This window comes from Setaria viridis, chromosome 9 (assembly GCF_005286985.2).
Source record: "Setaria viridis chromosome 9, Setaria_viridis_v4.0, whole genome shotgun sequence".
Taxonomy (NCBI): domain Eukaryota; kingdom Viridiplantae; phylum Streptophyta; class Magnoliopsida; order Poales; family Poaceae; genus Setaria; species Setaria viridis.
This window is the reverse complement of record NC_048271.2, coordinates 1,487,178-1,618,877: the sequence shown is the minus strand read 5'-3', so window position 1 is coordinate 1,618,877 and position 131,700 is coordinate 1,487,178. Positions and strand designations below refer to the sequence as shown.

At 47.8% G+C, this 131,700-nt stretch overlaps 20 protein-coding genes and 2 pseudogenes across 22 annotated transcripts; 12 read left to right on the top strand and 10 right to left on the bottom strand.

Annotated features, from left to right (window-relative positions):
- Positions 1 to 482: 482 nt before the first annotated feature.
- On the bottom strand, positions 483 to 3,904 carry LOC117840337 (calmodulin-binding protein 60 A). Of its 2 annotated transcripts, none has more exons than XM_034720841.2 (7): positions 3,648 to 3,904; positions 3,458 to 3,533; positions 2,834 to 2,886; positions 2,253 to 2,743; positions 1,779 to 1,939; positions 1,465 to 1,665; positions 483 to 1,356 (listed from the first exon to the last, which is right to left on the bottom strand). In XM_034720841.2, the coding sequence occupies exons 1-7, from the start codon at positions 3,785 to 3,787 to the stop codon at positions 775 to 777; spliced, it is 1,704 nt and encodes a 567-aa protein (XP_034576732.1). In that variant the 5' UTR covers positions 3,788 to 3,904; the 3' UTR covers positions 483 to 774. The 2 variants fall into 2 exon arrangements, with proteins under 2 accessions (XP_034576732.1, XP_034576733.1); XM_034720842.2 differs by having other exon boundaries at positions 2,253 to 2,740.
- A 615-nt stretch (positions 3,905 to 4,519) lies between these two features.
- Positions 4,520 to 6,532, bottom strand: LOC117840341 (uncharacterized). Its single transcript, XM_034720846.2, has 2 exons — positions 6,085 to 6,532; positions 4,520 to 4,827 (listed from the first exon to the last, which is right to left on the bottom strand). The coding sequence occupies exon 1, from the start codon at positions 6,530 to 6,532 to the stop codon at positions 6,086 to 6,088; it is 447 nt and encodes a 148-aa protein (XP_034576737.1). The 3' UTR covers positions 4,520 to 4,827; position 6,085.
- A 73-nt stretch (positions 6,533 to 6,605) lies between these two features.
- LOC117840335 (uncharacterized) lies at positions 6,606 to 11,517 on the bottom strand. Its single transcript, XM_034720838.2, has 5 exons — positions 9,885 to 11,517; positions 9,380 to 9,795; positions 8,094 to 8,408; positions 7,896 to 8,003; positions 6,606 to 7,474 (listed from the first exon to the last, which is right to left on the bottom strand). Exons 1-5 carry the CDS (start codon positions 11,385 to 11,387, stop codon positions 7,138 to 7,140), a joined length of 2,679 nt encoding a protein of 892 aa, XP_034576729.1. The 5' UTR covers positions 11,388 to 11,517; the 3' UTR covers positions 6,606 to 7,137.
- A 40-nt stretch (positions 11,518 to 11,557) lies between these two features.
- LOC117840339 (uncharacterized) lies at positions 11,558 to 13,470 on the top strand. Its single transcript, XM_034720844.2, has 2 exons — positions 11,558 to 11,754; positions 12,398 to 13,470. Exons 1-2 carry the CDS (start codon positions 11,665 to 11,667, stop codon positions 13,145 to 13,147), a joined length of 840 nt encoding a protein of 279 aa, XP_034576735.1. The 5' UTR covers positions 11,558 to 11,664; the 3' UTR covers positions 13,148 to 13,470.
- Positions 13,471 to 17,044: 3,574 nt separating this feature from the next.
- Positions 17,045 to 19,832, top strand: LOC117835919 (dolichol-phosphate mannosyltransferase subunit 1). The gene is made up of 8 exons (XM_034715251.2): positions 17,045 to 17,341; positions 18,312 to 18,411; positions 18,535 to 18,568; positions 18,647 to 18,723; positions 18,821 to 18,846; positions 19,110 to 19,274; positions 19,350 to 19,464; positions 19,563 to 19,832. The coding sequence occupies exons 1-8, from the start codon at positions 17,235 to 17,237 to the stop codon at positions 19,665 to 19,667; spliced, it is 729 nt and encodes a 242-aa protein (XP_034571142.1). The 5' UTR covers positions 17,045 to 17,234; the 3' UTR covers positions 19,668 to 19,832.
- Positions 19,833 to 25,981: 6,149 nt separating this feature from the next.
- LOC117836233 (DIMBOA UDP-glucosyltransferase BX8) lies at positions 25,982 to 27,762 on the top strand. Its single transcript, XM_034715621.2, has 2 exons — positions 25,982 to 26,647; positions 26,736 to 27,762. Exons 1-2 carry the CDS (start codon positions 26,113 to 26,115, stop codon positions 27,608 to 27,610), a joined length of 1,410 nt encoding a protein of 469 aa, XP_034571512.1. The 5' UTR covers positions 25,982 to 26,112; the 3' UTR covers positions 27,611 to 27,762.
- Positions 27,763 to 33,484: 5,722 nt separating this feature from the next.
- Positions 33,485 to 35,269, top strand: LOC117836878 (DIMBOA UDP-glucosyltransferase BX8). Its single transcript, XM_034716396.2, has 2 exons — positions 33,485 to 34,178; positions 34,271 to 35,269. Exons 1-2 carry the CDS (start codon positions 33,659 to 33,661, stop codon positions 35,143 to 35,145), a joined length of 1,395 nt encoding a protein of 464 aa, XP_034572287.1. The 5' UTR covers positions 33,485 to 33,658; the 3' UTR covers positions 35,146 to 35,269.
- A 1,433-nt stretch (positions 35,270 to 36,702) lies between these two features.
- Positions 36,703 to 43,671, top strand: LOC140221459 (protein FAR1-RELATED SEQUENCE 5-like; annotated as a pseudogene).
- A 14,380-nt stretch (positions 43,672 to 58,051) lies between these two features.
- Positions 58,052 to 59,774, top strand: LOC117836590 (DIMBOA UDP-glucosyltransferase BX8). The gene is made up of 2 exons (XM_034716052.2): positions 58,052 to 58,694; positions 58,787 to 59,774. Exons 1-2 carry the CDS (start codon positions 58,175 to 58,177, stop codon positions 59,659 to 59,661), a joined length of 1,395 nt encoding a protein of 464 aa, XP_034571943.1. The 5' UTR covers positions 58,052 to 58,174; the 3' UTR covers positions 59,662 to 59,774.
- Positions 59,775 to 61,385: 1,611 nt separating this feature from the next.
- Positions 61,386 to 63,353, top strand: LOC117836591 (DIMBOA UDP-glucosyltransferase BX9). The gene is made up of 2 exons (XM_034716053.2): positions 61,386 to 62,250; positions 62,343 to 63,353. Exons 1-2 carry the CDS (start codon positions 61,731 to 61,733, stop codon positions 63,215 to 63,217), a joined length of 1,395 nt encoding a protein of 464 aa, XP_034571944.1. The 5' UTR covers positions 61,386 to 61,730; the 3' UTR covers positions 63,218 to 63,353.
- Positions 63,354 to 74,292: 10,939 nt separating this feature from the next.
- On the top strand, positions 74,293 to 79,730 carry LOC117837786 (serine/threonine-protein kinase BSK5). The gene is made up of 10 exons (XM_034717548.2): positions 74,293 to 74,663; positions 75,205 to 75,431; positions 75,534 to 75,669; positions 76,476 to 76,609; positions 76,688 to 76,793; positions 76,881 to 76,966; positions 77,240 to 77,428; positions 77,684 to 77,845; positions 78,456 to 78,569; positions 79,192 to 79,730. The coding sequence occupies exons 1-10, from the start codon at positions 74,597 to 74,599 to the stop codon at positions 79,444 to 79,446; spliced, it is 1,476 nt and encodes a 491-aa protein (XP_034573439.1). The 5' UTR covers positions 74,293 to 74,596; the 3' UTR covers positions 79,447 to 79,730.
- A 1,014-nt stretch (positions 79,731 to 80,744) lies between these two features.
- Positions 80,745 to 83,229, bottom strand: LOC117837789 (mitochondrial import inner membrane translocase subunit TIM10). The gene is made up of 6 exons (XM_034717552.2): positions 83,084 to 83,229; positions 82,925 to 82,979; positions 82,778 to 82,830; positions 81,990 to 82,028; positions 81,611 to 81,680; positions 80,745 to 81,109 (listed from the first exon to the last, which is right to left on the bottom strand). Exons 2-6 carry the CDS (start codon positions 82,964 to 82,966, stop codon positions 81,062 to 81,064), a joined length of 252 nt encoding a protein of 83 aa, XP_034573443.1. The 5' UTR covers positions 82,967 to 82,979; positions 83,084 to 83,229; the 3' UTR covers positions 80,745 to 81,061.
- A 128-nt stretch (positions 83,230 to 83,357) lies between these two features.
- Positions 83,358 to 86,542, top strand: LOC117837788 (uncharacterized). Of its 2 annotated transcripts, none has more exons than XM_034717551.2 (6): positions 83,358 to 83,807; positions 84,360 to 84,538; positions 85,052 to 85,373; positions 85,474 to 85,576; positions 86,013 to 86,163; positions 86,282 to 86,542. In XM_034717551.2, the coding sequence occupies exons 1-4, from the start codon at positions 83,388 to 83,390 to the stop codon at positions 85,573 to 85,575; spliced, it is 1,023 nt and encodes a 340-aa protein (XP_034573442.1). In that variant the 5' UTR covers positions 83,358 to 83,387; the 3' UTR covers position 85,576; positions 86,013 to 86,163; positions 86,282 to 86,542. The 2 variants fall into 2 exon arrangements, with proteins under 2 accessions (XP_034573442.1, XP_034573441.1); XM_034717550.2 differs by having other exon boundaries at positions 83,359 to 83,807; positions 85,989 to 86,163.
- A 1,348-nt stretch (positions 86,543 to 87,890) lies between these two features.
- LOC117837787 (protein GRAVITROPIC IN THE LIGHT 1) lies at positions 87,891 to 89,785 on the bottom strand. Its single transcript, XM_034717549.2, has one exon. It carries the CDS (start codon positions 89,572 to 89,574, stop codon positions 88,144 to 88,146), a length of 1,431 nt encoding a protein of 476 aa, XP_034573440.1. The 5' UTR covers positions 89,575 to 89,785; the 3' UTR covers positions 87,891 to 88,143.
- Positions 89,786 to 91,532: 1,747 nt separating this feature from the next.
- On the top strand, positions 91,533 to 98,937 carry LOC117837784 (protein DEFECTIVE IN EXINE FORMATION 1). The gene is made up of 13 exons (XM_034717545.2): positions 91,533 to 91,816; positions 92,838 to 92,948; positions 93,633 to 93,715; positions 93,912 to 94,029; positions 94,105 to 94,283; positions 94,600 to 95,063; positions 95,150 to 95,220; positions 95,784 to 96,040; positions 96,686 to 96,867; positions 97,276 to 97,559; positions 97,663 to 97,780; positions 98,043 to 98,225; positions 98,307 to 98,937. Exons 1-13 carry the CDS (start codon positions 91,665 to 91,667, stop codon positions 98,619 to 98,621), a joined length of 2,517 nt encoding a protein of 838 aa, XP_034573436.1. The 5' UTR covers positions 91,533 to 91,664; the 3' UTR covers positions 98,622 to 98,937.
- Positions 98,938 to 99,203: 266 nt separating this feature from the next.
- Positions 99,204 to 102,248, bottom strand: LOC117837785 (calmodulin-binding receptor-like cytoplasmic kinase 2). The gene is made up of 6 exons (XM_034717546.2): positions 101,650 to 102,248; positions 101,313 to 101,473; positions 101,042 to 101,207; positions 100,769 to 100,858; positions 99,740 to 100,050; positions 99,204 to 99,644 (listed from the first exon to the last, which is right to left on the bottom strand). Exons 1-6 carry the CDS (start codon positions 101,981 to 101,983, stop codon positions 99,387 to 99,389), a joined length of 1,320 nt encoding a protein of 439 aa, XP_034573437.1. The 5' UTR covers positions 101,984 to 102,248; the 3' UTR covers positions 99,204 to 99,386.
- A 1,286-nt stretch (positions 102,249 to 103,534) lies between these two features.
- On the bottom strand, positions 103,535 to 105,425 carry LOC117838995 (uncharacterized; annotated as a pseudogene).
- Positions 105,426 to 106,777: 1,352 nt separating this feature from the next.
- LOC140220089 (uncharacterized) lies at positions 106,778 to 107,509 on the bottom strand. Its single transcript, XM_072291100.1, has 2 exons — positions 107,494 to 107,509; positions 106,778 to 107,393 (listed from the first exon to the last, which is right to left on the bottom strand). Exons 1-2 carry the CDS (start codon positions 107,507 to 107,509, stop codon positions 106,894 to 106,896), a joined length of 516 nt encoding a protein of 171 aa, XP_072147201.1. The 3' UTR covers positions 106,778 to 106,893.
- A 3,858-nt stretch (positions 107,510 to 111,367) lies between these two features.
- On the top strand, positions 111,368 to 112,310 carry LOC117836019 (uncharacterized). The gene has a single exon (XM_034715376.2). It carries the CDS (start codon positions 111,678 to 111,680, stop codon positions 112,041 to 112,043), a length of 366 nt encoding a protein of 121 aa, XP_034571267.1. The 5' UTR covers positions 111,368 to 111,677; the 3' UTR covers positions 112,044 to 112,310.
- A 282-nt stretch (positions 112,311 to 112,592) lies between these two features.
- Positions 112,593 to 115,982, bottom strand: LOC117836018 (GDP-mannose transporter GONST1). Its single transcript, XM_034715375.2, has 10 exons — positions 115,672 to 115,982; positions 115,387 to 115,591; positions 115,092 to 115,281; positions 114,781 to 114,920; positions 114,449 to 114,578; positions 114,206 to 114,304; positions 113,784 to 113,938; positions 113,256 to 113,372; positions 113,050 to 113,147; positions 112,593 to 112,960 (listed from the first exon to the last, which is right to left on the bottom strand). Exons 2-10 carry the CDS (start codon positions 115,578 to 115,580, stop codon positions 112,917 to 112,919), a joined length of 1,167 nt encoding a protein of 388 aa, XP_034571266.1. The 5' UTR covers positions 115,581 to 115,591; positions 115,672 to 115,982; the 3' UTR covers positions 112,593 to 112,916.
- An 828-nt stretch (positions 115,983 to 116,810) lies between these two features.
- Positions 116,811 to 119,535, top strand: LOC117838807 (zinc finger CCCH domain-containing protein 25). The gene is made up of 5 exons (XM_034718976.2): positions 116,811 to 117,103; positions 117,236 to 117,345; positions 117,466 to 117,653; positions 118,274 to 118,432; positions 119,136 to 119,535. Exons 1-5 carry the CDS (start codon positions 116,931 to 116,933, stop codon positions 119,418 to 119,420), a joined length of 915 nt encoding a protein of 304 aa, XP_034574867.1. The 5' UTR covers positions 116,811 to 116,930; the 3' UTR covers positions 119,421 to 119,535.
- A 1,024-nt stretch (positions 119,536 to 120,559) lies between these two features.
- On the bottom strand, positions 120,560 to 125,668 carry LOC117838806 (anthranilate synthase alpha subunit 1, chloroplastic). Its single transcript, XM_034718975.2, has 11 exons — positions 125,286 to 125,668; positions 125,003 to 125,196; positions 124,715 to 124,904; positions 124,152 to 124,303; positions 123,359 to 123,474; positions 123,016 to 123,262; positions 122,858 to 122,914; positions 122,275 to 122,427; positions 121,556 to 121,636; positions 121,176 to 121,262; positions 120,560 to 121,070 (listed from the first exon to the last, which is right to left on the bottom strand). The coding sequence occupies exons 1-11, from the start codon at positions 125,425 to 125,427 to the stop codon at positions 120,747 to 120,749; spliced, it is 1,743 nt and encodes a 580-aa protein (XP_034574866.1). The 5' UTR covers positions 125,428 to 125,668; the 3' UTR covers positions 120,560 to 120,746.
- Positions 125,669 to 131,700: the final 6,032 nt, after the last annotated feature.

The following is a 131,700-nucleotide window of genomic DNA, read 5'->3' as shown; positions in this document are numbered from 1 at the left end:
CTGTCTTTCTCGAGTTTTCTTGCATCTTTCGGTGATGATGGGAGAGCATCATCAGGGTTATATACAATACTATGCTGTAGTACTTTACTAATGCTTTCGTTTCCCAACGTCTCTCTGGGCCTCTAATCGACGCCTTCTCCTTCATTAAGGGCAGGAGTGCTTTGTACGGCTTATAGTTAGGGGCCTTGATGTTCACTTGACTTTTACTTTTTCCTTTTTACTCAATTTTTGGAAGTTCATATCTACTCAAACAAAACAAAGGCCCCAATAAAACTAGAACAATGGGAATAAGAATATGCCTCTTGATGGGAAAGCTCTGCCCTAGGAGTGAAAAATGAACTTTTTACCACCTCTGCCCTAGGATGGGATATGACCCTAGAGTAGCATCTCAACTCAAGATACCTTTATGCCACGCACAGCACAACACTGGATTCCTACAATAAAAAGCAGCACGCAACACAGTGCAGATTTATCCAGCATGCTTTACAGAATACACGGGTCGCATCAAAAACGAAACCCCGGCTTTTCATCACCAATACTTGTGCATTACATGTATGCGCATCCCTTACCCTGTACAAAACTTCATCTGATTATTTACAGCCTCATATCGGAACCCTAGCTGATAAAATGCTCATATACAGCACAAGAAACCAGCAGAGCTTACCAACTGCACCCAAAACAAGAGAAGACAACCAACGAATCTAATGTACATCATCTCCTCTCCACTTGTATTTCACCATTTAACTACGCAAAGACACAGCCTCGATCAAACATTTATTTCCCATATTTCTTTCTCCTTGCTACAATTCTCTTGGTATAGAAAATCCATCCTAGCACATAAGACAGTGTCCTCCACCCTCTGTAAGCCTTAGGCTTCGATATGGTTGCAATGAAGCCTTTCAGTGCAGCTCCAAGATCCTGTGTGTCAAAGGATATGCTGGGATCTACAGGGCCATAATACATATCGCTGAACGGGGGATGATTGCTGTCCTCGTAAACCAAAGAGTTGGAGAACTTATCCAGTGTTTGAGACTCTTGTGGCACTTCGTGGCCACCAACTGGGAGCACCCCTGACTGAAATCGATTTTCATTGCCCACCTCAGTCTCCAGTACACAAGGGTCTAAGGAACTCGATGGTTCCATCGAGAAAATGTCAGGTGATGGTAGAGGCGAATGGCTCAAACCAAAGTCATCAGTAGAAACTTGCGTGGGAAACGGGTTATATTGATTTTCATGCAAAGACAGAGATCTCATATTGAACAGCTGCGAAGGATTACCCACAAGCGTTCCGTTGTCACATGTAAAGACATTCTTCCAGTGTTCATATGCTTGCTTCACAGCCACACGTGCTTCAGCCTGAAAATAGAAAACATGTAAAAACAGATGGTCAAGGTCAGAATGGGTGGGGGTGTAGGAAGCCAGGTGAACTTGTTCAAAAGAACTTAGAAAGTGATGGAACATTACCTTCTCCTTTTCAGTAAGATCATCAACAGAAACAAATTTATCAGATATTAACCCTCTTACTTCTCCAACTACATTGAATACAACACCAGCTTTGTTTAGACTGTCTGGATAGTAGTAATGCACTTTGTCAGTTAAAACACAGGTTTCTGCATGCTCCACGGTGGCCTCCCACATCTTTGTTGACATGCCGCCACCTAATATCTGCATGATTTGAACATAGAGCGGGGTTAATAGTACACATCTTTGATGAACTGCAACTACCCATAGGCAACAAACATGCAGAGCAGCAGAACAAATGAAGACCAGAACAATACCTTCCGAAGCCTAGGACCATCAAGATGTAGTAAAGTGAGAAAATCCTTAACAGTACAGATGCTCTCCCTATTCAAACGCTTGTGAAAAGCACCATCCTTGCCAATTTTCTCCAGGCGCCATACTTCATCATCAAGAAATGGTGGGTGGTGCTTCTTGTACACTGGTCAAGAGGAGACATTGAATTAAATTATATCATTTTAAAAGTATTCAAGGCAATGGAGAAATAGTAGGTCACATCATTCAGTTAGAGAAGGTAGATCAGCGGGATATCAGAATCCTTCACTTAAGGAAACATACTGTTCAACCAAGTCTAGACTCTAGAGGACAACAAGAAATTCATTTTATATTTTTCATGCAATTGTTAAATTAAATGCCACTAGACCAAATCATTCAGAAGCCTAGCATGAGTCCAGCAGAGCAAGAAAGTAAAAGGAGAGCTTGCGCATTGAAACTTGAGAAAATCAGAAACTCACATTCTCCTCGATGATCCTTAACCACAAATGATTCAGTTTTTGCTTCCCGTACTCTAATGCCGTTGAAACAACCATCCTCAGTTCTTGCACCTAGCCTGAACTTTCTGCTCCGTGTCCAACTGGAGTTATCTGTGAATGAAAGTTCCCCTACTGTTCCAATGCCATCAATAAGGCCAACATACACATCTCCAGAAATCAAGGGCCTTTTACCTTCCCTTTCTTTAACAATGTTATTGTTGAATTCTTGAGCTGTCCAATCATCATCTTCTCCACTTTCAAAATCCCCCTCTAGAACTACAATCTCAACCTTCATCAAGGACTCCTTGCCTGATGCTACAACTTGTCTCGTCAAAGTGTCGACTAGAGCAATGGTTATACTTAAGGAGCCCTCTCCTTCAATCTTAGAGCCAGTAAATATTGGAAGAGAAAGTTTAGTCATGAACTGCAGCTTCAAATTCTTTGATGGACATGGGAGAGTGTCCGTGACACTTCTAATAAAAAAATAAAAAAAAACTCATTAGCGATACAGAGACCAACACAAATCATGGTGGTTGTCAAAGTAGTGTTAAAAAACGCCATACCTTGCCATCATAGAGGTATGATTCGCAAATGCTGACTCGATTTCTTCTTTTACCTAGAAATGAACAGACTATCAAAACCATCGGTAGATTGCTAAAGTAACACATGGTTGAAGGCGAACCTAGGCTGTGGTCCCCTGTAAAATTATCTCTGAATTGGAATGGCTGGGCACAAAATAGAAACAGGGAACAAAGCTTTATTTTGTAGGGTTGCCTATACAGCTATTAATATGATACAGATAAAAGCATAGCTTCTCCAAGAAGTAGTTTGGATGTTAAACAAGAATTTGCTGCAGTAACATAAAAACCAAAAACATGGTAATTATTAACCAATTTGCAGGATCGTAGGGGCTCCAATACATAGAATTGGGAACGGTTGAAGTAATTTAAGCATGTTTGCAACTTCTCAATTAGCCAATTGATTGAATGACCCATAACTAATACGCGGGTATAATCAGCAGCAGATACAGATAGTACTATGGATCGTCAAAATAACCAACCAAATGATAGAAATGAAATACAGTCTGAAGGGCGCACATCATACCAAATATCCAAACCCTATGAAATTTCAAGCCACGGAATCGAGAAATGGGAGCACATAATAACGGAAATAAAAGGCGGTCTCACCACTCTCCGGATGAGGGGCTCGATCGCCATGAAGAACTTCTCAATGCTGGTGTTCCGCATCACCTCCGTGATCACACTGCAGGAAGAGGAAGCCACCACAGCCCCGAATCAGAGAGCGACGCCCACTAATCGGCACAATCCAAACCGGGGGATTCCAATCGAGACCGTGAGGGGGGAAGGGCGAACTTACTCGCGGAGGGCGACCCTCGGGCGCTTCGGCTCGCCGGGGCGGTAAGGCAGGGAGGAGGAGGACGAGCTCCCGCCAGCCTCTCCGCCGCCGCCGCCGCGGCGCGGGCCGTCGCTCTCCTCCGGCTGCCTCTTCTGCGACATCTCCGGCCGCCACGCTCGCCACCCCTTCGCCTCAATCGCCGCTTGGTTCGGCTCGCCCACCGCGTCGCAACCGCGGCTTGACCTAACCCCGCGCCGTGCGTGCAGCTCCACACCGCATTCGCTTCCTTGCTAATCTTTTTTTCTTCTTTCTCTAGAAAAAAAAATGACCTGAAAATGCGCGAGTGGGCCATTGGGGGGCAGATCGGCAGTCCAGAACGACCGGTCCACCTGAAACCAGGCCCGGTCGGGCCAGGCCGGCTTTCTTTAAGAGCTTAGTGGGTTGCCGGATTGAACGAAAGATTCGATCGAATACGTTTTTTGCTCTGTTATAAGATTCAGCCACAATTCCTGACCTGATCAAACTAAAATAAACTTGCAACATCTCTAAAAAGGCTTTGCAATCATTGACCAATACGAAATTGATCCATGGAACCTGGACAGCTTTGCAAGAGTTGATCAAATAAACCTGCTCAATTATGCTTCCCCAACTTGCACGGATGGTATCAAACTTTCACCATTGTAATGACGACTAATAGTGAAAATCGAGAATAGGACAAGTGGAGCACCATTAAGAAAGATGATGGCATCACGATGCACTTCTAACGGGACACGGGCGCAGCGACGGCTTGTCATCCTCCTCTCTTTTGACTGCGATCTGAAAGTGAGTGTTCGATCGTAGCCATGACACGCTCCCCCTCGAAGGATAAGCACATGACAATGCGGGGTGCGGTATTGTCAAACTGAGGATAATTAAGGGAAGACCAAGCGTGAAACTGATACATACAACTGATGGACGTAATTCTAATGAGAAATGAAAAGAAAATGACTCCTTATGATCACAACTGTTAACCCGCACATGTCCCGCGAAGCATACGTCAATTTCAGTAGCTCTGTGAATCAGTACCACAGATTTCTTGTCCAAACAACAGCCACAACAGTGCGAATGCAATTCTAAGGCACTCCTTTTCATCCAGCAATTCCAACAGTAAATTTGCTTTCTTCAAATGATGAAATCTGTTCCATTCAGTCTTTAACAGAACCTGCTTAAGCACAAATACAAGAAATACCATCATCAACATCAAGAGAAGAAGGTTTGTGATAAAATTCGGTTAAGTTTCAAATCCAAAACAACGCGAGCAGTAGGAATGTATGATAATGTTGAAGGAGCAGATAGGAAAAGTAGCCATTCTTAGTGACTGCGCAAGGCACATCATCTGAAATTAGAAAAATTGCACCAAACGATTTAAATCTAAAATCAGCCAGTACTCAGTATGAGGGCTATTGCCTAGTGGCGTGAGAGCATCATGATATGAGGTTTAATTTCGTCCTGAGCAGTATCGGTATCAAAGAGCTACATGGTTAACATTCACCAGAATTACAAGAATCAACCTACTTGAAACCCAATGTTACCATTTGGTGATATAACAGATTATTAGACCTATCCAGCACAAGGAAACAAAAGAAAATGGTACATGCAGAAAGACAAACCATATGCATCACATTGCTCAATTATCCATGTTCCAAACAAACTCGGCATATGGAATATACAATTGCAATCAACAACAATTTTGACTATTGTCTTATTATTGGTTCCTCCGGTTAAAGGCAAGAAAAACAAAACTCTCTTGCTTCCTACTTAATCGATGGACAGAGCGCCAGCCATGTGCTTAAAAAACACAGGAAAAATAATGATATCAAAATTAATCAACCAAACGGCTCTTCACCTTTACATATGATCAATTATCCAAGGGCGATCCAGTAAGTTGTGGCACTCTATAGATTCTGATCGAGTAACTTGTGGGTGAGCACTCTACTACAACATGAATTCGTTTGGTAATAGGACACTGGGTGGGCTGTCATTCTACATAGATGATTAATCTACTAGTTGCTGCAAAACACCTAGTGGCAATCCACTACTCAAGGTATAGCTAAACGGACGGCATAAAGAACAGGAGATGGAAACTAACACAATTGTTCTCGTTCCACAGAAACAAGCAACGGCCTCCACAGCTCACCATACCTGTTCTTTGTTTGTAGAAATGCCATATGAAAATTATTATGCGTCCCAAATACATTGTGATTTGAATCTTAATTCCAAATGCAGGACGCAGCACATCTTTGTAGTCTGAACTAGTAACTCACTGTAGGAAGTACACATGGATCACAAGCTAGGACGCAAAATTACTCAAACGAAGGATATGCCATATTCAGTCATTCACAACGGCTCGATGCATATGGTGGGATCTAGTTGATTACTGGTGAGTAATCTCATCGGGGAAGAAGGGGATATCACAAACCCTAGGGACGGCGAAGGCCGGAGGGGAACAGCGACGCTGTTGCCGGGGCCGGCGACGCGGTGCCGTTGCTCATGGGAGAGGGGGCCGCCGCCGCCGCGGCCGGGGGAGCGGCGGAGGAGAGCTCGCGGACGAGGGCGGCGAGGGCCTCGGGGTTGGCGCCGCGGTCGCAGAGCGCCATGAGCAGCGACAGGGTGTGGCGGTCGAGGCCGGTGTCGAGGATCTGGGACAGCTGGAACGCCAGCTCCAGAGACTCCTTCGCCTGCCTCGCCGCAGCCGCCTCCGTCTCCATCTCCGGCGGCGCCGTCGCTTCCGCCTCTGGTAGGTGGTGGCTCCCTGGGTTGAGTACCCTGCGCGGTTGCAACGACGGCTGGTGAAGGCGTAGTTTGGAGTAACAAATCGAAAGGTCTGGCCCCACACGCCAGTGGCTTCTGTAGGGGCTACTCCACATGACAGTGGAAAGATTTCCCAGTTCTTCCTCGTCTGAACAAAGCAACGGCAGCGTAAAAACGGCAACAAAAAAATTCAGGTGGCAATTGCCCTTTTAAGAGTAAAATCACACTACATGCACTATTTCCATCAGGATCCAGAACTTATCGACAATTGACATGTCTCACTAACAGTCCCTTACCAGGCTAACGAGGCTATCATGTTTTACAGAGTTGCGCTAGGAGTACATGGATGTTATACAGAGCAAGTGAGCAACTAACAGAAACATCCATAATCTCATTCTCCTCCCTACAACGAGCTAAATCCTGAAATGCAACTGGAAGTTCAGCATTGTCTGTCAAGCTTGCAGTAACTAGGGGCTCACCATTTACGGGCAAAATTCAGGCAACCATGTGGATCTGAAATGGTATCCACATCCACTGCATATACTAAACTTCCTGAAGCAAACTGCACAATGCAAATAGGCATATGGTCGTGCCATAGTACTGAGATGAAGATCTGAATGCCCAAACTCCAAAAATATGGCTGTTATTCTGCATCTCAACTCCCCTGTTCAGACTGATGGCATCACGATTGCTAATGCGAAGGGTAGCAGCTCCTGGAAACTCACAATGCAAGAAGCTCTGACTCCTTTTCCTCTACCAATGGTTCGTCAGGTAAATGGCCGGTGCCATTATCAGCCTGGGCCTCCCTAGTATATATCTTGGAACCAGGTGATGGCAAATGGGAGTTCGTCATGGGGATGAAACCAGCTGTGGCAGATCCATTTGAGGAATCTATGGCTGATTGCAACTTTTTCAGTTGGGACTTCAGGCATATGATTCGCCCCTTATTCCATTTTGGAAAATGGAAGGATGCTGATAGTGTGTCATTTAGAAAGGAGTAGACAACTTTTGCAGTTGGCAGTCCTCTTGTAATCGTGCTTTTCTCCATTTCTCCCCTCCTGGATAAGTGGATATAGAAGAACCGTCAGACAGACCAAAACAGTCTATAAGGAAAAATATTTTCTTTTCTTGAATCAAGAAGGGAAATATTCACTTAAATTGATAACAGTGCAAACAGTTACATATTATTTTATGAGAATAAAAAAATGAAATAATGCCTATGAAGTATTGTTATCCTATGAAAAAGTTTGGCCTTCAGTTTCACTTGCAGCAAAAATATTCAGTTATGCCCTCAAATGCCCTCTCTTCATGTAAAGTTCAACACTATCGAAATTAGCTTAAAATCAATTTGCACTTCTGTGAATATATGAACCAAAACGACTGAATAGCATTATTGAGGCAATTCAAGAATATACCATAACATAGCAACACAAGGCAATAATACGAAAGGAACATTTGAATCTTAGGCTAAAAGCTTACAATACAACAACAGATGCCAACTGTGGAAGATCTTCATCTCCTTTTAGTCTGTCATAAAGCTTATTGAGCCATACTGACACAGCCACCAGTGCTCCACCTACCGACATCCTGAAATGCAAGCTAATAATGAGTACATCCTGGCAAATAGAAAATCTGGTTGCTTAAGGTAAATACTATGAACGAGAGATATAGCATTACCTATGTACATCTAGTGACCAGACCAGCTTGGTGTCACGATATAATTCAGGAAAGAGCCCAAATTTTACTGCTTGATCCAGAACCCTCGCAGCTCGGGCCTTCTGACCAAACCACCAAAGCACATCAAGGAGAGCATTAAAGAATCGTATACTATAGTCACAGCCTTCCAAAGTACTGTTTTCCAAGGCATATTCAACCATTTGCCAGTTGGAGCTATCATCGTACTCCCCTTTGATTAGGGAAGCAATTACTTGATGCGTACTACTAGCACGATTTGTTTTCATTTCTTCCAGCAGATCATATGCATCAGTCCACCTGAAAAATGCACATTGATTAATTCGTTCAAAAATGAAAATGAAAATTGATTATGGTGTAGTCCTATCACATTGGGTAGAAACAGGGAACATGCGGTTCACAACAATGTTATTGTAATTGACACCAAACAAGAAAATATTTTCAGCGACTCCTAAGTTATGTAAACACAAAAATGCTTGTATCCAAAGCATTGATCGCCTCCTCAACAATTTTTTGATTCAAACTGATAAACACAACTATAGCTACTGTATGATTGTCTATTATCAATGTTCTGAAACCCTGAATAATGTAGGCCATGCCCTGGCCAACCTAAGAATCCTGTACCAGAAAGGGCACACAAAAGAAGGGAAGAAATCTTTTCTATTCCAAAGCATAGAATAAATGTGAATTCATACCCAATAGCACCATATTGGAAACAAGTGGTATCTAGAAGTGTGATTCAACACACCAACAAAACTACAGCTTCTGAAACTGAGTGCTTATTGTATTAGTTGAGGTGAAGAAGGATCAGGATCCCTGATCTGATAAATTATCATCTAAATCTCATTTGACTTCTATCAGCGTATTGGCCAGAGCTCCCAGCCCCACTAAATTTTTTGGAGGCTTAGGGTCATTGTTTACATTGGAAGTTTATGTTCCAATTGCTAGTTTGAACTTTGATTAGCAACCTAAAATCTAGATGGCATTGGAAGTTTCTGTTCCTATTGCTAGTTTGAACTTTGATTAGCAACCTAAAATCTAGATGGCAAGCACATCAAACCGAAGCTCATAAATCTCCTTTCTTATTTCCCCCAAAAAACAGTTAGTTTGATAAGGAAACTAATAACATATTGTTAATATAATGTAACTCTCAGTTAAAAAATGCAATGAGCTGTTTGTTAGCATCAATGTTCCAGTTATAAACCCAGAGCAATCTTCCAGAGAGAATATGACAGTTTGGCAGATTAAAACAAGTAGTCCTTCATCACTACCTGTCGTTCCTAGCATATAGTGACAACATCATGCAATAGGCAATAATGCTGGGCACAGCCACACTAGATTGAAGTTCTTCAAACTGCTCTTTGCTCTCATCTATGACCCCCGCTATGCAGTACGCATTGAGTACCCCCTCAAGGGAGCGCTCATCTGGATTAAACCTGGACTTGCGCATCTCCATGTACGCCTTCACTGCATCATCCAATTGTGCACCCTGGCAATATGCTTCAATGAGGGCATCAAATGAATCTTTGTTTTTCTGAATGCCAGCATTGTTAGTCATCCGAGAAAAGATGGCCTCAGCCTCCTGGAACAGCCCACCCTTAGCATATGCATTTGCAAGAGCATTGTAGGTCTCAATAGTTGGCAAGCTACCGATTTCAGTCATCATGTTGAAAGCGACGTAGGCTTCCTGCATACCAAAAAGAACAGCAATGAACATTTCATTAGAAATTGGATATCTTAGGGCCATGCTAATAAGATCTGGGTTAGTATCCTGACCTCATACATAGCCGCATGGCCAAGAGCTTCAACCAGGCCGGTATAGGCGTCCGCAGTAGGCACCATTCCTTCTCTGGTCATATATTCAAGAACTTCTCTTGCATCCTCATGGAGGCCACCGCGACCACACGCAGCCATGACATTTTCACAGGTCACCATATCAGGCTCTACCCCAGTTTGAAGCATATCATGGAAGAGCTCCACCACCTCCTTGAAGAAGCCACCATCCCCAAATACACGGAAGAGCACATTATATGTGGCCGTATCTGGCGGTACAGCAGTTCTCATCTCACGGAAGAGTTCGCGCACTCCATCAAACCGTCCCTGCCTTCCATAGAGATCGAGCAGGACACGGTAAGTGGCAGCTGTTGGCGCACATCCATCAGCTTGCATCTGCCGCAGCACAGCAACTGCCTCAGCCGTGGCACCAACATGCGTGTGTGCCTCCATGAGTCCCAGATATGCAGAGGCATCTGGCGTGTGCCCCGTGGCCATCATTTCAGAGAACAGCTCAGCGACACGGGAGAGGTTGCCGGCACTTGCAAAAGCATCCACAATGTGGCGATAAGACACAGTGTCCGGGGAGACGCCGGCCTCAAGCATGGTGCGCAGCAGCATTTCAGATTGATCAGCCAGAGAGCGTACGGCGGCAGCGGCGAGGAGGGTGTTGTAGGTGGTGAGGTCGGGGCGCACGGAGGGGGACACGTCGTGCCGCATCTCAGCGAAGAGGCCGAGGAGCATGTCGAAAGGGACGAGTGGGTCAGTGGCGCGTGCGCAGGCCGCGAGCACGGTGTTGTAGGTGGCAGCGGTGGGCGCGACCCCCGCGGCCTTCATCTGGTCGAGCAATGCGCGAGCCTCCTCGTGCAGCGCGTTGCGCGCGTAGGCGGCGATGAGGGAGGTGTAGGAGAGCGCGGTGCGGGACTCGGCGGGAAGGTCGTGGAATACCTCGAGGCACTTGTCGAGCAGGGCGGGGCCCTGGCGCCCGAGAACACCGATGACGATGGCGTGGATGTGCTCGTCGGGGCGGCACCACGACTGGCGCTGCATATACTTGAAGAGCCGCAGCGAGCGCTGCCAGTCGCCGCGGCGGGAGAACTCGCGGTAAACGGCCGCGAAGTCCTGCAGCGTCAGCCGGTGCCGCGCCGTCTCGAGGCAGCGCGCGATGGAGCCCCGCGGCGGCAGGTTGCTCAGCCGGTCGATCAGCGACTCCACCTCGTACGAGTTCCTGCCATTCCCCGCGGGCACCACCTCCTCCCTCCTCGCGGCAGCCGTGGCGGCCCCTGCCCGCTCCAAAGCCGCGAGCCCCGCGCCAGAGCCAGCGCCCGCACGCTCCAGCACCGCGAGCCCGCTGCCCGTGCCTGCACGCTCCAGCACCGCGAGCCTCGCGCCCGCGCCGCCGCGGCTCCTCCTCGGCCCGTGCCAGCTCCTCCTGGCCGTCGGGAAGAGGAGGAGGTCGCAGTGGTAGGACGATGACGCGACGGTGGCGGTGGAGACGAGCGCCATGCGAGCATGCGGCGGCCGCCGGCGGCGGGGGAGGAGGGGTTTAGGATTCCACCACGCCTTGGATTTTGGGGGAGATTTTTGCCTCCGGGAAGTGGATAGAGTCGCGGCCTGAACCTGACCTGTCCGAGCCGTCGGTTCGGTTAAGAAGACTGGTGACTCGGACGCGCCGCGACCCTTCCGTTTCTTTTCTTTCTTTTCCCCAACTCGCCGCCCCGCCGCCACCAGCAACGGGGTCCACATCGCGGCAGCATCTCACCCCCCAGGCTCCTGCTGTTCCATGGCGGACGGAGACGGCGCGGCGGCGTCGGGAAAGCTCACGGAGCACTCCGCCAGCGGCGCCGAGAAGGGGCTCCCCAGGAGGGGCAAGGTGAGCACTTCCCACTCCCAATGTTTTTGGTTCCAGATAGGGAGATGTCGAGGGTTTGGGAGCGGAGTACGAGTCCTCTTATCTCATGATTTGGAATCTAGCGGAGGTGGCGGGATGCAGGATCGAGCTCGTTTTCATTATCCCGTGGCCATGGCTGCGCCGCCGCCGGTGAGGTAGTTCCCCGGTAGGGCAGCGTTGTTCCCCCATCCTAGGATTTAGTTCGGAAATTTCACCCTGAATCAATCATGTGCACACTCTCTCTCGACAAGTGCTGAAGTCATATTGTACAGCAGTCTAGGATAATACAACAATCTAGGTTAGGCAGCAAGAGATAGCAATAGCATGAGGATGAGGTCAACATGAGAGATATGTTCCAATGCACCCCCTTTAGTTAGGGCAGTGAGAGGATTTGCTCAAAAATAGCTCTGATATATGTGGCATTCAGCTTAAGTGCTTTTTTTTACTGCTTGTTGTTAGAGCTCAGAGTGCTAACAAGCAATATATCGATTCTGTCATGTGTTGGTTTGTTACATCTAACTGATTGTGCTTGCTTTAAACAGATAGATACAGAAATTTGTGATGATAAATATGTATTTTAGGGAATGTATGGTCCAGTTTTCATGATAAGAACTTGGTTTTGCAGTCTCTTTCCGGAAGGACATTAAACACTGCACAGATTCCGCTTGTCGCAAGCCATCCAGAGGTGTATGAGCCATGTGATGATTCCTTTGCCCTTGTTGATGCACTGCTCTCAGACAAAGCACAACTTTTGACGCTGCAGCCAAGGTTATGTATGGAGGTAGGGTGCGGGAGTGGTTATGTCATTACCTCTCTTGCAATCATGCTCAGGCAATTAGCCTCTGGAACCCAGTACCTAGCGACTGATATCAACAAACATGCTGCCGAGACAACTCAAGCAACCCTTGAAGCCCATGGCGTGCATGCGGATGTGATTGTTACTGATATCGTGTCTGGTCTTGAGAAACATCTAGCTGGTATGGTTGATGTGGTAGTTATTAACCCTCCTTATGTGCCAACTCCAGAGGAAGAAATTAGATGCAAGGGCATTGCTTCGTCTTGGGCTGGAGGGTTGAATGGGCGCCAGGTGATAGACAGGATCCTTCCTGCTGTGCGAGAGATCCTATCAGAAAGAGGGTGGCTGTACATGGTGGCCCTCGAAGATAATGATCCTTTGGACATATGTCATCTGATGAGCGAGATGGGGTATGCATCACGTGTTGTCTTGAAAAGATGTACTGAGGAGGAGAGCCTTTTTGTTCTCAAGTTTTGGCGAGATCCGCATACTGGTACAAGTGCGTCCCCTAAATCTCCTAAATCTGAGTCTTGGTTCTCTCAGTTGCCTTTCAAATCCCTTTGGCACAAGGGTTCATAGCAGTTCATGGCCTCGTCAGTTTGGAGTCTTCAGTTCTGAAAAAAGATCAAAAAATCCTTTGCAAATTGTGTTTGGATGAAATGTAACAGTTGATTTCTGACTTGCCATGGACACTCAGAGTACAAGAATCAGCCCAACCTGATTGGTTGAAGGTGTGAACCAAACAGGTTTAGACCAGAAAGTATTGAACCTTTTTATTTTGGTAGCTTAAATTGTTATCTTGTGTTCTCGTTGTGTGTGTATATATTGTACTATTGAATCCTATCGCGCTGCATTTGGATTCCGTGTTTTGATATGGATCTGTTGCTTTGAGAGTTCGATTATTTGAATATGAGAGGAAATAATACTTTTCTTGTGCCCTGTACGAGATCAGCTACAGGAATGCCAGCATCAGGTATATTGTTTAGAAAATTTGTTTTATTTGCACTCTAGAGTCTGGACTCTGGAGCACAGTTACGTTGCAAAGAATTCCACATACAGCAGCTCGCTTTAGTAACGGCATATCAGCGTTAGAAGTTAGAACTGATACAGTCGCCCTTTCTGTCAGATAACACAGGACAAGGCGAATTCCCAGTTCCAACTCACAATCTGACGAGAAAAGCAACATATTTGTCACAAGATCAATGAATTTTTTATGATGTTCGGCTTGAAACCTCAGATCCAGAGCTTGAGAAGTACTCTTCCGTTCCAAATTGTAGATTGTTTTGGCTTTTCTAAATTTATAGGTATTATTATGCATATGTCTAGATGCATAATAATATCTATGAAGCGCATAATAATATCTATGAAGCTAAAAAAGTTAAAATGACCTACAATTTGGAACGGAGGGAGTATTTTTTTTTACGGTTATTATCTCAATTAATCTTCAGACCAGTGGTCCAAAAAAGAAAAGAGATCTTCATACAGTGAGACTGAAGTATGTTTCACTTCGCAAAACAGCACTTCCATCTCCGGAACTAACGACTGATACTTACTAATCTGCAGCAGTATTGTGCTAATTGGAATGACAAGCTTTGGTAGGCCCAAGTCAACGTGTTATTAGAACTGAAACTTGACGGTCGCCTCTTATTTCAAGAGTTTGATAACACAGTACAAAGGCGAATTCCTAGTTCCAACTCACAACCATGCATTGAGTTGGAACTAGGAATCGTTCTGCGTGTTCATGGCCGGTCCATGTTGCTTGTACGACGTGCGCGCTAGCCACAACGGCGCCGGCGCTCCGGCGAGCCACTGCGTGCCGTGGACGCGGAGCTCACGCGGCACGACTGCTCACGCTTGTTGGCCATGGTTGGCACGGTGCAAGCAGGGGATGCCACGGATGCTGACCTGTTCCAAGAGGAAGTAGCCGGAGGCAACCAACGCCCGGGGTGCGGCGGCTCTCCGCCTCTCCGGCAACCCACGGCACGCAGATACTGACCGGCCGGGGGACGACGGTATTTCAAATACCGTCCACCCCTGGGCCCTGTCGGCCGTTGGATTCGACTCGTGCGGTCCAGATTGGGCGGATTTGCCCTCGGAGGAGTCGGCCGTCCTCGTCAGGCATGCGCGGCCGTGCGGGTGCTGGATGGCGCCAGCGCCATGGCGGAGGACGGACGGCCATGCCGGGTGCACGCGCGGCGGTGAAATCCCCCGCGAGCTCGCCGCTGCGAACTCCGGTTCGCCGCCACTTCGTTCAGAGTCCTCGCGCGCTCTGGCCTGGCGTCCGTGGGGCCGCCGGCTCCTACCTCGTCGCCGCCGCCAGCGTTGCCGACTGCTCCAACTTCCATTGCTGCGCAGGGTCGAAGAGGACGGTGGGCCAGAGGGCGCGGCCGCAGCAACGGCGGGATGCTTTGCGTTGCAGGTTCGAGACTTTCAGAGTGGTCAGGGAGACTGAGGCGGGCGCTACCATTTGAACAGAGGCTGGTATCTGACGAACAACAGCATACTTGTCGCAAAGAGAAGTTATCTGCACCCAGTGACGAACAACAACAACAACATACTCGTCACAAAGCTTGCTCCATTGAGTCGTCCTCATCTTTGCACAGTCATTATCTCAATTAATCTTCAGACAGCTGGTTTCAAAAAGAAAAAGATCTTCAGACGACGACACTGAATTACTCCGGAGTAATCTGCAGCAGAATTGTGCTAATTCGTTGGAGGCACAAGCTTGTCCATCAAATAAGAAACTTGGAGGCAACAAGATTCAACCCGCCACTGTGATTTTGGCGTTTCTGTGTTCCGATTAAGCATGCGATCGAGGAAAGCTGGATGCCAAGCACGTCAAGCGCGAACAATCTGAAACTCCCAAGACAAAATGCCACATCCTTGCTCGATTTGCACCCCCAAATGGAAGACGGATCGATGCACGAACTGTTCTGCGTGTTGTTGGAGCCGAAAATGCCAAACCGTTGGTGTTCAATTCTCGTGGCCGGTGCAGGATCGAGGCTTCAGTCTGGTCAGGGAGACTGAGGCAGGCAGCAGGCGCTACGCTACCATTTGAACAGAGATCAAGCCACGTGTACATACATCACACTACATTGGATCAAACAAACAACCCAACCAGCTCAAACAACCCAACCAGCCGAAGCAGTTTCACCCAGTCCTGTCCATGTAACACCTTCTCAACCAGCCCAACTTTCCATCAGTTGTCCTTAACTTGCAAAATATTATTTGGTTGTTACTTCTGTATGTCAGCATTTTTTCTTCAGTAGTTCTCGTCTAACTAAAGCTGCAGAGTGCAGACCTGCAGTGATACAGCTATGTTATGATTGTCCACGAGAAGTGTATAACTTTCCTTATTATGTTGCGAGCAAAAGATAAACAAGGCTTTTTCAGATATTCTACAATCTCAGAACCACCAGAGTTGTGAAGTTCATCCATTAGAGCCATGGGATGAATAATGAATCTAATCTTACACGTTAGAGGATGGCATGAGACAGCATGAAATGGCTTACCTCTGCAATGCGATTTCCTTTCCAGTTAACAGTAACTGTGGAGCCTATCTATTCAAGTAAGAGAAGGGACACCTAAATGATCAAGTCAAGTCTGACGCTCCAGGCTGCAGTAACGTCTGTGCAAGAACATTTGCTGCCATGCAAGTCAGAAGTCACCTTGTGCATGAGAGGGAACCATGGATACCACCATTCTTAGCATGATTAGACATATGAATTCTTTTAAGCTATCTCATTTCAATTTGGTGAAGGGCTAAATGATCGAGCATTGCTTAAGTGTAATTTCAGCCAAGATGGCAGCAAACTGATGAAGAAATTTTCAGACGAACCAGACTGAATATATTCAGTACAAAATTAGGTTGAAGATTTGTACTAGCATCTGTGTTACAAGAATACAACAACATCTCTAATAACTACTCCTCATGGCACAGACGATTCAGTACAAAATTAGGTTGAAGATTTGAAGCAGATATTTCAAGTCCTCATGGCCACAGACGATGGCTTCCTCGGAACCTCTCCGATGTGGTCCTCTCTGCCGCGTTCTCTGAATTTGTGCGCCGCCCGCCGGCCTCGCCGTCGTTCTGTTCAGTGCCGGCCGATTCAGACGATGCAGCAGAGCTTTGGCCATCAGGTCTGACGATCATATCTGCTCCAGTCCTGCAGATGAGGCCTTAAGAGCAGAGACTACAAACATGCACTTCCCTCGAGCCCAAACTTGTGTGCTCCAATCATAAACTGGAAACCACGTGCACTTTCACACAACTCGAGCTTCGAGCGATGATGCATCAGTAAAATTCTCTATAATAGACTTTTATCAAAATTTTAAAATAGACTTTCCTTCTTCCTGGCCCAAACCATGGGCCGATGCTTGCATGTTACGCATTCGTGGGCTTGGCCTGGGCCACAAAGCTGGCTTGGGACTTTTGGGCCCAGCCGTCCTAGCGCAACCCAAATCGTTCGTTCGCTCCGGCGAAGGCTGCACGGCCTCGTTCATCTCGCCGCCTCGTCGGTCCTCTGCAACGGCGGCTGCGGCGACAAGGAGGGTCAGGGTCACTTCCGCGGCTACTCGCTCCACCGCTCCCGGCCGTTGATTAGTCCCCCTGCGGAGCGCTCGCCTGAGCGGGAGAGATCCGCCGCTGGGTCCGTCCGAGCCGTCAATGGAGGCGGCGGCGGGCAGCAAGCGCGCGTACAGCATCATCGTGCCCACCTACAACGAGCGCCTCAACGTCGCCCTCATCGTCTACCTCATCTTCAAGCACCTCCCGTAAGCACAATCCGCCTGCCGTCTGCCGCTGATCTGTCCCTCCTCAGTTGTCACGGTTGTGTCGAGATCGCCTTGGTAGACAACATCGTCGGATTCGAATTCGTTAGGTGCGATTCGGTTCCGTATGATTAAATCGGAACAAAATTAGCGCCTAACCGCACTAGATCTGATCTGGCTGTGTGAATGGAATTACCCCTATCTGTTTAACAACCTTTTGCTCTGAGATCCGACTGCAGGCACATGTGAATTATGTAAAGTAGAATCGCTTATCAGTCCATGATGCATTCAAATTGATGATAGAGCACCTTTATGTCCTGTCGTTCATGCAATTAAAACTCCACCATGTGGCCATTAACCAGCCCTCCCTTGAGCTCTGCTTGCGCATCTTTCTGTTTAGAGTTACAGAGTTCTAACCATGCCACTAATGTTGAAGCTATCACTGTCCACTTGCTTTTCTGAGAACAACAAATGAAAAGATTTCTAGTGCTATTTTGACAATATTAAAGGTAGAGTTTGCTTGCTTATCGAAGTCTTGAACTGTCATAATGATGCTATGGTCCTGCTATAAAAAGAGATTATTCATTCAGCAGTTTTCATTTCTACTTGCATATTTTGGACCGTACAGGTCATAGACACCCTTCATCCTAGTACTGACCTGCTGGGTGTGCCTAATTCGCGCTATTAGACTAACAAAAACTTGAAAATCATGTTATGAGTTTATCAGCTATGCCAAATAGGTCATGAGAAGCTCTCCTGATGCACTATTAGGTATTGCAAGTCTTGGCTTGTTCCATATCTCTTTTTTTAGAATAGCCATCTTAGAATGACATCATGCATTACACCGGCATTATTTAAGTTTCATTGTTTGCTGGAAGCTTGCTACTTTCGTGAAACAGAAAAACTCATTCATATAGGTATGTTGCCAAATTCTTACATATCATAAAACCTGAGTTCAAATTTTCGACCTCAGGGATGTGAACTTTGAGATCATTATTGTGGATGATGGTAGTCCAGATGGAACTCAAGACATTGTAAAACAATTGCAGCAAGTGTATGGTGAAGATCGTGTTGTAAGTATCTTCTAAAATATGCTCCCAGTCAGCTTGAAGTTTTTGTATATGTGGTCTCATTTTTTCCCTTTTTAATTTGGTACCATGGCTTAATGCATTGTCTTTGGCCTGACACGATGCCAGTTACTGCGAGCTAGGCCTAGGAAGCTAGGACTTGGTGAGTTTAGAACTCTGATTTATGTTTTAATGAATTTATGCCATCCATTTGTATTAAGTAGCAACTGCAAATATCCAGGTACCGCATATTTGCATGGATTAAAGCATGCCTCAGGGGAATTTGTTGTTATCATGGATGCGGACCTATCTCACCATGTATAAATCTCTCACCGTTTGCTTTGTTTTTACACCTTTTGCTATTCTGAATATTTTTCTTCCTAGCTTGCTGACTATTTTTCCCCACTCTGAACAGCCAAAGTACTTGCCAAGCTTTATTAGGTAAGACTCTTATCTCGGAAGACATAAGAGTTATTGGATTCTACTGCATATTATTTTACAGATATTAATCCACATCCTCAATCTAATTTTGTGTGCTGATAATTCTCAGTCTGACTGATCCGAAAATATCTATAGTCACAAAAAGATAATATTGTCATAGGTTTTTTAATCCAATAGTCACTTTGGGCCCTTCACTGAGGCTACTGATATGAATTAGCCTTGAAGAATGTGTCTTTTTGTAATCATGTTCTTTCCTTAACCAGGAAACAAAAGGAAACTGGTGCTGACGTTGTAACCGGCACACGTTATGTTAAGAATGGTGGTGTTCATGGTTGGAATCTCATGCGCAAGCTAACTAGCAGAGGGGCAAATGTTCTTGCACAGACGTTACTACAGCCTGGAGCTTCAGACTTAACTGGATCGTTTAGGTGTGCCTTCTTTTATCTTGAACAGAACAGACACCTTTCAATCACTGTCTTTTGATGAATATTATTTCATAATAGGCTATATAAACGAGATGTCCTGGAAGATTTAATCTCCTCATGTGTCAGCAAGGGCTATGTGTTCCAGATGGAGATGATTGTTAGGGCTACCAGGAAAGGTTACCACATTGAAGAGGTACTACTGTGTTGTCTGATTTTTCATTCGTGCAATAGGAGCATTGGATCATCTCTTGGCAGTGGTAAATGAAATTTTGATTGCCCTCTCCTCTCCAGGTTCCAATAACGTTTGTCGACAGAGTGTTTGGAATTTCGAAACTTGGTGGATCTGAGATAGTTGAATATTTGAAAGGCCTCGTGTATCTGTTGCTCACAACATAATTGAAGATGTACTGCAGGCGTCTAACTTCTTGGGTAAAACCATGTTACAGAGAATTTTGCTGATGTGTAACTGCAGCTTGAGCTGCATATCACTACTTATGTCTCCAACTTGCAAATGGATTATTGTACACAAGTCTTGGTTTATCAGTGCATTATTTCACACAACATGGTGGCCCCTCCTCTCTGTCGAGTTTCAGTACTTCTTTGTTAAATGGTTTATCATTATGATGTGGAATGCTTTGCCTCCGTTATTTTACAGTGCAGGCACATGTATGTGTCTGCGGAACTTTTGCTGAATGTGTTGTTCCTATGCTATTCATCTTGTATCTGATTTTCATTAACGAAGTAAACAAATTTATGAACTACTACGTCCTGCCATCTTGACATGTCTATGTGCGGTCAGACTGTTAATGTATGGCTGCAGAGGCAAGGTATTCAATTTTCTTGATCAGATCCTGCTTCTCTTGATTCACTTCAGTGCTCCGCTTGGAAGTAGTCACGTGCAGGGATACTGAACTAGAGGGATCACTTCATGCTTTCGGAGCAGAAAATTTGCCTTCTATACCTTTTTATGAATTATCAGAGATCAGACATGAATGATGTATGTTGGTCTCTGCAAAACGAGGATTGCTGTTTGTATGTCTCGGTCTGATCAAAGATGTTCAGGTCACCATGCCTTGACAAGCCACACATCTCACTCTGAGTAATCGATGTTACGAAGACTCTTTTCTTATATCTCCTCTGATGAGGATTCTTAAGACAATCCAGAAATAGAGAAAATCCAACTCAGATCTTCCAGTTAATATCTTAGCGTTGCTTGGATGCTAGACCTGATCGATTGTTTTTGCATTTTTCACTGCTGAAACAACACGTGATATCGGTAATCTCACCACGGATCACAACTAGATGATAATGGTACCCCCAAAAAATGATAGAAGGCCGGGCCTCCCGTGACGCCACCGCTTGCACTGGCCACCTTCAGCTCCAACAAACACCCCAAACACAAAATAAAGGTTGGGGGTTGAAACTCAGCTGAATATTATTTGAACATGGCGTTTCTCAACTTACCTCTCATCATGAACTATATAATTTCTAGCCCTGTGTCTTTAAGCACATCAGAAATCCATCTTAGAATGCCACGGATAATACAGACACATTGGTAGCCTCAGAACATGACAGCAACACAAATAAACGCGTAGCTCAAAGAACCACGTAGGAGAATGACATCAAGACACGATATTTGTTAACGAGGTTCGGCCAATGCGGCCTACATCCCCAGGGCAATGACTACGGGCGCTCCTCCCCGAAAACAACAGCTTGACATTGAGTCATCTTACATCGCACCGATGGTGCCCTTGTGTTTACGTACTAAGCTACGCCAAACTTGCGCGAAGCTAATTAGCACACATGCATCAGCTAGTTCTAGCCAGTGCTGCACATCAGAAGGCGAGGCCCTCAAACAAGCCGGCATCTGGTGGTGCCGTTGCTGTCGGCGTGCCGCAGCATCTGCTCATCATGAACTCGTCCACGTTCTCGTCGTAGCCCAACAACTCGCCGATGGTGAACCGGGTGCTGTCCTCAAACTGAAACTGCTGCTCTTCGGCCGGCAACAGGGACTGGGTGTTGTGCTGAAGAAACTGCTGCTCTTCGGCCGGCAACAGGGGCTGGGTGTTGTGCTGAAACTGTTCCTCTTCGGCTGGAAACAGGGACTCAAGCATCGCCATCTTGTCGTCAGTAAACAAGGGCTGCTGCACATGATCCAAGAAGTCCAGATCGACGAAGGAGCAGGCCTGCGCGTGACTCATCTTCGATGGCAGGGACTGAGCGTGGTCGCTCGTCGCCTTCCTCTTGCAGCCGGACAAGCGCTGGTTCGTCGGCTTCGACTTGGCTCTAGCGAGGGATGAAGAGGAGCGGTAAATCTTGCAGAGGACGTGGTCGTCGCCGCCGCCGCCGTGCTGGTCATCGTATTCAAGCATACACCATCCCATGCGGTTAAACGATCTGCTGGATCCTTCTTTGCGACCGTAGGACAGATTGCGGACGGTGGCGCCGTCCAGACCCTTGACGGGCTTCGGGCTGGACTCCGAGTGCCAGCAGGTATCGCCGCCGGCAATCGATCGCTGCCTGTGCCCGCTGTGGTCCCCTTTGGCATTCTTGAATCGCTTGGGGCAGTACAAGTACCAGATGGCGTTGTAGCCGCCTTTGTCGAGATCGGTGCCCGGCACCGGCTCCAGGTTGGCGACGAGGTCCGCGGGGGCGGCGGAGCAGACATCGGCGCGGTGGACGAAGCTGAAGTCGGCGACTCCGGAGCGGATGCTACTCAGGAGGGCGATCGACGACGCGTCGTCGCGAGTGCGGAAGCCGCGGTCCTCCGCAGCCATGCTGTCGATGAATTTCGTTCCCGGCGAGAGAAGGGGAGGGACGATGGAAATCGAAGGTCTCGGCGGGTTTGGTTTTCCCGGCGAGACCGCGAGAGGAGGGGAGGGAAGATGGAAATCGCAGGTGCGTGGCGTGGCGCAGTGCAGTTCCGGCGGCCGCTAATAAAGACTAGGATGGCGGCGTGGTGATCAAAGCCGGATCGGTGTAGGCACAGGAATGGCGTCGATCCTAAGCATGGATTCTGCTGGTTTTTCCTGATGTTCGGCTGTCGATGGATCAGCGTTCGGAACGGATGAAGAAGGGAACACGACGAGGAATGGATGGTTTCCTCAATTCCTCCAGAAAACACAAGAGGAAGAAGCATTAACGGGCTCAAGATCAAACGACGAAGCCTATCTGTACAGGAAAGACGGGGTGGGTGGATCTCAGCCGTCGTGCTCGCCACCTATCGCCGATGTTGGCCGCTGCCGCCGAGCTCGGTCGCGGTGACCCTCGTGGGCCGCCATGTTCGCCGTCGAGGACGGCGCAGAGACCTTCGTAGGCTCTCAGCAATGCCAGCCCATAAGCTAGGAAAGTCAATTTAAAAAATTATTCTCTGAATTTGTTTCTGAGAGCAGAGGCTTTGGATATCACAAGTCAGTGCCCTAAACTGGTTAGTTCTATTGATATCTCCAAGGCCAGTTGTGAAAAGGCTGAAATTGGACGAGCTGAATAACAAATGCATTCGCTCAGCATGTTATGAACACAATCTTCAACCGAATCAGAAGAATGTGCTCTCTCGATGTGGATGAGAAGCAAACGGGATATTTGAACACACTATTGCAATACTGCTAGAGTAGACTGAGTAATCGTCAGGAAAGTCGGTTACAATAGTATAGGGAATGAAACAGGACATAAACATAAAATACAAACACGCATTATCTGTCCTTAACTGATCCTTGGCAGTTTCAGAGTAAAAATGCTTTTGGAAAAGCCATCCGCAATGCTCCCATGTTGATACAAATATGTTAAAACAATGTGTGCCGAAAGATGAATTATCATCCCAAACAGCCTCTTGGATTGTATATCACATAGAAGATGCGGTATGGAAACCTTGAAAGGTCTACACGACAACCAAATACAATAAACACAAACTATTGTCCATCAACAAAAAGGCCCCCTCCCGCCTTCTTGCTCCTTTTGGTTGCTTGTGTCTGCCATCTAAAATTGACTGCTGATCCTTTTCAATCCTCGGTTTTCGCCTTTTCTAGCTTCTGTAATGGACAACAGTAGAAGTTAGCATGCAGCCCAGAAGAATGTGCATAGCAAAAATACAGTAAACAACAGAGTACAACCCATCTTTGAAACAAGAATAAAGGCAAGGTGCTACCACAGGAGTTCAGAGTATAGATTTAGAGAATACAAGCCTTAACTAAGGTAACCCAAAATGATTACTCAGATTCCACACTCTTATATAAATGCATAATGTTAATCTAGCACCCATGGGTTTAGCAAACAGCAAGGCAAGTATTTGCCATTACCCAATAACTTGTTTGAATGCTATACTGGACTTAAATAGTTAAATAGAGAGCTCGATATCCCCATGTAACCAATATCAGAACAGGAAATGTTACCAGGTGTTTACATTTATCAAGAGCAACAATTTCTTTGTTACCAAGCTGAAACCACACCCAGCATATAACATGACTTCTGCATTCCATAACTGATCAATCACACTGAGGTTTACCTATACTAATACCACTAAACAGGGACTGCAAATCTTATATGGAGAATTCCTTTTCTAAGCTCCAGAGAAATGAAAGCATATGATCCCCAAAATTTTACGATCACTTCAATTAAAAAGTGCATCAAGTTCGCAATGAACCAAAAATATATATTCCAAATAAGTTGTAGCCTAAAATCAGGCATGCTATCCACATTCCAGGTGCGATGAGGATTGAGGATGGTCCGAACGTTGGTTTTCACATGATGAAGAATAACATCATTGTACTTTGCAGCAAACACTTGATGACACCTAATCTTGGTACCTAGATAGGTTCTAACAACGACTCCTCCTACACGAAACAGGTAGCAAATATATACATACGCCCAACAGGATCACCGAATTATCATGTTAACGCTTGCAAAGCACAGGAATACAGTTACTTACCACCCATTGATTGATAACAAGAATCACGTGACCGCACTCACATAGCCACCCATCATTGCTAATTTGAAAGAGCATGGCCAAATTCTTCATAATAGGCAGAAACTTGGTCACTAATCAACGCAGACATGATTTTGACATTACCATGAGAATCCAGAAGTAATGACCTTGTTATTTACACTAGAGCATACAAAACATCCTATTCTAAACCACAAAGATATTTAACACAAGTAGCTTCACCACCGTAGTTCGCTTTGCACCAAAAATTCAACGGCACGTAAAGTTCATACCCAAAAACAGAATATACTAAGTAAACTAATTTGAGAAATGGAATAAGTTTCTAACAAACTAGCAAACATGCATGCGTAATGGGATCACCGAAATATCATGTAAACGCTTGCAAAACTGACCCGACGCCCGGGAAGACGGTCTCTTCGCATCCGCTCAGAAGACGAAATCGCAACAGCAGCGTCGATCTAGCCAGCCACGGAACAAACCAAGCGAGGCAACAAACAATAACCGGGACAGCACTCACGCCGCCACGCATCGTCGCTAATTGCAAGAGCCTGGTCGAATTCGGCACAAGCAGGCATCGAATCGGCCGGAGAGGAGTGGAGAGATCCGAAATCGAGGCCCGCCAAAGCCCAGCGAAGGGGCGGGGTTGGGGAGAGGGCGGCGGGATGGGGTTTCGCTTACGGATTGCTCGGAGTGCCATGAGAGGCCGCGGTAGACGTTGACGGAGAAGGTGGCGGCGAGGTAGAGCGTGGCGACGCCGAGCCCCGCCGTCAGCGCCTTGAACGCCAGGTCGCCCACCGCCATCGCGCCGCTACTCTTCCTCGACTCGGAGCAGCAAAACCCTCGCCTGCGGAATGGGGGATTCTCGGCTCTCAACAACTCTGACGAGGCCAAGGGAAAAGGAAAGCAGAAGTTGGGCCTGGGCCAACAAACGGCCCATGTAAATCTTACTCTCCCCGCCCTTTGACGGACCATGGCTTGACACGTGCCGATCCGTGGGCCGATCGAACATGCCCCGTTCCAGGACAAAACAAGAATAAAAAATCGTGCGCCTGACGACGATCATGTGGCCGATGGGAGAGCAAGTCAAATCTAAGCGGGAAGAGGCACAGAGATGCGAACGAAGTCAGGCGGGGACCAAGATATCCTCAAATTTCAAATCAAGGTCCACTGATTTCACACCACCAAGGTTCCAGGCCAGGCACGACACCACACCACGTAAAAACCAACAAGTGGTTTCCATTCATATCATTATCATATTGACATTACTCCAGAAATGCATCATAAATATCCATAACTCAAACAACTAATTATTCACTTATTTATCTCTCTTATCCATCATCATCTTTCTTTCCATCTACTCTTTTCCAACGAAAAATTTGGTAGTGTCATGCGTTCCTTTTCTGATCATCGAATACCTGGATTTTTCACGTATACATGTGATCACGGGAGCTATCCAAAATATTCATTTTTGAATCAATGGTGAGATGAATCATGGATTTTAAGAAGTACATAGCTAGATAGTAAGGCAATTGTTAGACCGAAAGATTTAACGGTTGAGATAAGTCATGTTGTCACATGTACATTTTGATTTGTATTTTACTAAGAAAAGGAATATCTCGAAAGTATTGTTCTGAAAAGGAGTACTGTATTTCAATTGACGTACTATATACGTCACCAAGCACTTTCAAAATGTCTTTTGGGAGTAGTGCGTGTTAATTAAATATATCCCCATGAAAGAATGTGTAAAATAATAAATGCCCGGATCCCTGGATCACATGGCCGCCAGAAGAATCCCCGGAATCACATGGCCTGCTCACCACATGGCCGCCAGAAGAATCCCCGGACAGAAAATGTACTCTAACCGAGAACCGAGCACGCACAACTCCACAGAGGACAGGAACCATGACGCCACCGCCGGCGCCAGCCATGGCCGCGGAGAGCAACGGTGAAGCCGCCGTCCACGGCGGACGCCATCTTCGCCGGCACGTGCTCCTGTTCCCGCTCCCGTACCAGGGCCACATCAACCCCATGTTCCGGCTCGCCGGCATCCTCCACGCGCGCGGCTTCGACATCACCGTCTTCCACACCCACTTCAACGCCCCGGACCCGGCGCGCCACCCGCACTACCGCTTCGTCCCCGTACCCGACGGCATGTCCGGCCCCGCGCCCGTCGCCATCGAGGACGTCGTGGCGCATATCGTCTCGATCGGCGGCGCGTGCGAGGCCGCCTTCCGGGACCGCCTCGCCGCCGTCCTGGAGGAGTACTCCAGGGACGCCGTCACGTGCCTCGTCGCCGACGCGCACCTGCTGCCGATTTTCCAGGCGGCCAATTGCCTCGGCGTACCCACGCTGGCGCTGCGCACCGGCAGCGCGGTCTCATTCGCGTGCTTCGCCGCCTACCCGATGCTATGCGAGAAAGGCTACCTCCCCGTGCAAGGCACGCCCTCCTCTTCAAGTACTTGTTCGTATAGTAGCCTACCAAGTTCATGCCCATGGATCAACGTGCTCGTGTTTCGTCCCTGCAGATTCACAGCTCGACACGCCGGTGGTGGAGCTGCCACCGTACCGAGTGCGCGACCTGATGCACATCGGCAAGGACGGCCACGAGGTGCTGTGCGAGATGATGGCGCGCGCCGTGGCGGCGGTGAAGGCCTCGTCGGGCCTCATACTCAACACGTTCGACGCGCTCGAGCGCCGCGAGCTGGAGGGCCTCCAGCAGGACCTCGCCGTGCCGGTGTTCGACATCGGACCGCTCCACAAGTTCTCCCCCGCCGGCGACAGCAGCCTGCTGTGCCAGGACCGGAGCTGCCTGGAGTGGCTAGACGCGTGGCCGCCGGAGTCGGTGCTGTACGTGAGCTTTGGCAGCCTGGCCTCTATGAGTTTGCGGGACCTGGAGGAGACAGCATGGGGCATCGCCGGCAGCGGCGTGCCGTTCCTCTGGGTGGTCCGGCCGGGCCTTGTCGGCGGCTGCGCGGAGAACCATTTGCCGGAGAGGTTTGAGGCCGCGACGCGCGGGCGCGGCATGGTGGTGGGGTGGGCGCCGCAGGAGGAGGTGCTGCGCCACCGCGCCGTGGGCGGGTTCTGGACGCACAACGGCTGGAACTCGACGACGGAGAGCATCTGCGAGGGGGTGCCGATGCTGTGCCGCCCCTACTTCGGCGACCAGATGGGGAACGCGAGGTACGTGGAGCACGTGTGGGAGGTGGGCTTCGAGGTGTCCGGCGAGCTCGAGAGGGGAAGCGTGGAGGCAGCAATCCGGCGGCTCATGACTGAGAGCGACGGTGCCGGGATGAGGACGAGGGCCGGCGAGCTGAAGAAGGCGTCAGCGGAGTGCACCGGCAAGGGCGGGTCGTCGTGCCTTGCCATTGATAAGCTTGTCACGCATATGATGTCTCTGTAGTCTGAACTCTGCTCGAAGCTTAAAAGTTTCACTTGACATAAATAGTATACACTGTCTCAGAGTTCAGTGTGAAATTTGCTTGAAATTTAGTGGGTGTTTGGATACGACCCGCTAAAGTTTAACACCTGTCATATTGGACGTTTGGATACTAATTAGAAGTATTAGACATAGATTAATTACAAAACTAATTGCACAGATGGAGTCTAATTCGCGAGACGAATCTATTAAGTCTAATTAGTCCATGATTTGACAATATGGTGCTACAGTAACCATTTGCTAATGATGAATTAATTAGGTTTAATAGATTCGTCTCGCGAATTAGCCTAGGGATTCTGCAATTAGTTTTATAATTAGCTCATATTTAGTCCTCCTAATCAGCAACCGAACATCCGATGTGACACTGCTAAAGTTTAGCACCTAAGTATCCAAACACCCAAACTTGGTACGTTGTCAGTGTGTCAGTCAGATTTTATTTGTTCCGAATCATGGATTTCGGCATTCAAATGTCACGAAACGCAAGAAATTTAAGACCATCAGTCACAAAATTTAAAAACAATCATCCCATTCGAAAACTGAAATTTTAGTATAGAAGTCACCTCTATTCGAATTTTTGAAAAAAAAAATATGATTTAATTTCTTCAAATTATGTTGCGCAACGAGTATAACTCGACCGTCGGATGAATGACAAGTTCATCAGCACACAGTCATCTAAAACTAAAATACTCCCACCATTCCAAATTGCAAGTCGTTTTGACTTTTATAGGTACATAGTTTGCTATGTATTTAAATATAGTGTATGTCTAGATGCATAATAATATCTACAAATCTAAAAAGATCAAAACGACTTACAATTTAGAACGGATGGAGTATGTGGCTCGACTAAGTGGGCTCTACTTTTCAAGTTTGCATATTATTTTGGAGGGATGATTGCGTAACTGTAACATCTCGTGTTATTGATAGCCTAAAGATACCAATGAGAAGTTGGTAATGATGTTTGGAGTAAAAGGAAAGAAATTGACTCAAAGTCAAATTTGAGCCGAATTTAGCCAAAATTGCAACTTGGAGTTTTAAATTCGGAAAAATTTAGCAAAAATATGAAGTTGAGGCTTGAGGAAGTTTAGAACTCAAGGGAATGAAATTGGACACTAAATCAAGTCCTAAACTCCTCAAGAAATGCAATTGAAAACTAAAATCAAAAGAGTACTATTCCCTGTCCGAAAACAGGAAATTCAGAAAAACATTACAAGTATCCAACTTGGAAATTGATTTCTGCCTAATTTTCCAAGTCAGTGGACAAAAGTATCTAAACAGCAGTGGAGTATGATCCTTGGACAAGATTAGTAGGGTGTTGTTGATCAGGAACAGTGAAGGGATCAAATTTAAATCGAGACTCAAAGTCAGGACTTTGGCAGTTCAGCCTAGCTACTGAATTGGATTTTTCTAAGTCAGAAAACAGCAGCAATTGACCATGTTTGGAGCAAAATTCAGAGAAATGTAGTGCAAGAGGTATATGTGTTTATGGGCAAAATGGAACCCCTGTTAGTTGTAGAGCATGAATGGCTAATGGTTGAACGAAATGGATCAAGAATTAGCTACTCAAATCAAGACCAAAGAAGGGTAAATGACCAGGAACAGTAACTGTTGAACTGAATCGAGGGATTCAGAACATTTCAGTCTGCCCGAGAGAAAAACTCAAAATTCCGACCTTTGGGATGTTTATCTCGAGTAAGAGCCAATATATAAATTAAAGTGCTCGAGTTTATCTCCAACTTTACTTAAGGGGCTCTTGAACCGTAGGATTCAAAATCGACCGGTTGGAAGGTCTGAATTTTCGGACTGAAAGAAAGGGGAAAGAAGCGAGCAGAACAGCAGGGCAGAGACGTGTCGCCGTTGGCAACATCGCCCGTCATCCAGCTCGGCGCCTAGGGCCACCTCCTCACCACGCAAGTCTACAGCTAGGCCACGGTGTCGCCCATGCGTGCGGTGAAATTTTTGTATAATTACTCCTCCCGCCGCCGCTCTCATCTATTTTATTGCGCCACCGTTTTTACCGTCGTAAGCAAAGCCCCTGCCGTCGGCCGATTCCCGTCGTTTCACTACCTCCCACCTCGATTCCTTTCACCCACATCCCCACCAACATCTTCCTGACCACCATGCCTACTCGTTGTCCAACTTTCCCGCCGGCGAGCTCTTAGCCGCCGCCGTTTTCGTCTGCCGCCGCCTGACTCCATGCTCACGGTGAGCTTCTCCTTGCCGCCTATCTCTCTTCGTGTGTTCAGTTCTACGTAGGTTCGTAGGTCGCTAGGGAGCTTTAGAGGTAGTTAAAAGGACCGAGCGGTGCCGTTGCCGTGCTTGGCCACGGTCGGCCGTCAGTCAAGCTGCCCGCCGCCGTGGAGAGGCTAGCTCCGACCGTCTCCCGGGGAGCCGCCGCCGCCTACGGGTGCGCTGTGGCTTGGGGATACCTCCCCAGCCCGGCCCCATCGCCGGTGGGGCGCCGGCCGTCGGGCCGCGCCGCCCCCTGCCGCGCTCTGTTTTGGCGCGAGGAAGGAGAAGGAGCTGGCGCCGGGGGCCCGCGCGTTAGAAGGAGAAGAGGGAAAGGTTAGGAGGGTCGGCGGGTGAAGGAGAGGAACGTGGGCCCGTCCAGCAGGCCAGGGCGCTAGGGCGGAGGAAAAGGAGTAAGGTGGGCCGGTGGGCCGGCAAGAAGAACAGGAAGGAGGGAGAGGAAGTAGAATCGGCCCAGCATCCCGGCAGTGAGAGGAGTGGTCCGGTGGGTAAGAGAGAGAGGGGGAGAAGGTGGACCAGTACCACGGGCCCAACGCGAGTGAGAGAGGGTAGAGAGGAGGCGGGTGAGAAAATTTTGGGCCGGGGGTTTAGGGATAAATCTAGGTTTTTCTTTTATTAGATAAATAGATAAAATTCAGTTGCACCATTTAAATCATAGAAATTTTTAGGAGTGTCCAAAATTAGTGAAACCAATTTTGTTAGGATTGTTTTATTTTTATTTATGCATTAAAATTATTATACCTTAGGAAAAATAATAAAATTTAGGTATTTATTTAATGCCTTTTCATTAAGGTATTTAAATAAATACTTAACCTTTATTAAATGCATAAAATAGTGAATAATGGTTTCATATTCACAAATTATCATTAACCCATAGGAGTTAGGTTTTGAGGTTAGAAAATATTTATAATGTTTTCTAAAAATAAAAGAAAAGGCTTAAGGTGGGATTAGTAAAGGAAATAAAAATGGTGGGTTAATCTTTTCGGGTTTTTGTGTGTTGGCTTGCAACTTTATCATGAGAAGTTGTGTAGTCACTTGTTGGCTTGTAACTTTATCATGAAGGAAAGTTGTATAGTCTTGTATTCAAAAAATTGCATCATTAACCCCTGCATGTACTATATCGTAGACACCGAAGCACCAGAAGGGGAATTCTTGGAATTATCTGAAGGACCTTCAGAATTTGAGGAGATCGTTGAATTGATCCCCTGTGAAGCCAGTCCGTCGGACAACGCTAACATTTTTACAGATCAAGGTAAGCCCCGATGCGTCTATACCTATCTATTTGAAAGTTATTATTTCATGTGTCCAATTACTGGTTATTCTTCAGATGAATGCATTAAGTCTAGGAGTTGATTGAAACCTATTCTTGTGCATGATCCTACCTTGTTATAAGGACATCTTTGCCACTTGTTCAATAATTAGTAATTAACCCATGCTTAGGAATGCTTAGATGCTTTAAGTAACTTGGTTACTTAGCCTTAAGGTAAATTGTTGGGTCATACATACTAGTTGAAGGAAGTTAGCTTGGAAATTTGAAAAGTCGGCAGAAGCTAGATATGTTAGTTCTGTCTGCTAGATTAATTTGGTTAAGGCCCGATCATTGTCTTAATCTTTGATCAAGTGAATGTCACCTGGTTGCTTACTTGGTATGGGACCAGTAAAGCCCGGGAGGTTAGTAGACTTTCTGATCGGGAATATTTCGTACCCGTGCTTGACATGCTGGAGAATGGCAGGGGCGTAGCCTGAAACTCACATGGAGATCGGGCCAGACGTGGGGTCCCATGTGGGGGTGCGTCCCTGAGTTCGGGTAGTCTTATTCCCAATCTTTAGGTACGCTAATCGACGGGTCGTTACGTACAACCTGGACAGTTGTACGTAACTGGTGGTCAGGGTGCTCTCCTGCAGAATGTAATTGATCCGGATCACCGCAATTCTTAGTTATGAATGCGCTTGATTACTGTTAAGCATCGTAGTGTAATCTCATGTATGCAATGTCTTTCTGAAATTAATATGTTGTATGACTTAATTTCCTACTGGTTGCAAAAATATTTCTTTTTCGCCATCTAGACTGGTTAAGTAACAACTCAAATTGAATTAAAAGACAAAGTTAAGGTTTCACTTTTAGTAAGCTCTTTTGGCAAAAATGTGAGTCAGCCAGTACACTAAACAGCTAGCATGCAGTTCCACAAAAGCTATTATATTAGTTAGTCGGGTTAGTCTTGTTGAATACTCCGTACTCAGGGTTATCCCTCGTTGCTATTTGAGAGCCTCAGCAGGAGTCCACCGAGGAGGAAGCCCCGAAGAACTAGGGTATTTTTACAAGTCTCGTAATACCCTAGAAATAAAACTTAGATGTTTATCTTTCACCTGGACTGGTTTATGTTTTAAACTCTTAGAACCGCTCTAACCTGCACTATTAAGTTTGTTTCAAACTATGGTCTGTAATAATTCGTACCCCGGTATGTATGTAAAAATGTAATGTTTGTTGATGCTTTCCCATCGTGGAAGCGATCCTGGTGTATGGCTATGAGACACGTCGTGGATCCTTCGAGAAGTCCCAGGGACACTCGACGGACTACCGGACTTATGCTGTTTTAAGTGCGTTTGGATAATTGCTGTTCCGACAGCAATTAGACGTATTTAAACCAGTTTAAGTTGGACGGCTCCGCTATAGTAACCTACAATTTAGAATTTGTGGTTGGTGTGTCATGGGGACACCTCAGTCACTGGCGGTGCAAATTCCGGACTTAAGGCATTTTAAAATGGAAGAAATTATCTTTTTTAAACATCTTATTAAATTGTTAAGATATTTCCTTAAACAATGGCAAAGATGCGCTATCAGTAGGGGGCGACAAAACAAAGTCAGCACGAGACACAGGCGCATCCGCGCATGCACATGATCCGTGTAGAGACAGCCCGACAGGTGATCGGGAATCGAGATCATGTTCTTATCCTTCATGGAATCATCTGCCGTTCCGCGAAACAGAATAGTGATACGCCTGCCGATCGCGTCATGGTCGGCATGCCCCGATGGGTGACGGCACCGGCAGGCAGCTCGTTTGGTAACCCAACACGCGCAAAAAGTTCTTCAAAACGCGCACACGCGCGCTCGCTCGCATAAAAAGAAAGAAAGAAAAACACAAGAGGCAACTCGATCAGCCCACGACCGAACGATATCCGTCAGAATCAGCCTGCGTGTTTCACGTCCCAACAAAAATACTCTCTCTCGTTTTGGAATTATTAGAAGGGACGTGTTTAACTAGAGAAAATTCTCTGCGTGACATTAGAAGATAGACCAATTTTTTATATAACATCTAATTTCAATATTCTTATTTGACACCGTCTCCAAATTTTATACCTTCTATGACACAATTTGATAGGAAAAGATAAAAATATCCATATGTGCATTACCACAAGTTTTAATCCCCTCCTATGGTATTTTGTATGCAAAAGGATTTTTCCACCCACTTTCCTGGTTGACTGAGCAATAAGGAAACTAATGTTGAGTTACGATGTAAATCCGATATTGTAGTATATAATACAGCCAAGCATGTTTACGATGGATTAAAACCAACATTATACGTGGTTGCAAACAAAAATGTGGTTGCAAACACATAACAGCCACCGAACAACCCCGTAGGTTGTACGAGCAGAACAGCGTTCACTGGCCGTCAAGGACAAACAGCCACTCACAAGTCACAACCCCGAAGGTTGTTGCTGGGTCCCGCTGATCTCGCCCATCCTTGCCTCACACTCAGCAAAGCGATGACACCACCATCGGCGCCAACCATGGCCGCAGAGAGCAACGCCAACCACGGCGGGCGCCACCGGCACGTGCTCCTGTTCCCGCTCCCGTACCAGGGCCACATCAACCCCATGTTCCGGCTCGCCGGCGTCCTCCACGCGCGCGGCTTCGCCGTAACCGTCTTCCACACCCACTTCAACGCCCCGGACCCGGCGCGCCACCCGCACTACCGCTTCGTCCCCGTCCCCGACGGCATGTCCGGCCCCGCGCCCGTCGCCACCGAGGACGTCGTAGTGCATATCGTCTCGATCGGCGGCGCGTGCGAGGCCGCCTTCCGGGACCGCCTCGCCGCCGTCCTGGAGGAGTACTCCAGGGACGCCGTCGCGTGCCTCGTCGCCGACGCGCACCTGCTGCCGATTTTCCAGGCGGCCAATTGCCTCGGCGTACCCACGCTGGCGCTGCGCACCGGCAGCGCGGTCTCCTTCGCGTGCTTCACCGCCTACCCGATGCTATGCGAGAAAGGCTACCTCCCCGTGCAAGGCACGCCCTCCTCTTCAAGTACTTGTTTGTAGCCTACCAAGTTCATGCCCACGTGATCCATGGATCAACGTGCTCGTGTTTCGTCCCTGCAGATTCACAGCTCGACACGCCGGTGGTGGAGCTGCCGCCGTACCGAGTGCGCGACCTGATCCACATCGGCAAGGACGGCCACGAGGTGGAGTGCGAGATGATGGCGCGCGCCGTGGCGGCGGTGAAGGCCTCGTCGGCCCTCATAATCAATACGTTCGACGCGCTCGAGCGCCGCGAGCTGGAGGGCCTCCGGCAGGACCTCGCCGTGCCGGTGTTCGACATCGGCCCGCTGCACAAGTTCTCCCCCGCCGGCGAAAGCAGCCTGCTGCGCCAGGACCGGAGCTGCCTGGAGTGGCTAGACGCGTGGCCGCCGGCGTCGGTGCTCTACGTGAGCTTCGGCAGCCTGGCCTGCATGAGCCCGCGGGACCTGGAGGAGACAGCATGGGGCATCGCCGGCAGCGGCGTGCCGTTCCTCTGGGTGGTCCGGCCGGGCCTTGTCGGCGGCTGCGCGGAGAACCATTTGCCGGAGAGGTTTGAGGCCGCCACGCGCGGGCGCGGCATGGTGGTGGGGTGGGCGCCGCAGGAGGAGGTGCTGCGCCACCGCGCCGTGGGCGGGTTCTGGACGCACAACGGTTGGAACTCGACGACGGAGAGCATCTGCGAGGGGGTGCCGATGCTGTGCCGCCCCTACTTCGGCGACCAGATGGGGAACGCGAGGTACGTGGAGCACGTGTGGGAGGTGGGCTTCGAGGTGTCCGGCGAGCTCGAGAGGGGAAGCGTGGAGGAAGCAATCCGGCGGCTCATGACTGAGAGCGACGGTGCCGGGATGAGGAAGAGGGCCGGCGAGCTGAAGAAGGCGTCAGCGGAGTGCACCGGCAAGGGCGGGTCGTCGTGCCTTGCCATTGATAAGCTTGTCACGCATATGATGTCTCTGTAGTCTGTAGAAGTAGTACTTGTGGCGAAGTGCATAATTTGTGTTTTTAATGTCTGAACTCTGCTCGAAGCTTAAAAGTTTTCACTTGACATAAATAGTATAAACTGTCTCAGAGTTCAGGGTGAAATTTGCCTCAAACTTAGTGGGTGTTTGCATACCACCCGCTAAAGTTTAGCACCTGTCACATCGGATGTTTGGATACTAATTAGAAGTATTAAATATAGTCTAATTACAAAACTAATTGTACAGATGGAGTCTAATTCGCGAGACGAATCTATTAAGTCTAATTAGTCCATGATTTGACAATGTGGTGCTACAGTAACCATTTTGCTAATGATGAATTAATTAGGTTTAATAGATTCGTCTCGCGAATTAGCCTAGGAATTCTGCAATTAGTTTTATAATTAGCTCATATTTAGTCCTCCTAATCAGCAACCGAACATCCGATGTGACACTGCTAAAGTTTAGCACCTAAGTATCCAAACACCCTACCCTAGCTTGGTGCGTTGTCAGTCTGTCAGTCAGATTTTATTTGTTCCGAATCATGGATTTCAGCATTCAAATGTCACCAAACGCAAGAAATTTAAAACCATCAGTCACAAAATTTAAAAACAATCATCCCATTCGAAAACTGAAATTTTAGTATAGAAGTCATCTCTATTCGAATTTTTGAAAAAAAAATGATTTAATTTCTTCAAAATATGTTGCGCAACGAGTATAACTCGACCCCGTCGGATGAATGACAAGTTCATCAGCACGCAGTAATCTAAAACTAAAATACTCCCACCATTCCAAATTGCAAGTCGTTTTGACAGTTATAGGTGCATAGTTTGCTATGCATTTAAATATAGTGTCTGTCTAGATGCATAATAATATCTACGAATCTAAAAAGATCAAAATGACTTACAATTTAGAACGGATGGAGTATGTGGCTCGACTAAGTGGGCTCTACTTTTCAAGTTTTCATATTATTTTGAAGGGATGATTGCGGAACCTACAATTTAGAATTTGTGGTTGGTGTGTTATGGGGACACCTCAGTCACTGGCGGTGCAAATTCCGGACTTAAGGCATTTTAAAATGGAAGAATTTATCTTTTTTAAACATCTTATTAAATTGTTAAGATATTTCCTTAAACAACGGCAAAGATGCGCTATCAGTAGGGGGCGACAAAACAAAGTCAGCACGAGACACATGCGCATCCGCGCATGCACATGATCCGTGGAGTGACAGCCCGACAGGTGATCGGGAATCGAGATCATGTTCTTATCCTTCATGGAATCATTTTCTACTCACGGAGTCACCACATGCAGGAGCTCTTGTCTTTCGTATTATCGCCGCCTAGTGTTTGAGCTGTCGCGCGTACAGAATCAAGTGGCGGCGACCCTGCGATCCATATGGCACCATCAGGTCTGGAGGTGAGTCGTTGGAGCATGCCCTGCTGGGCAGCGGCGACGGAGCAAGCGATAGTAACGGTGATCAGGGGTCGGATGAGGTAATTGAAGGCACGTGAATAACAAATTGAAGTGATAGTATAATAGTATGTATTGTTGTAAGGCACCTTTAATTCTTGACTTATTGTATAACAGGTGGTTGATGAAGTTGCGGAAAATTATTTCATCGTTCCTGAAGTTGGAATGTCTTTTCAATCCGAGGAGGAAGCTTATGGTATGTACGACACCTATGCAGGCAAGGTTGCGGAAAATTATTTCATCGTTCCTGAAGTTGGAATGTCTTTTCAATCCGAGGAGGAAGCTTATGATATGTACAACACCTATGCAGGCAAGGTTGGGTTCAGTATTAGAAAGAGCGACACAAAGTGTCGAAGAGATGGCAGTATCTATCTCAAATATATGGTTTGCAGTAGTCAAGGTCATAGACAAATTGAGTCATCAAAGGACACTACAAGGATAGGTTGTGATGCTCGTATTCAGTTTAGTGTCAGCAAGGAGGGGGTTTGATCAGTGCAGAAGGTTGTGCTTGATCACAACCATTACCTTGCAAGTCCAAATAAAAGACAGAAGCTTAGTTCCCAACGACGTATTCAGGAAGCGGACAAGAAGCTAATTGGCCACATGAGGGAGGGCGGGATGAAGCCAGCCCAAGTGTTTGAGTTTATGGTGCAATTTTATGGAGGAGCTGACAAAGTGCTATTCTCACGGATTGATTGTAACAATGAGATTGGTCGGCAGCGCAGAAAATACTTAGAATCCAATGACGCATAAACATTGTTGGAATACTTAAAAAATAAGCAGATAGAGGATCCAACATTTTTTTATGCCATTCAAATAGATGAAGAAGATGGCAGGATGGCTAACTTCTTTTGGGCGGACGGTCAATCTATCATGGATTACACATGTTTTGGTGATGCCGTGTCTTTTGACACCATGTTTCAGACTAATAAGTTTGAAATACCTTTTGCTCCGCTCCTGGGAACCAACCATCACAAGCAGACTATAATTTTTGGGGCTGCATTATTGTTTAATGAGACTATTGAATCATTTGTTTGGCTATTTGAAACCTTTTTAACAGCAATGTCAGGTAAGCATCCCAGCACAATTTTCAGTGATCAAGATGCGGCCATGGCAGGTGCAATTGCTTATGTATTTCCAAACACAAGCCACCGTCTTTGTTTGTGGCATATTTATCTAAATGCTGCTAAACATCTCGGTCACGTAATCGAGCAGCATCCAGAGAATTTTCTTCCTGATTTTAAGGGATGTGTCTATGAAGATAGATCTGAGTTTTACTTTAACAAGAAGTGGGATGAATTGTTGTGTGAGTACAACCTTAAGGATAATGAATGGATGTTAAACCTATATGATTAGAGGATAAAGTGGGCTGCTGTATACCATGACTCATTTACAGCTGATATGAACTCCACTCAAAGAAGCGAAGGTATGAATAACGTATTCAAGAAAAGGTTTCGTAGGAAATTGGGTATTTCGGAACTATTTGAAGAATGTGACAAGGTTTCTGCTAGTCTTCGTAATAACGAGTTGGATGAAGATTTTCAATCACGTCGAAAGAGTCCAGTTGCACACATACCTCTTTTGAAGACTGCGGTCGAGTCATATACAAGCCGGATGTATAAAGAGTTTCAAGAAGAATTTAATGAACAATTTTCATTCTCTCATAAGGTGTTACACACTGAGGGGTCGATTTTGACATATACGGTTACACATATGTACTCTGATTATGGAGCAACGGTTGTGTTCAACAAAGCAGATAGTACCATTACATGTGCTTGCAGAAAATACGAATCCATAGGTACGTACAAAAATCTTTATTGCAATAGTATAGTTTATAATAGAAAGTAATGAAATATGATATCCACATATAGGTTTACTGTGCAAGCTTGCCCTCAAAGTCTTCAATGCAAACGATATTTTCTTGTTGCCATCTCAATACATATTGAATAGATGGACAAAATATGCAAAGAGAGGATTCTATATTGAGAAATAAGGATTTGAAAAGGAAAGCTTGAAAACGCATGCTGCACGTATTGCACGAAAGGCGACATCCATTGCATTGAAGTGTTCATTGTCCAAGGAACTTCTTGTTGATTTGGAGAATGCCATAGATAAGTTGGACTTGGAAGCAGATAATTCTCTAAGCAGGATGCAACAAAAAGCCAGTGAGGTCCCTCTAGTTTCAACAAACTGTGTTACAAACACATTGAGAGGTAAAATATCATTTAGAATTCCTCGGATGATAAAAGGTCCAAAGAGTAAACGAGGGACCATCTCCCTTGAAAAGTGTCGTTGTCAAGATCAGCGGATCAAGACTTTAGACTAGTAAATTTCTTTTATGCGCGTAAGCCTCAGGTGGTTGCGTGGGAGACACGGGTTTAGACTGGTTCGGGCAAAGGAAGCCCTACGTCCAGTATCGAGGATGGTCGTGTTGCCCACGCGGGGGTTTGTAGTAGGGGGTTACAGATGAATGAGAGAGGGACTGGTCCCAAGTCTCTTTGGCGCTCGCACTCTCAGGAAGAGTTGTTGTGTGCTATGGCTTGTGGGAGAAGAAGCCGATCGATCCCCTCTCCGGCCTCGGGTTCCCCCTTTTATATCGCAAGGGGGTAGCCGGAGTTACAGTTGGGATCGGGTAAAAAAGGACTGTAAAGAGTAAAGCGTAGAATGGTAAAAGGTACGGCAGGAAGGAGGAGCAAGATCCTATGGCGTCCGATGCCTCTGCCGGCCCTTGACGAGTGCTGGCGCGCATGCCGGAGGAGGAGGTCGCCGTGTGCCAAGTGTTGTTGCTCCCTGCATATAGCTACTTCGATGCTCGTAGGTGCCAGATCATGATGAGGGTGTTCCGTCGTTTCCTCAGCGTCCGTTAGGGAGGACGGTGGATGCCGCTGCTCGAGTGATGGCTGCTGAGAGGGAGGGCGTCACATCTGTGCTGCTGGACGCGCGGGACCCAAGGGTGTGTGGGCCCCGAGGACAGGCCGCTCTCTCCTTTGCTCCGGTCGGCGCAGGCCATGAGTACCCTGCGGCAAATGGGAGCCGGCCGCCGGCACTGTAGCTTGTACAGAGTGGTCGTGCGCGGGTACTTGCGCCGGGTTGCGTCGAGGGCGCGGTCCCTGCCCTCCATCAGTCCTGCGACGCATTTATGGCGAGGCCGACGGGGGGACCCACAGGATTTTGTCTGTCTTGCCCATCTGGACCGTACCCGAGGGAGATCCTGGCCCCGTGGGCCCTAGCGCACCCGACCCCTCCGCTTGGGGTCGGGCGAGGCGGAAACTCCGTGGCGAGGGGTCGGGCGCCCCCGACCCTGGGATCGCGGTCGGGCGAGGCGGAAACTTTGCGGAGGGGGGTCGGGCTTTCCCGATCCTGGCGTCTTGATCGGGCGAGACGGAGCTTTGATCACGTCTCGGTGGGCCTGGGCCTTTGTGTTTGTTTCTTTAAGTGGTGTCTTAGGGGATCGTTAATATTTCCCCCCAACAGTAGCCCCCGAGCCTGTGGTGGAGCAGGAGTGCTCCTCCGGAGGCTTCTTTCGCTGTTTTTGCCGCGGGCTCTGTGTTATGGCGCGCTTGTTTTATCTTCAACCAGGCTGAGGGAACCTGCAATTTGTGACCACACGCGTGGTAGTTGGTTGCGAGGCTAGCCCCCGAGCTTCTGCTCGTTGCAGGAAACCGATCGGGAGGCTAGGTCGACTTTTTCATCGCTGCCCCTCAAGCGTCCGTTCGCTAGGACGGAGGGGTTGAGCCGGGCCACGTTATCCGCGTTGGACGAACCGTGGTGCTCGTTTGAGCTGCAAACGGGTAAGTTCGAGTGGAGTCCCGGTCCCCGTTCGGGGGGGTCCGGCTCGGGCCAAGCTGGTGGCGTACTCCAATTTCCCGCCGGCCAGTTCATATAGTTCCCGGATCCGTTCGACCGGATCTAAGGGCTCGTTGCCTTTCCCCGTGGAAAAACCATGAACTTTATACCGAGCGGGACTCGAACGTGAGGTTGGGGCGCCCTTGGCGTTCGCTCGCCTGGGTATTGGCCGCTAGCGGACCCGTCCCTTCTCACCCCTTGCTCGGGGGATGTCCTGAGGCAGCTGTCGAACCCGTGTTGGGCCAGCTTTCGAACCTCTGGACCGTAATGGGCCGTAGGGGCGTTTTCAGCCCCGTATCCCTTTCTTACCTCCCTGTGGGCCTTGGACCGGAGCGGAGCGGTTGGTGTGCCTGGGCCGAACGTGGGGGGCGTCGTGGGCGCGTTACCCGGGAAGTGGAGTTATGGAAGCGCCATCCCGCGAATCGAGGAAGATAGGATGTTTTCGCGGCCGATCGTGCGCGCGGTTTTCGAAAAGGAAACGGGCGTGGCAGGGGCGTACCTGGCGCCGCATTTATGGCGGTCGGGGCGTCGATTTGGCTTCCCCGGTTCCTTTCTTATAAAAGCAGGAGCTCGCCGCGCCAGTTCCTCTCTCCTTTCGCATTCGAGCCTTCTTGCCTCCTACTCATCAGTTCATTCGCGCTCGCCTCGTTCCCTTCGCTCCAAGCCGCGCTTTCTTCTTCCACCTCCGTCGATCTCCTCCTTCTCCCAGCGATGGCCTCCTGGGGAGTTTCTCACTTCACCTCCAATCGCGCCGAGGGCCTGGTGCGGAAGGGGCTCCTCTGCGAGAGGACGGAGGCGGGCGAGTGGGTGCTGCCGGGGCCGGATCAGGTCCCGTCACCCCCTGCCGGCTACGTCGTCTCCTTCGCCCACTTCCATGAGCGGGGATTCGCCTCCCCCCCAAGCCACTTCTTCCGCGGGCTCCTCCACCACTACGGGCTCGAGCTCCAGCACCTCAACCCCAACGGGATCCAGCACATCGCGGTGTTCATCGCGTTGTGCGAGGGATTCCTGGGCATTGAGCCCCACTTCGCGCTGTGGAAGTATTTCTTCACAGTGAGCCTGTACCAGAAGACGGGGAAGGCCGGGAGCCAGCAGCGGTCGCCTCCGGTGCCGATTGGGTGCGCCGGGATCCATCTCCGTCATACTCGCTCCAAGGAGTACATGACGGTGAAGACCTCGGTGTCCCACAAGGGGTGGCACAATCAGTGGTTCTACGTGAAGAACTACCCGAACTACCCCCTGCCAGTTTTTACCGGCCGCACCATCGACGCGGCGCCCGAGGTATGGGTGTACGGGCCGGTGGAGAAGGAGAAGAAGAAGATCTCCGACTTGCTGCAGGCCATTGAGCAGCTGAAGCAGAGTGGGCTCACCGGCGTCGGGGTCATCGGCGCGTACCACGCCCGGCGGGTGGCGCCGCTGATGCTCCAGGTCCGGCCGCTTGGCGCCATGACCCCCGACGCGCCGCCCGAGGGCACCGCCCTGGCGACGGGTGCGCTCGCCGCCTCCGAGATCCGGCAACGGCTCCGGGAGGCGTTGGAGGACAGGGACGTCGACTACCCGATCCCCGGGCATCCGCCGATGCGCCCGGAACCGGGCTTCGTAGACCTGGTAAGGAGTTGGGACATCGTTTCTCTTTCTTTGTGTCCCGCTGTTTGTTGTTCTGACGTGGATCTGCTTTACGTTTGCAGGGCTTGCTGACCCGGGTCGCGGACTCCCTTCCGCCGGTGCCGGAAGATGCCGAGCGGAGGGCTCGCAACCGTCTCCAGGCCGAGGAGCAGAAGCGCCGCAAGGACAAGGAGACGGCAAGGAGGCGGAAGGAGGCCGCCAAGGAGCTCCAGCGGTGGCGGCGGGGGGCGGTCGTGTCAGATGACGACGACGACGACGACAACGATGAAGCTGAAGAGGATGAAGATGAGGAAGAGGATGAGGAGGAAGAGCTGGTTCCCCCCCGATCGGGGGCTTTGGTGATTCGTGATGCACCCCCGCAGACGACCGCGGGGGGTGAAGCGGGGGAAGCGTCCGCCCGGGCTTCGGCTCCCCCAGGCCCTGGGGCTACGCCTCAGGGGCCAGCGCAGCGCGCGCCCCGGGAGCTGGCGTGGACCGCCCCCCAGGGGTCGGCGCAGGGCGTCCCTCGGGAGCATGTGCAGGACGCCTCCCAGGGGTCGGCGCAGGGCGTCCCCCAGGAGCGGGCGCGGGGCGCCCCCCCGGGGTCGGCTCAGGGCGCTCCCCAGGAGCGGGCGCGAGCCTTTCCCCCGGGGTCGGCGCAGGGCGTCCCCCAGGAGCGAGCGCGGGACGCTCCCCCGGGGTCGGCAAGGGATGCCCCCCCGGTGTCGACACGGAGTGCCCCTCGGGGGGCTTCTGAGCCTGCCCCTGCCGCAGCCTTGGGTCCGGCGCGGGGCGCTCCCCAGGAGTCCGCTCGGGGCGCTCCTCGGGGGTCCGTGGAATCTGCTTCCACCGCCGTGCCCGCTGCCGGAGAGCAGCGAGGCGGCGACAAGCGGCCGTTGCCAGATGCCCCGGGGTCGGCGTCCAGCTCCGAGTTGAAGCGCGCGCGCCGCCCTTGCGCTTTGAGGGCGTAAGTTGGCTTTCCCTTGTGTGTCATTCTTCTCCTCCTTTTTCGTTTGTTTCTGCTGACGTCTGGCCGTTGATGCGCAGCACTTCTCCGCGTGGCCTCACCCTGCAGCTGGTGCCCAAGAAGGCGCTGCGGGTGTCGGCCTTCTCCGGGGGGCGGGCCGCGGCTCCGCCCACGGCGAGTGGCGGGGTTCCTGGTGCGGCCGCGGATCCCCCCGCGGAGGTGGCCCCTGCGGAGGCGGCTGGCGGAGCGGTGGCGGCGTCAGCCGCGGGAGGGGGAGCGGACTCCACCCCGCCTTCGGCCCCTCCGATCGCCCCTTCAGCTCAGGGCGTGATCCCCCCGGGCCCGCAGGCCGGGGAGGTGATCGACCTTGATGCCGACGAGGCGGAGGAGACGGCGGCGACGGGAGGCAGGGCGGATGCCCCCGCAGCCGTGACGGGATCAGAGGCGGAGGGGTCGTCTGCACCTGGAGGCGCGGCGGCGGCCGAGGCAGTGGTGACGGAGGCAGGGGCCTCCGCCCCGGTCGCCCCCGTGGGAGTGACTCTGGCGGCTGAGGTGGAGGTGCCCGCAGGGATACCGTTGGCAACCTCGGCGACGACGAGCGTGCAGGCGCCGGGGCCGTCAGTGGGTCCGGCGGCCTCTAGCGCCGTGGTGCCGTCCTCGACGGCGGCGTCAGGGTCGGCCCCTGCCTCAGCCTCGGCCTCCTCCGTTCCCAGGGCGTGGAGGGGGAACGTCCTCCGCTGGTCATCCCGCGATGACCCGCCGAGGCACCTCTACGCGCTGGATGACGCCGCCGAGTGGCATAGGTGGCAGGCGATGCATGGTGGCGTCGCCCAGGTTCAGGCGGCGCTGACTTCAGCGCTGGGAGTTCTGGCCAACACCGTGGTCCCTGGTGGCCAGGTATGTTATTCCTACCGCTTGGTGATGAATACCTCCTCTTTGCTTTTTTGCTTTAACGGCATGTTGCTTTGCAGGCTCTCCAGGAGGGCAGCCTGGGAAATCTGATTTCCTCCGGCGGCAGCAGGGTCTCTGGGAGCGCTTCAACACCAAAAGGGAGCACACCAGAGACCTGTCCCTGCAGCTCGGCGCCGCCCAGGGGGCCGTCCGCGACCTGGAGGGGCGTGAGCAGGCGGCGTTAGAGGAGGCGCGGCGTGCGGAGGCCAGGCTCCAGGCCGTCACCGAGAAGGCCCGCCTCGACCTCGAGGAGTTCCAGGCCGTCGTGGGAAGGGCCCGCCGCGATGCCGAGGGGCTCAAAGCCGCTGCTGCTGAGAGGGCCCGCCGCGATGCCGAGGAGCTGGCGCGGCTGAGGGGGGAGGGTGGAGCCCTCCGCACGGAGAACGATCAACTTCGTTTGCAAGTGCAGGGGCTTCAGTCTGCCTTGTCCCGCAGCGCCGACCGGGAGCGCGAGCTGAAGGCCCAGGCCGACGGTGAGGCTCTTTCCGCTCCTGCGTTTTTGTGTCGTTTGTGTTCCGCTCTTTTGACTCGGTGGGGTTTTCTGGGTGGCTCCTGCAGGTGAGATCGCCAAGTTGCGGGCTCTGCTCGACGAGGAGCGCGGCGATCATGGCGCCCTGCGAGATGCGGTCCGCGTCATCTGCGAGGACTTCGGTGTAGCTTCGGAGGAGGGATCGAGCTCTCTGCCGGCTCGTGTCCTCGAGGTGCGCCGTCGCCGTCGCGAGATCGCCGTGGACGCGCTTCGCCTTGGCGTGCGGCGCGCCTTCGGGGTCTTCGGCTCTCACTATTCCGGCATTAACTTAGCCGGGATGAGTGAAGGGTACTGCGCCGGCTACACCGAAGCTGAGCTGGACGAGATCGATGCCGGGGTGACCGCGCCGGCGGAGGCCCTCGCGAAGCTCCTGGAGGATGAAGCCGCCCCTCCTGCCGACCCTGAGGCTGCTCCTGCCAATCCTGAAGCCGCCGCTCCTGCCGACCCTGAAGCCGCCGCTCCAGCCGACCCTTCTGCGAATTAGCTGCACCGGGCTCGCGCCCAAAAAGTTTGTATTTATGTTAGTCCTTTGAACTCGTTTCGCGTTTGGCCATACGGGCCTGTTCTTATGACTCTTTGTTTGCACAAAGGAACCCGATTCCCTTTGTTATTCCTTTGGGCTCGAAAGCTTTAGGATGCGTTGCCGGGTGCGTCAGTAAGTTTTGATGAGCGAAGGTGCCGTAGCCGCTGGGGCGTAGGTTTTTCCGCGGTCCGATCGCAACTTGGCTGAGCACCGTTCACGCATCCTTATCTTTTTTGCATCCAAAGGTTTTCGAAAGGGAGGATCGGTTTGAAAAAGAAAAAGCGTTTTCTTTTTAGATGGCGCCCAGCGGCTGGGGTCGGGACCCCTGATAGCCCTCGAGGGGTATGCGGTCCTGGAGCAAGGCCAGGGTCGGATACCCCTGAGCTTAGAGGAAGAGGCCTGAGCCCAGGTGGCTCAGGCTCAGGATTTCTTTTTTCGCAGAAGAACAAAACTGATAGCCCCCGAGGGGTATGCGACCCTGGGACGAGGCCAGGGTCGGATGCCCCTGAGCTTAAACGAAAGAACGGAAAAGACGGCAAGATTATGCATAACTTGGAAACGAAAGCTATGGGTAGAAGCGCCTTAGCTGTTCTATGTTCCAGGCGTTGCTGAAGATTTGCCCGTCGGGAGTTGCCAGCTTGTAGGTGCCTGGCCGTAGAACTTGTACGACGATGAACGGGCCTTCCCATGGGGGAGTCAACTTGTGCCGACCCCTGTTATCTTGGACGAGGCGGAGCACTAAATCACCGACGTTGAAGGCGCGGCCTTGTATCCTGCGGCTGTGGTAACGCCGTAGGGCCTGCTGGTACTTAGCTGAGTGTAGCAGGGCTACATCTCGCGCCTCGTCGAGTTGATCTTGTGCATCCTCGAGTGACGCCTGGTTTCCTTCTCTGTCGTATGCTTTGACCCTCGGCGACCCGTACTCTAGGTCGGTGGGCAGGATGGCCTCTGACCCGTAGACCATGAAGAACGGGGTGAACCCTGTCGCCCGGCTGGGGGTCGTCCTCAAGCTCCAGAGGACTGCTAGGAGCTCCGCAACCCACCGCCCGCCGAACTTTTTAAGGCGGTCGAAGATCCGTGGCTTGAGACCCTGGAGTATCATGCCGTTGGCTCGCTCGACTTGCCCGTTCGTGCGGGGGTGCGCTACTGCCGCCCAATCCACTCGAATGTGATGGTCGTCGCAGAACTGGAGAAATCTCTTCCCGGTGAACTGCGTGTCGTTGTCGGTGATGATGGAATTTGGGATCCCGAAGCGGTGGATGATGTCGGTGAAGAACTGTACCGCTTGCTCGGACTTGATTTGCGCCACTGACCTTGCTTCGATCCATTTGGAAAACTTTTCGACAGCGATGAGCAGATGGGTGAAGCCCCCGGGCGCCCTTTTGAAGGGTCCGACGAGATCCAGCCCCCAGACCGCGAACGGCCACGTGATGGGGATGGTTTGCAACGCCTGTGCGGGCAGGTGAGTTTGGCGGGCAAAGAACTGGCATCCTTCACAGGTGCGGACTACCTGGGTAGCATCCGCGACCGCGGTTGGCCAGTAAAAACCTTGTCGGAAGGCGTTGCCAACAAGTGTCCTTGGCGCAGCGTGGTGACCACAAGCCCCGGCGTGGATGTCCTGGATCAGCGCCTTTCCCTGCTCGATCGGGATGCAGCGCTGGAGGATCCCAGTGTGACTTCTCTTGTAGAGCTCCTGGTCGATGATGGTAAAGGATTTCGCACGGCGTGCGATCCTGCGGGCTTCTGTTTTGTCTGCCGGGAGCGTGTCACGGACAAGGTAGTCGAGGTACGGGGCTCTCCAGTCGGTCGGGGGGTCGGCCCCCGCCGCGGGGCCCGCCGTGATTTCCATAACCACGGGGTCGGATGGTTTGGCTTCCAGGGCCGGGTCGGGTAAGGCAGCGTTGATTCCCTCGGGACAGGTGCTCGGGTCCGGGACAGGTGGCGCGCTGCCGACCTCCCCCGGCTCGGGTCCCGACCCCAGGGTCGGGCATGCCTCGCCGACCCCTGCTGGCTCCAGATAACGGATTGAAGGCTTCAGCTGGTCGCTAACAAAAACGCCGTCGGGGACGGGCATCCGGCCGGACGCCGCCTTCGCCAGCTCGTCAGCGGCCTCGTTGAAGCGCCTTGCGACGTGGTTGAGCTCCAACCCGTCGAACTTGTCCTCGAGCTTACGGACCTCGTTGCAGTAAGCCGCCATTTTAGGGTCGTGGCAGCTCCACTCCTTCATGACTTGCTCGACGACCAACTGGGAATCGCCCCGGACGTCTAGCCGACGGATGCCCAGCTCGATGGCGATGCGGAGCCCGTTGAGCAGGGCTTCATACTCAGCGACATTATTGGATGCGGGAAAATGGAGGCGGATCATGTACCTGATGCGTACGCCTAACGGAGAGACGAAGACGAGGCCTGCTCCGGCGTGGGCCCTCATCAGTGACCCGTCGAAGTACATCGTCCAGTACTCCTGCTCCTCTGCCGCCGATGGTGCCTGTACCTCTGTCCACTCGGCCACGAAATCGGCAAGTACCTGGGATTTGATTGCGGTGCGGGGGACGTAGGTGATACCCTGATCCATTAGCTCAAGCGCCCACTTCGCGATCCTTCCTGTTGCATTTGGGTTCCGGATTACTTCACCAAGCGGGAATGAAGAGACGACCGTTACCGGGTGGGAGGTGAAGTAGTGACGCAGCTTCCTCTTCGTGATGAGGACGGCGTAGACGAGCTTCTGGATCTGCGGATACCGTGCCTTGGACTCGGACAATACTTTGCTGATGAAGTACACCTGGCGTTGCACCTTAAGAGCGTGCCCCTCCTCCTCCCGCTCCACTACTAGGGCCGCGCTGACCACCTGGGTGGTCGCCGCGACGTAGAGCAGAAGGGTCTCGCCGTCGGCGGGCGGGACCAGAATTGGTGCCTTCGTTAGGAGGTCCTTGAGTCGGTCAAGCGCCTCCTGGGCATCGCTGGTCCATTCGAAGCGGTCGGATTTCTTCAGGAGCCGATAGAGAGGAAGACCTCGCTCGCCGAGGCGCGAGATGAAGCGGCTTAGGGATGCTAAGCATCCCATGACGCGCTGCACTCCCTTTATGTTCCGGATCGGCCCTATGTCGCTGATGGCCGCTATCTTCTCTGGGTTTGCTTCGATGCCGCGCACAGAGACGATGAAGCCTAGCTGCATGCCCCTTGGGACACCGAACACACACTTCTCGGGATTAAGCTTAATACGCTTGTCTCTCAGCCTTTAGAAGGCTAGCTCCAGGTCGGGAACGAGCTAGTCGCCCTTTCTGGATTTGACAACGATGTCGTCGACGTAGGCCTCAACGGTCCGCCCGATGAGATCTCCGAAGCACTTCAGCATACATCGCTGGAAGGTAGCCCCCGCGTTTTTGAGGCCGAACGGCATCTTAACGTAGCAGTAGGGACCAAAGGGGGTGATGAAGGAGGTAGCGAGCTGGTCGGCCTCTTTCATTGCGATTTGGTGGTAGCCGGAATAGGCGTCGAGGAAGCTGAGGGTTTCGCACCCGGCGGTTGAGTCGACTATTTGATCTATGCGTGGCAAAGGAAACGGATCCTTTGGACACGCTTTGTTGAGACCGGTATAATCGACACACATCCTCCATTTCCCGTTCTTTTTCGGTACAAGAACAGGATTGGCCAGCCACTCGGGGTGGCGTACTTCCTTGATGAACCCGGCCGCCAGGAGCTTCTGGAGCTCTTCACCAATGGCCCTGCGCCTTTCTTCGTCGAAACGGCGCAAGCCTTGCTTCACTGGTTTGGAGCCAGCCCTGATGTTCAAGGAATGCTCGGCGACTTCTCTCGGGATGCCTGGCATGTCCGAGGGCTTCCATGCGAAGACGTCGCTGTTCGCGGGGAGGAAGTCGACGAGCGCGCTTTCCTATTTGGGGGATAGGGCCGCGCTGATCCGCACAACCCCATCATTGGAACAGCCGGGATCGAGAGGGACTTCCTTGATAGCTTCGGTGGGCTCAAAGGAGGTACCTGACTGCTTGGCGTCGGGCTGGTCTTCAATCGCCTCCGCAAGCTGGACCGCCATGTCGCTCGAGGCGGTGATGGCCGCGGCGTACTCGCAGCACTCCACGTCGCACTCGTATGCCTTCTGGAAGGTTGTGCCGACGGTGATGACCCCGTTGGGCCCTGGCAGCTTGAGCTTGAGGTAGGTGTAGTTGGGGATCGCCATGAACTTCGCATAACACGGCCGTCCTAAGATGGCATGGTAGGTTCCGCGAAACCCCACCACCTCGAAGGTGAGGACCTCCTTCCTATAGTTGGAAGGGGTCCCAAACGTAACGGGCAGGTCGATCTGCCCGAGGGGCGTCGCCTGCTTTCCTAGCACGACGCCATGGAAGGGTGCCTTGCTGGGACGGAGGCGGGAGCGATCGATCCCCATGGCGTCGAGGGTCTCGGTGTAGAGGAGGTTGAGGCCGCTGTGTAACGACCGACCCCTAACCTTTCCCGGTTAGGTTTGCTCTCAGCCCTTAACCTCAGTCAGTGCTCTGTTGACCGCACCTAAGTGCTCAGTCTTCCGCCAGTTCCGACCCCTGAGGTCCGACCCCTACCGCTTCGTTCCTTTCCTGACCCTGGCGAGTTCGGCCCTCCGTCGGATCCTGCTGATCTTCCTCACCCGTCCGATCTTTTCCCCGGTGGACCGTGAGATCCTTTTTCCAGATCCCCCGCATCAGCCGCACTCGAGTTGCATGGCCGCCTCAGAGCCTTCCTGCCGCGTGGCTCGTCTTCTCCGACGCCACCGCTCAGTTTTGTCTCTGGCAAGCAACAGAGTGGGTTCCCGCGCCTCTTTTCCCCAATAGCAGCGGAAGCCCTCTGCACCCCTTTCTGCAGACCTTCGTTCCCCGCGCCCATCATCGCGATACCAGATCCCGGCCCCGGAGACCGATGTCGCCCGTCTTTTCCGTCCCTTCCAGCAACAGTTGCGCCGCCCGGTCATCGCTACGCGACGATTCCCCAACCGCCAACCCCGACCGCGGCCGCGACAGTTCCTTTCCCCGCTCTGTCAGAAGCCGCCCGACAATCTGTTGTTCCGCGCTCTCCCTCGCGCCGCGTCCGCTTGTTCTTCCACCTGTGCGCCCTCGATCCTAGCGCCGTTTAACCGGTCGCTTCTATCACCTCTCCCGCACGACGACGCCCGCTCGCCGCCAAATCCCAACCACCGGTCTACCCGCGCCTACGCCGCCCTGACGGAGTAGCGCAATGATCGCTGGCGTCACCCCCGGAGTTCTGCAGCACCGCCCGGTTTGCTCAATCGTCGCCACGGCAGAGCACTCCATTGCTTCTCCCCGGCCTTCGCGCCGCTCCCCTTCTCTCTCTCCGCGACGTTTCCATTCCTCTGCTCCCGCAGCTATAAAAGGAATGCCCCGTCGCCGAAGTTCCCTCCGCTCTTGCTGCCCTCAGCTTTCTCGCTACCTGCTCAAGCTTCTAGCGCCACCCACCCAGTTCTTGAAAAGTTCATCTCTCAGTTCCTTCTCAGTTCATCCAAGTCACCAGCAGCGTGCTCCCTTGTGCTGCATAGAGCTCTCTTGTGATCCGCAAGAAGCGCCGCTGCCGGAGCATCGCCAACCTTAGTCCTTGCTCAAAGCTTTAGTTCCGCGCCCAAGTCTGCCTCTTCCCGACCCCAAGCTTTCCTTTCAGGAAGAAGGTGAGTGCCGACCCTAAGTCCGCTTCGCCCGACCCCTCCTATCCGCCCGACCCCAGTTCCGTCCCGTCCGACCCTGTCTGTTTGCCGACCCTTGTCCGCCTCGTCCGAGGGCTTGGCTGTGATCTTTTTCTTCAACTTGAGGGTGTAAGTGTAAAACGTGGGAACCCTTCAGCGCCTACGCCTGCTGATCCCAGTTATCACATCCTCTAGTTCAAGGATCAGACCACTAGTTCCCTTCCTACCCTTACCTGTTGATCATCATCAGCTCTCTCAAACCACCTCAATCTCCTGCTCTTGTCGCGAGTTTCTGGGCTCAGGAGAGCCAGTGTGCTGTTGAACTAACTGTCTAAGCTAACCCTTGCATTGCATTCGTGTAGAGCTGCATCTCGCTGACGGCTTCTACGAGCTGCACCCGGCGCCCGAAGAAGAAGCTGAAGCCGAGATCCTGCCCGCGGAAGCCGAAGTCGCCCCAGAAGTCGAGCATCTTCCTTTCCCTTTGCTTGCAGGCAAGCCCCGGTTGCATCAAAGTCCTACGTGTTTTACCAGACTTGCGCATGCCTTCTGTAGCATGTTTGTGCATTTACGTCTAGGAGTTGTGTGAAACCCTAGATGCATGACTTAGTGACCCTTGATATGAACACTAGCTGTTGGACCGAGTAGCCGCATCGCTCAACTAGGAAAACGGTAAAAGTCGAGTGATTTCCTGTCACTCGCGAGCTGTAGGAGTTGCATGTTTACTCTCCTGTTACAACTATAAGGACGGTGGACGGGGCAGGGTTTTGGGTAACTCTTTGGTGGTCGGATGGTTGCCCCGTCTGTCTATGAAAACTTGCTAAGGCCCGACAGTGGTGGTGTTCGTGATCAAGTGTTTGAAAGTACTAGCCTCATACTTAGTATGGGATGAGGAAGCCTAGTACCTGATTGAACCTAGACGTGAGCGGTCGCCCCATTGTTCTTGGAACGGAGTTTCCCCTGCTACTTGTCGCACGTGGTGGCAATGAGTAGTCACAGGACGGCAGAGGCCGGGTCTGTGGAACCTTGCACCAAAGGAAATGGGCCCGACACGGGTTAGGGGATTGATGGGGAAGGCCGACACAGGAAGCGACCTCCGGGTGCGCGGATGTCGTGGGGCTAGGTTCACCATGCATGGTTAAAGAACTCGAATCGATTCGTCTGCCTCTCACAGTTTGAGATTACTTGATCGCTATGTCACCCTGAGTAAATGAGGAATCTGATGATGGCAATGTTGTTGTTGTATCTACACATCTTGTTTGGCTCGATGTTTTGCTTAGAATAGGTTGCACAACTTAGAATGGTAAGCAAATCTAGAACCGGAGCTAAAACTTGAAAATTTGGTTACTTAGTGCTTTTGGCAAAACAAACCCCTCAGCCAAGAAGCCTTGCATGTCTAGTTGGTAGAGTAGTTGGCTCCTCCCCGGTTAAGTCTTGTTGAGCTTAGTAGATCAGCCTTGTTGTGGCTCCTGTTTTTCAGGTGAAGTTGCAGTTCCCGACCCCTCCCTTGTTTGCGCTTGGCCGCCCCAGCTTCCGCCAGGCTGGACGGTTGAGTGGGACCCCTCCTCGGACGGCGAGGAGAGGACTCAGTGATGTTCTGGTTGGCCTCGCCCGGACGTACCGACCCCGACGAAGTCTTCCGCTAGCTTTTCTCTGTTGATCTTTGTTTTGTAAACCCTAATGTCGGACTTTATGGTTGAACAAAAATGAGTAAAACTTGTTTAACTCAGTGGACTCGTTGTATTCTCTGTAACCGCTCACCTCGTGTGGGTTTGCTGAACTCGATCCTGTTTTAAGTGGTTAAATCGGATGAAATCCGACGGCGCTTCGTGTTAGCCCGAGTTAGGCAGGAGTGTCGCATGTTAGGCGGCCTAACCTTGCTTAATCAAGCTAATTCGAGGTGGTTCCGCCACACGCTGCCCCCATCCATGAGTACCTTGGTGAGGCGCGTCGTGCCGACGATGGGGTCGACGACGAGAGGGTAACGCCCCGGATGCCGGACGCGTCCAGGGTGGTCGGACCTATCGAAGGTGATGGCCGGCCCGGACCAGTCGAGGAAAACCGGAGTTGCAGGCTCGGCCGCGTAGACCCCCCGGCGCTCCAGCTTTTGCTGGCGCTTGGTGTCGTACGCTCCGGAGCCCCCGAAGATCATGAAGCAGCCGTCAACCTTAGGAAAGCCATCTTCCTTCTCTTCGTCGTCCTTCTTTTCCTCGTCGGGCTTCCGCTTCCGGTCACCTTTCACCGGATTGCCCACAAAGTACCTCTTCATGAGGTTACAGTCTTTGTAGGCGTGCTTGACGGGGAACTCGTGGTTCGGGCACGGTCCCTCGAGCAGCTTGTCGAAGAAGCCGGGAGCGCCCTCGGGGGGCGGCTGCCCCCGCTTGCGCTCGACCGCGGCCACTAGGGGGGCCTCACGCCGCTGCTTGCCCTTCTTCTTCTGCTGGCGGTTGGAGGTGCCTTCGTCGGCGTCCTCCTCCCGTTTCGCCTTGCCTTTGGAACGATCGAAGATCGCTCCGACAGCCTCTTCGCCAGAGGCGTAGCTAGTGGCGATGTTGAGGAGCTCTTCCGTGGTCCGCGGGCCTCGGTGCCCTAGCTCGTGGACGAGGGGCCGGCAAGAGGTCCCTGCTAGGAAGGCTCCTATGATGTCAGCGTCGGCGACGTTGGAGAGCTCGGTGCGCTTCCTGGAGAAGCGTCGGATGTAATCCCGGAGGGACTCGTCCGCCCCCTGACGGCAGCTCCGGAGATCCCAGGAGTTGCCGAGGCGCGTGTACGTCCCTTGGAAGTTTCCTACGAAAACCTCTTTCAGGTCGTTCCAGTTACGAACGCGTCCCGAGGGGATATGTTCTAGCCAGGCTCGCGTGGAGTCTGCCAGAGAAAGGGGTAGGTTGCGGATGATGAACAGGTCATCGTCCGCCCCGCCAGCTTGACATGCAAGCCGGTAATCGCTGAGCCATACTCCAGGATTTGTCTCCCCCGAGTATTTGGCTACACTCGTGGGTTGCCTAAAGCGCGGCGGAAAGGGCGCATTTAGGATGCGCGCGGAGAAGGCCCGAGGCCCAGCCGCTCCGGGGCTCGGGCTGCGGTCTTCCCCGCTGTCGTAGCGCCCGCCACGGTGAACGTGGTAGCCTCGATCTGCCCCGTCCCCCCCTGTCCGCGCGGGAGCGTCTCCGCGCGTTCAGGGTGTCGCGGGCGTCGCGGACGAGGCCAACGCGCTGGTGGACGGATCGAGCCTCGCCTACCGCGGGTGGCGGGGTTCGTCGGGCGGACGCGGCCTGATTCGCCCCCGGAGGGGGTTGATGGACAGATTCCCCCCGCCGTTCCGGGGGCGCGCCCAGGGTTGCCCGGCTGGCGTTCTGCCCGCGTCGCCGAGACGCTGAACTTTCCGCCTGCTGGACGGCGGCGCACTCGAGCAGGTTGCGCATCTCTTGGCATGCCCGCCGCTCCTCGGGCGTTGCTGGCTCGGGGAGCTGGCGGAGCAGCACCGCCGCGGCGGCGACGTTTTGGCTAGCGCGGGCAAAGAGCTGCGGACGCTCTCCGTCCGCACATATGCGTTCCTGGACGTTGCGCGCCCGTTGTCGCGCTCCCCCCTCGTGGTGGGGGTGCTCTACCTCTTGGCTAGCGCCCGGGTGCGCCTCTGGTTGCTGAGAGCACTCTTGGGCCCTGGGTAGAGCTCCAGTTGTAGCTGCGGCGCGCGAGGGGGGAACCCGTTGTCTCCCCTCGGCACCATCGCCGTTGGACCCCTCGGAGTGCGTGTCGACCACAAGGCACTCGCGCGAGGGGTGGGGACTCCCGCTGCTGGAGCCGGCGTCAGAGATTGTCCTCGCCACGTCCACGAGCTCGTTGCTCGCGGGCAGCGTGGCCAAGGACCGCGCTAGGAGGCGACCGTAAGCCCCCGTGGCGTTGCGTAGCCCGAAGGGCTGTCCCTCTGGTGAGGTCCTTCCGGTAGGCGACCGGCCGCTCGCCGCCGTCCTGGCGGCGGGGCCGAGGGCAGCTGGACAAGCGGGTAGGACGAGGATAGGGATGAGCTCGATCCCTTCCCCGGTGGCGAGGAAGTCCAGGCTCCTGAAACGGATCAGGGAGCCCGGAGCAAGGCTGCTATCGTAGTTGGCCATCTGAGGCTAGGAATGTACGCGCAAAGGTCCCCTACCTGGCGCGCCAACTGTCGTTGTCAAGATCAGCGGATCAAGACTTTAGACTAGTAAATTTCTTTTATGCGCGTAAGCCTCAGGTGGTTGCGTGGGAGACACGGGTTTAGACTGGTTCGGGCAAAGGAAGCCCTACGTCCAGTATCGAGGATGGTCGTGTTGCCCACGCGGGGGTCTGTAGTAGGGGGTTACAGATGAACGAGAGAGGGACTGGTCCCAAGTCTCTTTGGCGCTCGCACTCTCAGGAAGAGTTGTTGTGTGCTATGGCTTGTGGGAGAAGAAGCCGATCGATCCCCTCTCCGGCCTCGGGTTCCCCCTTTTATATCGCAAGGGGGTAGCCGGAGTTACAGTTGGGATCGGGTAAAAAAGGACTGTAAAGAGTAAAGCGTAGAATGGTAAAAGGTACGGCAAGAAGGAGGAGCAAGATCCTATGGCGTCCGATGCCTCTGCCGGCCCTTGACGAGTGCTGGCGCGCATGCCGGAGGAGGAGGTCGCCGTGTGCCAAGTGTTGTTGCTCCCTGCATATAGCTACTTCGATGCTCGTAGGTGCCAGATCATGATGAGGGCGTTCCGTCGTTTCCTCAACGTCCGTTAGGGAGGACGGTGGATGCCGCTGCTCGGGTGATGGCTGCTGAGAGGGAGGGCGTCACATCTGTGCTGCTGGACGTGCGGGACCCGAGGGTGTGTGGGCCCCGAGGATAGGCCGCTCTCTCCTTTGCTCCGGTCGGCGCAGGCCATGAGTACCCTGCGGCGAATGGGAGCCGGCCGCCGGCACTGTAGCTTGTACAGAGTGGTCGTGCGCGGGTACTTGCGCCGGGTTGCGTGGAGGGTGCGGTCGCCCTACCCTCCGTCATCCTGCGGCACATTTATGGCGAGGCCGACGGGGGGACCCACAGGATTTTGTCTGTCTTGCCCATCTGGACCGTACCCGAGGGAGATCCCGGCCCCGTGGGCCCTTGCGCGCCCGACCCCTCCGCTTGGGGTCGGGCGAGGCGGAAACTCCGTGGCGAGGGGTCGGGCGCCCCCGACCCTGGGATCGCGGTCGGGCGAGGCGGAAACTTTGCGGAGGGGGGTCGGGCGTTCCCGATCCTGGCGTCTTGATCGGGCGAGACGGAGCTTTGATCACGTCTCGGTGGGCCTGGGCCTTTGTGTTTGTTTCTTTAAGTGGTGTCTTAGGGGATCGTTAATATTTCCCCCCAACAAAAAGAATAAAAGGAACAAAAAGAAAAGTGGTAAAAAGAAAGGTACTACTCATATCAATTCTACATGTTTTTATCTATTATATGCCAGTATAGTTAACTTGATATGTTTGAATATAGGACAACATTCAATAACTGCAGTAGAAAATAGATCCGAAGTATATGAAGGTGCTAATCTAGATCAATTTATCGTAAGTCATATGTGTTGGACTATATCCACTTTTCATATTTGAATACCTCGTATGCAACTATTTATCGTAAGTCATATGTGTTGGACTATATCCACTTTTCATATTTGATTTGGTACAGGATCTTAATGATGGTGAAAAGGATGTTAACAGTATGATGCCAAACTTTGCAAATGATGTGTATGGACAATCTTCATCCATGGCTGCTCCATTGATCCAAGGTGGCTATGCTAATACCATAATGCCACAATTTAATATGTACAGAGATTCTTCAACTGTGGGTGCTCCTTATGTGCAAGGAGGATATACAAATCTCTTACTTGGAGTTGATCGAGCTGCCACATTACAGCCGGCTGTTAAAAAATTAAATTTTGGTGGAATGCCAAATCAAGAAAGCATGTAACCTTTGTTGTGTTACACATAATTTTATTTGGATTTGTATTATGTGAGTTGGTACCATGTAACTCATTTATATTGTTTGAGGATCACATCACACTTCATAGACCTGTCATTCTTTTGTACACATCACTTCCACATACCACTCTTTAGATTTAAACTTTTTCAGATTATGAAATATCCCGGATTTTGTTTGTGAAACGAATTAAAGAAGCTGTGGCAACAGATTTTGTAGCCCTTCGTTCTGGAGCCATGAGGCGAGAGGAGCTCCTGCAGGCGCAGAGAAGCCCTGCTAAGCGCCGGCTCGTCTTCCGCCGGCTTGAGAGGCACGCGCGCGAGGGGCTCGTCTTCCTGGCTCGTCTATTTTTTTCTTCTTCAGCGATGGCTCGTCTTCCGCGCGAGGGGTGCGGGCGTTCGATCGGGAAGGCTGCCCACGCGTCGTGATTTGAGGCCGTCCTGCACCAAGACTCGGTTGCAGGAGTCCTGCGTCTAATTTTTTTTCCGACCGAACGATATCCGTCAGAATCAGCCTGCGTGTTTCACGTCACAACAAAAATACTCTCTCTCGTTTTGGAATTATTAGAAGGGACGTGTTTAACTAGAGAAAATTCCCTGCGTGACACTAGAAGATAGACCAATTTTCTATATAACATCTAATTTTAATATTTCTTATTTGACACCGCCTCCAAGTTTTATACCTTCTATGACACAATTTGATAGGAAAAGACAAAAATACCCATATGTGCATTACCACAAGTTTTAATCCCCTCCTATGGCATTTTGTATGCAAAAGGATTTTTCCACCCACTTTCCTGGTTGACTGAGCAATAAGGAACCAACGTTGAGTTACGATGTATATCCAATATTGTAGTATATAATACAGCCAAGCATGTTTACGATGGAATAAAACCAACATTATACGTGGTTGCAAATAAGTTAAAAAAAATGTGGTTGCAAACACATAACAGCCACTGACAACCCCGTAGGTTGTACGAGCAGAACAGAGCAGCAGCGTTCACTGGCCGTCAAGGACAAACAGCCACTCACAAGTCAGGCCTGGTTTGGTTCACGTGCTTAAATTTAAGCACCCGTCACATCGAATGTTTATATACTAATTAGGAGTATTAAACGTAGACTATTTACAAAACCGATTACATAAGTGGAGGCTAAACGGCGAGACGAATCTATTAAGCCTAATTAGTCCATGATTTGACAATGTGTTGCTACAGTAAACATTTGCTAATGATGGATTAATTAGGCTTAATAGATTCGTCTCGCTGTTTAGCCTCCACTTATGTAATGAGTTTTGTAAATAGTCTACGTTTAATACTCCTAATTAGTATCTAAATATTGATGTGACACTTGTTTAAAAATAAGTAAAGGGAACCAAACTGACCCTCACAACCCCGAAGGTTGTTGCTGGGTCCCGCTGATCTCGCCCTGCCCGTACCAGTGTACTAACCTCCTACTGGCTACCGTTTCTCCCCCATCCTTGCCTTCACAGTTCACACGGCACAGCTCACACTCAGCAAAGCGATGACACCACCACCGGCGCCAACCATGGCCGCAGAGAGCAACGCCAACCACGGCGGGCGCCACCGGCACGTGCTCCTGTTCCCGCTCCCGTACCAGGGCCACATCAACCCCATGTTCCGGCTCGCCGGCGTCCTCCACGCGCGCGGCTTCGCCGTAACCGTCTTCCACACCCACTTCAACGCCCCGGACCCGGCGAGCCACCCGCACTACCGCTTCGTCCCCGTCCCCGACGGCATGTCCGGCCCCGCGCCCGTCGCCATCGAGGACGTCGTAGCGCATATCGTCTCGATCGGCGGCGCGTGCGAGGCCGCCTTCCGGGACCGCCTCGCCGCCGTCCTGGAGGAGTACTCCAGGGACGCCGTCACGTGCCTCGTCGCCGACACGCACCTGCTGCCGATTTTCCAGGCGGCCAATTGCCTCGGCGTACCCACGCTGGCGCTGCGCACCGGCAGCGCGGTCTCCTTCGCGTGCTTCACCGCCTACCCGATGCTATGCGAGAAAGGCTACCTCCCCGTGCAAGGCATGCCCTCCTCTTCAAGTACTTGTTTGTAGCCTACCAAGTTCATGCCCACGTGATCCATGGATCAACGTGTTCGTGTTTCGTCCCTGCAGATTCACAGCTCGACACGCCGGTGGTGGAGCTGCCGCCATGCCGAGTGCGCGACCTGATGGGCATCGGCAAGGACGGCCACGAGGTGCTGTGCGAGATGATAGCGGGCGCCGTGGCGGCGGTGAAGGCCTCGTCGGGCCTCATACTCAACACGTTCGACGCGCTCGAGCGCCGCGAGCTGGAGGGCCTCCGGCAGGACCTCGCCGTGCCGGTGTTCGACATCGGCCCGCTGCACAAGTTCTCCCCCGCCGGCGAAAGCAGCCTGCTGCGCCAGGACCGGAGCTGCCTGGAGTGGCTAGACGCGTGGCCGCCGGCGTCGGTGCTCTACGTGAGCTTCGGCAGCCTGGCCTGCATGAGCCCGCGGGACCTGGAGGAGACGGCGTGGGGCATCGCCGGCAGTTGCGTGCCGTTCCTCTGGGTGGTCCGGCCGGGCCTTGTCGGCGGCTGCGCGGAGAACCATTTGCCGGAGAGGTTTGAGGCCGCGACGCGCGGGCGCGGCATGGTGGTGGGGTGGGCGCCGCAGGAGGAGGTGCTGCGCCACCGCGCCGTGGGCGGGTTCTGGACGCACAACGGCTGGAACTCGACGACGGAGAGCATCTGCGAGGGGGTGCCGATGCTGTGCCGCCCCTACTTCGCCGACCAGATGGGGAACGCGAGGTACGTGGAGCACGTGTGGGAGGTGGGCTTCGAGGTGTCCGGCGAGCTCGAGAGGGGAAGCGTGGAGGCAGCAATCCGGCGTCTCATGACTGAGAGCGACGGTGCCGGGATGAGAACGAGGGCCGGCGAGCTGAAGAAGGCGTCAGCGGAGTGCACCGGCAAGGGCGGGTCGTCGTGCCTTGCCATTGATAAGCTTGTCACGCATATGATGTCTCTGTAGCCTGTAGAAGTAGTACTTTTGGCGAAGTGCATAGTTTGTGTTTTTAATGCCTGAACTCTGCTCGAAGCTTAAAAGTTTTCACTTAATCTCAGAGGTCAGGCCTTGTTTAGTTACCCCAAAATCCCAACTTTGACACTATGCAAAAAGAAGATTCCCCATCACATCAAACTTACGGTACATACATGGAATACTGAATGTAGACGAAATCAAAAACTAATTGTTCGGTTTGGTTGTACTTTGCGAGACGAATCTTTTGAGCCTAATTAGTTAATATTTGGACAATAATTCACAAATACAAACGAAACGCTACAGTATGCTACAGTGCTAGCGCAGTGATTTTGGTTGTCCAAAATCGGGCAACTAAACAAGGCCTGAGTGTGAAATTTACTTGAAACTTAGCTTGGTGTGTTGTCAGTCTGTCAGTCAGATTTTATTTGTTCCGAATCATGGATTTCGGCATTCAAATGTCACCAAACGCAAGAAATTTAAAACCATCAGTCACAAAATTTAAAAACAATCATCCCATTCAAAAACTGAAATTTTAGTATAGAAGTCATCTCTAGTCGAATTTCTGAAAAAAAATGATTTAATTTCTTCAAAATATGTTGCGCAACGAGTATAACTCGACAGTCGGATGAATGACAAGTTCATCAGCACACAGTCATCTAAAACTAAAATACTCCCTCCATTTCAAATTGCAGGTTGTTTTAACTTTTATAGGTGCATAGTTTGCTATGCATTTAAATATAGCGTATGTCTGGATGCATAATAATATCTACGAATCTAAAAAGATCAAAACGACTTACAATTTAGAACGGATGGAGTATGTGGCTCGACTAAGTAGGCTCTACTTTTCAAGTTTTCATATTATTTTGGAACCTACAATTTATAATTTGTGGTTGGTGTGTTATGGGGACACCTCAGTCCCTGGCGGTGCAAATTCCGGACTTAAGGCATTTTAAAATGGAAGAATTTATCTTTTTTAAACATCTTATTAAATTGTTAAGATATTTCCTTGCCGGCCATGGCTAATCGGTATGTTTGGAAGATTACACTTAAACAATGGCAAAGATGCGCTGTCAGGAGGGGGCGACAAAACAAAGTCAGCACGAGACACAGGCGCATCCGCGCATGCACATGATCCGTGGAGTGACAGCCCGACAGGTGATCGGGAATCGAGATCATGTTCTTATCCTTCATGGAATCATCTGCCGTTCCGCAAAATAGAATAGCGATACGCCTGCCGATCGCGTCATGGTCGGCATGCCCCGATGGGTGACGGCACCGGCAGGCAGCTCGTTTGGTAACCCAACACACGCGCAAAAAGTTCTTCAAAACACACACGCGCTCGCTCGCAAAAAAAGAAAGAAAAAAAAAGACACAAGAGGCAACTCGATCAGCCGACGACCGAACGATATCCGTCAGAATCAGCCTGCGTGTTTCACGTCGCAACAAAAATACTTTCTCGTTTTTTGAGTTATTAGAAGGGGTGTCCTACTCAAACTTAAGACATTAGAAGATAGACCAATTCCCTACATGACATCTAAAATTTTAATGTTCCTTATTTGACACCACCTCCAAGTTTTATACCTTCTATGTCATTACCGTGTTAAATTTGATAGGAAAAGATTAAAATACCCATATGTACATTACGACAAGTTTTAATCCCCTCCTATGGCATTTTGTATGCAAAAGGGTTTTTCCACCCACTTTCCCCCGGTTGACTGAGCAAGAAGACATTGAGTTACAATGTATATCCGATATTGTAGTATATAATATAGCCAAGCATGTTTACGATGGATTAAAACCAACATTATATGTTGTTGCAAATAAGTTTTAAAAAAAATATTGGTTGCAAACACAAACCACTGACAACCCCGTAGGTTGTACGAGCAGAGAACAGAGCAGCAGCGTTCACTGGCCGTCAAGGACAAACTGGCCGTAGGTTGTTGCTGGGTCCCGCTGATCTCGCCCTGCCCGTACCAGTGTACTCTCCTCCTACTGGCTACCGTTTCTCCCCCATACTTGCCTTCACAGTTCACACGGCACAGCTCACACTCAGCAAAGCGATGACGCCACCACCGGCGCCAACCATGGCCGCAGAGAGCAACGCCAACCACGGCGGGCGCCACCGGCACGTGCTCCTGTTCCCGCTCCCGTACCAGGGCCACATCAACCCCATGTTCCGGCTCGCCGGCGTCCTCCACGCCCGCGGCTTCGCCGTAACCGTCTTCCACACCCACTTCAACGCCCCGGACCCGGCGCGCCACCCGCACTACCGCTTCGTCCCCGTCCCCGACGTCGTGTCCGGCCCCGACCCGTTCGCCATCGAGGACGTCGTAGCGCATATCGTCTCGATCGGCGGCGCGTGCGAGGCCGCCTTCCGGGACCGCCTCGCCGCCGTCCTGGAGGAGTACTCCAGGGACGCCGTCACGTGCCTCGTCGCCGACGCACACCTGCTGCCGATTTTCCAGGCGGCCAATTGCCTCGGCGTACCCACGCTGGCGCTGCGCACCAGCAGCGCGGTCTCCTTCGCGTGCTTCACCGCCTACCCGATGCTATGCGAGAAAGGCTACCTCCCCGTGCAAGGCACGCCCTCCTCTTCAAGTACTTGTTTGTAGCCTACCAAGTACATGCCCACGTGATCCATGGATCAACGTGCTCGTGTTTCGTCCCTGCAGATTCACAGCTCGACACGCCGGTGGTGGAGCTGCCACCGTACCGAGTGCGCGACCTGATGGACATCGGCAAGGACGGCCACGAGGTGCTGTGCGAGATGATGGCGCGCGCCGTGGCGGCGGTGAAGGCCTCGTCGGGCCTCATACTCAACACGTTCGACGCGCTCGAGCGCCGCGAGCTGGAGGGCCTCCGGCAGGACCTCGCCGTGCCGGTGTTCGACATCGGCCCGCTGCACAAGTTCTCCCCCGCCGGCGAAAGCAGCCTGCTGCGCCAGGACCGGAGCTGCCTGGAGTGGCTAGACGCGTGGCCGCCGGCGTCGGTGCTCTACGTGAGCTTCGGCAGCCTGGCCTGCATGAGCCCGCGGGACCTGGAGGAGACGGCGTGGGGCATCGCCGGCAGTTGCGTGCCGTTCCTCTGGGTGGTCCGGCCGGGCATGGTCCGCGGGTCCGCTCACCAAGAGCTTCCCAAGGGGTTCGAGGCCGCGACGCGCGGGCGCGGCATGGTGGTGGGGTGGGCGCCGCAGGAGGAGTTGCTGCGCCACCGCGCCGTGGGCGGGTTCTGGACGCACAACGGGTGGAACTCGACGACGGAGAGCGTCTGCGAGGGGGTGCCGATGCTGTGCCGCCCCTACTTCGGCGACCAGATGGGGAACGCGAGGTACGTGGAGCACGTGTGGAGGGTGGGGTTGGAGCTAGTGGGCGAGCTTGAGATGGGCAGAGTCGAGGCGGCCATCCGCCGGCTCATGACGGGCAGGGATGGCGCCGAGATGAGGTCGAGGGCGGGCCAGCTGAAGAAGGCGGCGGAAGAGTGCACTGGCGAGGGCGGGACTTCGTGCCTGGCCATTGATAAGCTGGTCACGCACATGATGTCCCTGTAAAATTAGCATTTTGTTCAAGTATTTATCTTTTCCGGTTTTTGTTTATGAACTCTACTCGAAGCTTCAAGTTTGATGTATGATCAGTTGAAACTCTTCAGTATAACACTTGCCTGAAACGTGTCAGCTAACTTTTTTTTGGAGGATGTTTTAGTTAACTTTTATTAGTTCCGAATCACGACTTTCGACTTTGTTGTTTAATCGGCTGAAATTTACTGGCTGAAACCTCGTGGGTTTTGTGTTTGACGTCCTCTGAATACCATGTTTCCCTTGACGTTTTTAGTAGCAGGAGCTGAACCCCACCACATTTCAGGAGATCTCTATGCAACCCAACTAAACATGTTAGAGACGACACGTCGAGAAAATTGCATGATGACTGTTTGAATGCGAAGGAGAAACTTCCTTGCTGAAACAGGCAAAGCAGCCTGCAAACTTCATCGGTGCTGCTGAGAGGACCAGCGCTGTGCGAGAGTGCAGTGTAAAGCCTTCATCATGTATGAAGATGAACACCAGTACACCACCACACGTGCTACTTGTACAAGAACGGCCATGCATATCTGCCCCGATCAGATGTTCGGATCGTCCCAGCACCGCCAAACTCGGAAACCTCCAAATCCTATGCCAGGGCCATACGTGCATCCGATTAGTGAGGACTGCCGTTGCTAGCCTTGTAGGCAGGCACATCTTGGCGTCAGCGCCAGCGTCATCTATCGACTATCGTAGCCACTAGCCAGCCAGCAGCCAGCCGCGGCCCGCGAAGTTCCCCCGCCGGCGAGGCGTCATTTTGTTTGTTTCCTTCCCCGGATCGCGGGCATGATGACAACCTCACGCTCGTCGCCGTTGACGGACAAAGCGAACTGCCCTACGTCCTGAACTTCTGATAGGACGACTCCAGGGAAGTCTGGTTGGAGGGGTTGTCTGGTTGGTAGGAGGTCTAGTATATGGCTAGAAGAAGCAGATCTGATGACGGCTCCAGGACCAGGAAGTCTAGGACGACTTGGGTATTGTCTCGAGTAGTTTGCGGTGTCCCCTGGCTGATCTTGAGACGACGACGGCGATCGGATCGGCCGGCGTGGATGTATAATTGTCGCCGGCCGCACCGACAGCAAGGTAAGATGCCGATTGTTTGCGTGTGATAATCTTGGTCGATTCACATGTGTGATCCAAATTGTTCTGCGACTGCGTGCGATGACTCTCGGTAGTCACTCGGGTACTGACAAAACAAACAGGTTCTTACAGTTAAAGAAGAATTCGAGACGATGTCTATGCAACTAGCCCACGCAAGTGACGACTGGGCCTCAATACAATAGCCTGGCCTGTAGTGAATGGATCAAACGGCCCAGTCTCTCTCATGTGTTTCCAAACTGTACTCTAAGGCCCAGTAAAAGGAGAGTATCAGACGCTCGAGCAGGCAGGGCTGCCCGGAGGCGGCCTCTCTCGGGCTGCCTACGAATGCATGGCCCATTTCATGCAGCAGTCAAGCTGTGTAGTATTTCCGGTCCATGTAGAGAAAGAGCTCGGCTTCGGCGCTTCGTTTCGTTTCTCCTTCAATCCTTTGCACTTGCACCGGATCCGGCCGCCGCGGTTGCCACCGCCCGCCGCCTCGGAGCTCCACCGGCCACTGCCTCCTCCCTCCCGGCTACCGCCCTAATCCCGTGGCTCATTTTTGTTCCCCGGGCGAGTCAAGAGACTGGCGACGCTGATCGGCCGGGCCTGCACGCTGCCGCTTACGTCGTAGGAGAACGCGCATTTTTTTTTCTTCTGACCCTGCCATAGTCCAAAACTCCAAATGCATGTGATTATTCCCTCCAAAGATCGCCTCGATAAACAACTGGCCGGCCACCAGGCGGCCAGCCTATTTGCTTGGCAGTGCTGTACTACTACCACTAGCACTAGTAATACCATTATCATACCCCTCTGTTGTTTCAAATCCGGTGACCAGTAGGATAGGATGGGAGGTGATGCACAAGCACAACAACGTACAGAGTGTCATCAGGCAGCAAGGCAAATGGAGGGCCACGTACGGGACAGCGATACTCGTGGATTACGCAAAGATCTCGGCAATAATGCTGCTTCTGCTCCTGCTAACGGGACTGACTGGATCGGTTACGTTCACTACGCAGATACTCCAATACAGCTCGGAAAGCAAGCAGGCTGTGGAGGCCGGCGACACGACGGGACAGCATGTGTGCCGTGGGGACAGGCCTGGGCACGTTCCGCTGCCGCCATGTTCCCCACGGCCGCGACGCCCCGGCCCGGCGTGGCCTTTTCCCCCGAAAATCACCTCCTGCGGGTGTGTACCCGGGAGGTGGTGTGCTGCTACCGTTAGATTGAGGATCGACCGAGAAAGGTGAAGAGAGAAGGAAGATTATGAAAGAGATTATTATCTTACTACAGGCTCCTAAGCCTCCACGTGACACTACCTAAAATTCTACCTAGGTAGACTCTCACAAAAAAGCAGAATATCTGGTCGTTAATTGGTAGACTCAAATCATCATAGTCATTGAATCTATTATGTTTTCAAAAAAATTACCCACCTATGCCATTATGAAAATAGCCTAAAGTAACCCTCTAAATCTATATCTAAATTACCCACCTCTTCTATTATATAAAATTAACTAAAGTAACCCCTATTCTTCATCAAAATTACCCATGTATACCATTATAAATAATATTTAAAATAATCCTCTAAATTAGCAACTAAATTGCCCACCATTAATACCTAAAAAACTTAAAGTGACCCCTTAAATTTGCATCAATATTACCTACATATACCATTATTAAAAATAACATGAGGTAACCCTACATTTGAATCCAAATCACCATAATTAAAAATATACAGCAATATATATGATTCTAAATCGTCTATTTCTTACACTATTGGTATATGATATAATAATTAAGATATATACGGTGTGTCACCATTTATAAAGATACAGAGGAAGTGATGAGAATATAGATTTCTATGTTTAAATTGTACTTCAAACTTAGGATCCATTAAACAAATTCAAGCACATACCTACGATGCAAAGTGAAAAGTTAAACATTATAAATGTGGATGAAAATATTATAGAGTAAATACTAACTAAATTCTACCACAATTGGATGAAGATAATAAGTATATATCTATATAAGTACTGTGTTCGGATATTTAATAAATGAGAGGTATACCATGGTCTCTTTTTTTATTGGAGACTCCATATTAGTTCCATGAGACACGCTAAGAGACAGATCAAGAAATAAAAAAATATCAAACATCAATCCTATAAACCTCTAATAATTATAGCCATTAGTCTATTATATTTTTAAAAAGTTAACCACCACTATCATTATGAAAATATTCAAAGATAAACTCTAAACCTATATCTAAATTACCGAGCTCGGATATTATAAAAAATAATCTAAAGTAACCCCCGTAATCTTCATCCAATATACTCATACATGTCATTATAAAGCATAACTTAAAGGGACATTTTAAATTTGTATCTAACGTATGTCGTTATTAAAAATAACCTAAAGTAAATATTTAAATTTTAATCTAATTATCTTAATGTGCATCATACAGAAATATCCAAAAGTAAATTAATATATGATTCTAAATTACCTATTTATACCATTGTTAATATAGAAATACTAAGTTAAATATATACACATGATTAGTGCCATCATTTAGATCATTTATACATGTACGCAAGGAATTGGTGAAAAATATTGATTTTCATGCTAAACACAATGTATGGAGGTGCGATACAAAATGATAAAGTGTGAATGTGGATGAAAAAATATATAGAGTAATTACTAATTAAAAATCAAACACAACTAGATAAAGATAAGTAAATGTCTATATAAGTATTATGTTGAAGTATTGGAAAATAAGAAATTATTACGTAAACAATTTTGATTATTAGCTAGGAGTTTAATTTCTAAATAATTTTTAAATATGATAACTTTTAAAAATATTAGTCCATGCGTAGTACGGGTTGATAATAGACTAGTTTCCTTTAACAGTGCTCGTTGCCTTTTCAATCCCACATGACCGCCTTAGTTCCCAACCGACACCCTCTCTCCATTTTCTTCTCCACCCACCCATGACTACTATCTCTCTCCTCCGGTGAAGGAGAGGCTGGCCTTCTCCGTTCCGGCATGGAGGAGGTTGTTGGATCCGTGGAGTTGAAGCCCGCACAGCGTCGTCCTCGGCTAGATCTGGTGGAGATGAGCTTCATGGTGGAGCTCGAGACCCCGCGACCTGCCAACTATGGCCACCCGTGAGAAGTTGACCCCGGATCCGAAGAGGGCGAGTTCCTCCGCGTGGACCTCGACATCGGCGGTAGCGGCGGGCATCGCTGTATCTACGGGCTCCGTGGTGGAGGTTGGAAGTTGAGGAGCCCACGTGGGAGATGGGCAGCCACCGGGCCTGGCTCCTCCATGGCCGAGTGAAGTACTCTCTCCTCCTTTCTCTCACCCACCCTTTGGATCCGCTACGAAAGGCAGCTGTCCCCGACCTTCCTCGTCGGCGGCGGTAAGCTCTCCATGTCTCCCATGGCGGACAACAGCTCAGCATCGACGAAGAAGGCACGGAGGAGGAGCTCGAATCATGCAACGGCGACAAGCATCTCATCAGCATGTTCTGTAATTTTTCATGAGATTGAGAACTTGTGCATGCATTTTCACGTGATTTTCCTCTACGTCGAGCTTATAAAATCTTAATAACAAGATTGCAATGTAATTTTCCCTTCGTTTGATTTTTTTTATTCAGTCCACATGCGATCTGTTCCCTTCCACCTTTTTGTACGATTTAAAATTTCCATTTTCATTCTTTTTATGTCATGGTTGCTAATGTTCTGTACAAATAGAAAGTATTGATTTTCATGTGCTTGTAAATTTGTTTGACGTAATGCTCGTTGGAACATTTGTGAAAAGAACGAAAGATAATAAAAGGAAGATGATTTTGTACACTGGAATGCAAATTTGCTGTTCATTTGATTTTTTTTGTTTCAAAATATTCTCCCAGAAAACTTGGGAAAGAGAGGGATGAGTTTTATTTGGCAACATGTCCTTGAATAAAATAAAAAATCAAGTAATTTGTGGTTACTTTTCGTCTAACCAAATAAAGCATTTTTAAACTTAAAATGGACTCAGGTGCATGCACCCGGTTCCTTGATCTCTGCGTAACTCAGAACAATGTTCCATGGTCCTGCTCATTAGGCTCAAGACAATAAACATTAACAACCGCGGGTATTTGATACCCGGTTAAACTTTAGCGTATGTCATGTTTGATACTCATTAGGAGTAATATAATCTAATTATAAAATTAATTGCACAGAGGGAGTCTAATTATTAGCATGGTTACTAATTAGCCTTAATAAATTTGTCTCGCGAATTAGACTTCATCCTAGACTTCATCCGTGGAATTAGTTTTATAATTAGTTCATATTTAATCTTTCTAATTAGCATCCGAACATCCAATGTGACCCTGCTAAATTTTAGCACCTCATATCCAAACACGTCTAACACATTTCTCCCTTTCTCTCTCCGCAACGTATCAACAAGCGGAAGATGCCCGCCGGAGTAAACAAGCTCCGAATTGCCTTGTCCCTTTCCCCCCCTCTCGCTCCCCTCCGTCGCCGATGGGAGAATGGCTTTCCCCCATTAAAAAAGGGGTAGCAGTTCTGGAAGGAATCTAACACAGGCGCAGGGGCGCACCAACAGTGATCTAACTCCCTTTTGCTTTGCCTTTTTCTTCAGTATCTTCCTTTTCCCAAGGTGCTTGGCTTGACGACACCGACCTTCCCAGCTGCCGGAAAGCTAGCCAGGTTGGGTTCATGATCTTATTGGGCCCGGAAAGGTTGCTTGAAATGGGTTCGTTGATCGATCGTGGAATGAATTCTGAGCCGTCAGGGTAGATCAGTGGCAAAGTCAACAATTGATGATCAAAATGCCAGTGATACCAAGTTTCCAACCAGGGTGTCTTATCTTCACGGTACATACATCAAGATTGGAGAAGAAAATTGGCGCCATCGAAGAACATGCGCCATTGAATTTGTTTTCTCAAAAGAAAAAAAAATGAGGAAGAAGCAGGCAAGCAGCAGCAAGAGCAGCCGCCCCGTGATCCTACTACCCAACAGCCATCATGAGATTTCTGCAGGCCAAGTTGGGAGTAGAATATTGTGCGTGTGCCCGTGCGTGTGCCCGTGCCTGTGCCCGGCTTGGGACGCCGCGGAATATGCAGGACAGGACAGCGCGAGCCGGGCGACATGCCAGTGGTTTTCGCAGCGCGGTCTGCCTGCCTTTCCCACGGCCATCATTGCCACCAACCTGACCCAGACCATGTTTAGTTCACTCAAAAATCCTAACTTTGACACTATGCAAAAAGAAAATTCCCCATCACATCAAACTTGCGGTACATGTATGGAGTACTGAATATAGACGAAATCAAAAACTAATTGCATAGTTTTGTTGTACTTTGCGAGAAGAATCTTTTGAGCCTAATTAGTCAATATTTGAATAATAATTTACAAATACAAACAAAACGCTACAGTATTGCTACAGTAATTTTGGCACACCAAAGTTGGGCAACTAAACAAGGCCCCAGCCTCACTTCACTCCACCTCACGTCCTCACCGGCTCACCTCATGCGGACGCACGCAAAGGCAACGCAACCCATCTGCCGGGCCTGCGACGCCGAGCACTCGAGCAGAGCTGCTGGCTGCTGGCAGCTGCTGGGTTCGCCAACTTCCGAGGCCGCGCGCGTACGTCGCCGTTGCGTGCGCGGATGGGGAATTCCATCGCATCCGCCGAGCTTGTCGCGCTCGCAGCTCGCTGCTCGATGAATGAGAAATTGAGATTTGAGAATGACCAGGCCGACGCGGCAATTCTGCGGGTGTGTGCCGGGGTGGGCCTTTGCTATGGGTGACGTGTGTACATGTTAGTGGAGGTGACAGTTTGTGATTTTAATACTAATCAAGTTACAACAGTGAACACCTTTGCTCGTTAAAAGAGGACAAAGGTCCTTTTCGTTCAAAATGCCAGTGATCTCTTTTCGTTCAAAATGCCAGTTATTCAAAATCAGAGGACCAAGGCCCTGTTGGTGTTTGTTTATCAAATATTTTGTATTATCCATTGCTAAGAACCATTCATCTCTTTCTATCATTTTCATGTAGAAATTTGTTCTTTTATTTTATTTAAATAAAAAACAATCAACAAATACTTCAGAAATTTATGATTTCATATTTTTTGGAAACAAATGACACGCACATGAACTAGTTTCAATTCCAAAAATTCATCCGCTAAAAAGAATGCCAAAAACATCATGCAACATCAAGAATTTTCATGAACAAATTAAGAAGATGCAAATCCGAGACAAAATCACCAAAAATTCGCTAAAAGGATTGACGTAAACATCATGCAACGCCAAGAATGTTCATAAATAAATTAAGAAGATGCAAATCAGAAATAAGAAATAAATCACATACTGAGCATGGTTTGTTCATTTCTTTCACAAACATGAGCATGAACTACAAATAAAAATAAGTGAATACCTTGTTCGGACATGTACTTTGCAAAAAAACACATCACCACTAACTTTTTTCGACCATGTTTCCAGGGACATTCTATGGTACAAAATAATATTCCATTTAATTTACTTTTCCCATATATGCAGCAAAGAGCATCTCGCCAAATAAATTTGCACGCATGTGAAAAAAAAAGTACACAAACGCAAACATGAACATAAGAAAAACGTAAAAATGAAAGCTTCAGATCGTTAAAAAAATTGAAAGCGAAATTTCAGATATTTAGACCTAATAAAAATCAAAGAAAAGAAAAAATTACATTGCTTCTTGTTGGGTGCTCGTCACAGGGAAAATGCGGATGCCAAGGCATACAAACTCTAATCTAGATCAAAAAAAGAATAAATGCTTGTCAATGCGATGCTCGTCGATTGTTCACCGCGGAGAAGCTCAGGGCCACGCACACGTTCCTCCCCCCACCGGTGGACATGCCGCCGCTTCTTCCATCCTTCTCCCCGGATCCGAAGCCTCCTGATCCGCGTGGTGGGTGAGGGGAGAGAGACCGGCAGGATCAGACCACCACCCCGGTTGACAACCTCCGGAGGTGATTTTCGGACGCAGGCACCAGGCGCGGGCAGGCACACCCAGCCACGCCACGCAAGACGCAACCGGTGAACCGGATGAGCCCTGCCCTGCCCCGTGCTCAGCGGCGCGACGCAGGCCGGACGTACGGAGAGCCTGCGCCCGGCCAACCCGCCCTCCCTCCCACCCAGTCCGTGCATACGACGCCGATGACGACGACGACGACGACGAGGACGCGACTGATGTCTCACGAGGCGCACGGAAATGAATCCCATGGCACTGTGCGCACGTACGTACGTGACGTGCCTCAGCCTCACCGCCTTGTCCGACGGATCCGTCCTCAGGTCCGCGAGATCACGCAGTGGTAGCACGGCCCTGCGCAGTTGGTGAGATTCATGACTCGCCTCGAAACCAACGCCGTGTCGGGGGAGCCGGGGAGGGATGGCAGGCCTGCCGTGCGACTTCCAAGTTTCAACTCTGGAGTAGACCCAAGACACTGCTGATGAACTGCTGGGTGACATTTGCACGAGCATCCTCCTGCTGATGTGCTGCGGTGTTTGATTCGACGCGCGAACTGCCTTGCATACGTACGGGGCGTAACGAGAGTAGAGGTTGGTGGCGAGCTGGTTCATTGGCTAACAAACCACGCACAACTCAACATCAACAGAGCAAAACAAGCACACTGGGTAATGTCTGGCCGAGACAGCTCGTGAGGTGGTAACAGTGCAGTAACAGGAGTTTGCATCGCAGCATTGCATTGGGTTGTTGCGGACGCAGGCAGGAGTGCCTGTACTGCCTGCCTGCCTGCCTGCCCACCCGTGCTGGCAGTGGCAGTCCATCCATCGGCATCGTGGCGGAATCGACGACAGGCATTCATGGTCCATTCATGCCCCCGCTCGGATGTCAATGCCTCGCTGAGCTTGCGGACTTTCATTTCGTCCGTCCCCCTTCAGTTTCAGTCTATCCAGCACGCTCCATTTCTTTACTCTGGCCAGTTTCGCCCCTGCTTTTAGTTCACCAGCAGCTGGCTTTACGCACAAAGCTCGCCGAGCCGATGGGCCTGCTTTATAGCCGAAGGCGACGACGACGTGCTCCCTTTTGCTAATTCTATATGTATACCGCCGCTCCTGCGTGACGAGGAGGTGAACATATGCCGCTCTGGCTGGTCCTGGTCAAAGCGATCCATCGACTGACTCCTCGCTGCGTGCCGGAGGCGGCCACCACCACCATGTGAGGTTTATCTGTTTAATTAACGACGACTTGGTGTCATACTGTTCCGATCTGACAGCGACTTCTTCGATCCTCGTAAGTGCCTTGCGATTTGCATTGCTTGCACACTTGCATGTGCATGCCCCGGCCCCAACGACTATGTTGCAGCATGCAGCCGGGTGGAGCGTCTGACGCCGGCACCTTCGTCTCAGTTCCATCAGGTTCACATTGCTAATCCGTATGGTTGTGTCAGGCGGTGTCAAATTGAATGATCTGATTGTATCCATTTGTTCGATGAATTCCTTTTAGATTCGGAGCCACAAAGATCGCAGCAATCCTGGCACCCACCTTCATCTTTACCACTCCTCCACGTAATAATACAGTTACACATCCTTTTTTATATCAGGTTCACATAAAAAAGTTAGGAGTAGCCACATATTTAGCGTCACGCAAAGCCCCGATAATTGCTTGCACGGTATAGCTACTGCTCCTGGAATCAGATGTGAATGATGGAAGTAACGGGCAGAAATTAATGAGTGCTCAACCGAATGCTACTCCTTTTGAAAACAAATTACCACCGTTATCTATGAACTGCTAACTTTGAACCAGAGGCATCATCACCAGTTAATATGTGCCAAAACCATACGCTTCTCCTTTTGAATAAGTGATGTTATTGTCTTATTATGAGAATAAGTAAATAGTACTAAAGCATGGGCCAAGCCATTTGAATCTGATGAAATTTTAGCATCATGCTATTGGTATTACTGCATACCCAAATGTAGTAGTTTTAGCAAAAAAACACACGGCAGCGGACATGAAAGATGAAACTACGAAATTTCTTATCCTCTGAAGAAAAACCGTACCATGGTTCTCAAGATAGCACATGATCCTACTTTGAAATCCATAACAAAAGAATCAAATATTTATACTGCAATAAGACAATACACGGAAAATATTTTTTGCTACTCTTACAACACATCACATCTTCAAGCATGTAGATTATATAAGAAGTATTGCCACAATATTTCATTTTGGCAATAGTAGATCGTCTACAATGAAAATGAATTACATGCATGGCTAGATAGGTATGGTGATGAGCATTGAGCATGAGCTATCTGTATCCGGATCACCAACTTACAACAACGGTCATCGGTAAGGAAAATCTTTGTCATTATGGTCGTGTGCACCCTCTAGGCCAATATATATATGCCCCATGAATCTATAAGGAGCTCGATATGCATTCGACGGTTATGTGTTATCGGTGGTTTCACGTGGATAAACCAATATATCCTCTCCACCTAACATAACGACCGATTCACACGTGCGGAAACCATTTATCCTCTTCAGATATTGTAACGCTAGAATCTTAGGTAACGCAGAACTTCACGTGCGATTGCTTTTTCTTTCATGTACCGTGTAGCACAAATATCCACTCGTGCGCTCTTCTCGCACAAACAAATTGTTCTAATTTTGTGATATAGACGTAAATTCAATCCAATTGGAACTCAAAAGCGCAATATAGCACCCTTTAGCGTCTTATCCATCAAACACAAATGCGAAAGTACAATCCTACATTAACCCTTGCACCAATATAAATTTGGCAGAACATTTTGAACCAGATATCCAGAATAATTAATTCACACCAAAAGAATTTTGAACTTTGAAGGAGTAACCGGTGCTTTTTAGAAAGAGCATCAAAATCCTCCTGTTTTCCGGTGGAAAAGAGGAGAATTGGGGAGTATATAATTGGGGTCGAGGAGAAAGGCTGAGAGGAGCAAACAGGCTGCAGACAGCAGGGGTGCCAAAAGCAGCGGAAGGAAGAGCGGAAAAGCCCACCACCACCTTCCTCGGATCCACAACCCGGACGCCCCACCCGGGTCCTTTCTTCCTCCCTCCCAGTCCCAGACTCCCAGTCGGCCAGTCCCCTCCCAGTCTCTCCCCCTCCCCCTCTTCTCGCACCTCGCAAGTATTTTAGTCTTACTCTATTCGAGTCCTACCAGTAGCAGGCGAGCGGAGAGGGGGTGGTGGTGGTGGTGGAGCGGACGGAACCGCCGCTTGCTGCGAGATCTAGGCGAACGCGGCCATGGGTGCGCGCTGCTCCAAGCTCTCCGTCTGCTGGTGGCCTCCCCACTTCAAATCGCCGATGCTTGGTACGCACCTACCGCACATTGCCGCTCTCTGAACTGGATTCTCGATGCCTTTTTTTCCTCGTCTCTGGCTGCGTCTGCTTCTGTTGTTGGGGGCGGCACCGCCCGGCATTTGGGGCTGGCGCGTTTGTTTTTGCGGCGTTTTTTCTGGGGTTTTTGCTGTTCGTTTCCGCGTGCGTGATTTCGTGGTTTGGTTTGGTGAGGTGGTCCCGTCGATCTCGCTGGAATTCGTTGCGCCCGGCTCCGATCCATCCCGTTGATTTGTTTGGACGCGCAGGAGCGATCCGAATCTTATTTTGCTCTGGCCGCCTGTCGCTGATTTCGACACGTTTCTCTGCTTGGTTCGACGAATTCGTTTGCTCTCGCGAGATTCTGGTCTTAATCGCGTTTGGTTCTCTGCGTTTATTCGGATAATCTCGTGGTGGAGAGCAATGCGAAGCTAATCACGAGTGTTTCCTCTTGATTCTGAGCCTCCGAGGTGTGTTTGCTGTTTCTTCTCGCGTCCTTGGTCCTGATCCGACGCCGGTGTTGGTTCCCTGTGCAGAGAATGGCGCCGTCGACGATGACGGCAGCGGCGTGCCGGTGTTCGCCGAGTACAGCCTCGACGAGCTCCGGGCGGCCACCGACGGCTTCGCTCCGGACCGCATCGTATCGGAGCACGGAGAGAAGGCGCCCAACGTCGTCTACCGCGGCACGCTCTTCAGCTCCGGCCGCACCGTCGCCATCAAGCGCTTCGGCCGCTCCGCCTGGCCGGACTCCCGCCAGTTCCTGGTCCGTGTAGCTTGCTTCGTGTGATGGATCATTCTTGTGCGTCCGTCTTGCGTCCCTGCCTCTCTGGCGTCTGATTGAATGGCTGTGTTTCTGTGGGTGCAGGAGGAGGCGAGGGCTGTTGGGCAGCTGCGCAGTGGCCGGCTGGCCAACCTGATTGGTTGCTGCTGCGAGAGCGGCGAGCGACTGCTTGTCGCCGAGTTCATGCCGCATGAGACCTTGGCAAAGCATCTCTTCCACTGTATGTTTGGTTTCTCCTACTTGCTCTTCTATCACGTTAGCTGCAACTAGTACATTTGGGGGTTGCTAAAGTTGATTCTGATGTGGTGCTAGTTCGAACGTTGCATTAAGGTGATGATATTGGGACCCATATTTAAGGAGGTGTGTCTGTCACCTGTATCCACTGTGGAAGTGTTGCCTTCAATTGCAGAGGGTATTTGACGTGGTTTCTGCTGCATAATTCTTAGCTGTTTGTTTGTCTGGTGCTATTTGTGTACTTTAGACTATACTGGAAACCAACACACTGGTTTTTTGTCCTTGATTTGATCACCTGTATTTAAGGATGTGCGTTTGAATCCTGTAACCACCGTTTTTTAGGAGTGATGCCTTCAATTGCAGAGTGTTGGAGTAGTTTATGCTGCAGAATCCTCTATGTGTTTGTCTTGTCTGGTGCTATTTCTGAACTGTAGGCTAGATGGAAATCAACTATGTGGTTGTCTATAATTACTTTGGTCACCCGTATCAAGTGTGTGTTACATTGTTACGGTTGGTGTTTCGTTATTAAGCCCATCCTAGGGGATATTTATAGCTTAATTGCACCTAACCTACAAATGTTGGTTAGGACGAATGGTACTACTGGGAATTGTTTACATTGTATGACCTGTTAATCATGGATAACTCTTGCAGGAATATGATGGTTAAGAGCTTTAAGCATTTAGGAAATTCGATAACTGGGTGGATTTTGAATACGATATGATAGCTGCTCCATGTAAAAAGAGAATGGTAATTGCATTTTGCCCTCACGGTGGATTGGTGTATGTGTTGCAGGGGAGACAAACCCCCTGAGCTGGGCAATGAGGATGAGGGCTGCGCTTTATGTGGCACAGGCATTGGAATACTGCAGTAGCAAAGGGAGAGCACTCTACCATGACCTGCATGCATACAGGGTTGTTTTTGATGTGGTAAGCCTATCTTGTTTGGCATTTTCAGGCCTTTCATACAAAAGTATAATCCTTTTGTTTCTGTACTGTGAATTGTAGGATGGTAACCCAAGACTATCATGTTTTGGTCTGATGAAGAACAGCAGGGATGGAAAGAGCTACAGTACTAATTTGGCCTTCACACCTCCTGAGTACCTGAAGACAGGTAAGTGTGTCACACACTGCAATAGTGTTCCATGAAAGATTTTGGTAATGTGGCTTTTTATTTGTTTCTAAACTATCTGTTCTGCAGGCAGAGTTAGTCCAGAGAGTGTTGTTTACAGTTTTGGCACTGTCTTGCTTGATCTCCTGAGTGGAAAGCACATTCCACCAAGTCATGTAAGTTTTCCTGTGTGCCTTTTCATATTCTACAAATATAATACATTGGCTGCTGTAGTATAGGGTGCGACTGCATTTTATCCACATTTATTCTGCTGTTAACCGGAACTACTCTTTAATTGAGAAACTATATTCTGAATTTTTCACATTTTACACTGATCTCTGCTTGCCTTTATGTTAACTCATGTGTGTGGACATTTAGTTTAACTAGTGTTTTGCCATTGATTGATTTATCGAAGGAATGCGTTGACAATAGCTTTTCTTTTTTTGCAGGCCCTTGACCTTATAAGAGGAAAGAACTTCCTGGTGCTGATGGATTCTTGCTTGGAAGGTCATGTATCCAACTCTGATGGAACTGACTTGATGCGACTAGCATCACGCTGCTTGCAGTATGAAGCACGTGACCGGCCAAATCTGAAAGCAGTGGTGTCCGGTCTTGCAAGCCTACAGAAAGATGCTTCTGTAATGTTCTCTCTCATTGCAACTTTTCGTGCCCTAATTGTTATACTTGGGTTTCATAACAGATAACACTATTATTTTTTGTTTCAAATGCATATTCTAACTAGCACATGTGATTTTAGTTGGCAAGGACACACTTAGTGTATGTGTTGAGAACACAAAGGCTGGTCTTGTGTGCCACACATTTTAGCTCTTTCTTTTAGATGTTATATCTAGCATGTTTCCTTGGTTAATAATTCTAACTGAAGTTTAATGCAGACTCCTTCACACACTTTGCTGGGCATCCAACATGATAAAAAAAGCTCAGACCATGTCCCATTATCCGCTATTGGGAAAGCTTTTGCCAGAGCAGACCTGAACGACGTTCATGAGATATTGCAGGATGATGGATATAATGAGGACGACATGGCGAATGCTGAGGTAAAAGAACTATTTGCTAGCAAACCTTATTCCTAGAGCGCTTGTGACTGCAACACTATTGTACTCTAATTTTTCCAGCTAGTATCATTCCAATTATGCAAGATGAATGTAAGAGCATCCACTTAATATGGGGTGTATGATTGAAACTAGCAAGCCTAACTTTTATAACCAACCCATGTAATAGATATATAGTGGTCAGCTCATGTTCTATACCTTACTGTTCTTAGATGCATGAAAAAGTAATTGCATCCATAGGATCATAAGTGATCACATTCTGCATGCACAACTTTGAGGTTAGGTGCACATTTCAGTTAATCAGTCATGCTCAGTTTAAATGTTGTTGCCTTAGAATTATAAGAGAAGTTGTATCTTCTCAAGAGAGAGAACTTATCCACAAGCCAGTGTAAAGTACACTTTACAAGATTTTGATCACCAACTTACCATTCTGGCTAGTTAATGTGTGCCAAATGTCCATTTCTGGCATAGCCCAAGAGTGCCATTTTCTGAAATTGTTCCTGAAGTGTTGCTTTCATGCTTTGAATGGTATTTTGGGAAAGAGCAATTGATGCTATACATCTTACATATGTATCTCAAATGTTGGAACTTGCAGCTATCTCTCCAGTCATGGACCGGCGAATTATCTGAGAGCTTTGTTGTTAAGAGGCATGCAGACAATGCCTTTAAGTCCAAGGATTTTGCAACTGCAGTCGAGTGTTACTCAAGGGTACGCTATATTATGTGATGCACACATATAATTCTCCTATCTGTACTTTTTGTCCAATTTAAAATTGATATGTTTGCTACTTTATTAGTTTTAGTAAATTTTAGATTTGTTTTCTTCCAACTAGGCAGTAGTGCTCCCATTTTGTTTTCTACTGGGTTGCTATACAACAATCAGTATATTAGCATGCATTACAGGTATTGTAAGTCAGGTGGCTTTGTGATAATATTTATGTTTTGCCATTGTTGTGCTTATATCTAGGAAACAGTCTTCTTTCAGCATAATAATGAGATATGAATTGGGTCTAAGCCATTATTTTAAGTTGAATTTAACATGTAGGCCTTTTCTTGCTGTTACGAGTTTGAGCCCAAAATGTTTTTTTCCCACCAAGTTATTAGGTTGGGTAGTCTTTGTGTTGTTTTGTGAATTATGATGCTGTCTTATGGGTGCCTGATTTATTTCCAACTCCAATGATAATCTAAACTCCACACTCTTAACACTGGATGTACTGTGCTGTGCCTAAAATATGGTAGTAACACATAGTGTGTATTGCAGGACTCTTAAATTGGTACTTTTTTCTTTACTATCTTCAGGCAATTAATCTATGCTATTGGATGTTTGGCAGTTCCTCGACTCAGGTGCAGCGGTGGCTCCAACTATGCTGGCGCGACGATGCTTTGCATACGTGGTGGCTGGCAAGCTGCAGGAAGGCCTAGAGGATGCAAAGAGGGCTGAGGACATTGCACCTGGGTGGCCGATGGGACACTACCTGCAGGCATTGGTACTCCATAACCTGGGAAGGGAGGCTGAAAGCCATGAAGCTCTAAAGAAAGGCACCATGTTGGAAGCTGAAAGAAATAGTAGAGCTAGAACTGTATAGCCTCCCTGAATGTGTGATGCCCTCTCTGCTTGTACTTAGATCGCCTGCATCTTGGATGCCTCCCTCCAATGCTTTGCCACCAGTAGGGCTGTTTTTGGTATTCCCTAACTTGTATCGGTATTTCCAGTGGTTTTACTAGTCGAAAAAGTCCTAGGTTGGCTGTTATTACACCCCCGATATATTCATGAATACAGAAATGGGCAACTAGTATCGCGATAGCATTCTGTTGATGTGAGATTGTAAAGTGACAAAAATTTCATTTTATTTCAACAAATTCTTGTACATACGAACTTTTGAATTTTCTTCAGGCTTAAAAACTTGAGATATTTGATCGGCCAGGCCTAAGTGCTCGAGTATTTGTTTTGTGCTTGATAGTCAAAGTGTTTCCATAGCCATGGACGAAGATGGTTAAGAATGGCAGAGCAGAATATCAAGCATCTCTTAACCATTACAGCCACATCATCAAGCAACTGGTTGCATTATGTGTGTGTGAAGCATTATGGGTCAGTTTGGTAGAGCTCTAACTCTGGCTTCTCCTGTAGCTCCAGGTGAAGCTCTAACAAACAGTTTGGTCAAAAACGGAGCATTATGGGCCAGTTTGGTAGAGCTTCAGATCTGGCTTCTCCTGCAGCTCCAGTTGAAGCCCTAACAAACAGTTTGGTCAAAAACGGCTCCACCCTTGGAGCACTAGGGGAGTCGGAGTTGTTTTATATGGAGAAGCCGAAACTAAAAAAAATAGCTCCTCCAGCTCAGTCTTATTTCAAGAGGAGTTGGAGCCCTACCAAACTGGCCTATATAGGCGACGAAGCTATAATCTAAGTTTTGTGTGTGGGCTGTGTGGACTGTGATGCTGTTTCTGCTGTGTGTGTTTGTACACATGCTTTTGTCCGTACGTTGTGCACTTCCGCTGTGCGTGTAAAAACTGAAAATGAGTTTCCCATCCTGGAAAGCCCATTATTTTTGTTACCTGAAGATATTTCTAAGGTAGTTGGGCGTGCTTGTGAAAATATAAGGCTGGGATGCAGGCGCTTTTTCAAAACAAGTGATTAGATGGTGCATTCACCGTTCCATCATTCCCCAAACCAAATTAGATTAACAAAAGAAAGTCCTCCCTCCGTGTACATACATGGCGTCTAAAAACGAGCTTGTCCGAGCGGAAAGTGCAGCCTGAAACCTTTTTTTTGCGAGGGACTGAATTTTAATTTGAACTGCGATATCTTCGAATGTATGTCTAATATGAATGGTACATAAACATTACCCTGACTACCTCAGACTGCTACGAGGCAAGCAAGCAAAAGTTGCGTCCAGAAGCCACGACAGTGGCAACGCATCAATACAGCAGTTTAACTATGAAACAGGTACAGCTTTAGCAACAGAATTATTCTCCCGAGCTGTATCAAATTATTACAGGCATGTTCCCTGTTCATGATTCATAGACAAGGCACATCCCTGGAAAGTGCAAGACATCGGGATTTCCTTTGAGCGGTCCACGAATCAGCCAGTCACTGGTGCTGCATTGGTGTACTTAATAGCAGGTCGAGGCATTCTAAAACCAACCAAAATGGAGAAACAGAGCGACAGATTACGCTACAAAATGCAACTAATGCTTCTCAGGTCATATCTGAGGCCGGTTCCCGAGCATCTGACCAACCAAGTTTGTCACCTGAAAATAATGGACGAAATACAGGGATTAAAATGCTGAGACATTAACTATTCGCAATCGATAGAAACAAACTAGCAGCTAACACCAATCAAACAAGAAAATTATAGCCAGCATATCAACATGGAACAATGTGGATTGACAGCTATGGTGCTATGATGGGATCTTAACCAGTAACCAAATCATAAGCAGGTACATATAAAATCAAGTCACGTATTTCTTAAAAAGATTTAGAGTGAAGGTTGTGGCATCAAAATTATAACACAATAAAAAGACTATGGATGGAGATCACAAACTTTGTTTGCAATAAGCAGGTGCACATAAATACATCATTTTGTTCCAACCCGAAGTCCTAAAGTAGGGAAGACACCATGAAGGGCACTTTTCACAAATTTAATGAGTGCAGTCATGCTATGATATACTCCAAGTCTAGCTACAAACACTTTAAGTAATTGAGCAAGCATAAAAACAATCCGCAAAGAGAAACAGTATCAGCAAACTTGCCTGCCAGTACTTCGAAACACATCGATCGATGCAACTGTTCTCACCCATATTGAGCTCAGCTTCTTTATACCTGAAATAAAACAAACCCACAGAAAAAAAAAGTTAAATCTAACAGATGATAGATCTGTCATGATTATCATTAACAAGGTGGCATGAGAAGTTCCATGCTTAGCGCTTTGCAATACACTAACTTGTCCATCTAGTGAAGCTACATGATTACCTGTACGTAACAACACAGAATAAGATAAATACAAAATTTCAGATGTGATAACAAGCTACATGATTATGTTGCAAATGAAATAAGGATGTGATAACAAGACTATGAATAGTGATTTGAAAGTTTTGAGTTATGCAAAGCAGAAGCTGATTATATCCGCACCTTTTCTCAACACACTTGTCGAAACAGGTCTGTGTAAGCCTGCATAAAGGAAAATGACACAATCAGAACAAGTATAAATCAAACAGAAATCCATATAGGAGCAGAGATGTTAAGTGTTAAACTGTTAAGTACCATAAACATGGAAGAAATTTCAGACAACCCAAAAAACTTTATGACTACATTAACATTTCTGATAAGAGCGTCATTGGAAGAACAAGCATAATCGTATGAGGAAGATATCATTATGTAGGAAAAACCACCATATTCAGCTTTTCTTGGTAAGCATATTGAAGTCCTTCAGTTACAGTTAGTTCGGAATGACCAAATGAGGAAACAAAAGACAGATCATGGAGTTATTAATAACGATAAGCATATCTATGCTGAGTGCTAACACCATCCTAGAGACCTAGACATGCAATCTCTTTTCTCTTTACTAGGAGGCAATATTTCTTAAAAAAAGAGAATAAATAGTTAAATATAGCATCTCACCGTTCCAATGCATATTCATTAAGACAATTAGGATCAGCAGCCAAAGAAAGGCTGAGCGCATGTATAGACACATCATACGAAAAGACTAGCTTGCAAAATTTAAGACAGGGTTATAGTGACCGGCCTTATAGATTTCTGTCAGACTGCACTATCGAGATCAATTTGTAATGCAAGGAGCCTGTTATAACTCAAGCGCTAACAACTAGCTCCGGTCTAATTCTTGTTCTTTTTGAAGGAAATGGTCTAATTCTTGAGAAATTAATGATCCCAGGCAAGAAAAAAAAAAGCATATTACTCACCTATTGAAAAGATCAACCCTGTACTCCATCTCCTTCTCCGCCATCCCAAACATCTGTCCAGTGAAAGGCGCCCAGCACCCATCTCAGCAAGAGCAACAAATCCGCAAACCAAGAGCCGAGAAAGGGAAGAAAGGCGCGTGAACATACCTGCTCCTTCTCCAAGTTGGTTGGCCCGCCTTTCGCAGCCATTGCGGCACCTCGCCTGCAAAGAACAGAGGGCACGAAGAAGCACAGAGCTCAAACTCTGAAGGAAAACAAATCATCATAAGTAGTAGTAGAGAAGCAAGAAGGGAAGCGGATGCTTACGGGGAAGAAGAACAAAGGCCTGGGTTCAAGCGGCGTCGTCGAGATCCGATGTAGCGACCGCCGACCAGCAGCCGCGCCTCCGCCCTCCCTCGCCGAACTCTAGGGTTTTGTCCCTTTGTTCGGAGGGGCCGGCGGAAGGAGACGGTGAGGAGAAATGCCGCGACTTACGTGGGCCGCATATGAATGGGCCTCAAGGCCCGACAGATGCTCACCGACTTCCTGGGCCCAGCTGTGAGCCCGCTACGTTTTTAATCGTTTCAAGCTGCTCGGCGTGCTGCTTCCCCCGACGAAGAGGCCGTTCGGCATGAGCTTGGCTTATCCGCTCTTCCGCCTCCCGTGCCGCTGCTCCCTCGCGGCGGCGGCACTCGCGTCATCGTCTCCGCTTCCCGTGTCGGTGAGCTTATCGGCTTCGGCTTCCGCTGATGGAGGCGGCGGGGGTGGGGGCGAGCTGACGGCGCGGGAGAAGCGGCTGCAGAGGAGGGAGCGACGTGAGCTGCGGGCGATGGACTGGAAGGAGGAGGTGCAGGAACGGCTCATCCACGAGCCGGCGCGGCGGCGGAAGAAGCCGCCGAAGCGATCATGGAGGGAGGAGCTCAACCTCGACCTCCTCGCCGAGCTGGGGCCTCAGTGGTGGCTCGTGCGCGTCTCCATGGCGCCCGGCACCGACTACGTCGACCTCCTCACCAAGGCCATCTCACGGCGCTACCCCGAAGTCCCATTCAAGGTACTCGCTCTCCCTTATTCGTTAGTTTTGTTAGTTTGATTGCGTTGGTGTTCCCGCTAATTAAGGACGTCTCTCACGAGCATTTTGCCGAACACTTGGAGTGATTTTAGGCTGTCACATCATGTTTGTACCAATTATGTTAGGATTTAGGAGCAGCAACACAGTGTAGTAGTCGTGCGGCTGTCAGAATTTCATGTATAACATGTGAAGCTTGTAGTACTAGGTCCAAAGTGATTTGAGGATAATAAGCGTTATAAATTCTTTTAACTGTGACTCTTTTAGTTAACATAATCACTATGAAAATCCATATTAACTTTACTGTGTGGCTAATGTTACTGTAAACGCTTGATTGGGTGTAATTTTGAGTGAGGGGACTTGATATGAAGCCAATCATGCTGACCATGATGTTCTCCGATTAACCACTCCTTATAGGAAATGACTTAGTGCAAAGTCCATCCGAATGACTTCACATGCATACAATATTCTTATTTTAGCATAGGTTTTTCCTTGAACCTTAGTTTAGCATAGTGTTGCTCACAAAGTTATTCGCAGTTTTATAATCCATCCATCCAAGTCAAGAGGAGATTGAAAAGTGGCGCAATCAGTGTCAAATCAAAGCCTTTACATCCTGGGTTGGTCTTTTTGCATTGCGCCTTAAACAAGGAGCTACATGACTTCATCAGAGACACTGAAGGTTGTTACGGCTTTATTGGAGCTACAGTTGGTTCTATGTGAGTACTTTCCTGGGTTATTTCCATTAATTGACCTCTGTTTCTTTTTGTTTACACATTGTTAATTTGCATAGCTGTGGTTCTTGGGTTCTTGTTTTTTAGGTGGCTACCTTCATATTCTTCCCTGAAAGTATTCAGTTGTTGATTATACACAAGAGTACTTGACCTTAGATAGCATCTCAGCTTGTAAATTTGTTGAGGAAGACTTGAATCCATAGTGGTTGTTATGGATATTCTAACAATGTCCAAATGAATATTTGCCAGCCTTAATTGCACAAACATCCTTCAACCTAGTTAGTGACCAACATGCACCGCTATGTGTTTCCTGAAAACAAAAAACAAAAAACTTCTATAATGATTGGGATATTCCTTTACATGGAAAATGATGATCACAACATCTATATACTGCTACAATGATCATATCTCCTCGTAATCTGTTCTATGATCAGTTATTCTGATTTGCACTTTTTGTGCCTGCCTTGGTACTAATACAGTAATATTCTTACTATGAAGCAAGAGGCAGATTAAAAAGCCAAAACCTATTCCAATTGAAGAAGTTGAATCAATTATTAGAGAAGAAAAGGAGGAACAAGCGAAAGTTGACAGAGAATTTGAAGAAATGGAGAACATGGGAAATGTTGAGTCATTCAGTAAACCCGTTGAAGAATCTGAACTTATGTTAATGAATAAGATCAAGAAGCAGTTTAAGAAATCACCCTCAAAAGGTGGCACCAGCCAACGAACTTTTTCACCTGGTGCTACTGTTCATGTTCTCTCTGGGCCTTTTGAAGACTTCACTGGTTCTATCCTGGAAGTGAATCGCAAAAACAAGAAGGTTGGGATGATTAGATATTAATCTTATTATAAACTTGTATTATTATTTTCCAATGCCTTCTGGTATTGTTTGGTTATCTAAGAATTGTTACCTCTCACAGGCCACTGTCCAGTTGACACTTTTTGGGAAAGAGAGCTTTGTGGATCTAGATTTTGATCAAATTGAGGCGGTTGAAGTGGACAGCAATGATAGCAAACTATGAGGTCTGAAAACGCTTCTAAATCCTCATTTTTTACTTCGATAAACATGCTATGATTGTAGAGGTTATCAGAAAAGGACATCTTGCTTTGGAAGTTACATGAATAGGATGACAAAAGAAATGGTAGATCTGGAGCATGCTTTCTTATCTGTTTGCCAAAGATTGTACTATGATAGAACATACATTCATTGCTATTGCACTGTTATGATTTGTGCTCCAGCATTTTAAGTAAACATCTACTTATCACCGTATAAATCTTTTTTTCCGAGTCCATACACGTAATTTTTGGCATTGTTTGACAAAATTTTCAGGATTCCATCATATATCAAATAGCTTCTCTTTACGATATTACTTTAGCTCCTCAATACTTTAGTGCAGGACAGCAGTTTCTCACTTTGTGTTTAATGTCTGAGCAGGCAACTTGTGTTTCTGTATGACAGTACCAATAGCTTTTATCAACCCTCCATGTCTCCAGCTGGAGCCTGGGTGAATGAAGCGGAACTTTAGTGGGTGGACAGTGGAGTGTTGAAGATCGAGCGAATTACCAGCAAGACTAACAGTTAGCACATGAGATGCCGTCAAAATTAACCAGTAAGTTTCGAGTTCAGTAGTATGCCTTCTATAACCTTATTCCATTGAAATTAACCTTTGATCTCTCTCTCTCTCTCTCTCTCTCTCTCTCTCTCTCTCTCTCTCTCTCTCTTGCCAGGAGTTACTGAAATGCAAGTTCTTAAATAATGAGGATGCAGGATTTGAGAAATCATTGACTTCCACTAGGTTGCTCACATTTTGCCTAAATGTAGAAAGCAATATTTCAATTTTGTCAGTTGCGCAGGTTATTTATTTCATTTTTATCACTATGATTCATTTATAAATAATTGAAATCGAAATAGAACTCTGAATATTTTTTTAAATAAGTCTCTGAATGTTTTTCAGTAAATCCTGAAATGTAGAATGCTTTTTCAGTAAATCACTGTGCATGTAGCAATCTGGGCGTTGCTGGCTTGCTTCGGTTTCTTAACTATTGCAGACAGAGATGGCTTTGTAGAAAGATACCGACTCAATTGTTTAGGCCAAAAGCTTACGATTACGAACAAGACAAGCTTCCGCCTTTTCGCTTTATCTTTCCCGTCAGTTTCCATAGATCTGTTCTGGAAACGAAATCCTTGGTAGGAAAAGAAAGGCATAAAAAATGTATTTTTTTGCACCCCAACTGCTCTATCATGTCCACCATCATGCATTCATTGACATAATCTTCAGACAAATTAATCAAAGACGATAATGAGTTCCCACGGCCAATCTTTCGCTGCTCCCTGTCCAGCAAAACGGGAACTGTAGCAAGCCCTTTGCCTTTTATGACGAGAGGTGCCCCTTGATGTCACTGCAACAGAATGGTTCATTAACTTCCTACCTGCAAAGTCAAATCTCCATTGCTGAGCACGATCGTAGCCATTTGGCATAGGCGCTTTGTTCCTAAACTTTGCCTCGAAGCTCAAATTCATCTTTCAACTTTCAAACAGACCAATCTAGTCCCTCGACTTTCTTTTTTTTTTCAAATTCGTCCTCGTACTAATATGGTTCTATACGGTGGCATGAAACTGATATGAAATGTCTTTTTTGCCCTCAGCTCCTTTTTTTTCCTTCACAATTTTCTTTTTGCGTGATTAAGTTGCTTGCCTCATAGTAAAACTGCGGAGTTGTGGTCTTCGATCATATGGCTAGGGATGCACGCATGAATAACTTGCCATGGATCACACATCCGCACCGCTACGAATGCTACTTGATGAGAATTAATTAACTCAGTCAGAACCGGATGATGCCAGCGCCTGCATGCTAATCAAGTCAAACTCAACAGCCATGGAATGCCACCACGGCCAACGCGGTGACGACCCAGCGAAGGACGATCTTGATGGCTGCCGGGCTGCCAGCACTTGCCGGTGCGGAGATGCCGTAGGCGATTGTGAACCGCGGTTAGCCGTAGATGAACACGTTGCCGCCCCCGACTGCCCCGGACCCAGCCGAACCAGTCACCGCTGCATGACACCGTGGCCTGCCGCGCCAATGCCTGCAGACACTGAAGGCAGTCCGCTCATCGGGGTTCCTGGTGCAGTAAGGAAATTGAGAAGGGAACGAAGTACGAAGGGAAAAAAGGACTTTTTGCATTAGTTTCTTCACGCTATATTCATCTTGAGTTTGATTGACCGATGTAAAAGTTGAGGGACGAACTCAACCCTCGGATAAAGTTGAGGACCAAAACGGCCATTTTGCCTAGCCATTTCTACCGACCACTAATGTGAATCAGGAAACGGTACTGGTGATTACCGAACGATGACGACACATTCAATTCCAACAAGTCCTCCTACACATGGGTGATTATACTTCAGAGAGAAAAAGGCAATCCAGATTTAAGCAGCAGCAGTGAAAGTCTACGGAGCTACTAGTACAGTACTAACACTACCACTGTTCTTCACCAATGAGCTGCAGCTACTCCAGCTCCAGCATGGCACCCACCAACGACCGATCGGAGGTGATCGATCCGTGCCCCGCGGCGCTGCGCCGTGCGTCGGCCTGTCACGGTCGGCCACCACGCGGCACGAGGTAGACCCGGGCGCGCACGACGGCGCCGTTCCCCAGCCGGAACCCGGGCGCCACCGCGAACCCGACGACCATCCCCGCGCAGGCGCGCGGGGGCGCGCCGCCGGCCACGCTCTCCATGTACTCCGGGTGGAACTCGGCCCCGCGGCCGGCCTCGAAGTGGCTGGGCGGCGGCTCCAGGGCGAACGCCAGCAGGTGCAGCATCCACACGGCCTTGGCGGCGCGTAGGAACTCCCCGTAGAACGGCGTCCGCGGGTGCGTCCCGCCGTTCACCACCCTCCGGTGCTCGCCGTCGCCCAGGATGGCCTCCTCCACGCGCGGCGGGAGCAGGGACGCGAACTTGGTGGCGGCGTAGCGGCCGAAGGCGCAGGTCGGGAGCACGCCCAGGAGCTCCGCGGGCTCCATCCCGCGCATGTCGCGGAACTGCGCGTACCGCTCCCGCCGGAACGCGGCGGGGTCGAGCAGCGACGAGAGGGAGCCGTCGAGGTAAAAGGATTCGTGCTCGAAGCCGCCGAGGAGGGAGCGGGTAACGTGCGCCTCCAGCGCGTGCTTGGCCAGCTGCGGGGAGGGGACGGGGATCTTGGTGAGGGACCGGGTGGCCGCCGCGACGTCCACCCCCGCCGCGCGCATCAGGTGGAGGAGGTGCCCCGCGAACGCCCGCGTCGCCGCGCGGGCCTGCTCGGCGCATGTGGTGAAGAGCTCCGCCGTCGGCGCGCCGCCGGGGCCGTTCTGCTTGGACGGGTGGTGGCGCCCGTTGCGGCGGCTGGCGGCGGCGGCGAGCTTCTCCTTGAGGCCGTCCACCTCGGCCTGCTTGGACTGGAGCTGGCGCTGGAGGTCGTCCAGCGCGGCCTCGTACGGCGCGACGGCCTCGCGGAGCGGCGGCGCCGAGGGGTTGGGACGCGGGATGTGGCCCGCGGCGGCGGAGCGGCGGAAGCGGTCGCGGAGGCGCGCGAGGTGGCGGAGCTCCGCGACGACGGCGGCGTCGGCGGCGCGCATCTTGTCGGGGTCCCAGGGGCAGTGCGCGCCCTGGAGCGCGGCGTACGCGCGCCGCACCCCGGAGACCGCGTCGAACACCTCCGCCATCAGCGCCTCCGCGTCGCGGGCGCGCTCGGCTCCCTTGGCCGCCGCCACCTTCCGCTCCTCCTGCTGCCCCTCCTCCCAGATCTTGAGCTTCTCTTCCTCCTCCTCCTCCTCCCCCTCCACCTCCGCCTCCGCCGCGGAGGGGGACCGCCGGCACTTGTCGCTGCTGGAGACGGCATCGGCGAAATCGGCGAACGGGTCGTCGTCCTCGTCCAGATCGCTGTCGACGGAGTCGCGGATGGTGTAGTTGCAGGGGAGGCGGTTGGAGAGGCAGGAGGAGGCGACGCGGTGGATGAGGTCGCCGACGGTGACCGGCTTGCTCGCCATTTCGCGTCCCTCCTCTCCTTGCTTGCTTTGAGTGTGATCAGTGTGGGGGGAGCGGAGAAGATGCCGAGCACTGTGCGCCAAGCATGGGAGTGTGGGTGGGTCGTGGATTTAAAGAGGCCAGCCCGACAGGGAAGCCAACAAATTCAGGAGGCAGATGCCCTGTGGGACGCAGCGCTGGGTAGATGAAGACAAAGGCAATGAGCTGGGAGCTTTTGCTTGTTCGACCCTCAGCTGCATGCACCATTAATTTCCTCCCATTAAAATAAAAGGTACCATGATGAGATGCCAGATTTGAGATTTCAATCGCAGTTTAACAGAGAGGTTAAGGGCCTCTTCGCTTTTGCTTATAAACCGATTGAAAAGTTGAAACGGCTGATTTGTTGTGAGAGGAAAATACTGTTTGGTGGCTGATAAGCCGACTGAATAAGCTGAAGTGAACAGACCGTAAGTTGTTTTAGTTATTGTGTTTCCTTGCTACACTCATGCAGGCCTCGATCTTGTTTACAGTGTCCTTTTCCTCATTTCCCTGTTTTTGCCTTGTGATGAATGCGTGTGATGTTCATCTTCTTCAAGTATCGCCGAAGTCAACTCAGGTTTCCCATAGCATGAGCACTTGAGCAGTGACATGTAACATGCATTGTACTAGTTCTGACGTCTAGATTGTTTATATTCTCGAAAAAAAACTTCTAGATTGTTTATTTGTTCAGCATTATGCTGGCCCAGATCATACGATTAGCCATGTGCTCTTCCGTCGAGATGTTCCTAGCTCGGTCCCTTAGCAGATTGCGACCGTGCAAACACTTGCATAGTGATCGCCAATCATCAGGCGCCTGTGCTCCGCACGCTAACTCTTTTTTTTTAATTGAGGCACGCTAACTCTTGAGTTTGGGCTTTCTTAAGCATTTAGCAGTCATCTATGGGTTAATGATATATGACATTGCAAATTTCCTATTTAGGAAAACTGCCATTACATTTCGTATATTTGGAAAAATACCATTACAATTCGTTCTTTGCTTTGAGACGTGCCATTTTGCACGTATTTGGTGTTCTTGACTCACCTACATTCACCATATAGCTTCTTTCCTAGCCATGGGCACACCGACGCCTCTTGTCCAAGTCACCTTCTCTCTGCCTCATGCTCCTCTGCCAACGCTATCGGGGACAGCCTTGAGCGCGGCACTTGCGCTGGACGGATGGGGGACAGTTTGAGCATCGTAGTGGCGGACGAGTAAGCGCGGGGATGGAGATGAGGGACAAAGGTGATGCACGAGGATGGGCTAGAGCTTGGTAAGTCAAACTTGCATGAAGCTGGGCAGATTCAGTGCCAAGGTGGTTGCAGCCTCCATTGGAGGAAGAATGTGGATGGGGGAGAAAGGAAAAAGGAAGGGGATGACGTGTAGGTCCCACGAGGGTAGAGATGTAACATGGGTATTTTTGTCTATATAAAAGTAGTAGAGCGTGCACGTGAATCCAAGTGCATCAAGTGAGTACTACGACGGCAAAATAGTGCATCTCAAATAAAGAACGATATATTTCACATTTCTCCATACTCAAATATTTACAGTAGCATAATATATCGAATTAACCCACGATCGTCGCGCTCGTAAGTCGTAACAAGTTCTTCTCGCCGCTCCCAAAATCCAAATCATCTTATCGTTGCGAAATTCATGAGTCGAACCACGTCACATCTCGCCAAATTCTGTCATCTGAGAGGAGTTCGGAACCGTCGGATCCCCGCTGGTCTCCGTCACAACAACGATCTTTGGGACTTGTGAGATGTCCATCGCGGGCTCGCGGCAGATCCAATACGCCGGTCCCGTCCATAGAATTCATCGCCTGGGCCTACCTGTCAGGGACCGTATCTGGCCAATGAGTCATTGACCGGTAACTTTGCAGGGAACCCCTCGTTGCCTTTGACATTTCCGACCCCGCACCCCGCTCGCTTCGAGTTGGTTCGTGCTCGCTCGCCCGCTCCGACCACTCCACCCCTCGCAGTCGCACGCCGCGCGAGATCCCCTTCCCCGCGCCCACCTCCCAGCACTCCGGCGCGGCCGCGTGAGCCCTAAGGAGGGCTGGGGGTTTATCCGCAGATGCGGCCCCTCCTCGCTGTCGCCGCCGCCTGCGCCCTCCTCGTTGCCGCCGGCGCGGGCGTCGCCGGCGCCGCGGCGGAGGAGGCGAAGAACTCCACCAACAAGTTCCGGCAGCGCGAGGCCAGCGATGACATGCTCGGCTACCCGCACCTGTGAGCACGGCGCGCTTTCCCTCCCCTCCTCCCACCCTCTATCCCTCCGCGGTTTACGAGCCTCTCTAGATTTGGAATTGCTGCTGGATCCTTGGGAGCGTGGGCGATCGGATTTCATGATTCGTTGTTTCATGTGGCTTGTCGTGGGCCGTTACGGTTGATGGAATTAACAAACTTGCGGTTGCCGTGCTAGTGTGATACCGATACCAATTCAGGTGTTGAAGATGCCTACTTTGCCTAGTGATCACCTGCTTGTATTCTAGTATTGCAGTCTTAGTTTTTCATTTGATCTGTATAAAAGTTAAAAGGTTTGAATACTCTATTCGAAAATGGAAACAAGCAACTGTTGTCTGATTTGAGCGTTCTGTTCAGTTTTGAGTAGCTTGAAATTGCTACTAGCTCTACTCATATTCCAAAATAGATAGCAACTACTGTAGTCCTCCAATTCCATCCATAATCTACAAAATAATTAGAATGAAGAGCTGACAAGGTGAAACTTCTTTTGTGCACTTAAGGTCCACACGATGACCACAACCTAGCCAAAGCTGATCTTATAAAGCTATTTGAAGTAAATGTGGATAAACCTGCATATCACTTGAGGTTTGGGGATTGATCAGAAATTTACGACTGAACCTGTGAGAATGTAGCTTTCTAACTGTAAGCATCTATTCTTGTTGTTCCCTGTTCAGATCATCTCAGCGATTTTACTATTAGTGTTGACCAGAGTTTTAATTGCATTTAATTGAAACTTGCTGCACTGCACATAGAAATCTGAGCTAAAGCCAAACAAGGAGCAAACTATGTACTTATTTAATGCAAGGCTTAGAGCTTGGGTTGTTACTTTAACAAGTACATTGTTTATTACAAGATTTTTTACAATAGTCGTAAGGATTTTTGACATGTCTAAGTACTATGTAAATTGAAAGCCACACCTTAAAATCAGTTAATTAATAATGGCCATCGCTGATCTCTATGAATTGCTTTATGCACTCAAGAAGTTTATCTATATATATTCTTATAGAGATGAAGATGCTTTATTGAAGAGCAAATGTCCGAAACATGTGGAGCTGAGATGGCAGACTGAAGTTAGTTCCAGCATTTATGCAACTCCCTTGATCGCTGATATCAACAGGTAAAATATACTCCCTCCGTCCCAAAAAGAATGATGCTTTGTCATTCAAAATTTGTCCCAAAAAGAATGATGTTCTAGGATTTAAATCTTATGCATGGTGCGTTGATCTTGTGCATGCATAATTAAATGGAAACATATTTTATCCATTTTCTATATGCAAACTGAACTAACTAAGGGTACATGCGTCTTTTTCATTCACCCCTAATCTGTCTGAAAAATCCTAGAAAGTCATTCTTTTTGGGACAGAGGGAGTATTTGTCAATTAATTTGGTGTCTGTCTTTAGCATCACACCTACTCTGGAGATCTGTGTCAGATATCTCTCTCTGTACTCTGCTGTTGCTGCAAAAATCACCTTAATCATTTTATATCTTTTATTTCTTCGCTCATGTGTGGATGAAATTATTGTGCCATTCACTGAAACAACGTCAACTTCACACTATTAGTGTTATATGCAAAATTAAATAATTACAGCATTGCCATGACCAGATTATATTGTTTCTTTATTTGATTTTTTTGTTCCCCAAACCACCAGACAAGTTAATTCCATATGCAGTTTTCACAAAAAAAATATTTTTAAATTGTCAAACATATATTTCCCATTCTCCAGTTAATGTTTTAGTGCATTTTCCTTTACAAGATTTCATTGTAGACACACTCTCAATGAACCTTTTTCTGTTGTGCAGTGATGGAAAATTGGAAGTAGTGGTGCCATCATTTGTTCATTACCTAGAAGTTCTTGAAGGCACTGATGGTGACAAAATGCCAGGTATTGGTCCATTGCCATTTTATATCCTTAGCTCATATTCTGAAAAGAAGTTCCATCTGTACCTAGTTATTTTCTGTGATGTCCTAAGATCCTTCTAGCTCTTGAAGTTTTAAGCAATTTTCTCTTGATAACACGGTAAAAGAAATCGGTTTGGTGCATTATTCTTGTTAATATATATTTGCTGTATGCTTTGCAGGATGGCCTGCATTTCATCAGTCAAATGCTCATTCAAGTCCTCTTCTTTATGACATTGACAAGGATGGTGTACGGGAAATAGCTTTGGCAACTTACAATGGTGTGGTAAATTTCTTTAGGTAAGGAGCTTTTATGAAGGACAATGTTATGTATTCCTGTTAAAATGTGGCGATATTTATTTGTTTGTTATGTAGAGTATCAGGTTATATGATGATGGACAAGCTTGAGGTACCTCGTAGGAAAGTACATAAAGATTGGTATGTTGGGCTAAATCCAGATCCAGTTGACCGCTCCAATCCAGATGTTCATGACAGTTCAATTGCCAAAGAGGCTGCTTCTAAGGAATCTCCTCCAATAGATCAAAATAAGTCAGGTATCCAAGAATCTGATATGGGAACACGCTCTTTTATCTTACTTTATTGAGAGAAATGTCTTCTTTTGCTTCTTTTTGCATCTTATGATAAAACTTAACTTCTAGTCATGTAGCTCCATTGATTTCAGTCAGCAGAACTGTGTGATGTCATCAACTAAAAATTAAAACGTGCTTTAAGGAGAAAAAGAGTTACATGCATGCTCTATCAGTAACCAAACTATACTGACTGATGTGGATAATGCATCTAAGCATTTTGTTGACGCAGAATATGTAAGAAGCATCCATTTTGATGTTATTTATTTATTTATCATTGTAGGAAGTATGCAGGGAGGTGAGGCCCTGAAAATTGCATCTGAGCAACACTCAGTTGAAACAAAACCTAATTCTACCCAAGCCCAAGAGAATGCAGAGTTGTTGAACGATGTAAACAACACTCATTCTGGGAACATCTCTAGTGTGACTACTGCAGCAGAGAGTACATCACATGCTCAGAGACGCCTTCTTCAAACAGATGATAAAAGTGATGACAAAACAGGAAGCTCAAAAACTCATGAAAGTGATTCTGGGGCAGACACTGTTGAAAATAATGAATCTCTAGAGGAAGATGCTGATGCATCATTTGACTTATTTCGTGATCCAGAAGATCTACCTGATGAGTACAATTATGATTATGATGACTATGTTGATGAATCCATGTGGGGTGATGAGGACTGGAAAGAGCTAGAACATGAGAAAGCGGAAAATTATGTGAGCATAGATGCCCACATCTTGTCCACCCCAGTATGTGAAGCACTATTTCCTTTTGCTTGTGTTTTTCTATTCATCTCATAAATAGATTTGAGTTATTATCCACATTCTTTCTGCAGGTAATTGCAGATATCGACAAAGATGGTGTACAAGAAATGGTGATTGCTGTATCATACTTCTTTGATCCTGAGTAAGGCTTCTTTCTTTGCTACAAACACATCCTGTGCAAGTTACTCATGACTTCTTTGTTATGACTTAAACTGTTACATAAATTTGGTGTAGTTACATAATAGGGTTTCTAACTTAAACTGTTTGTTTGTCGATGTGAATTTGAATTTGAGTAACCCTGAACATGAAAAAGAAACACATGCGTTTTTATATCCTGTGGTAAATGTACAATATGTGTCCCAAGAATAAAATCACAAAACTTTGTTTCTCCATTATCATGTGTTGGTCCGATTCAGAACAAACCTTTCTTTCCCTGAATCATGCTTTATCACCAGATTTCATATTTTCCTTTTACTAAACTGGCATGCACAGATTTTAGTGAATAAAAATGTACCAAAGTAGGTGTTGTGTTAGACTGTTAGTTTTGCAGTGTTATATTTGGTGCCAATGTTAGGTGTTTGTTAATCTTGCTTTTGTGATTGGAAACTGTTTTCTTAACAGAACTTGCTATCACAAACGAACACTTTGTGAACTTTTTGTTTGTGTGACTTTGTTACACAATTAACTTGTTGACTTTGTTGGCAGATATTATGACAACCCAGAACATGCAAAAGAACTCGAAGGAATTGACGTTGAAAAATATGTTGCAAGCAGTATAGTTGTCTTTAACCTTGACACGCGGCAAGTTAAATGGACTGCAGAACTTGATTTGAGCACAAAATCTGTAAATTTCCGTGCACTTGTATATTCCTCTCCATCTGTGGTTGATTTGGATGGTGATGGATATTTGGACATCCTTGTTGGAACTGGATATGGCTTGTTTTATGTTATCGATCACCGCGGTAAGTTTTTATCTCGTAATATTAATGATTGAATCCAAAAGCTGCTGTTCTGAGTTGTTTTCTTATACTTTGTGCATATCAAATTCCCAGATCATAGCCTTCTCAACTAGAATAGTGCTATTTATTGATGTAGTTACAAAAGGGGGCTAATGATGTACTCTGGTGAAGGGTAGGGTGCACCCGCCCATTGGTTTGTGTTCCTGGCTGAGCCACCACTTCGGAAGAAAAATACGATTTGTTCCCTGGATTGGAAAAAGAGATGGGACAAAGCGATTTATTCTCTAGTAAAACAGAAGAAAACTGAACAAAATTAGCGGCCCAGGTTGAATCAAGCTTTTGCTGGTCTACGAGAAAAATTGCATTGGTTGAAATAAAAGGGAAAAGTAATTATCAGTTTATATTGGTCTGTACTGAGTTGTGGGTGGTGTTGTACTTGTACATTATTTGGTAATTCTTAATGAAATGACACGCAACTCTCATGTTCGATCAGGAGGGGAGGGGAGGGGGCAAGATCAGTTTTGTAACATGCTATTTTTCTGTGGAAACATTGGACTGAAATCCTCACCAGAATACAATGAATTCCCATCCTTTATACCTGTTGCCCTCTGTGTGTTGCTAAGCTATTTATATGATTTTGTCAATTAGGTAAAGTTAGGAACAAATTCCCCCTTGAGATGGCTGAGATCCATGCGCCAGTCATTGCTGCGGACATCAATGATGATGGCAAAATCGAGATGGTTACTACTGACTCCCATGGAAATGTAGCTGCATGGACTGCAGATGGAGAAGAAATCTGGGAAGTGCATCTAAAGAGTTCAATTCCACAGGCAAGTTTCACTCATTTCGTTTGTAAGATGTTGATGGATTGTTGCTTTGTAGTATTCCTTGTGTCTAAAATGTATAGCAAGGCACCACTTGTCTTGTGACTATCTGCACACTGCAATTGCTGCATGTGCTGAAGATGCATTCTTAGTTTAACTCAGGGCAATACTACATCCAGGATCTTGCTTAGATTGTTTAACTTAGATATTCTACTATTTGGGATTAAACTTAACCTATCACTAGGTTTTGACTAATTGACTGAGAACATTGTAACTGGGTTTCAGTCCAAAAGAAGATATGCCATATGCTTTCACCGAGCATTTCCTTTGCTTTGTTTATCTTTTGTTCCTTGGCTACAATTTTTAAAATGTAATCTTATTATTATTATAATTATTATTATCATATGATGACAGCGACCTACCGTTGGTGATGTCAATGGAGATGGCCACACTGATGTTGTGGTTCCAACTGTGTCGGGAAACATCTATGTTCTTAGTGGAAAGGATGGCTCAAAAATTCAACCTTTCCCATATAGAGCACATGGAAGAATCATGAGTCCTGTTCTACTGCTCGACATGAGCAAACATGGAGAAAATACAAAGGGGTTAACTCTTGCTACGACGTCATTTGATGGTTATTTATATTTGATTGAGGGCTCAAGTGGCTGTGCGGATGTTGTTGACATTGGAGAAACCTCGTATGTCATTTCTTCTTTGCTTGGCAAGGCATATGATATCATTGTTGAGGATTGGGTTCCGCACTTCAATAAAATGAGCTGATTGTTGCACTTTAACTTGCAGGTACACTATGGTTTTGGCTGACAATGTGGATGGCGGAGATGATCTTGATCTTATTGTTACCACTATGAATGGCAACGTCTTCTGCTTTTCCACTCCCTCACCACACCATCCTCTCAAGGTAGACAATCTGTTTTTGTAGGCCTTCATTTTACTTCACATTGTTTATCTCATCTCGGATAGAGCATTGATCTTTCGGTTAACCCTTTGCAACTTATGCTTGAATCTTGTTTGATACGTCAGAATCACGTATCTCCTTTACGATTTTTTATTCATTCCATCTTTGGATGTCTAAACCTTAAACACTTGGTCAGCATGATAGAGAGCAAACTTCTTATTCTATTTTTTTTCTCGATCAAACTTCTCATTCTAATTGATGGTAGGAATGGAGATCATCAAACCAAGGAAGGAACAATGCTGCATATCGGTACAACCGTGAAGGTATTTATGTTAAGCATGGCTCCAGGACCTTCCGTGATGAAGAGGGCAAGAATTTCTGGTTAGAGTTTGAGATTGTTGACAAGTACAGGGTGCCATATGGGAATCAAGCTCCTTATAACGTGACGGTATATTATCTGCCCAAAGCCTCACCGAGTAAGCTAAAATACGGTGGCTAACTTTACTTGTGTTTTGCATTTCAATTTCAGGTAACTTTACTTGTTCCCGGGAACTATCAGGGAGATAGGCGCATCGTGGTGAGCAGCATGTATCATCAACCAGGGAAGCAACGGATGATGCTTCCCACCGTTCCTGTTAGAACTACTGGAACTGTGCTTGTGGAGATGGTCGATAAAAATGGGCTGTATTTCTCTGACGAGTTCTCACTCACCTTCCACATGCATTACTATAAGCTGCTGAAATGGCTTGTGCTACTGCCAATGCTTGGGATGTTTGGTGTTCTCGTCATCTTACGGCCCCAAGAAGGTGCACCATTGCCATCATTTTCACGGAATATTGACTAGTGACTATGCCAGGGCCCCATTGAAGCAGATGAAGCTGCTAGGAGTATCCCCAACATTCGCATGGTGGGGGACTTGTTGCCTTGTTTTACACTGTAATATACTGGGGAGTTTAATCTGCACAGGAAACCTGCAATTTATTGCTCCCCAACAGTTAACTAGTTCAAGGATTGTAGTCTTACAATAGATCCATTCAGTTTTGCAGAAGAATTTTGTACACACTTGAGCCGCTTTCTAACTGGTGAGTCGTGACGCATCAGTTTGGCTCATCCGAAGCCTGAGCATATTGTCACAGTACTGAGATACATATCTTGTGCTAGATTGCCTGCTGAGTGTTGCTCTTGGTCCTGGAAGTGTCATTCTTGATTTCTTGTTGCCTTGCCCCTGCCAGGGAACACTTGATCTGTTGATCTGCAAAGGATATCTAACGGAAGTGTTCTGTTCTTTTGATGCTGTATATCTGTATTTTTGGGCTCGTGGCAGTGACCTTATTATTTGAGTTACATCAAACGTTTTTGAAAATCATGGAACTTGAATTTAAAATCTGCATGACTCGTTTAGGTAGTGGTAGTCTTCTCCCTGACATGATGAAAAACTCTCGGTGCATGAGCATTACACACTGCAGCTCTGCAAGTGCATGATGAATCTATAACTTTCTATATGAGCAGTCCATTTGGCAGGCAAGTTCAGAAACCACAGCTTACATGCTAGTTACAGTTTCAAACGAATCGATCCAAGCAACTACAGCCCCTGTTTGGCTATTACGAACTACCTGAGGACCCACTCGTCGGTCCGTTCCTCTGCCACGGCGGCGCAGCGCGGCTCCTCCCGGCGGTGGTACTCCCTCCGGATGGTCCACAGCAGCTCGGTGCACCGCCGCATCGACGGCCGGTCCTTCCTGGCCGCCGCGACGCACTGCGCCGCCAGCGCCAGCATCCTCTCCACGGCCGCCACCGACGCCGGGCTCCGCCGCATCCTGGGGTCCATGGCCACCACGGCTTCCCCTCCTCTGCACTTCTGCACCGCCTGCATCGCACCGCACGCCATGGCCGTGGCCCGTGAGCATCGCAGCTCTTAATGGTCTTTACTGTCTAAGATTCTCGACTCGATTCTTATCTTACCCATTTGGTGGTGAGCCGGGCCTCGCCGCCGCGGGAGCGCTCGACGGGCGGCCGGCCGGTGACGAGCTCGACGAGGAGGACGCCGAAGGAGTAGACGTCGCTCTTGTCGGTCAGCTGGTACGTGCTCAGGTACTCCGGGTCCACGTACCCGGCGGCGCCCTTCGCCGGCGTCGCGTCGGAGCCTGAGCCCGTGCCGGAGCCCGAGGCCGAGGCCGCCATTCCCAGCAGCCCGAAGCCGGTTACCTTCGCCTCCAGCGCGTCGGTCAGCAGCACCACCGACGACCGGATGCCTCCATGGATGATCGGGTGCTCTGCAACTCGAAATCAGATCACGTGAGTTTCAGAGAACCACGACCGGATGCCTCCATGGACCCGGGGCCTCGCTGTGGAATCCCGCCGCCGCGCAGAACCGGGATCCGAACCAGGGGGGTGTATGCAAAAAGATTGGATCGCGATTATTGATCGCGATCCAAATTAGGGGGTCTTTTGAAAAAAGTAGGGGGCTTTGTGCAAATAATCGGATCGTGACTATTAATCCCGATCCAAATTAGGGTGTATGTTGTAAATTTAAAGGGCCATCTTGTAAAACCAGGTCTTCTTCCTCTCGCCCGCCGTATTTCGCTGAGCCTCTCCGTCTCATCCGCCCAATGGGGGCAGCTCGGCGACGAAGCAGGGCAGCCCTTGCCCGATGCAGGAATACGAGCGATTATGGAGCTCATCATCACCACGTAGCAGGAGCGAGGCGACGCCGCCGTCCGTGTCCACCGGCGATAGACAGACCAGGAAGGGCACGGCGCGCCGCTCCTCCGTCCGCCATGGGCCCGACGAATTAATGGAGCTCCGTGGCGCCGCTGTTGGCCGGATTCTAAGCCTCTCGCAACCTCGCTGCTCGCGGAAGAACGGATGAACATCCCCTGCTTTCCCTTTCTCCTTCTCCTTGTAGAATAATTCCTTCTCTACCTCACTGATTTATTCACAACGATCATGTCACCGTTTGATCGAAGAACATATACCGAATAGAGTTCATACCTTTGTACTCGTGCAGATAGGTGATAGCATGAGCAACGTTGATGGCGATGTTGAGCCGCTGCGTGAGTTCTAAACCATTTCCGCAGGATTCTGCGGTTTTTCACATTTGCAAAATGGATCAGTATCCTCCTAGAGAGACATAAAGTACTACTACTTTGATTCTGATACTATGTGATAACAGATCATTTTTTTTAGTACTGGTATATTGCAAATTTAAGCATATGGATGAAAAACGTTGCATCATCAACAGGATGATCGCTGCATTATGCATACCATCCAGGTGTTCCCTCAAGGAGCCATTGCTGACGTACTCGAGGACAATCAGACTGTCATTGCTGCGCTCGAAGAAACCGAGGAACCTCGCCAGATTCTGATGCTCAATGTTCTGAAGAGTCTCAAGCTCCCTCCAGAGTTCTGCTGTTAGATACTGACCATTCAACTGCGGCAACAGAAGAGCTAGTTAATTACAACAAATCTATTTGTCCTGCAATTTAGCATGCTGTGTGAACAATGCAGAAATATGCATGTTCTTCACATTCCTAACCTTTCTGACACATTTGACGGCAATCTGAGACCCATCCTTCAGTTTTCCTCTGTACATGGTGCTCGAACCTCCTTGCTTCACTATGTTCTTTTCGCTGAAATTTGAGGTCGCCTTGGATAAATCAGCAACGGTGAGCGGCCCACCTTCTTGCCATGATCCTGCTGCACTCAGTTTGCCAATAAATCCCCACAGTCAGATTTCATATTTGAAAATTTAATGCTTGTTTGGTGTTATAAACTTAATCAGAGAAGTTTGCTTCATCGAGTCCCAATTCAACAGAAGTCAGCATCAAGAAGGAGCCTACTGAAGAAGAGGGAGGAACAAGAAGCAAGAATACCTGAATCTATGGAGACATGGCACTCTGCCCCCCTGCTCTTCACCTCCTCTTCTTCCTCGGTCTTGACCTGGACCCGCGGCACGAAGCAGCTGGAGAACGCGCCGGCGAACCGCTGCGCCGCCGCCTTGAACGAGCCGCTCCGGCTCACCTGGGAGGACCGAGCGCTGTAGGAAGAGAGCTGCCGGCTGTAGACATCTGGGGAGAACGGCGCCCGCCCACCACGATCGTAAGAAGGCCGGTGGCCGTGAGCGCCGGCGCCTCCGTGGAGCTCACCGCTCCTTCTCGTGCTGGTGGTGGTGGACTGCCTCCTCGACGCCGCTGGAGACGCTGCCATGAGGGGAAGCTCTCATCCAGTGCTGAGTCCGCTGACTGCTTCATCTCCTCGGCCTGCAACTGCTTGTGGCGTTGATATGGGGGCGATGACTCGACGCTGTTCAACGGAACGGGACATGGATGGATGCCGTCGCTGTCCGGTGGCTGCTGGGTCAACGGGCATGCCTCGGATGACCTGCAGAATTATTGCTGATTTCTGGTCCGTTTCTTGAGAGCACCAATGGTTTCTTGAGAAGGTACGATCATGACCTGGTTTTAACAATTGTTGTGTGAATTCTGTTGGAATAAAATTGGTCCAGGGTATGCATGTGAAGGAAGCATTTTTTTTTTACGAGATGGGAGAACATTCTGAGCAGTCAGCCAGGAAGAGCGAAGAACATGCAATGAGCTGTCCTGGTTTGGTTGGTACGGACGGAGCAATCAGACTTGGTCAGATTAGTACAAATGCAGAGGATCATTGTTTAACGTTATCTGGTAGAGTTAATTTTTGGATATGACAACGAAACTGTATACTTTCCTGGTCCAGTTCAACGAAACTCGCAATCAAAATTTATAGTGAAGGAACAGAGGGAAACGAGAATGATGAACTTTTGTTAGCTCTCTGCAAATACTCTTAACCGATTTTTTTTTTGTCAAAATCAGTCACATCGATGGTTTTCCTTTTCGGCGAGGAATTAGCAAGCGTATCCACTTAGCCACATCAATCGGACTTGTAATGTAAGAGCGCACAAATGATTTTCCATCTGCTGCACTACATTGTACATTCAGATGCTGAGATCGACCATTGAGGGGGGAAAAAACAGTACTTCAAGCAATCCAGGCCGTTGGATCGAGGCGCGCACGGCGCACCCGATCAACGGCCGGCCGGCCACGGCTCGCGCTTGAATGTCTGGGCGAGGGCGCCGCCGGAGAGCCGGGGCCATCGGTGGCGCCGCCGCCGCGGGAGTCTTCCATGGGCCAGTGGAGCTCCGCGGCGCCGTTACGCTTCGCGGTTGTACTCTTCCGCGCTGCCGCCGCACTCGCGTACTACGGCGGCGGCGGCCTCCATCCGATGGATCGCGCCGGTTGTTGGTATGCTAGCTTGACATGGATTACCTTTGCGGCGATCTGGCCGCCATGGCCATGCATCCTTCTCTCGTTCATCGATTAATTTGGTTCATGGATTGGATGATCCATAAGCCCCAAGTTAATCAAAGAACATAGCTTATCTAGAGTTGGGACACTAAACACTCAAAGTGCAGGTTCCAAGATATATAATTCTTGTTGTATCGCATACAAATAGAGCCACAGATAGGCTATAATTATTTTGACTCTCTTCATCGACCATAAGGGGAGAAATTAGCATACCACCTTCTGCCAATAGGCATGACATGATAAACTTAGATATTCATGTGACAATTCCCAGAAGAACATGATGATAGAACATAGCGACTCGTCAAAGGTAGACAGTGAGAGAGAGAAAAAAAGGAGATTTAGCAACACCACCAAGCGCCTCAACGAAATTTCAGTTCCATGACATACCAATTCACAAAACTGTGACCAAGATATCTGGTAAGCTCTGCATCTCTATACCATGTTTTTCATTCTCGAATCGGTATCATGTATGTAGGTACAGAATGGAGCAACTCATGAACATATTTACTCCATAGGACACAGACATGGTATACTAACTCACCAACATATGTTCACTCCAGTGTTTCCCCACTGGTAGCTGATTTCAGTTCGATACCTAAGAATCATTCACTTCCAGAGGCGGCAAAAGTGAAAGATTTTTCTACTAACTGCATATAGTCAGATATGTAACCTGCAAGACTACACCAACTCTAACAGGAAAAGAAAGAATTGTTATCTAAGCAACTAAGGTATTTCAGGTTTTTCCTACTTCCTCTTCCTCCACAGCAAAATGACAGCCTTCCCAACTCAAATTCTTTCAATTCTCCTACTTCCTGGACCTGTCAAAGAAACCTCAACGAAATTACCACACTAGCAAAGAGCAAAAGACATATTCAACATGCAATTGAAAGACATAAAGAACAGTCACAATAGACTGAAATTTGCAGCAACAAAATCACTATCAAGAATCTATTTAACCAATCTACATGCACACAGACAGGATTCATAAATTGCCTGAAGTGATTTTCTAGGACAGGTAATGAAATGTGTAATTGTAACTTAATTTTTTTAGGGGATCAACAGAACAAATTTGGATCTCTCATTCCCTTTTATAAGTATCAAATTATAATTTGATGTGGGTTTATATCATTATAGAAAACAATAACCAGTCTCCATCCACCTATAAAACCATTTTTTTATTTTTCAGTGAACTATACTTAATTGACAAGTACCTCTGCTAGACTGCCACCTTTTAATATAACCATTTGCAGGGGAATCGAGAATATGGTTGTGGATATTATTACATTACTGGTTATGTCCCCTCTGTTTGGAAATTTACAGGTGCAATACGGCAATATCATTATGGAAACCCCAATTAACACTGTTGACATACACCCAAATCATATGATAAGGTTTCCTGCTCTTTAGCAAGATGGTTTTCAAAGGGTCACGTGATATTGCTACCTTTTGGAAGAAGATCCAGAGCCTTTACTCTTCCCTTCAGAGTGATGCACATCATTGCCGTCATCTTGATTGTTGCCTTCATCATCTGGACTTATATTTTTGGCATTTGTAGCCTCTGTCCTATTCAGGCTGGCCAATCTTCTTGGAAGAAAAATGTTGTAGTAATACTTGGACAGATCCCTTGTTCTCTCTGACCTAAACTGCTTCAAGGCAATGTTCATGAAGTCCTCAAGATTATTCTGAGGAACCGACCTCTCAATATCAGAAAGTTTCTTCTTGTCTTCTGCAGTCCATAACTTCAGAACTCGCTCACCCATTGCATCAAACCCACAGTTTCTGAAAGCCGGCTCACCCAATTGATACTTGACCCTCTTCCAGGCCTCTTTCACATGAGCTCCTACACAGGCCTCAGATCCAGGATGAGAACATTTACACTTGTCATCCACTGCTTTCTTGTCTTCCACTGCTTTCCTTGTCTTCCGTGGCTCCACAATGGGTGGCAGCCTGACCACCGTGCCCATCTTTTGTAAGGTTTCATTATCATTTCTGTACTCAGCCTTCTCTTCCTCAGATGGGGCATTAACCCACTCAGGGATAGCAGCTTGACACATGACAGCGTCTAGCCCAATACGTTTCCTCGTTGATTCAAGAAAACTAGGTAAGTTACTCAGGTCACCAGCTATCCTCCCGGAACTCCTTGTGCCTTGTTTGTGAAGTCTTTTCTGTTTCTGTTAGCATGCAGAAGCGAATTAGACAATTGCTTGAGCAAAACTCTTCCTTAAAAATGATAGATGAGAAAAGGAAGGTACCAAGAAGTAATAACAACAGATATTTACCAAGAATGGCCTAGGCAGCAGCATTTGCATTGTATCATTTTTTTATGGCAAATATGGGCGCAAAATGTTCAGTCTTAACAATTTCACACACAAATTCTACCTACCAGTCAGAAGAACTGGGGATTCAGACCCATGATAGAACTGTTAATGACAATTTAGAATTTAGCAAACCTAAGGACCAATCTACCCCTGCATGACCTTAGGAGCACATGTCCACAGCTACGATACTCTATATCCTGAAGCATAACCACAAATAAGTTCTTATGAGCTAACATCTGAAAGGGGGGATACACAAGCACTTACACTTGTGTTTAATCATCTGATTTAACTGGACATCGATCATCTATAGCGTTTTCATGTATTGCTAACATCAGAATGAATGTGTGCATATTGACCTGTCAAATTCCTAATAATTCTGCTAAACTGACTACAAGAAACTTTGATGAGATAAGAATGGAGTTAACAGAAGATAATATAATTTCCTACACAGCCACGGCTCTTTGTTTTGTTTCTGTGTTCATCATTACTTAAGCATCAGAGAAGGACACAAGATAAATGATAGAGATAAACCATAAAGGAACAATGTCTTGCCCGAATGAGTGCAAGCTCCTCTTTCTACATAACTGATGAAAAATCTAACCATAACATAACTAAGCCAAAAAAAAAAGTTCCTCCTACAAAGTCATTATAGATCCTGACCAATTGCAACATTGACAACTAGGGTGGCAATAAAACTAGCAATGCATCATTTTCCAGTATACTAACTACTACCAAGAATTAGGCGTATCATGTCGTGTGACACAATCAGAAATCTCAATCAAGGAAATAGCGAAATAGCATTAACGACACCATCAGAAATCTCAACCAACGTAACAGTGAAACATCATTAATGACAGGGCACAAGTGCAGCAGAAGTTGATAATACATGGCAACAATTTAACAATATCCTTAACAGACACACTAATCACCACAGCCTCCAGTCAACTTCAAGTCATAAAACCAACTCACATCATTGTAAACATAATGTTGACATGAGAACCATGAAGATTCCATCATGATAACATGGAAAATTAATAACAACACACTGCATTCGATCATTATAAGCATGCTCAAGAATCAGCCTCTATCAGATCAAACACTAACAGAACTAACAAGAATAAATGGTAAGAGGCACTCTAATTCCAACGTTAACTACACGAATCTTTGGCCCTGCTAGCAATGCCGTGTCCTATTCGGTCACAGAATCTGACACAAGAAATGGAAGACGCAGACTAACCAATTTCCATCCAAACAACCGCAAATCTCGCACTGAAGATACGGCTTTACGAAGCTAGACACTGAAGCATGCAATGGTGTCAAGTCAGAGATACCGCAATGGCGGAATTCCCCATTCACGAACCTTTCTTGAGCGGAACTACGGCAAGCCTAAAAACACCGCCAATGTTTTATCCATGGAACAACAAAAATCGAAAAATAGACAATGGCACTGCGAAACCGATTAATCACCAGGCGATCCTCTTCTACGCAAATCCCAAGAACTCGAACGCGTCGAAGAAGAAAAAACCCCGCGGCGCAGCCAGGAAAGAATGCTCACCTTCGAGTACGGCGCGTCGGGGTCGACCTCGGAGCGCATGTGGCGCAGCGCCAGCATCACCGCCAGCTTCTCGTCGTCGTCGACGATGCCGCGGTTGCGCCCGCACAGCGCTCCCGCGGCCGCGCGCCGCGCCCACGCCATGGCGCCGTCCACCAGCGCCGACGCCGAGCTCCGCGTCGCGCGCCTCGTCGAGGCCGACGCCGCCGCCGCGTCCTCCTCCGCGGTCGCGGCGACGCCCTTGCGCTTCCTGGAATGCTCCGGTGACCCCGGGGCCGCGCCGGGCCCGCCGGGAGGGACGTCGGACCCGACCATGGCGGCCTCCGCCTCCGCCGGCGAGGTGTTCGCGGGAATGCTGCGGCGCGGCGTGGTTTTGGAGGGGGGCTTTTCGCGCCCGGGGTGGCGTCCTTACTGTTCCCTTCTTTTTTGGCTCGCTGTCTTCGGGGATGTGTTCCTGAGAGGGGCGGCGCTCTAGCGGTGACTGGCTTCCTAAATCGGCAGGCTCACCATGTGCCTTTGGCATGAATCATCATAAGTGCTTCCACTCCCTTCTTTGGGGTTGTATGGTTGAAATGATGGAGTCTTGTGGTATAGGATTTGAGATGAATCAAGATTTCTAGTGAACTTTCAATGAGAAAGATAGAAATTGATTTGTGGAATATAATATATATGTGATGATTACGGTAACGCATCCATTACATGTATTGTCGTGTCTGTTATAGATATTGCTATTGGGCTACTTGAGCTGTGTATCTTTTCTCTGCCTAAACATTTATAAGGGAGATGAATAAAATCACGGCAACTAGTTAGGCATGTTATTGATTTGTACTTACACGCATTTAAAAGTAGAGAGTATGTTTGGTTCGGAGCTGTGGTTTACCATGCGGCACTTGCAGTGGTGCCTAAGTGGTGGTGAAAAAAAACGACACCACAGATGCAGTGAAAATTTGCACTAGAAAACAACTAAAAGCTCTGACGGCGTCAAAACCTAGCAACCAACCAAGCAGCTGTCTAAAAAGGAGGTGGCGTGTCACAGATTGACGTAGTATGCTATGGCCAGCAACCAAACACCCTCAGAATCAAAAGTATGTTGTCTCATGCTCATTGAAAACTTTGGTGAACTATCAAGATTACCATATGCCAAGTGCCAATCTTAGAGGCATCGATCCAAGTTCATAATAATGATCTACGATGTCTTTGGGTAATTTTTTGTCATCTAAATTCTCAACACTATAATTGTAAGATATGGCTACAAGCTAAATCCTATCAAGTCAAAATGATGGACTCTTTTTTTTTGGTATATTGGATATGACAAGAATTAAGATTCTAATGAACTTTTAATGAGATAGAATGTGATTCGCGAATTATAATATATCTCTGATGATTAATGGAGCACGACCCTTATAAACATTGCCGCTTCCATATATTATAGATATTACCACTGGGAGATGAATAAAACCCGGGAACTTTATTAGGCTTGTTGATAAATAGCAAACTTTGTAAAACTATTCGATTTTGTGGTTACAGACATCTGAAGAAGAATCGAAAGTATGTTCTCATGCTTGTTGAAACTTTTGTGAACTATCAAGATTACCTTCTGCACAGTGCCAATCTTGGTGGCACGGGCAGACAGATTGATACTTACAAACTATTTCAACTACGCCAACAAAAATCAGCTAAAAGACGAGGACAGATACAGATAGCATATAGCTATTGAAAGAAATTATATGCAAAACTAAAGTGTCCATAATAAGCTACCATAGTTTACTGTTTTTCTTTTTAATGGGACACCAAGTTCCACATAAAAAATGAGGGGAAAATGTTGTTAAAAGAAGAAAAAACCTCCAATAATGTAGTATCTGACCCTCTAGTTCACATGCTAACTTTGTTGCTTATAATTTATGTGAAAGATAAAACTTCCAATATTTTACCTAGATCGTCTAAGGTCAATAGACATAAGAGTAGATAAGTAGTATATTGTTTCCATTTAGATATTTAGATATCACTAGTACTAAAGCAAAATGGTAGTACACTAGTACTACTACATAACAACTCTTATAGTGGGCGTTTGGATACGAGATGCTAAACTTTAGCAAGGTCACATCGGATGTTCGGATGCTAATTAGAAGGACTAAACATAAGCTAATTACAAAACTAATTGCACAGATGGAGTCTAATTCGCGAGACAAATCTATTAAGGCTAATTAATCCACCATTAGCAAATGGTTACTGTAGCACCACATTGTCAAATCATGGACTAATTAGGCTTAATAGATTCGTCTCGCGAATTAGACTCCATCTGTGCAATTAGTTTTGTAATTAGACTATATTTAATACTCCTAATTAGTATCCAAATATCCGATGTGACAGGTGCTAAAGTTTAGCATGGTGTTCCCAAACACCCCTATAGTGTGAAGAAAATTATTCCATAATAAATACTTGCCAAGGAAAATTTTAATTACGCGCCAATAGCTATAAAAACAGTGATGGATACAAATAGCATAGAGAAAGCATAGGACAAGTTTGTATTTAAAGCTAAAGTGGCTAAAAGAAAATACGAGGGAAAACATTGCTAAAAAAGGAGATGACCTCTAAAAAACACCAACAAGATCATGTGTTACTTTGGCGGCACTAGAAAAAGAATTTGGAAAAGACAAAAATGTTTGTGCCTAGATGATCCATTTGTGGCAAATGTGGTGGCCTCCAACGTGTATAGGTGGAAAAGGTCAATTGCAATCGTTGTATGTATGACTCTGGCATGAAGGATCTTCTGTGAATAATTAATATGGATGAACCTAATCGCATTTGCTGCTTTATGATATTATATTCCACACCTTATGAAGTCATGATACAAATGTTTAGATTTAAATTATTTTATTGGTGTATGATAAATAGGAGCCTAGTGTCTAGAACCTTTTTGCTTATTTGAGGTCCATTGCAATGCAGGGGTATTATCTCGGCTAGTCCATAATTGAAATCCACATTGCTAAAACTCGTGAGAAACTTGTTTGATGTACATCACACCACTAGATCAACACTTTCTCTGGTGGCGAAAACCAAAGGGATCAGTCAAAAAGAACTTCAAGGAACATATGTCCCTAGGTGGTGGACCTGACGTGGGGGCGATCACCCAGCTCCCATAGAGTGACAAACGGCTCTAATCTACTATATATGCTAGAGCTTAAAGCTCCAATTTGGACACAGGGTGGGTAAATTTTAGTGTTGGAAAGACCGAAATGTCTTGGTTGTGATTCTAGATGGGAAAAGTATTGCTTTAGGCCAGTCTCAATGTACAGTTTCATTGCACTGTTACAGAGATTGGAAACTAGGTAATCATGGCTGTTGAGTGTCATGAGGATGGAACTCATCTCACATATGATGAAATTCTCCATTCTTTCTCCTTATAAAGACATTGCCAAGTCAGCAAAATTACTAATGTGGTATGAAATTTAATGCCCATAAAACTCCCACTGAAAATAGCCTTAGAGATACTACCTCCATTCACAAATACAAAGCATTTTAGGACATTGGCACAACCTTCCATATGCAACTTTGACCAATAAAATATATAAAAGTAAATTTTTTTAAATAGAAAGAGTTACATATTACGATAGTTGGTTTCATGATGAATCAATTAACATTATACGTTAGTAATCTTTATAAAATTTTTAGTATTGATGGTCAAAATTTAAAAAATTTGACTAATGAGAAATCCAGAAACGGATAGAGGGAGTGGATGGAAGCGCAAACTGGACATTTACCTTTTCAAGAGCCAAAGACCTACAGGTAGAAGGAAGAACAATGTGTCATCTCTTTCTCAAGTTATATTTGACGTTTTACAAAAATGGTAGGGATTTACCTAAAGTATACCTTTATGGTTAATATCCTTAGGATTACACTTCTAAGGCAGAACGTAGAGAAACCGTAGCGACAATCAGGGGCGAAGCTTCATTGGGGTCAAGGTGGGCCATGGCCCTCCTGCTATTGTGTAATCTCCACTGCATGCTACAGTGTTTAGGTAATTTTGCTCATAAACCTTCATCGAATGACCACCCCTGGACTCCCTAAACAATTGGCAAAGCTCAACACCCACTTGACAAGTACACGACACTGCGTCCTGAATCCTCACATAAATGAAACCAACCTTTTTTTCGACAAACGCAAAAGGTTCAAGTTGAAAACAAGACGAATCTCCCCCTAAATGGCCGCGTCGCACTCGTCAAGTTGAAGACGAGACGAAAAGGCAAATGAAAGCTGGTGGTGGCCCTACTACGTACCAAGCAGGCAAGCACACACCTGTCACGCTCACGCGGCCCGCGCCACTTGGACCCGCCGCCCGGCCAGCGGTCACAAAAGGCCCCCGAATCCCCCTCGCCCACCGTGCGTGGCCCAACCGCGTCCACCTCCACACCGTTACCACGGCCCGATCGGCTCGCCTCTTGCGCGCGCGGCCGCGGCACGTCTCCACCCCACCGGCCGGTGGTGGACGCGCTCCAGCTCCATGCGGATAAGCCGCTTGTGGCCGCCTCGCCCTCCCCATCACGACCAATCACCACCCAATCACCACGCCCGCTTATATACCCGCCCGCCTCTTGCCGCCTCACGAAATCGATCGGAGAAGCCGCAGAGCTGCGGCGCATCATACATTTCCGATTTCTTTCCCAATTCGTTGCTGCAAGAAGCTAGCTACAATGGCGTCGGTGGGCTTTGGCAGCACCGTGGCGGCCGTGGCGCCGGCATCGTCTTCGGCGGCCGCGGCCAGGAGGCGGCCGCGGCGGTCTGTGCTGGCCGTGCCGGCCGCCACCAGGGGCAGCCCGGCGCCGGCCAAGGAGGAGAAGAGCCTGGTCGACTTCATCTTCAGCTCCATCTTCAAGAAGGACCAGCTCGTCGAGACGGACCCGCTCCTCAACAAGGTCGACGGCGCGCCGGCCGCCGCCTCGCGCGCCAAGCCGCGGGGCGGCACCACGTCCGGCGGCAAGAAACCTGCCAGCAGCAGCGACGACGGCGGCAGCGGTGGCGGGTTCAACTTGGGCGGCCTCTTCGCCAAGAAAGACTGAAACGTCACCACGTCCGGCGGCAAGAAACCTGCCAGCAGCAGCGGCGACGGCGGCAGCGGTGGCGGGTTCAACTTGGGCGGCCTCTTCGCCAAGAAAGACCGAAACGTATGCGTGCGTGATTTCTGAAACTCGGAGCTGGATTTACTTTGGGGAAAAAAAATTGGTTGCATATATATGTGTGCGTGTGGTGTGAGGTGACTCTCCCCCAAAACTCAAGTGATTTTTGATGTGATAATGTGATAATGTGATATACTACTTGATACTTCACACAGCATTCCTTATTCTTTTTTCTTCAGCTGACTCTATGATACATTGGTTATTGAAATTGTTAAACTACCCTACCAGATCATGTTTGATTGTCCCTGATCTTGCTCTTAGGAGGTTCAAGAATTATCTGGGTTATTGAAATATCGATTGGATTTAAGAACTGTATATCAGTCTCAGAGAAATATTTTTTTATATCACTCTGGAGAGAAAACACAATAGACCGCAATAACCCAACACAAGGATTGGTGATGTTTTTGCCATGAGTTTCTGAAGAATGATTGGTTCACAACCAAGGCAGAACCACAAATCTTTCCTTTATTTTGTGTAAACATTCTGCTCAATTTCTTGATCAGAGAGATTGCTGCTGTTTCAGTTGCTGTTTGGTCATGCAGATTTCTTTCTGCCTTGACATAGTTATGGTACAAAACTGAGAGAGGGCATGCACACACACATGCTGCACCCTGTGCATGGAGAGAGAATGTAAAATTAATTCATGACGGGACGGCATTCTTGACAAAATGGACTCTGATCATATCTCTGTACAGTTGATAGGCAGAGCTGCCGCAGGAACTTTTCATGTTACAACCACACTTGGATAGAACAGTTTTAGGACATTTTTGCCTTTGCAAAGAATATCCCAGCAAAAAGACCTGGTGAGAACATGCAGAAATGTATTCGTCGTTAGGATATAACATTGTAAGAACATCAGAAAAACAGCACATATGAAATAAATACTTACCAAAAACTATGCTACAGAAATTTTCAACGCTCACAGGGACATTGAATAGCAAGACACCAGCAACCGAAATGGGTATCTTGTTTAAAGAACCAACGAGACTGAAAAAGAGAACAAAAGTGATAAGAACTTTGCTGGTGTCACAGGAGTGGGTATCTTTCATGTAGACATTTTTTGTGGACAGGATTAGATTAGTACTACCGTCTCACCTGTACGTTGTTGGACCAGTCTGATGCAAAAACCACACTGATGAGAAGCTGATTGCTAGACCTAGCAAACCACTAGCTGTTGCAACAACCCAGAACATAGGCTCTCTGATAACTTCACTGCAAAACAAACGAAAGTCATGTATAAATGGAGAAGCATGCACATCAATAGTTGTACCCTAGAAGCAACCATTTGTGATTATAAAAAAAAATGCTGGTTTACCTGGTGCACCTCATCTGAATTCATATTTTAGTTGATCACAGAGATTAGAGCTTCTTTTGTGAGCAAAGTCAGAACACTTTTTGAAAAAGAAGTTCAAGTTTAAAGTAGAGTACGAGAAAAAGAAGTTTTAATATGTTTGATTACATAACTTGCATGAACAGGTAAAAGTTAATGACAACATGTCCGTGATCAAATCGATATTGATAACTACTCTAAAATGCTCAGGCCTGAAAAGGAAAAAAAAGTACAATAACAAGTACTCAGGCCAAAAATGTATGGTTAGACATGGAACAAGATGAAGAACTTACGCTTGACAAACATATTCCCACTCGTTGAAGACTACAACCAAAATGAGTGCGAATGGAATTGACAGTGCATTGTTAAGTAACACCATAGAAACTTCATTGAGGGAGCCAGATTTTGTTGATTGTTTAGCTGTATCCATCAAGCGCCTTAGCGTGAGCTGTTATAGAAGGATCATACATTAGATGTGCTGGGGACATAGCAGATGCAGAACTAATAAGATTGAACTCATAAAATAAGGGATAATAAGATTGAATGAAGTTATTATTATGGTGTTGACTATGTCTTTTTAAATGCATTACTATGTGAATTAAATGCCAAGGATTAAAATGCCCAACAGCACCCTGTGCAGCAGTCCATTGATAGATTGTGAAGAGACTTATGGTACTCTATAAATTTGTAAAACTATTCGGACAAATGAACTAACCGAGTAGCCTGCTGTTAGAAAGCAATTCAGAATTTGCCACGTGTAGCCAATTAGATGGAAAGAGAGATCTGTAATGCCCCCGCATACAGCCGATACAATCTGCAAAGACAGAGAGACGTAAATTGCTCAGATAAACAAAACATGCTATTCTGGAGGTAAATTCTTAATTTAGCTCAATAATCAAGTCATTGTTTGGTACTATGGAAGTAAAACAAGGGGAGTGGCAAACAGGAATGGACCTACCATCAGAGAAAGTGCAACCCAAACCTTTTTATTCTGACCCTTCCTGAAAATATATATCTCCCCTATAGCTGTTATAATGTTTGTCATGTTCTTTAATATTGTCACCATTGCGACATTTATGTACTTCAAACTGAAGAGTGGCAGAAACAATGAGAAGAAGGTTAATCAATAGTACTCAAAGACTACCATACCGATAAAGCTTATACTTCGAGTTCAAACTACTGCAACTTGAAATGAGATAAAGATGAAGTACTGTCAGATTGCTCATGCCATCTGGTTTAGTCCAGCTAAAAGGTGACTATCATGAACATGCAGTGTGAAGCAGGAAATACCTGTACATTCCAGTTACTAGCATCCCGATGAAAATAAGATTCACCGGAATCCAGACTTTTATCAAGTTCCATGTGAGTTCCTCCGTTGTAATAACATGGAAGAGCTCAAGTATCAGAAGAATGACCACGCATACAAAGTTCTGAATCATAAAAGGACGCCTGATCAGCTCAATGGTAATGAGTTGCCAGTAATCACATACGAGCAAGTGTTGAAAAACAAAAGAAACACCGCATAAATAAAACTGTGGCACAACTGTCATACAATTACCCTTAAAAGGATAGGGACAAGAGGTCCAAATAAACTGAATTACCTGATATAGCATCAGTGATATGCCAGCATCGAAATTGTAACTGGAGAGAACCACCTTGTTGAGCAATATCATGCTGCAGGAAGCAATGCAGTAAAAAATCCCTGAAAGCAACGGCCCGCTCTTATTTCCCCACTTGCTCTGCTGCTTCTGAATTAAGGTGTCGAAAACATCAGAGGTCTTCCTCGATAATCTGGACACAAGACGCAAAGCGAAGGATCGATTTCTCATTTACTTTTCCCACATGAACGCAGCGCAGATAAATTGAGAGGTGCGGTAAATCTGTTAGTATATATACTTGTTGGAAGCCGCTTTCCTGGCGACATTGGCGGCGACTCTGATGATGGAGTTGTTCTTCTGCTTCAGGTAGCCGTGGATGATCTTGTAGACCGATGCGTCGGCGTTCTTGACGGCGACGGCGGCGACGCTCGTGTTGCTGGGGGACTTGGCCTCCTCGATGTCATCGCACTCGGACCTGAACTCCACTGACATGGAAACTGCACCTGCAATTGATCCCATCCCATCAAGAAACCTGAACACACCAAGTCCATCGGCATGATCAAATGAACAAAGCCGTTGTTACCTGGAAGGAGACCTCCGGGTGCAGAGCAAGAAGGCCGACGGGTGGTGGGTGGGTGGAGAGGAGGAAGAGAGGGAGACGAGAGACGGTGGGGAATGGAGACGGTGGACGGTGGACGCTAAATGGGGGAAGGGAGATGCCTTTCGACGGCATGAAGGGGCTTGGGGAGGACGTAAAGGGGATGGAGGACGATGCGGTGGTGGAGGAGGAGGAGGAGGAGGCGCGGGGGTCAACGCGGCCGCGGCCTCGGGGCGCGGAGGAGGGAGGCCGGCGTGAAGCGGAAGGGAGGTCGCCCGGCGGGAGGGACGAGGCGGAGGCGATGGTCAAATGGAAATGGGGCGTGGCGGGAGCGGTATGGTGTGGAGTCGTGGAGAGGAGGAGGATTGTTGGAGTCAAACTCAAGTCACCCGGCGGCAAGGCGGGCCAAAAGGGTTGCGTTTGAGTTTGGACACGTGGATGTGTGCAATTTTTTTTAATCATACTGTGTAGACGCAGATACTTACGTACACGTACGCACACTCGCTCCTACGAATATATACGCAACACTACCCCTATAAGCACCTCTAAAAGACTGTACCACTGAAAGAATAGCGAGACTGAGCCGGCAAATCCTCAACATTGACGAAATTACCACTGGCGCCTCGCTGTCAACGGGCACGTCGCCTATCACTAAAAAATAGTGTCGGTTAAATCCTTAAATAAATCCAAAAAATACGAACACCCATGCTGAATCGAGGACTCGAAATTTTAGTAGTGTGAAATAAGGAATTTTCTCAATATTAAATAGAGGAAGTCTATGGTTTTTCAAGTTTCAAGATGTATTGTAATCAGCGAGGTGTGAAGCTAAGGTATAACGATGTGTTGTTTTACCCTCACCTTAGTGCATACAACAAAATCACGGGGTCATGGTGTCGCAAAGGCCGATGCTGAACAAGTAGATCCCCTTCAGAAAGAAAAATAAGAGACAAAATTTGACGTTTTGTGGTTGCTTCTTTAAGGTTTGGAAGGCCCGATGGCCTTAAAAAAATGCATGGAAATAGTTGGGTTTGGGCTTTTGGCTGAATATGCCCGTTGGATCTGAAACTCGACGGTCAGACGGGCCGGGCCGGGAACCCTAAATTGGCCTAAACCCAATAGAAGGTTGGCCCCAGTTGGCCAATTCCAAACACCGACCTCCCTTCGTCTACCCAAATCCGTCGCTGCTCATCCTCGTGATTCTGCTCGAGTAGCCGGCGGCGGCGGCCACGCCGGAGGTCGGGACGATGAATCCCCTGACTCAGGTGAAGCGGACGCAGGTGATCAACCAGAAGGAGGCGCTCCTTGGCATCGGCGAGGACGCGTCGTGGCACGCCAAGTTCAAGGACTCCGCCTACGTCTTCGTCGGCGGCATTCCCTTCGACCTCACCGAGGGCGACCTCCTCGCCATCTTCGCGCAGTGAGTCGCAACCCCTCACCCCCCCACCCCACCCCAACACCCCACTCCATGTTTTCCTTTCGTCCCCTCCTCTCCCCTTGGAATGGATGCTGGTAGAGAGATCTGACGAGTTTCCCGTCCCCCTTTTCGAAGGTACGGTGAGGTGGTCGACGTGAACCTCGTGCGCGACAAGGGCACGGGAAAATCCAAGGGCTTCGCGTTCCTCGCGTACGAGGACCAGAGGAGCACGATTCTCGCTGTAGGTGAGCATTCTTTTTGCCCCTTTTCCTTCTCTCTCTTTGGTCGCTTCAGTATTCAGTTTCAATTGATTGCCTGATCAAGTCCTAATATTTTATTGCTTGCCTAATTGTTGCATGGTGAAGACAATTTGAATGGAGCTAAAGTTCTTGGGAGGATCATAAGGGTTGACCATGTAAGCAAGTACAAGAAGAAGGAGGAGGAAGATGAGGAGGAGCGACAGCAGAAGAGGGAGGCTCGTGGAGTCTGCTATGCTTTCCAGAAAGGCGAGTGCAACCGCGGAGCTTCCTGCAGATATTCGCATGATGAGCAGGTCAGTGTTGTGCGAATACATTGACAAAAATGATATGTGATTGTTTACTGGGATTGTCAGTAAGCAAATCAATACCAGTAACATGTTTGAGAAAACACTAATATCAGTTGTCAATCAATTCAGTAGCTAGAGCTAGAAGGGATACCAGTAACCTGTTATCACAACCAATGTTTCATGAATTTTACTGATGTTTGTCGTGGTTGCTTGAAACAACATAAGCTTGCAATGTGCAAGGCCTTTGCATTAACATGGCTTAACCTGTACTCTGGTCGCTTTGCTCTGTTTTGGGGTCTTATGGCATATTTTTTTTATTGTTTTATTATACTAAGCACCCTTTCTGTTTTTAGACAATGAGCGGGTATACTAAGGAGCGAGCCACCGTAGGAACTTTATAGTATATATTTGGGCCCAAATGCTCCCTATCCAGACAGACCCCAAAGATTAGTCTGCTTAATTTTTGCAGCATGTCTTTTTATGGGTTTTGTAAAAATTCATGTTTCTATTTTCTATGTATACTGATGCCAATCACTAATGTAGCAACAAATTGGTTTGGTGTATTGTCATTGGCTGTAAAATACTATCCCTTTATATGTTCTGATGTTTGTGGATTTCATTTTCAGAGAAATGCGAACACTGGTTGGGGTTCTAAAGAGGATAGCGGTGCACCATGGGAGCATGACAAACACCATGATGTACCAAAGAGCCGTGGAATATGCTATGCTTTCCAGAAAGGCGAGTGCAACCGTGGAGCATCCTGCAAATTTTCCCATGATGAGCAGGTAGGTAGATGTCCTGAGTGCATTATTGTAGGATTATTCACTGGAAATGTACAGTAAGTGAACAATATTTGACTTGCAGTGACACATTACTAGCTATAAATTGAGTATCACATCAATTTCGTGCAATGTTTCTTGCAAGTATACCCATGTTGCCTTGTTTAAAGATGTGCTAGAAACTTTTTACAGCAAGATGTGCTAGAAACTTTTTACAACAAGTGTTACAAACTTTTTTTTGGAAATAAGAGCAGCAGCACTGCTATATCATTTAAGGAGGAGAAAGCAAGCCAAGTCTTACAAAAGGTTTGCTATTACAATAAACGAAAACAGCCGCAAATGTAAGAGAAGATAACATAGGGAAACTAAAGTAGCTCGATCTCCGGTGTGCCATACGCTGCCGCTCGCAGGGCAATGTTGTCCTTGATCAGCCCTACCAGTTGCGGTAGGAGGGACTTGTGCTCGAACTCCCTCCCATTCCTCTTCTTCCAGATATGCCAAGCCGTATGCATGAAGCATATGTTTCTTTTAATGTGGAAACTGATGCCAATATGACATCAGGTGATCCCTATGTTTCTACGTTTACATGCTGGAAGTATTTGTGCTATTATAATTGACCTTATAGTCTATCAGTAAACTTTTCCTTTTCTGTAAATATAGATTTACTCGTGCTAGCATCCTATTCTGATGGTTGGAATTATGCTTTCAGAAAAATGCAAACACTCGTTGGAGTTCTAGGGATGGTGAATCATCAAGATCAGAGCGATATGAAGACCGAGATTCTAGGAGTAGGCGTGATGATAGAAGAGCAGAAGATAGGGACAGATACAGGCATGACAGGTCACCTGAGAGATCAAGAGGTGAGAGGCAGAGGAATGATGACAGATATTCTCAAGGAAGGGAAGAGAGATCAGAAAGACGTAAATATGATGACATGGATCGCAAGCGTTCACGGTACGACGACAATAGTGAACGCCGTGAAAGAAGAGGGTGACAGATAGATATTTGTACTTGTCGTTTTGTACGATGTAATCAGTTTTGTTATCATTTTGATATTTGAACATGGATGCCTTCTATTGATTTCATCTACCGGTGCTTCCGTTTGAAAAGTTCTTTTCATATGCTTTAAATTGGTTGCATCAGCAGTTTACTAGTTCAATACTTTAAAATCTGCGTGCTTTTACTTCCAGTTTGGAACGGTTTTGTAGGATATCAGTGAAAGTGAAGAAAGCAGATTTGTAGGATATCAGTGAAGGTGAAGTAAGAAGATATAGGTGAAAGTGAAACACCATTTGACTTGATTGTGGTTGTGCCTATTGTGCTGCTGCTGATCCGCAAGTGTTAGCAGTGGTTGATTGAAGTTCTTTTTTGGGAAGTAATCAGCTGTATAGCACTGCTAAGTTCTTACAGAGTTTTGATTACATAAAAACAAATACATCTCGAACTCGGAGCGTAACTAACCTAAGGTGATCTCTGGGCTCCCACAAGCATGTTTTCGCAAGGCCATTTCCTCCTTGATCATGACGAACACCTGGGTCGGTTGAGCTGCTTTGCCTTCAAAGCTTCTTTTATTTCTTTCTTTCCAAATGTTCCATGCTGCATACATTAGAAATGCTGCCTTTAGTCTTCTCACAGTTTTGGGCAAAGCTCTGAGGGCTTTGTTCCACCACAGACTTCGATTGAAACAAAGATGCGTCGCTGTTTCAGGTTCTTGATCACAAAGTACCCATGATGGTTTGCAGGGCCAATTCCTGGCAATCAACTTATCCTTGCTTTGAACAAGGAGCCAAGCAAGGAATGTGTTTCCCTTCCGCCTGAGCTTTCCAAATGGAAGGAAGGTTCATTGAAAGTGCAATAGGATCCACTGAACAGTACCGCGTAGGCCGACTTGGTCGAGTAGGATCCATCAGCAGTCCACCTCCATGAATTGTCCCCGGCTGATCTCAGTTTTGAAGTTTTATAAATAGGACAAAAGCAGTCGACGTTGAAGGCAGGTTTCAGTTCCTCAATTATACGCTCCTGTTGGACCCTTTGTTTTGTCGGTCTATGCACTCTACTAGCATCTGAATGATTTCACCCTATTGCGTGTGATCACAATCAGTCTGCACTGCTAGTTCGCCACGTGACACCAAATTTTGACATGATTAAACAGGCTATGATAGCTGAAAACTGTCATATACTTTACATTTGTTAACTTTATTGCACTAGAATTTTTATTCAGAACGGCATAAACCCTAGAGGTCCTTAGCCAGGAAACTAAGATTTCTGCTACAGTCAGCAATTACATAGAAAACATGTGCTGCACGGGAGGCTAACTAGGCTACTCGTATAGAAATGTAGATTCGGCAAGGTCAATGGCACGAGCAGCGCCCGCGGCCTTGTTCAGGCACTCCTGGTGCTCGTCGTCCGGTTTGCTGTCAGCCACTATCCCAGCTCCGGCCTGGATATGAGCCACCCACTCCTTGCGTGGGTTTCCGTCAGTATATGAGTACATGGTGTCGAACCGAGAACCGGTGGGGAAGACCATGGTGCGAAGAGCGAGCGCAATGTCCATGTCACCATTGAAGGAAATCCCTCCAAAGCCACCACTGTAGGGCCCACGCATATTCACTTCCAGCTCGTCGATCAGCTCCATTGCTCGCACCTGATTGGTTTCATAAGCAAGCATGGGAAGTTAGACCCAGGGGGACAAGATGACAAAATGAAGAAAAATGAAGCTAAGACAACAAAGAAGGCTTGAATGAGTTACCTTAGGAGCGCCACTAACTGTTCCAACAGGCAATGCTGCACGAAGCGCGTCCCAACAGGTAAGGTCATCACGTAACTCCCCAGTAACCTACATAAGTTCAGAAATAGGCCCACATATTGTAAGGAATTATTGATGATACAATATAGCAAAGGAAGTTAAGAGAGATACTCGTAAGAAAACCAGATTTTTCATCATTCTTGTTTCATTGGACCTACACCTACCTACTTATTACCCCAGAAACAATCATATATATGAGCAGTCAGTGCTGAATGCTTGTATTCCATGATAAGATGGTAACTGCTATAAATATTAAAATATAATGATACATCCACGAAATTTGTGAGATCGCTGAAGTTGCCTTATCATAAATGCAGACTTACTGTTGAGCTAATGTGCATGACATGTGAATATCGTTCAATATTCATCAGTTTCTCCACCCTCACTGAACCTGGTTTGGACACCTGTAAAGACGGAGAAGTTCATTGCAGATCAGTAATAGGTAGATGTGTAATAAAGCACCTAACTCATTTTAATTTAACCATAGTACAGCAGATACAGATAAAAGTCACCAGGTGAAGTCTTTAACTAATTCAAGTCCATGCCATCTATAATGCATCACTTTAGTGACTAGTGAGACAAGGCCTCCATATCAATTAGGTTTTCAATGGCAAAATTACCTCTCTTTTTTTGTGGTACAGAGAGCTGTTGCTCAAATTTATTAAAACAATATAAAACTGGAAATTTTGAACAGACCAGGACAGCGCATCATTTGATAAAAGAGAACAATGTGAAATCCTGGATATTGACATGCTGAGACAACAGTAGACAATTTTATTCCCAGAATAAACTAGAGTAGCCAAGCAATTTATATTATCAACTGGTAATGAAATAAGACTGTTTAATCATTTAGTGGATGAAAACAAGGTGACGGCTGCCAGAAATCATCAGTGTGAATAGGTACCGACTTATTTTATTACAAGATTAGGAATTCCAGGAGGAATATAAATAACACATAACACCTCATTAATTGGCATATTCTGAAATGCGTGAAATACAGTAAATTAACAAACCAGAAGTAAAACAGAGCAAAAAAGTGGACCTTTCCGACATCATTGCGGCCAAGATCTACTAACATAATATGTTCAGCACACTGCTTTTGATCACTCAAAAGCAGTTGTTCTAAAACTTTATCTTCTGCTTTTGTTTTCCCTCTTCTTATAGTTCCAGCAAGTGGCCGATTGATGACTGTCCTCTGTAAAATAAAAAATTAAATCATTGTGTTCATTTCGCCGTAATATTTTTTTTTAGAACAACTGAGCCAGTGCAACAGACAGAGAGATTAATTCATGCTTCACAATTTCACAGATTGCTAGCTAATTCATAGATTATGGTTCATGGTTTCACCTGGGATAACATCTACAAGCATATGATAACATCTTTTTTCCCTACATAAAAGGTAGTGCAATTCAAAACCTCATTGGTTCTAATCACATTGCCAGACACTCAACTTTGGCAGTTTCAGATTCAGTGCCCAATCCTGACATCCTATTGCAACAATAGTTCCATGTATCTCTCTATTTGAAAGATCACAAACTACGTTGCTATTACACATACCCGCTGCCATGTTTGGAACAATTTCTGACGAGTTTACGGCGGAAGGGGGTGTAATTATTTCAGCATACCTTTTGCACCCGAGTTAGAATTTCAGGACTTGACGCCACAAGAATACAACCTCGTGCCTGTGTGATGTGGTAGGAGATAAAGCATACACATATCAATCAGTATATAACAAAATCAACAATAAAAAAATGCATTCAAAATGTTACATGCATTAAGTCACCTGTAGATAGGCCATATATGGACTAGGATTTACGATACGTAATGCACGGTAGATCTCGAAGGGGTCGGCAAATGTTCGCCTCTCAAATCGCTGGCTTAGGACTACTTGAAAAATGTCACCTGCCAGAATATGTTCTTTCGCTTGAACAACAGCATTCTTATAGTCTTCACATGACATTGATGACTTTTGTAATGCTGAGCCAAAGTGCCCAACATTAAGTTTGATAGAACCAGAAGAAAGTGTGGGGCTACATAAATGTTTAATCAATAAGTAAAATAAGAAGCAGTGAAAGAAAATAGCACTTGTGAAATGGAAAATGAGATGTTCAAGCTTCATAACTTACACATTAAGACAATGTAATCTCGATAACAAAGCTTCTAGACGATTTGTTCCATCTTCGTATGCTTCATCAGCAGAATTGTAACAGTCCAGCCTCACCCAATGGATAACATGTGTTTTCTACAGCAAGCAAGACTTAAAAGTCAAAGGTCAATGCTTGTAAGGGACAAGATCTATACTAACAGTCTAGGAGAGAGGTGGTCGTTGTAAGTTCTGAGCAAAAGAAAAACTACAAAACAGTTGCGCTTTTAAATATTATATTGTTTCTATGGTGTCCACTTCTACCAGTTTAATAGTCTTGTCAGTACCAAAAATCCCATCTGCTAGTTGTGGCTAACTCAGAAAGGGTGGAAAATTCTGTGAGCAGTGAACATATTTAATACTCCTGTCAATGCCAAAAATCAATCACCACTTGTTAGTCGTGGCTAATTCAGAAAGGGCAAAAATTCATGACAAGGAAGAGAACGGTAAACATATGATGACATAACTACCAAACATGCCTGATGCTACACCATAGAATACAATATTTATGAGAACATATGAACTAATTTTTAGCTATCATAGAGGGAAAGATATTTATAAATCCACCTTTCATAATGGCATAATACCAGTAAATACTAGGGATGACGGAGGGTGAGCATAACTGGTATGCAGCATGCACTCTTGTACTAATATGAGTATCTTCATAAGGAAGAAAGCAGCATATATAATCCTAGTGTGTTCACTGTATAAATTACACGCTACAACATTATGTAATTAACTGAAACACATAAAAGTATGGTGGATCTTGTACAAACCTTTTCAACATGATCGAACACAATGACGTCATTGTAGAGGCCTAAATGAATATCAGGAAGGTTCCTGTCGTCATGTGGCGCCTTACTAAAAGGAAGCTTCTTTGTTTCAACATACCGCACTGTATCATATGAGAAGAATCCAACCCATCCTCCTACAAAATAACTTACAAATATCAAACAAATGTTTGTGACCATAATTAGTTTGTAATAAAGAACTATCCGAATCCCTTCCCTACAGGGCAAAAGTCATAAGAGCATTCTAGCTGGTGAAAGAAGTAATGTCACGATATAGTTTGGCACCAACAGTATCTCATTTCTGCAGATCTTCCAAAGGAAAAAAAAAGTTCTCCAACAAAGGGGGCCCAATATAGCCCATCAATGATAAACTCCATGTACCACACAAACACAAGGCCCACATTGCTAGACTTTGGGTACCAACCACATGGCGAAGTATGGAAGGCAGTACTATAGAGAGTAGATCTACACCATGATCTACGACAACAACTAAGTTCAAAATAACAGCACTCTCGTTCTAAATCCAGACTAATAAGAAAAAATTTTACCACAGAATGCATCAGGTAGGCCGGCAGTTATATGCGGTTTCCACTGCTCCATAATGCTTCTGGGGATCTTCATGGGATCAGGCACGAAGTGCTCCCTCTTCGACTTCATCTCATGATCCATCACCGTGACGTGGTTGGCCTTGGCCACGATCTCCATGGTGGGCTGCGCCCCTACCACGCTGTACCTCCCCTGCGAGTGACATGTTCGATGAAATGTCCCCAGCGGGGGACAGCTTCGATGGCATGGGAAGCAGAGAGCTGGGTGCAGGAACGGCGAATCTTACTTACCACATTGGTGCCCTCGAAGCCCTGCTCGACGGACTCGAAGAGGAAGCTGGGCGCCTCGCGGTCGTCCTCCTTGACGAGGCACCGGTACGCGAGCACCGGCGTCAGGTGGTCGGAGAAGATGCACCGCTTCAGCGGCAGCAGGTTGCACCCCTCCGCCGCCGACGCCTTGAAATTCGCCTCCTCCTCCCTCACCGCTGCGCCAGCCGATCGACCGAGGTCACGAGCGTGAATCAAAAGCGAGACGAGCGGCGGAAAACACAAGCCCCCCGGCCGGGAAACTCACCGACGGCGTCAAGCTGGTGGAACGTGGCCGTGGCGCGGCAGGCGAAGCGGATTCCCGCTCCGCGCCCGCGGCGGTGGAGGCTCAGCTGCGCCGCCGACGGCGACGGCGCGAGGCGCAGTGAGAGCGCGAGGCTGGCGGCCATGGACGAGAGGATAAGGGACACAGGAGAATCGGAGGACACTTGAGAATATGAGATGGATCGAGTCGAGGCGCAGTTAAATGGGCGGGGCGCGTGCGCGGCGAGGCCGCAATGCGGGGCGCGCGGGCGCGGCGAGCGAGACACGTCGCGGCAGCGAGGGGCGGGCGGGCTTTCCGTCGATCGGCTGGCGGCGCGGGGCGGCGCGCGTGGGCGACCGCGTGCTCCGGGAAAGAATGGATGACGCCCCCCGCCAGGTTTCAGGCCGGTGGGCTTATTTGGTGGTACTCCACCTACAGTAATGGATGGATGGAAATCCATGTTTTTCTCCACGTCGGTGGTCGAAAATGACGGACATGCTGTAGTGCTTTAATGAGTGTCTATCTAATATGCGAGTGTTTATGAAGTTCTTGAATGTCGAAGTATTTTATAATTCTTTTTCTTTTTCGGTTGAAAAAATTGAGCCTGCAGTTTCCTTATTTTTCTTCCGAGCATCCTAAACATCATACACTTCAATTTTGAGAGCTTTTGAGTCAATATTCAAATTATAAAGACAGGACGAGGGGTTTCGAGGGTTAGGGTTTTAATGGTCATTTATGGCGGTGGCGGTGAGCATGGGGTGGAACGTGGAAGGTGAGGGGAACAACGATTGGACATTATTTGGGTGGGAGAGGTGGTAGCAACGACATGGATGGTAGCCGCGGCCCACGGACTTGACAACAAGAAAGCTGCCAGGTAAGATCGAGGGAGGGCAGGAGGCAGGGAATAAGGTCGCTGGCCGAGTGCCTTTGCTTCTTGGAGCTTTTGATCGTTAGTGGAAGAATGATAAACGATGCATGGCGTTTAGAGAAAGAAGAAAGACTCGGGATTTTTGGATGACGATCCGATGGTCCACGTTGATTGATCGGAAGTTGGCTTATTGCCAGACACATGTACAATAGCACCTCCATTTTCTTTTTGCTTGGATTGTCGTATTAGTTTCTTCTTCTATAGCATCTCATGGAAACTTGTTGTCTTGCTCCCCTACCCCTCCCACGCGCATCCACCATCTTTAATGGCTTCCTTGCCTTGCTACTAGATCTCGTATCACCACCTCTCCCTCAATAGCCAATCTATTTTCGATTGGCTAGTACATTATATTCCCATTTCACCTCCCAATTCCCAATACGTGTTCGGCCACCTCACGAGTGTTATCTAGACTTGAAACTAGGCCTTTGTTTAGTTCACCCCCAACTTCCAACTTTGGTACTATGCAAAAAGAAAATTCCCCATCACATCAAACTTGCGGTACATGCATGGAGTACTAAATGTAGACGAAATTAAAAACTAATTGCACAGTTTTGTTGTACTTTGCAAGATGAATCTTTTGAGCCTAATTAGTCAATGTTTGGACAATAATTCACAAATACAAACGAAACGCTACAGTGTGCTACAGTGCTGTCACAGTAATTTAGGCACTCCAAATTTTGGCAACTAAACAAGGCCTAGGTAAGCAACCTGAAACTAAGCCTCTTTCCCTATAAACGCAAATAAATATTTATTTGTTTAGAGGGCATAGTACTATTAGGATTTGTAATTACAATATTTCTATGTTGAGGTAGTTCAACACATATAACAGATTGTTTCTCTGGTATATATAGCATCTGTAATCATGTACTACCTCCATCCGTAAATACATGAAATTTAGGACAAGCTAGTTGACTACTAACTAGCTTATCGTAAATGTCATAACTTTATGAACGGAGGGAATATGTTAGCATGAAGTTTAGTGGCAAAATTGAGGCGGCAACAAATGAAGAGGCATTTATTAAGTTATCCATTTTAGTTGTCGTGATCAGTATTATAGTGAGTGAAAACATCAAGAGAAATACTATAATTGGAACGTGATTTCCTATGAATAGAACGAAGGGATCAGGGGGTGAGAGTAGTTCTCGGGAAGACTACATACTATTCTTTTAGCATGTGGAGATTAGGGCGAATAAATGTGACTCTGATGTGTTTGAAATGATGTCCCCCTCGGTCATCATGAAACACTCATCCAGATTTTTGGCGTTTGTGTAGCACCCTTTACCCCAAAATACTGACTTGGAACTGCACAATTTGAGTTCCCGGGCCGGTGCCTGCTTTACAGAGGATACACAATTTGCATGAAGAGCTGCTCTTTTTTTTTTATCTCGTATGTTTGCTAGAGATCCACAAAGTGAGATCATCTTTAGCTCTAAGAAAGTTCTTTTTTAAGAACTTGCTTGGAGAAGCATTTGCGCGAAGAAAAGAGAGTAAAAAGTTTGAATTTGTATGTTGGAACCTCAAGTCAACATGGTATGCACACAAGAAAAATAAGTTGAATCTGTATGTTCGAACTTACCTTAAGATGCATGGGACGAACAATCGAATATAGACAGGATCGATCGATGTGCTGTCTTCGAAATAAACAAAAAAGAAAGAGATGAAAAACTGACGACTGATAAAGACTGATACACCAACTTCATTGCAAAAACACATGGAGACAAAGTCGCGAAGCTCCAAAAGACTCATGCCTTTTTTTTTTCTTGTGTTGTTTTTCTGACCATGCCTTTTTCACGTGGAGTGTTTCTTTTCCATGTTGTTATCACGTTTTACGTACAGTTTTGTTCCATTATTATAATATTTTATTATGGTTGTCGCTGGATATCGCACGTAAGATTCTCGTATCCAAACGAAAACCTCTCTCTTTATTTGCACTCGTGACAAAAATAAGGACACGATGCTTTTTTTTTCACAATTAACGTGTGAGATGAACGCATTATATATTGAACGAGTTGTCTAGAATTCCCGTCTCAGGCGTATCAAGCCGTCTGCACCGGTGGCGACGACCCTGTGTTCCCGCTCAACGGGCTGGTCGGTGGACGGTGAGCCCCGGCCGGCGGGCTACGTCGGCAACGCGGTGGTGCGCCCTGCAAGGTGAAGTCTCGACCGCCGCCGAGGTACGTGGCCGCGCGCGGGGGCGACGGCGCCGTGTGGCGCTGGAGTTGTGCCTCGCCGCCGACACGCTCGCGAGGCTCGTCGCCGGCGACGACGAGTTCTGCGCGCTGTGGCCGCGCCGTGACCGTGACGTGGTTAAATCTACATCACCACGTGCGTGTGTGGGTGCGTGTGTGGGGCGATAGAATATGACTCTCGCGCTGTCATATCCCGACATGATTGTCCCGTTATTGATGTCGTGTTTAGAGACCGTGACTGCGTGTTTGTCAGATTGTGATAATGCACCTGCCAGAGTGATTGATGGCAGTGGCAGGGGTCCGGACATGCGTGCATCAGTCTTTTTTCCTTCGCCGCGTCTCATAAATCCTAGTATTAGTATGCCGTAGGAGTACGCGCCAACAAACATCGAAGTATTCAGACACCTCGCATGAACACGCTGTTCTGATCTTCAACAACAATGTGGACCCAAGTGTGGAAGAGTGCAAAAGGAAATTTATTCAAGAGTTCTCCTTAGTTCTGCTGAAAGCTAAGCAAGGTTCTCTCCCTCCCCTTTGGCTTCAAGCCTTGTAATTTTCCTTTTCCCCCCTTCTTTTCCTTTCTTTCTCCTTTTGCAGCTTTGAACTTCCTGTTGTTTTTGGAAACTGTTTACCTTAATATATTTCACTAGAGGCTTGCCCCTCCTGTTCCTTAAAAAATAAAATGCTGTTCTATGGGTCGCTGTTCTACTATCTGGGCTGAAATCCTTGAGTCGCTGTTCTACTATCTGGGCTGGGCCTCTTTCCAGTACCACCGAGCCTTGGGCCAGGCAAATTCCAGAGCTACCGCGACACGTGTGTTAGCTACTTGGAGCAACTCCGAGAGTACTCCAAAAAATTCTTCCCCAAAACTATGTATTGGGGTTCTTTCAAAAAAAATTTTCCCAAAAACATATCAATCCACAGCAGATCGCTAATAAATAGCCCCCAATATTTTAAAACAGCCCACGTCATAGTATTGGGCCCATCGGAAGGGACGTGCGAGCGTGCGGGAATCAGGATTGGGGGAGGAATGCCAACGCTAAAATAAGTAGCCCCCAATATTTTAAAACAGCCCACGTCATAGTATTGGGCCCATCGGAAGGGACGCGCGAGCGTGCGGGAATCAGGATTGGGGGAGGAATGCCAACGCTAAAATATACGCGGTGATAGGTTATTTTTTAGCATTGCTAAAAAGTTGGGGAAGGTTTGGGTGAACTGTTAGAGTTCGTTTTTTCTCTTTTTTCATTAAAAAATATTGAAGGTAAGATTAGCCGCCTCTTGGAGTTGCTCCTAGGTGTGTTCCTCTAAAAAAACTTGAGTTGCAAGTTCCACCGTAGCGCCGCTTTATTAGCACGCAATCCAGAGCAACCACAACTTTCTTTTTCCTCTCTGAAAGCTCCACTGTATCGATACATGGTCGGCAGCCGATTAGCCGACCGTTCAAAAGAAAAAAAAACACGTGTGAGCACGCCGAAGCTCATTCGTTGCGACACGAGGCGCGTTTCTGACACGCAGAGAGTGGGACTTGTTCCGATCAAGCGCGCGTGGGCTCATCACCTATCAACCCGCGATACATCGACGAGAAATCATCTCACATTTCTTTGTTTTTTAATTGTGCATATGTATCTTCTTTTAGATTTTCACTAAATTCTGTAAAATGAAGCTGGACCACTATTTCACATCCCAAAATCGAATACAACAATATCATACGACAAAGCCGCGCTCTTCATCCTATCCTACATGCGGATTTTTGTAGTTATGAACAAAGTTTCTAGGATCACCACTTCATTCATCCCGAATTATACTCCTAAGAGTTTTTGACTATGCACCTGATAAATACAACTGGATCTATTCGAGAGAGCTAAGGCCACAAAGTGGATCACATTTGGTTTCGATCCAACATTTGAGCGAAATGACTTGATAGAAACCATGTGGAAACATAGAGCTAGCAACCTACGCACGACCGCACGAACTCAAAGTCGATAACAACGACTGCCTCCGAAAAAGTCACAGTAGAGAACAGTGACATGTGAGACGGGTTGATGGGCGGAGTGCGGGAAGCTCATCGGCGACAGCTTCGACAACTGTCGCCCGAACAAAAAGTAGTCCGCGCCAGCTTAGCCAATTAAGCACCAACACATTTAATACGTTATTATATAATGAGATATACACAGTTGTGCATGCATACATAGAAGATAAAAGAGCGTTTGGTTTCTCGAGCTAAGGTTTAGTCCATATCACATGAATATTTGGAGGTTAATTAGGAGAACTAAACATGAATTAATTATAAAACTAATTGCACAGATGGAGGCTAAACGACGAAACGAATCTATTAAGCCTAATTAATCCATCATTAGCAAATGGTTACTGTAGCAGCACATTGTCAAATCATGGACTAATTAGGCTTAATAGATTCGTCTCGCCGTTTAGCCTCTATCTGTGTAATGGATTTTGTAAATAGTCTACGTTTAACACTCCTAATTAGTATCTAAACATTTGATGTGACAGGTGCTAAAAATAAGCAAAAGGAACCAAACACCACCTAAAAATTGATGACATCATCCACATGCATACATATCCGAACCTAAAAAAGCTATAAATCTCAAGCCGATCATAAAAAAATCCAATTGCATCACTATATTTCTTATGATAAGATCTTTAAAATAAGACCACACATGACTATGTTTAGGTGAATTTTTAAAAATATTTTTAAAATAAAATATTAATTTTCATTACAGCGAACAAGTACCTTGAGTAATTGGAACAAATCATTGATTCACGTGAACAAAAAATTAACATGACGAATAAATAATAAATAATGAATAAAATATTGCACATCAAAACAAGTGATTGTGTGACGCGAATATAGAGACATAAAAATAATAGTATAAGCAAACGATAGATTGAAAATTTGGTCGTGTAGTACAAAACAGTGAACATTAAGTTGGAAGATTCATACATCAAACAAATTATAATTGTACTTATCGAACAAATTATATGAATTCATGAAATAAAAAATTATAAGCCCAAAACAAATTATATGAACACACAGAACAAAATAGTTGTACACATCGAACAAATTATATGAACTTATGAAACAAAAGATCTATATACCTCGAACAAATTGTAGAAACTCACAAAAACAAACATTTATACACCTAGAACAAAATATATGAACTCATCAAACGAAAAGTCGCATATTTGGAACAAATACATTGTGGATATAGAACATATATAGAACAACTAACTATACTAAGTAGTAGCCAAAATTCTCATGGAGTAATTTAGAATATAAAATTAG

What these genes read in the sequence shown, in the direction of transcription:
- LOC117840337 (XM_034720841.2), bottom strand. Translation starts at nt 3,787, where the DNA reads ATGTCGCAGAAGAGGCAGCCGGAGGAGAGCGACGGCCCGCGCCGCGGC. An exon ending in CATACCTCTATGATGGCAAG is followed by an intron (nt 2,744 to 2,833) that starts GTATGGCGTTTT and finishes TTTTTTTATTAG; the next exon opens with AAGTGTCACGGACACTCTCC. An exon ending in ATCTTACTGAAAAGGAGAAG is followed by an intron (nt 1,357 to 1,464) that starts GTAATGTTCCAT and finishes TTCTATTTTCAG; the next exon opens with GCTGAAGCACGTGTGGCTGT.
- LOC117840341 (XM_034720846.2), bottom strand. Translation starts at nt 6,532, where the DNA reads ATGTGGAGTAGCCCCTACAGAAGCCACTGGCGTGTGGGGCCAGACCTT.
- LOC117840335 (XM_034720838.2), bottom strand. Translation starts at nt 11,387, where the DNA reads ATGGCGCTCGTCTCCACCGCCACCGTCGCGTCATCGTCCTACCACTGC. An exon ending in GCCATGCGGCTATGTATGAG is followed by an intron (nt 9,796 to 9,884) that starts GTCAGGATACTA and finishes TTTGGTATGCAG; the next exon opens with GAAGCCTACGTCGCTTTCAA. An exon ending in TGGTCACTAGATGTACATAG is followed by an intron (nt 8,004 to 8,093) that starts GTAATGCTATAT and finishes CTTGCATTTCAG; the next exon opens with GATGTCGGTAGGTGGAGCAC.
- LOC117840339 (XM_034720844.2), top strand. Translation starts at nt 11,665, where the DNA reads ATGGCGGACGGAGACGGCGCGGCGGCGTCGGGAAAGCTCACGGAGCAC. An exon ending in GGCTCCCCAGGAGGGGCAAG is followed by an intron (nt 11,755 to 12,397) that starts GTGAGCACTTCC and finishes TTGGTTTTGCAG; the next exon opens with TCTCTTTCCGGAAGGACATT.
- LOC117835919 (XM_034715251.2), top strand. Translation starts at nt 17,235, where the DNA reads ATGGAGGCGGCGGCGGGCAGCAAGCGCGCGTACAGCATCATCGTGCCC. An exon ending in TGTATGGTGAAGATCGTGTT is followed by an intron (nt 18,412 to 18,534) that starts GTAAGTATCTTC and finishes ACACGATGCCAG; the next exon opens with TTACTGCGAGCTAGGCCTAG. An exon ending in TACTTGCCAAGCTTTATTAG is followed by an intron (nt 18,847 to 19,109) that starts GTAAGACTCTTA and finishes TTCCTTAACCAG; the next exon opens with GAAACAAAAGGAAACTGGTG.
- LOC117836233 (XM_034715621.2), top strand. Translation starts at nt 26,113, where the DNA reads ATGACGCCACCGCCGGCGCCAGCCATGGCCGCGGAGAGCAACGGTGAA. An exon ending in AGGCTACCTCCCCGTGCAAG is followed by an intron (nt 26,648 to 26,735) that starts GCACGCCCTCCT and finishes TCGTCCCTGCAG; the next exon opens with ATTCACAGCTCGACACGCCG.
- LOC117836878 (XM_034716396.2), top strand. Translation starts at nt 33,659, where the DNA reads ATGACACCACCATCGGCGCCAACCATGGCCGCAGAGAGCAACGCCAAC. An exon ending in AGGCTACCTCCCCGTGCAAG is followed by an intron (nt 34,179 to 34,270) that starts GCACGCCCTCCT and finishes TCGTCCCTGCAG; the next exon opens with ATTCACAGCTCGACACGCCG.
- LOC117836590 (XM_034716052.2), top strand. Translation starts at nt 58,175, where the DNA reads ATGACACCACCACCGGCGCCAACCATGGCCGCAGAGAGCAACGCCAAC. An exon ending in AGGCTACCTCCCCGTGCAAG is followed by an intron (nt 58,695 to 58,786) that starts GCATGCCCTCCT and finishes TCGTCCCTGCAG; the next exon opens with ATTCACAGCTCGACACGCCG.
- LOC117836591 (XM_034716053.2), top strand. Translation starts at nt 61,731, where the DNA reads ATGACGCCACCACCGGCGCCAACCATGGCCGCAGAGAGCAACGCCAAC. An exon ending in AGGCTACCTCCCCGTGCAAG is followed by an intron (nt 62,251 to 62,342) that starts GCACGCCCTCCT and finishes TCGTCCCTGCAG; the next exon opens with ATTCACAGCTCGACACGCCG.
- LOC117837786 (XM_034717548.2), top strand. Translation starts at nt 74,597, where the DNA reads ATGGGTGCGCGCTGCTCCAAGCTCTCCGTCTGCTGGTGGCCTCCCCAC. An exon ending in CGGACTCCCGCCAGTTCCTG is followed by an intron (nt 75,432 to 75,533) that starts GTCCGTGTAGCT and finishes CTGTGGGTGCAG; the next exon opens with GAGGAGGCGAGGGCTGTTGG. An exon ending in GGCAAAGCATCTCTTCCACT is followed by an intron (nt 75,670 to 76,475) that starts GTATGTTTGGTT and finishes TATGTGTTGCAG; the next exon opens with GGGAGACAAACCCCCTGAGC.
- LOC117837789 (XM_034717552.2), bottom strand. Translation starts at nt 82,966, where the DNA reads ATGGCTGCGAAAGGCGGGCCAACCAACTTGGAGAAGGAGCAG. An exon ending in AGGGTTGATCTTTTCAATAG is followed by an intron (nt 82,029 to 82,777) that starts GTGAGTAATATG and finishes TCCTTTATGCAG; the next exon opens with GCTTACACAGACCTGTTTCG. An exon ending in GACAAGTGTGTTGAGAAAAG is followed by an intron (nt 81,681 to 81,989) that starts GTGCGGATATAA and finishes GTTTTATTTCAG; the next exon opens with GTATAAAGAAGCTGAGCTCA.
- LOC117837788 (XM_034717551.2), top strand. Translation starts at nt 83,388, where the DNA reads ATGAGCTTGGCTTATCCGCTCTTCCGCCTCCCGTGCCGCTGCTCCCTC. An exon ending in GGAGCTACAGTTGGTTCTAT is followed by an intron (nt 84,539 to 85,051) that starts GTGAGTACTTTC and finishes CTTACTATGAAG; the next exon opens with CAAGAGGCAGATTAAAAAGC. An exon ending in TGAATCGCAAAAACAAGAAG is followed by an intron (nt 85,374 to 85,473) that starts GTTGGGATGATT and finishes TACCTCTCACAG; the next exon opens with GCCACTGTCCAGTTGACACT.
- LOC117837787 (XM_034717549.2), bottom strand. Translation starts at nt 89,574, where the DNA reads ATGGCGAGCAAGCCGGTCACCGTCGGCGACCTCATCCACCGCGTCGCC.
- LOC117837784 (XM_034717545.2), top strand. Translation starts at nt 91,665, where the DNA reads ATGCGGCCCCTCCTCGCTGTCGCCGCCGCCTGCGCCCTCCTCGTTGCC. An exon ending in ATGCTCGGCTACCCGCACCT is followed by an intron (nt 91,817 to 92,837) that starts GTGAGCACGGCG and finishes ATATTCTTATAG; the next exon opens with AGATGAAGATGCTTTATTGA. An exon ending in TTGATCGCTGATATCAACAG is followed by an intron (nt 92,949 to 93,632) that starts GTAAAATATACT and finishes TCTGTTGTGCAG; the next exon opens with TGATGGAAAATTGGAAGTAG.
- LOC117837785 (XM_034717546.2), bottom strand. Translation starts at nt 101,983, where the DNA reads ATGGCAGCGTCTCCAGCGGCGTCGAGGAGGCAGTCCACCACCACCAGC. An exon ending in CCGTCAAATGTGTCAGAAAG is followed by an intron (nt 101,208 to 101,312) that starts GTTAGGAATGTG and finishes CTGTTGCCGCAG; the next exon opens with TTGAATGGTCAGTATCTAAC. An exon ending in CCCGGCTCACCACCAAATGG is followed by an intron (nt 99,645 to 99,739) that starts GTAAGATAAGAA and finishes GGTGCGATGCAG; the next exon opens with GCGGTGCAGAAGTGCAGAGG.
- LOC117836019 (XM_034715376.2), top strand. Translation starts at nt 111,678, where the DNA reads ATGGCGTCGGTGGGCTTTGGCAGCACCGTGGCGGCCGTGGCGCCGGCA.
- LOC117836018 (XM_034715375.2), bottom strand. Translation starts at nt 115,580, where the DNA reads ATGTCAGTGGAGTTCAGGTCCGAGTGCGATGACATCGAGGAGGCCAAG. An exon ending in AGGAAAGCGGCTTCCAACAA is followed by an intron (nt 115,282 to 115,386) that starts GTATATATACTA and finishes TCTTGTGTCCAG; the next exon opens with ATTATCGAGGAAGACCTCTG. An exon ending in TATCACTGATGCTATATCAG is followed by an intron (nt 114,921 to 115,091) that starts GTAATTCAGTTT and finishes TTTATGATTCAG; the next exon opens with AACTTTGTATGCGTGGTCAT.
- LOC117838807 (XM_034718976.2), top strand. Translation starts at nt 116,931, where the DNA reads ATGAATCCCCTGACTCAGGTGAAGCGGACGCAGGTGATCAACCAGAAG. An exon ending in CTCCTCGCCATCTTCGCGCA is followed by an intron (nt 117,104 to 117,235) that starts GTGAGTCGCAAC and finishes CCCTTTTCGAAG; the next exon opens with GTACGGTGAGGTGGTCGACG. An exon ending in GATATTCGCATGATGAGCAG is followed by an intron (nt 117,654 to 118,273) that starts GTCAGTGTTGTG and finishes TTTCATTTTCAG; the next exon opens with AGAAATGCGAACACTGGTTG.
- LOC117838806 (XM_034718975.2), bottom strand. Translation starts at nt 125,427, where the DNA reads ATGGCCGCCAGCCTCGCGCTCTCACTGCGCCTCGCGCCGTCGCCGTCG. An exon ending in TGTTCGATCATGTTGAAAAG is followed by an intron (nt 123,475 to 124,151) that starts GTTTGTACAAGA and finishes TGCTTGCTGTAG; the next exon opens with AAAACACATGTTATCCATTG. An exon ending in GCCGCAATGATGTCGGAAAG is followed by an intron (nt 121,637 to 122,274) that starts GTCCACTTTTTT and finishes CCGTCTTTACAG; the next exon opens with GTGTCCAAACCAGGTTCAGT.